This window comes from Coturnix japonica, chromosome 4 (assembly GCF_001577835.2).
Source record: "Coturnix japonica isolate 7356 chromosome 4, Coturnix japonica 2.1, whole genome shotgun sequence".
NCBI classification, from domain to species: Eukaryota; Metazoa; Chordata; class Aves; order Galliformes; family Phasianidae; genus Coturnix; species Coturnix japonica.
In genome coordinates, this window is record NC_029519.1 from 66496811 (window position 1) to 66620546 (window position 123736).

General features: G+C 41.0%; 5 protein-coding genes across 9 annotated transcripts; 2 read left to right on the plus strand and 3 right to left on the minus strand.

Annotated features, from left to right (window-relative positions):
• Positions 1–17986: 17986 nt before the first annotated feature.
• Positions 17987–32994, minus strand: ANAPC4 (anaphase promoting complex subunit 4). Its single transcript, XM_015862654.1, has 28 exons — positions 32788–32994; positions 32105–32210; positions 31371–31503; positions 31205–31279; positions 31034–31060; positions 30645–30689; positions 29612–29696; positions 29115–29225; positions 28484–28567; positions 28144–28230; positions 27396–27460; positions 27258–27300; positions 27071–27147; positions 26551–26651; positions 26420–26471; positions 26081–26136; positions 25724–25770; positions 24746–24802; positions 24517–24573; positions 23811–23904; positions 23446–23543; positions 22891–22952; positions 22769–22807; positions 22573–22674; positions 21379–21456; positions 20592–20762; positions 20227–20350; positions 17987–19820 (listed from the first exon to the last, which is right to left on the minus strand). The coding sequence occupies exons 1-28, from the start codon at positions 32893–32895 to the stop codon at positions 19611–19613; spliced, it is 2394 nt and encodes a 797-aa protein (XP_015718140.1). The 5' UTR covers positions 32896–32994; the 3' UTR covers positions 17987–19610.
• An 89-nt stretch (positions 32995–33083) lies between these two features.
• Positions 33084–41271, minus strand: ZCCHC4 (zinc finger CCHC-type containing 4). Of its 3 annotated transcripts, XM_015862659.2 has the most exons (13): positions 41137–41271; positions 40889–41007; positions 39886–39968; positions 38968–39243; positions 38488–38568; positions 38127–38199; positions 37350–37500; positions 36870–36970; positions 36093–36214; positions 35389–35464; positions 34812–34863; positions 33776–33920; positions 33084–33327 (listed from the first exon to the last, which is right to left on the minus strand). In XM_015862659.2, the coding sequence occupies exons 1-13, from the start codon at positions 41225–41227 to the stop codon at positions 33189–33191; spliced, it is 1509 nt and encodes a 502-aa protein (XP_015718145.1). In that variant the 5' UTR covers positions 41228–41271; the 3' UTR covers positions 33084–33188. The 3 variants fall into 3 exon arrangements, 2 of the variants coding, with proteins under 2 accessions (XP_015718145.1, XP_015718146.1); XM_015862660.2 differs by lacking the exons at positions 40889–41007; positions 41137–41271 and adding an exon at positions 40439–40853 and having other exon boundaries at positions 33091–33327; XR_001555255.2 differs by lacking the exon at positions 34812–34863 and having other exon boundaries at positions 33217–33327.
• Positions 41272–41499: 228 nt separating this feature from the next.
• PI4K2B (phosphatidylinositol 4-kinase type 2 beta) lies at positions 41500–55774 on the minus strand. Of its 2 annotated transcripts, none has more exons than XM_032444067.1 (10): positions 55516–55774; positions 51504–51661; positions 48088–48288; positions 47372–47503; positions 46403–46556; positions 45420–45487; positions 45069–45168; positions 44426–44559; positions 43632–43691; positions 41500–43225 (listed from the first exon to the last, which is right to left on the minus strand). In XM_032444067.1, the coding sequence occupies exons 2-10, from the start codon at positions 51636–51638 to the stop codon at positions 43052–43054; spliced, it is 1158 nt and encodes a 385-aa protein (XP_032299958.1). In that variant the 5' UTR covers positions 51639–51661; positions 55516–55774; the 3' UTR covers positions 41500–43051. The 2 variants fall into 2 exon arrangements, with proteins under 2 accessions (XP_032299958.1, XP_015718141.2); XM_015862655.2 differs by lacking the exon at positions 55516–55774 and adding an exon at positions 53729–54105.
• A 655-nt stretch (positions 55775–56429) lies between these two features.
• On the plus strand, positions 56430–78910 carry SEPSECS (Sep (O-phosphoserine) tRNA:Sec (selenocysteine) tRNA synthase). Its single transcript, XM_015862674.2, has 11 exons — positions 56430–56656; positions 57331–57485; positions 58738–58856; positions 58941–59099; positions 60186–60339; positions 63934–64036; positions 66124–66253; positions 66411–66502; positions 73124–73217; positions 73897–73987; positions 76080–78910. The coding sequence occupies exons 1-11, from the start codon at positions 56543–56545 to the stop codon at positions 76336–76338; spliced, it is 1470 nt and encodes a 489-aa protein (XP_015718160.1). The 5' UTR covers positions 56430–56542; the 3' UTR covers positions 76339–78910.
• A 2874-nt stretch (positions 78911–81784) lies between these two features.
• On the plus strand, positions 81785–108978 carry LGI2 (leucine rich repeat LGI family member 2). 2 transcript variants are annotated; one of them, XM_015862673.2, is made up of 9 exons: positions 81785–81927; positions 90113–90330; positions 91783–91854; positions 94967–95038; positions 98356–98427; positions 98962–99033; positions 100094–100263; positions 103818–103982; positions 106580–108978. In XM_015862673.2, exons 3-9 carry the CDS (start codon positions 91823–91825, stop codon positions 107395–107397), a joined length of 1401 nt encoding a protein of 466 aa, XP_015718159.1. In that variant the 5' UTR covers positions 81785–81927; positions 90113–90330; positions 91783–91822; the 3' UTR covers positions 107398–108978. The 2 variants fall into 2 exon arrangements, with proteins under 2 accessions (XP_015718159.1, XP_015718158.1); XM_015862672.1 differs by lacking the exons at positions 81785–81927; positions 90113–90330 and adding an exon at positions 91489–91670.
• The last annotated feature ends 14758 nt before the right edge of the window (positions 108979–123736 follow it).

A 123736-nucleotide genomic window follows, 5' to 3' on the forward strand; every position in this document is an offset into this window, starting at 1 on the left:
AATAATACCCTCTGCGAAGCCTGCAAGCTGGAAGTACTGTGCTTTGACCAGACATGTGCAGGCACAAGCTGGATACGATAGGACCCAGCTATCTTTATTTCTGGGCCAGTGATCAAAAGGTGTTTCTCAATATGCAGGGCAGGCTCTTACCACCCACTGACTTCTCAGGGAAGAGCTGAACCTTCCGCATTTGCAACCAGCAAGAAAACAATATCCAGAGAAGTGGCTCTGCATAAAACTACCTTGAAGAGACTTCTTATGGAACGCTAGCAAAGGTAAAGTTTTAAATCTACATGATACTCAGGTATCCACAATGCTGGCCAATTTACCAGTATAGGCTCAGAAACAGCAAAGAAGGCCTCAATTTTGGAGATACTACCTCTGAAATCTGAGTGAACACCAACCGATCGGCAGTGGTTTGTATAACACACCTTGCAGGTAAGAGGCTGGGCTTTCTTGTCCTCACTCACCTCAAGGTAGCATCTTTCTCAGTCTTGTTTCAATCTACAGAAAACCTTTCTCAGTGTACATACCAGGTTCTAATCAACATATTTTCCATTCAAAAAGACCAAAGGAAAGATTCTCCTAATGACTCACGTGAAGAACAAGCAAAACATTTGTAGGTGATTTGGTCAAAGAAATATACACATATATTTTGTATACACAGCAGGGAGGTTTATAATTTATTATCTCCCCTGATTTATGTATTTGAACAAGTAGCTTTACATCAAACCCACAATTTCATCATGCTAAAGCACTGACCTTTCAGAAAATACCTAGTCTTGGTTTAAAGGGACCAGATGGTGGGAAAGTCAACACAACCCAACTGTTTCCAGTGTAAATGATCCTCACAGTTAGAAAATGTGGACTGTGTTCCAAGTCTGACTCTGTCTATCCTTGAATATCTTTAATATTTTTCTAAAGTAATGATAATAAACACCTGGTACTATTCAAGTACTAGCTTGAGCAGACTGCCAATATGGCAAACTGAATCAATGCCACAGAATGTATTTTTCTAAAGGGGATTCTAAGGACAGAATAAGTACTTTTTCCAAGCAACTTTGCTCAACTCATTTTCTGGATTCATCTCAAAATATTTATAATTTAAAGATAAAATTAGATGGATTTAAAATGGTAAACAGACATTCACAGGTAAGAGATATAAATTAGGCCATAATATGGAAGAAAAACTACTGCAAAAATAGTAATAATAATAATAATTCTATGTCTCTTTGGTTTTTGTATATTCTCTGCCAGAATTTTTCCATATCAAGCAAAATTCTATTTTATACTGGTCATGTATTTAAAGACTATGACAGCAATGGCTGAAGGTCTGTATGTGTACCAACATGCTTCTGTAGCTAGAAGAGCAAGCAGCCAAATCACACAAACCTTATCCACCTTCAGTTCTATCTACTGTCCCCCAATTACAATGTCACCAAGAAAGTATAGAATGGCTGCATTATTCCTTTCCCACAAAAGCAGTTTCTTCCAGAGTCAGCAAATCAACACTGTGGCCAAGGAGTAAGATTTCTATAAAACCATAGATGACAATCAGCATCTTTTTTCATTACTATATCATTTTTTTTCCTACCTTCGTTTTCCTTTATATATAGTACTCATGAGAATAAAAGCAAAGATTTAGCAGAAATGAGCTTCAGGTTATGCTCAGATGTTCCAAGAGAGCCAAAGGGTACAAGATCCCACTTTTCTTGCCCTTGGGCAAGAGGGTGGTGTGCCTGGAGATCCACAGAAGCCTACAGCCTGGCATGCAACCAGGCTGCCCTGCAAAGCATCTGTCCACACATCTTTAAGTGTTGCTGTGGGAGAGAACAAAAGACCACTGCATACAGTGGAGTGGCCACTGAAGATCCCTGGGTCAGGTGAGCAGGCAAAGAGGGTCCCACCAAACTGGCTTCTTGAAAGGCTACTGCTCTAGAAGCTGGATTTCTCAAACTTGTTGCTATTACATATTCACTTACTAAACAGTGACTAAGTGACATTCAGACATAACCCAATCTTTAACTTCAAGAAACCTGCCTTGCCAAAGTTTACAATGACCTCAGCCTGGGTGCTGCATCCACACCTTCCTATTTTTCGTACAGGTAACCTGAACTCCTCTGCTTCCTTCACTGATATCCTGCTTTTCCTTTTTAATTCTTCCACTGCTTTAAAAGAGGTGTTAGCCCTTCCAAGTCCTCTTCCAATCTCCTCCACTTTCCATTAGTGGAATGAATGTCCTTAAAATTCTTTTAAAACACAATAAAAACAAAAAAAGATTGTTTTCAAAAATTCCTCCTGGAATCTCCAGTGGGATACATAACATAAGGCCACTGCTTCCATGGTACTCAAGTGTTAAGGGGAGAAAAGTTAGACTCACTAGCAAGATGAAAATAACATACTGTGTTAGAGAGCTTCCCAAATGCTGTGATGGGGTGACTGGTTTTGTATACAACATCCCTATAGACTTTATATAAAAAGGGAAAAAAGAAAGAAACAAACAAAAAAGCCAGAACTACCACAGAGCAGAATGTATTCACTTTCAGCCTTATAAGATGAGCTTCAATTTGGGGCAAAACTTGCCCAGACAGAATACTATTTGAGGGGTATGTTTTATAGCAAAGACTAATCTAGTAAACAAGAAGCAAGTTCTGTAGGCAAAGAACTTATATGGCTGTATTTGGATTTCCGAGTGCTTAGCTATGGCTTTTTTGTGTTTCCAGTTCATTCCTGAAGAAACCCATACACAGGTAACCTACAGAGACAACTACAAACATGGAAATAAAAAGCAAAGACCATCATGAGACAAGTCTTTGCCATTCTGAAGCAGGTATCAAAACCTCTACTGACAACACCAGCTCGCCGCTCATCTTTATGTTTAAAAGCAGCATAGTCTGTTTTTTAAGATAAAAAGGAAGCCTGACAGAGTACGCACAGTCTGCAAAGCACATGCTAACCCAAAGCAGCAAGGTGAGCCTGCACAGGGCCAGGGAGGCTGCTGGGCTTTGGTGACACTGCTCACTGCCACAGCAGGGAGAGGCATTTAACCTGAATAAAGGCATGTAGAAACAACAGGCTGGAAAAGGAAACAGATTAGGGAAGCGACAAGAAGTGATTATCTAATAGTAAGGGGATATAGTCACCAGGGTTGGCTAGATAGTGAGATTAGGTCCAGCAACTAATGAATGGTTTAGGATGAGTAAGAAGGGAGACAGATCTGCGGAGGAGTTACCAGTGACTCCAGCAGAGAACATGAGACAGAGCCAGGGACTACCAAAGCTCTGATGGTGACAGTTCATCAATTGAACTTGGTGATCTTAGAGGTCTTTTCCAACCTTAATGAAAAATTAGGAAAAGGGCAGTTAGGTGTGAAAGGAACCATCTAAGCAAGCAGAATGGGGAAAAGCTATTGAGGCACCAATGGGGTCAGGGCAAGCGCAGCCTAGAAATGAGCATGGTGTCTGGGGAGGGAGAGAAGTTTGCAGGTCAGAGGCTCCAGGAGCTGGGGTACTGCTTTACATGGTGAGTGCAGAGGAACGTGGTGGGGCTGGCTGGAGGAGGCTGGTACAGGATACTGAAATGAGCAGAGGAGATGGCAAAGCTGTCAGGGTGCACAGAGATAGGGCTGGCTTGGATTAGAGAGAAGCAGTCAGCTTGGAGGGAGGGAGGAGGTGAAGGAGAAGGGTCTGTGCCACCAGGAACTTGCTTCTCTTCAGCCTCTCCCTCTGTGTGAACTACAATGCCACTTTCTATTTTAAGCAGCAATGGGAGTGCCTGCAGGAATTAGGAGTTCAGGTCACGTTATTAACCACCACCTCGCCCAGAAACAGATACAGATCTTCTGTAAGAATCTTGGGGTTATTTGTGTATCACTTTCTGATCTTTGAGCTTGAATGGTGGTTTTTAACCCAGCTATAAAGCTGTTTATTATGTTAATGTTTATTATAGCAAAGAAAATTAAAAAAAAAAAAAAAGAAAAGAAAAAAAGGGGGAGTAATAAATCTACTGATTAATCTAACCTGGTTAAGGAAGCTGCATAACTCGTTAACTACATTTTGAGAGTTGCTTTGTTATGAGATAATGAGGAAAATCTGTTCCTCGCAGAAGTCTGCCATCTGGCATTATTTTAATCTTAGAAAACTGATGGAATTATACAAGAAGGGTAATTAACCAAACTCATTTGTTTAGTCTAGTACAGTAGTGAATTGTATATAGTCATCAGATTGGGAAAACACATTCTGAACCACTGCTTATCAAGAAAGATGAAGTCAGGCTCAGAAGAGACCAACTGGAATCAGACAATTGGATATTAAGTTCAATGCATTTGTTGTTTTTCTGATCTGGCCAACAGCAGCTGACAGCTGAACAGCAAGAACAGAGAGCTGGCGCAGAAGGGTGACTGGGCTATTGCTGACAACCAGTTCTTGAATCAGATCACACCAGTAGAGAATACTGATGCCTTCAACAGGCCACTGACCAGCATTCCAGTAACTCTTATTTGCTTATTTGCCATTTCACTTGCAAAAGTAACCATTACACTTGCATGTAGGAAAAAAAAATAGGCTTTTTTTAAGACCACAAAATGATCACCTGAGAACCCAGACTAGCTGCTATTCTTGTTACTCCATATATCTGGCAAGCACCCAGAATCCCTTTTCTTAGATATGAATTGCATTCCTTTTTGCTATGAACATGCTTACGTTTGTGTGTGCAAGTTCTTTGCAAAAGGCAGCATGATAGCTGCACTATCAGGTTGCTATCTTTCAGGAAAGACAGAAATAAACTGAACCGAGCAGTCATTAAATAATATCTACTCACTAACCTGCACTGATGTGCTTGAGCCAAAACGAGATGTAGGTCATGCATTCTTTATTTCAGGATGTTCTGTAAAACTGAAAGTCCTATTTCCTTTTCCATCTTCATGCACTTTCCTGCCTCCTTCCCTACTCAGCATTTGGAATGCCATTCCTTGTGCAAAGAGCCTCAAACAGTGGTTTAACATTTTCCCAAAGTAATGGAAAAGGACTTCCCAGTCTGTCCTTTGCAGACACGCAGGAGCCTTTGTTTACCTTAGTGTTATTAAAAAACACCTTAAATTTTGTGTCCCCCGTGCTCACCTGGCCATTGACTTCTCATGGATATGCCTGAATATCTCCATTTTTCACATCAGTAAACTCCCAAGTGTGCAGATATCACCCTGAGAGTCCTTGTCCCCTCTGATGCCAAATGGTCTTAATGACAAAACAAACAAAAGCTTCTTTGGGAAGATTTCAGGTCATGGAAGACTGAAAACCAAAGTATCACCGATACAGAATACAACCCACCTGATATTTAGCTGAATAATGTCCAGATGCTTTTGCATCCCTTGACTCAGTTCCCCAGCAATATCCCAAGAGCTGGAGCTGGGAACACAGGTTCCACAGCACCAACATGTTCATGCCTTCCAGGTATGCGTCACCTTCTGAAATCTTTTAATGCAATTTGGAGGACGGAAGGTCCATCTTCCTCCTCCATCACTTTTAAAATTAGCATTACAATTATAATTTTCATTTTCCTCTCAGCACAAATGGCCTTAACACTTTAAAAGCTTCTTTATTAACTTTTCGTAACAGAACAGCTTTCACTGTTCCCCTACTGTGTTTAGAATTAACATCTCAGAAGGTAAATAAGATGCTCATTTTCCTTGTGAGAAGAAACTCACCATAGGACAACCTGTTTCTACTTTGTGACTGTTAACTAATGCCTATGCTTTATCATCACAATGCATTATCTGAAGATTGACCCCGACCTCACCTAGAAGATGTTAATTGGATTTCACTTTTGTTCTAAGGGTCTGATCTTCTCATTTAATGTCAGAAATCCCCAAATCCTACATACACGACTTTATCCTACCTGCTCCAGCTGTGACACCAGAGCCTGGTGTTTAGATGGAACCTCTTCTATGTCAAGCAGTACTTACTGGTTGTTGAAAACCACTATGAAAACAAAAGATTCATAAAGGCTGTGGTGTTTGGAACTTTGTCTTCAAAATGATACTCATCACTTTCACAAGTTACAGAAAAGGACTAATTGCACACACTTGCTGAAACATGCACATTAGACTGTATATAACAGGCAGAAGGTACACCACGTACTGTGCTGGCTGGCATTCTGAAGATTTTAGTTTACATCTATAAAGTGAGTTATATTGGTTTCCTTATCCAACACAACTACATTACTTTTATACACATGCTATGTTTTATGCTCACACTTCCTTTATTTTAGCAACATTTGCTTCTTCCACCTCTGCAATTCAGGGATGTTTTAGAGTTCTCGAAGTTAAATATTAGCAGTTATATTCTTAAGGAAGTAGCAGGAGATAAGGACACCAATCACTTAAGAAACACTACGCATACCGCTCTCTGCAGCCTCCTCTGGAGAACAGTCATCCTTCACCTCTTCCTCTGGTACCACATAAAGACAATGAATCAACCTATAACTTGTTTGACGTGCCTAATTATGACAGTGTTATCATTCAAGGATGCTCTCAGATAAAGAAGTGGGTGTAGCCTCTGCGCAAACACGTTTCCCTGCTCTCAAATCAAAGGCCTTCCTTTAATAAGAGTGATTTAATTAATCCAGGTCCAAAGGAAGCTTCACTGGCAAGGGCAGATCCAGATGAGGCATCACAAATAAGCAATACAAATCACTCATTCATTCTATAATTATTAGATTTTTTCAAAACAAGCCTTGCAAGGAGGCTCGGGTTCCCTATTACTTCTGTCAGGAAAGAATGAAAAGCTTCTTTAATCGACCTGTTTAAAAATATATTTACATAGAAGCTGATCAAATGTATAAGTGCAGTAATCTAAAATGCTTACAATATAATTAAGACAGATTTAAGTTGTTTGCAACAGCTAAAGCTAGTCATTAATCGTGGCAGGAATGGAGGGCAGACTGAGTTCACTACTTTCCAGTCTTTCCTTTTGAGGCAGGAAGCAAGTGCTCTGTGAGAAAGCAGTAAAGGTTATGTGGATGAAGGGTGTTTGGATGAAGGGTGAATCAGATGAAGAGACAAGAGCTGCAATTTGGTGGGATTTCTGCAGTAGAAAGGCTGTCTTGTCTCTACTTGTTTGCACCTGAGTAGTACTCATCTCCAGGACAGCTCTGCTCACACAGGCACTGGAGACACTGCGGTTATTCGGGTTGAAAAGAGCAGACTTCACAGTATGCTTTAGAAGACAAAGACTTGTGCAAGTAAAAGAAAAGAAGGGAGAAGTCAGATCTCTGCTCCCACCTGGGAGCTCACACAGCCCTCTGGCTGAAGCTTTATCTGTACCAACACACAATACGCTACTTTTCAAGTATGTTCGAGCACACTCTGGCAAAATTTCTTGAGACAACCCAACAACTAGATCAGACATATATTTAAGGAATCTGATGCTAATGAGGCATTTGCAGCAGCTCTGTCGTTTCATTTGAATCCATAGAGGTAATATTCTCCCTTCTTGATCTTGTGAGCTTAAACCCCATCTCCAGTTGCAGTGGCTATTCAAGTGAAAGGGCACAGGTAAGATGCTTGGAGGATGATCGTTAAGTCTTTTTCAGAATTTATATAAGTTTTTAGGGAGAAGTAATATTTGGTTTTGTTTTGTCCAACCAATCAGTGCAGCGACAAGCATTTCCCCAGAGCACAGAGGATGAGTTTCTAATGGTCAGCTCATGGGACAAGATTACTGACACCGGCTCACCTGCACATCCTCATGTTAAAAGGCTCCCAGACATAACCATTAGGTCAACAGAGAAACTGCAACAAATGCCTTGTGGGCTACCCAGCAGAGGACGCTGGCATTTGAAGTGTGCATGTGATATAACAAAAACATTACTGGATAGTGATACAGATTGGTTTCTAACACCACAATGGAGTTAGTTTTCTTCCCAGATTTCAGATGACAATGGCTCCCAGAAATAAGTGTTTACTAAGATGAAAACAAACAAAAATTCAATAGTAGCTTTTGCAGCTACAGAACAATGAAACCAGCAAATATTTTCCACTCATTTAATTTAGATTAGGTGGATTTGTTTTGTTTATGTTCTCATTTTCTGCTTTCAGTTTTTATTATCACAAACAATTTAACTAAGTGGAATAGTCTTACAAACTGACTTAAGCAGTTACTACAATGAGATCTCCTCAAACTCACAGCGCTAAAAATATATATTGAAGGCAGACTGGGTGAGGGGTAACATAGGGAAAAAAGAAAAGCCAATCTGGACAGTCAGAATACGTAATGAAAGTAATTGGACAGAGTTTATTCATTCCAGCCATATTCCCAGCTCCCAGTTAACCCAAGGGAGGTTTCTGACTCAAACTCTGTAACATAATTCCCTTTTTTTCAAGCCATTACGAGTCAATAAGGACCAGTAAAGGGGGCATAATTATATTTGTTCAGCAGCACAACATGAAAAGAAATGGAAAAGCACAGGTTCAAATGGAAATCCTGACTCATGAATATGGACTTCCACAGTAGCAGAAATGACATAAAGAGGAAAGGACAACATCAAAAGTCTTCTAAGGTTTCTTCCAAGGTACCAAGTTAAAGCCTGACCTTGAATATCTTCAGGCACAGAGCACCCACCACCTCCCTGGGCAACCTGATCAAGTGCTATATTACCCTCATCATAAAAAACCACACATTTTCCTTATATCCAATATAAATCTCCCCTTTCTTAGTTTGAAACCACTGCAGTCTGTCCTGTTAAAGAAATGTGCAATTCTGTCTTGTAGATCCCCTTTTTCTTCCCACATTGATCCTCTTCTTTACAGTAACAAATTCATATGGCTATTTCTCAGGTTATTTTGGATGTGTGGTAACCGCTGCTCCAACTGTGCTATCAAGAACCTAAAAATGCTTGATAAATGACCACTTGGCACACACAGACCAGCCCCACAGTGTGTGTGCACCAACCACAGACGGAATGACTCAGACCTCCCAGGCACACAGTGCACGACCTGCACAGTTGCAGTATGTCCATCACATGCAGGACACAAAAAGAAATGAATCACAGAATGGCTTAGATTGGAAGGGACCACAAAGATCATCTAGTTCCAAACCTCCTGCCATGGACAGGGTTGCACCCACCAGATTAGGCTGCTGAGGATGCATCCAGTCTGGCTTTGAGCACCTCCAGTGTTGGGGCACCCCTGGCTTCTCTGGGCAGCCTGTGCCAGTGCCTCATCACCCTCTGATTTAAATATTCCAGCCTAACACCTAACCCAAATCTCCCCCATTTTAGTTTGAAACCATCTCCTCTTGTCCCATCAGTATCAGATAATGTAAAAAGTTGTGCTCTCTCCTAACTCTCCTAGCTCTCTTCAACTACGGGAACACATACACTGTCCAGTTAGTACTGGTGAGCCCTGGAATAACCAGAACCAGCATAGATTTACTTCATCCAACAAGCCCTGGAGATTACTTCTGTCCATATTCTCCTCACACTCATTACAATGGTACTAAAACTCTTCCAAGTTGTTATTTTACCAATTCCACTTCGTATAGAGATATGAGGACATGTATCTAAAAGAGCTGCTGTAAACTGAGGTAGGGCGTGGATTTATGGCACACTCAGCACTCCAGAAAAACTGCTCTTGAGCATGCCTTTACTGTGACTCCACTCTCACTTCAGGGCAGCTACCTTGCTTGCACTACCAAATGGGAGCATATTCTTAGGCAGCCACTGGCCAGCAGTTTGTCTGTACAAATCCTTTGCATAAATACTTCGGTTACTATCCACTATCTTGTTTGAGGATCCGTACACACACAGAATCATACAGACTTGTGTGGGTTTGAAAGGACAAGGTCCGGATCTGATCTGCAGTCAATTTCTTTCAAATTAAAACATATGACGCAGATTTCCATTTGCTTTCTGCCAGAATCTTTTATTTTTAGATGTAGGGCAACTTTATACTCCTTTAATACACCTACCACTCCTACACAGCAAATGGTACACCTTAGCAAGCACTGGCTGACACATTCCATTAGATAAAAGGCAAAATTGCTGACAAAATTCAAGCTTGATAAGAACGGAGATGTTTTGGACCTCCTACTTGATGGAAACATGTTAAAGAAAATAGCTTTGTATTTGTGGTCATTTTCATATGTTAGAATAAACTAGGAAATAACAATAAAAAAGTGACTCTCCACACTCCATCCTTGAACCAAAATGCTCTGAGGCAGAACATCCTTTGATATCAGTCAAGCTGGAGTCACTCTAGAACACTTTCTTGGCTCCCATTTTCAAGACGCAAGGTCTCATGTCATCACGTCTCCACCTGTGTCTCTCCCATTTCCTCCCACACTCGCCTCCCACACTCCATGCTCTGCCCAGATGACTGTCCTGTTTGGAGTTTTTGTCCACTCCCAACCCTGGAACTTCTGACATCCCACCCATGGTAGTAGCCGCAACCTCTCAGCCAGTATCTATGAAACTCTGGCCCTTCATCAAGAACTGCCAGAAAACTGCTGAAAAACGCTCGACTGCTAAAGATTACAAGAATACGTAGAAAAGAGGAACAGGAACCACTCTGCTTGAAACTAAACACTTCGTTATCCATAATGTGGAAATACAAACAAAAAGTACTTAATTTATTAATTTCATTTTCCAGAAGGTCTCTGTAAAACAGCGTCACAGCAAAGACCGTGCAAGTCAGAAATGCCATCTCAGGGATCTGTAACACCATTTGTCCTGAGCTTCTGGGAAGGAATTAAGCAGGAAAAATAATTTATTTCATCAGCGAAATGATTTTGAGTTATTTGAAACTATGAGCGTTCGCCCAAATGTTTACATTACTGAGCAAATGTTGGGCAGACTCCATCCAAACAGTGAAGCAACTTCAAGTAGTGAGTTACAGAAACTCTTCCTCCTCCCTCACACATTTACTTCAGTAAATGTCTAAAAGCAACTCCATACTCACTTACTGGAACGAGAAATGAAACAAACAAAAGTGCAACATTTGGATCAGAAACTCTTTCAACATAACATAGATAATGCCCACACATAAGAAGACTTTGCTCTCGCTTGCATGTCTTACGGGTGTTATCACTTATCTATTCTTCTGAATGTTTCCACATTTAATCTCTGCTCTGATAAAACTATTTTTAGAAAAATTTATCAAGTCTGCAGGAAAAAAAAAGAAAAGGATTTAAAATAACACCTGGAAAACCTACCAAAATTAAATAAAAAAATCAAATAAAAACCACCCTTGCTGTTCCTCCTCCTCAGTCCAACTGGCACTGCTCCCACTTTGATTTAAAACACTGCCGTAAACTGAAAAAGAAGATACTGGATATAATTATAATCAGGCTCTTCCAACAGGCCCAGACCCTCAGCACCAACAGTGAGGAGCTACAAACCCCATCTGGGCTGAACCAGGGCACAAGGAGGGTGCAGAGCAGAGCTAACTCAAGTGGGGTTAATGATGCCATGCCTTTGGGTACATTGGCTAAACACAGCCCTGAGTTCTCCCTCGAGAACTCACTAAGAACTGCATCCAACCAGCCCGATGTGTTGGTTACACACAAAAAAAGGATCACATATTCCTCTAGTTTTATATTTTTGTTGCCCTTATTAAAATGTGTTACAAAATTAAAAAACACTAAAAACTAAAAGAGGCTGTGTTACCTATACACGTTAGTATATATCTTGCAATGTCTGATTCAGAAGTAATGCCTATTTTATGCTATCAGTCCACAGTATCAGAGTGCTGGTGTGGCAGCAGGGATCGAACCTTCCCAACAATATCTCCTTATGTTTTGTTGCCGTGTGACGGACGGCAGCAGAGGGGCAAGTCTGACCAAATGGCATCTGATACGGAGGAGCAGATGTCACAGATGACATAACTAAGGTGTGTCACTGCATTCCTCCACACAGAAAAACTGGCATCCACCAACATTCACTGATGCTTGTTGAACATTTACAGACACCAAACAGTGGATGTGGGCACAACGAGGCGGTGCTGGTACATTTCAGCAGTAGTAACAGTGGGTCACTTCTGCTGGTGCAGACTGCTATGAGTGCAGCATGCAGGCTCCTGTTAATCACAGGTGAAAATGCGTTGCTAATGGTGGCAACTCTGTTGAAAAACACCGTTTTGTAGCTGAGAATTCACTATCAAAAGGTGTTACTTTTCTCCTTGTATTGTAATGCAAAATGTGTTCAGCAAGGACACAAAGACAAATCCCTGTCCCGAGAGGAAGAGCTTTAGGAAACTATCTCAATTGGCATTGCTTCCAAATGCTGACACTGTATTGACACAGTATTTTACTGCCAAATCTGGCTTCTTGCGAATCTAAATGGGGAAAAGACATCGTCGTCCCTTCCTTTTTACTACCACAGTTCAAGCACAGCCAGAAGCAGCAAAGCTCTTGGGGGCTAAGTCATCTGGATCAGCTTATACTGCACAGAAAGTGTTATAAGCAGCACTGACTTCACATGTGATCAAATAATCAAACCTGATCAGACACAAAATCCACTGTAGAAATGATGGTAACCAACAAGAGAACAATAATGAAGAGTTTGGAGAGGTAATATAGTTTACAAAGCAATCCTATGTCCAACCTTCATTGAGAGATCAAGATAAACTGCTAACCCCTTAAAACACCAGTGATATTCAATGTAGCACCTAAAGTCTCTGCTGGACTCCTGCCTCCACCCACTCATACTTCATTCATATGAATTATCATCCATATCATTCATAGTTTGCTATAAATTAGCAAAATTATACATTAGATTTGAAAACAAAGTCAGGAAACATCCTGATAAAACACACATGCTGTATTCTTAGAACTTGATCAAACATGGCTAAAATGACTTTGAAAGTGATTTGAGGGAAACAGAACAGCAAAAGAACAATATAAATATATATAAAAAAACAATGTATATGTATATATAAACAATATATATGTAAAAAGGACTCTCTATATATAAAACTCACACACATATATATGTATATATATGTATATGTATATATGTATATATATGTGTGTGTGTGTGAGTTTGCTATCATTTTGTACTTTAAGTATCCTAAGAAGTTCAGAATCAGATTTTATCTTGCCTGTGGATGTCATGTCATCACATCTGGAAGCACTCCACTGAGGGTGTGAGTTTGAGCCTTGCAGAACACCCAGCGCTGGTTTTGCAGAGGTCATGCTGATTCAGTCTGAATGGCACCATCTCCTTGAAGCCCTGTGAAAGAGACAAACATAATTGCCAGATTTAAGCTTCTCTCTGTTCCCATCTCGGTGCCTTGCTTTAAAATATCATCACTTGAATACCAACCAGCTCTATCCCCAAGGCACAAAGGGTGAATAGAAAGAAGTCTGTGTTGTGGAAGGAGACTTGCTCTGGACTTCTCCAGTGATGTTCAGGTTCCCAGTCTGAGAATTAGGAATAGTGAAGACAGGCTTCCATTAAAAGCACTTACAGGAGTGTGCAGCAGAGTGGTTAATTCACTAACAGTAATGCCTAGGATCAGTACTGCAGCAGACCTATTGCTGTTTTAAACAAACACTGTTAAAATACACACGTACAGCAACTCTTGGCCTTGGTCTGGCTGTCGGGTTTGCAGAGGGACACAGACCTTCCCCTGCTCTTCCTTTTTAGAGCCACCAACTGTAAAAAGGCAGAAGGCTGTTCCTTCAAGTGCAGGGCTGGGCCTCTGAAGTCGTTTGTAGCCAATTCATACCGACTTCAGACTAATAGAGATTCCCCCTAAGGCTTGTTGGTAATTAGGCACTGAAGAAGCAGTATACAAAAGGAATGCAGTTAGAAGGTAAACAGTAAATGCAGACCATACGCATTGGGTGGGTAAAGATGTGCTAAGAACTCGAGGGACAGGCCTCTGCAACCAGATAAGGGTAAGTCTTGGATATTTTTAAGATCAGATAGGGGATCAAAGGCAAAGCAAAGGAGAAAAGATAATCAAAAAGGAAAAGGCAGAAAAACGAAGCATTATTCTCTCGACTTCTCATTGAAATATGTCAGTAGCACATTCCAATTAGCTCTCTCGCTCTGGTTTCACTTTTGATATACTATCACCCCGAAAATGGTTTCCTCTGATTTGTCAGTATAAGGGCGTATGTTGTGAACTAATGTGGCTGAACCAGAGTAAGAAAACCGCCTAGAAACGTTATAATGTACGCTGATCACCCGCAATTACTGCCAGCATGCAAGCATACACACAACACAGCAATCTCACAAACAGCATCCGCATCCATTGACAAAAACACCATCAGTTCCTGCAGGGAATTCACCTACTCAAGTGAGAACACGATGGGAGCCTCCTTTATACCCTTACTGAAGTGTTGGTCTCCCAGGTGCAAAGTGCTTCTCGTTCGGGAGCACAGCGCTCCTAGTGCGCTGTAGATGGATTATTTAATCATCAGTTTTCCGAAGGTAGAAAATCATCTGAATGCAAATTGACTGACAAGTGAGAATTCAGAGATACAGTCACTTCTGATTTCAGATTAGTGGCTGTTACTGTTAGAAAGCAGAGAGCAGCCCTGAGACTTACCCGGTGAGCAGGGAGCTGCAGCTAAGGACATGGGAGGGAGTGAAAGCAGCAGGTGAGAAAGCAGAAACCTCCATCACTCGTTACTTGAAGGCCTTGCCTTAGGAACATCGGTATCTGCTCAGTTTCAAGCGGAGCACATTAGATCTGTTGTTCTGGTTTGGGGTTTTGCCTGTTTTCTTCCTGTTGCCTGGCTGTTAAGCCATGCTATCACTAACTCCGCATGACCACAACGCCTGCAATCTCTGCTTTAACTCCGGTGGGACACCAGGCCAACAAGTAGGCCAAACCCAGGATAACTTAAGTCGTTCGCTGTCACCCTACAGATATTAAGGACAAAGTTTGCTTTCATTTGTGACCAGGAACCTGCAGTGACCTTCTACACGGAGAAAGGAAAGGTGGCACTTGGCGCAGAGAAATATGCTTTTAAGCTGCATTAAAACATCAAGATAATGAAAGGAGATCACCGAAAAATCTCAGTATTCCCGAGCTCTGGACTGGTACACGCCGATTGAGTCTTCCAGAACGATCTCAAAAGATACACTGCTAAGAAAGCCTTGCACCCAGCTCTTGCTCTCCTCAGACTGGGTCCATCCTGAGATCACCCCGGATACAAGCAGCCTCCCTGCCGGTACTTCGCAAACAATCGACCCTATAGCAGCAACACCATGCAGTACCCAAAGGGAAGCGGAGTTAACTTTAAAGCCAAACTGATTCCATCCATCTGCACTCATGCTCTCAAACTCACAAGTACCTGGACTCATGTGTTCGAGAAGCAGCATCCAAGCGCCAGGATTAGAGAGCCCAGGTCGGTCCAGGACCGCTTGTGACAAGGCACGGGACGAGGAGCAGCAGCTCCTGACTCGTTCTGACTTCGGACTCTCCTTAGATCGCCGATCGTGCGCTGAGTGCGGACAGACTCTTTGTATCCTTCAGGTGCTCTCCCTAATCACCGTCCCGCCCTGCCGCTCAGAGCCATCCGCTCCCCGCTCAGCTCCTTTGTTTGCTGACGACCCGCACGGCCATGCACTGCAGGGCTTTGAAGACCCGCTAATCTGGGTGCCTTCAGCACATACCATTCCCGCAGCCCGTCTGTTGCTGTTTGTCCCCCCACACCCAGACGTTCCCATTCACACCTGTCCGAACTACTACGATTCTGCAACAGTTCGGTGACTACCAAGAGAACTAGAGAAATGATAACCCCCTGTGCAACGAAGCAGAACTGCGCCGTATTGTAAGGCAAGAGCCGGACTGACTGCGGCCGCAGCTTATGAACTGATGGGCTTTGACACTGGTTTCGTTATTGGCCTTTAAATAAGACCAATAACGTTAATTCAACGATTGAAAAGGTAAAACTTCTTTTCTCCAGCTGACTGCAGCATTTAAAGCCTTTTGCTATCCTCAGGAAGCCGTAGGTTACTTCAACAGGCTAAAACAAATATGTGACCAGATGAACAAATTCCTTACCTTTGCCCCTCCGATTCTTATCAGTAGCGGTTGTTTAAGAGAATGATTTTCATTGCACCTCAGGGCAAAGCGTTCATCTTCATTACAGAATTCATACATGAATTCTCATGGCACGAAAAGAACAAAATCAGCCTCTGAAGAGACTGTTGTAGTGACTTGTTAAAGACAGACACAGGGCAAAACAGATGCGGCTCTAAATCTGTACAAGGATTACTAAAGTGAGAAAGGTAGTAAATTGGCTTGTTCAAGGCAGGAGGGGCTGTGATGTACTAAGAGAACCCCAACACCCGGCCCAACACATGAGCACAGCTTGGACAAGACTGAATTTCTTGCATAGGGTGATGATACAGACTTAAAAACGGGGTCTTCTACTTCCTACAGTAGGTCCCAAGTAGTTTTCTTTTTCTTTTTCGAGGACAGACTCACCCTAGGAGGGAGGTGGGGTACTTAGTGAGATACATAAGGAAAACTGATAGGATTCTTTATCTACTAAATTACTTGTGGGAACTGCAAAAAAAGAACCAAAACCAAAGCCCACCCAACGACTTCTGATTCGCAGCAGTGGGTGTGATTACATCATTTGCACAGAGCTGTAAGGCAGCCAGGTAGGAGCAGCAGCTGTATAATACCCCCTGGGGGAGGAATGCCAGAACACCCACATATTTATATCCCATTGTAACTTCGACCCTGGGCTTTGCTGGCACCAATCGTTTACTGATTTGCTAGCAGCTCTATTGTTCAACCTGGAGGTACCGCCCAATGCATTTTATTCACCCACAAGTGGCATTTCATTTCTTTTTCTTCCTAAGTTTTATAGCAGGTTTTTTGTTGGTTTTTGGGGGGACTTGTTGTTGGGTTTTTGTTGTTCTTTTTTCCCCCTTCTTCCATTGCTGGATCTTCCTTCCCCTCCCCAAAACGTCACTTTTAGACTGTTTAGACCTTGTGCCATTGGTTCATGATACAACTTAAGCTGGCTCTTCACCTAAAGCAAAATATGAGAGTCATCTGCAAAAGCAACTGCTCATTTAAAGTGGCAAGAGAATCCTTACCAGTTACTGCAGAATGGAACAACACGAGTCAACTCTGACTACAGAAACTTACTGTAGAACTTAAGTGCTTTCCTACATGGCTTTCCCAGTTGGTTCACAGAATCACAGAATTATTAAGGTTGGAAAAGACCTAGAAGATCATCTAGACCAACCATGGTTGAAGCTTACATACTGTCTTAGACAAGAAAAACCCTTTTGCTTGTTCAAAGTAAGAAACATTAGGAACAAGTGCAGATAATGCTACAGAAATACACATCTCTTTCCTGTTCTGCATAGAAGAACTAGTTAACTAAATCAAGTCCATGTAAGTATTTCTCTATGTACTTCCTCTCTGTGTGCACAGCTCAAGTAGTCACTGTATGAAGCCAGATGTGACGGGGCAATCAAACCCAAGGAAGCGGGAGGCAACAGTGCCACAAACAGATCATGGCATGCCCGGATAGTGAAGCAAAGCAGCACTAAATGCTGAGCGCACAGCAGAAACTTGGCAATGCAGAAAGCTGCATGTCAGGAAGGTCAGGCAGAAAAGGAACAGCCCAAAGGCCCAGAAAGGGGACTACATAAGCCAAATGGCATAAAAATAGAAGGAAAACTGCAATAAATCTTCAAAAGAGTTAGAAATACCACACTTGCAAAAGAAGCAGAAATAAGAAAAGCAGCAGCAGTAGCTGAATCTTAATGGATCTAAAGATTAGTATTACAAAGAGCAGACTATGGGCCCGTTGCTGAGAATATGTATTTACTACAATACTATCAAGAAAGAATGAGAACTCATTTGCAGCAGAAAAGGGCTGAAAGAACATTCAGTTAGCATTAAAAAAAAGAATGAAGAAGAGTGACAAGTGAGTCCCACCAGGTCAAGACACCACCAGTATCCTCAAAAACTGAATCAAACGTTTCCCCTTTGAAAAGAAAGATGCGTAGGCACATTACTGATGCATTTACTATGACAGAAATAAGATAGCAAAATTATGACAAAGTTTGACAGAAGGAAAGGGCAAGACATTCAGAAGTACCCTCTTAAACTGGCACATTTGTATCACATTACTGGGAAAAGCAGAAATTATGAATGTACTTTTTCAAACCAGAAACAAAGTTATCATTCACTCAAGTATATCCAAGACTGGACTAGGACGGCCCACATAATAAACCCAGGGAGATTTCTAAAGAGCAGGTCCCTGTGAAATAGGATACAGCTATTATTAACACAAATTTAGAAACAACCATGGGCAGGGCAGATCACATTTTCATGTGCTGGTAGACCAAGGCAACTTAGCAGAAAACACAGCAAAATAATTGTTTGCAAGCACTCCAGCGTGACAATTCCTAAAGCAAATTCAAAGGCAAAAGTTTCCAGGAGAACCTTAAGGCCAAGCTCGACTTGAATTGGTCCAGTAGTTGCAGCAATTTCACATCACGAACAACTGATCTACATGGAAAATGCACAGCACACCTGAATAGGTGTTCCTGCCACTCCTGTCCCACACCTTCCTCGTGCCTTCAACCATTTGTTAGATGAGAGCACAGAACAGCCAGCGGCTTTCTAGGACAGTTACAAACAACAAATCTCTCTCAAACAACCTAAAAATCTCAAAATGTACACTCAAAAAAAAAAAAAAAAAAGTAACTTAAAAATGGCATATTTCAAAACAAGAGGATGAATTCATTAAAAGAGATGGTACAGTTAAGGCTCAAGCCAACTACTAGGCAACAATAAAAGATGTTAGATTTCTACACTCAGTCTCCAGCTCTTAGTGCTAGCATCGCACCACTCCTACATCAATATAGAAATCAGCAAGGAACATAATCCTGCTGAAGCCTGAACAGGACACAGAATGCCACATCAAGTTAAAAGATATATTATCTTTTAGCTATTCATTACAAAAAACAAAAACAAAAACAGCAGGAGGAAAAATACAGGAGCAATTTTACACAACCTGGGCAGGCTGAGGTATCTGACAAAACACACACGTTGTGCTCTGAACCAAAGAACTGCACAAATGGAACAAATACTGTGTTACCGAGGACACAGATTTTTATCAGAATAGCTTTTTAAAAGTATTTAAATAACAGTTGCTAACTTTTGGTGTCCAGCTGGTTTTATGCTGATCTGCAAGCCTGTTGTTCTCCAGATGCACATTTAAAGTGTAACTATACAAGAAGTTTCTGTACCCCTCAGTAGAACACAAAGTCTAAAAAGGTAAGATTTTGGTCTGCAAAAATTAGGGTTTTGTTGCTTTCACAGACGCGCTCATTTTACCTTCAGAACAGTATTCAGGACTGATGAGGTTAACCATTAAAACTTCAGTTAATATTTTTTCTCCTCCACCTATAAAAAACTGCAAATAGAAACAGTTCCTACCAAATCACTGGGCCAAAAAAAATAATAATAAAAGACAAGCCTGTGTATTCTAGAACATAGCTGGTCTTTGTTAGGAGGTAATACAGAACACACAACACGTTAACACTGCAGAGCAGGTACGGGAAACATCATCTCAGAAACCAGAAGTTAGATTTCAGTCTTTTCCCTTTACCAGGGAAAATCTGTGTCAAAGATTTGATTCATTTTCTTCAGCTTCATCAGGTAGTTCTTCAGCTGATGCACCACACACATTTTCTTGGTTATCCACAGAGCGATTCGGCTCTTCAGGTTCCCCAGCTGCAATCTGAGTTGTTTCTTCTTCCTCCTCTTCTTCAACTTCTCCGTCATCCTCTACATCCATCTCAAACACTCTCACATGACGGAGATTTGAACTTAGCTATGGAAACATTAAGAAGTCTTGATTAATAAGTAATTAAAAAAGAACACAGATACCAATTTATGTATTGCCCAATAGCTCTGAAAATAGCCTTTATCTTCAAAATGAAGGTACCAAGGAAATTAGCAACTGCTTTATTGCTCTGCAGACTGTAAAGTAAAGCAAGTATATCTATTAATTGCTATTTAAATTTTTCCAGGTTATGTAATGAGACAGGTATGACTGTATTCTGACAAACTGATAATAGATTCTGAGAGAATAATTAATTTCTAAGAAGTGATAATCAAGAATTTTGTTTCTGTTAACTTTATGAGGTTTACAAACTACCATCCTCTCTAGCTATAGAACATTTCCTTCCCCCCACCCCCCCCCAAGGCTTCTTCACAGATATGTGAACAGTACTTACCACACAGGAAACTTTTCTAATACCATTTACAGCAACATACTGAGCTTTCATATTCTCCAGCACTCTCCACTGACTGTCCAAGAAGACAGTACGTGTTGCTATCTCATCACTTTGCTCATCCAACCTGCAAGAAGAGATGCACAAAATGTAAGAAAATGGCAGTACTAAAAGAAAAACATAAATCCCAGTCAGTCCCAGACGTTTTGTTTTGTTTTGTTTTTTTATTCTGAAGATAATGTCTATACTTAGACAGAAGCTTGGCATCTGTGACCTTTGATCAACGTATCTCTTCACTACCACTTACAAGAGCCCTATTACAGTGGCCAAGACTGGTTTGAACTTGTTTTTAATATTGCCTGTTCCACCTTTTAGTAGAGTCCCAGATGAATTCCACTTCTTGATCCTCATCTGTGTATACTGAAGATAAAGGCAGCTGGGCCAAGATTCTCTCCTTCCCCTCCTGTTCCACACTCTCCTTCAGAACTACAGTTACAGTTTCATCGTCATAAAAATGTGCATCTAAACAACTGTAGCACCTGTAGGAAATAAAACAGTGCCTATATCTTAGGAAGCAACAAGGAATAAAAGTCATCACAGAACAAAAATATTTCCACGCTGCACAGCATTCAAGTTCAGAAGTATTCATTAGTTAGCAGTGAGCTTTACTGTAAGCAATGAAAAGGTCAGTTGTGCAACTAAGACACTGAATGCTAAAAGCTGTAACATAAAGGACACTGAAGGACAAAACTTAATAGAAATCTTTTTTCTTCCCATTTCAGTTGAAACATATAGAACAGTTAACACAAATACCAAGGAAAATTCAGGAACATAGTTGGTGATGGTGAGGGCCATCAGTACCACATCAGGTCTTTCTATATCAGAAGCATGAACTTATTTTGTCATGACTTCTGAGATGCCTTCGTTCAGGAATATAAAATATCATTCTATCTTATTTCAAGATTACAGATATAAGAAAAAGTTGTTTCTAACCAACTCTGTTTCCAGCACATGTACCAATGTTCAGCTTTTTGACTAGAAAACAAAGTTTAATTGACCTTAAGTGCAAAATAACTCAATAGTCTCAACCTGCACCAGGGAGATTAAACTGGACATTGGGAAGAATTTCTTCATGGATCAGTTCAACATACTGACCTGGAGTCTGAGCTCTCATTTATACTGTTGTTCAAGAAGTTTCCAAACTCTACTGCAACAATTCCATTACCGACAGACCTAACGGACAGAGATCATTATCTTGGTGACATTTCTTTCCATCTAGAATCTCAAAGAGCAACTGCAGTATAAAATGCTGTAAGCCCATCTGCCTTATGCAGTACATGACTACATCCCCAGATGATACAACAAGTGGATAGAAAGCTTGTGATTTCTCTTGCCTCTCAAGCAAAATGTGACTAAAGGAGCCAAATGGGAAAGTCCTTCTGAGTTGTGGGATATGGTTATTTGTTGAACTCTCAGCCCATTTGCCCAGTTTCAAGTCCATTAAGTTGCTTGTTATTCGCATCTGCAGAAAATGAGTTAATACTGCCTAAGATATGAGGAAAAAAATACAATGCAAACCACACCATAAGGCTATAATGTTGCCATCATAAGTTCTCAGCTGGAAACACAGATATATTTCCACCGTGTGCTCCCTTCAGCAGTAAAACTGTTCTAAAAATTCTCATCCTGTCATAGCTCATCATCTCCTTAAATTAAATAACATACATTATAAAAATCACTATTTTATGGAGAAGAATTTTTGTTGTTTTCCATATGCAGGTCATGTCAGCGATACGACTGACAGAACGCACCATAAAATACTGTATCAGCACCACCGGACTGTAACAAAATGCAGCTTGAGTACAGAAACTCCAGAAGATGTAAAAATGATGTCCCAAAGAGATGTATTTGTTGAACCTAGCTGTCCACTCACCCCATTTTACCCCAGTGAAAAAATAACGGGCTATAAGGAGATTATTAAAGAATACTTCTACAGTACTTTCAGCAAGACAAATCAACACAGTAAGCCTGATTCTCTCCAAGTTTTCTTAGTTCACAAAGAGTAATACAGTGAGAAGCACAACTAAGGGAATCTGTTTTTTTTTCTCCTGAGCCTACAAACATCCTGGATATTTCAATCAGATTTTCGGAGTTCAATATGAATTCCAACAGTAGTTTCCCATTGCACCTCCCAGTGCCTTCCACTCTGGTGAGCTCTCTAGTACCCTGGAAGGACTGTGCTCATACTGCTCAATCTCTTGTTTTGCAGAAAAAGTTCAAGTTGCAACTGTCTCTATACATATGATACATCTCACAAACCATCCTCCTTCCCTCCCCTCTTTTTCATACCTGGAAGTATCTGTGTGTCTCCTCAAAATATGTATTTTAGAAATAGAACCTTCTAATATGGTAAAGAGAACATAATGTAGGTTGGATGTTTTGTCGTTCCACCTGTGATATCAGGTGAGGAAACAGGACATGAAAAGTTAGAACATATTTTAAGAACAGGTAAATGACACACAACAAGAAATAACAGCATACTTACAGAAACGGTAGTTTAAATAATTGAGGTGAGGAATCTTCACTGAAAAGGAAAAACAAAACGAGAGTACAGAATACTATTATAAATTCGTGCAACTGAGCTTCAGAAATAATGTTAAAATATACCTTCGAGAAGTTTTGTAGAGAGACGCACAGAAAGCTTGACGCACTGACTTTCCAATCACATCCTAACAAATATAATGAAAAGAGCAGAGAAAAAGCAGGTTATTCATGATATATCCCTTCTTAAGAATACTAAATAAATACATAAAATGAATAAAATCCAAGTGTATTTGAAAGAAAAGTTCACAAATATTTATACTGAAATAACCATCCCTAATACAAACACTGTCACTTAATGCACCTATTTCTTCAGAAGATTTAGACTAACGTATTATCAACTCATCAGCTATCTAACCTGTAATTTGTATTTCAAGTTATTTAATGTTAAAAAATAGTTCTCATCAACGCACAAGTTAACCAGAATGCATAGAAAACACAAAACAAAAACCACTCCATTGAGTTTAAAACACTCAGTCATGGTTAAGCTGGAATGCATGTTACTACCTACAGCATAGGCACTCAAAGGTAAAAATTAAAACTTCATGCTAAACATGACTACTATCTTCAGTTGACTGCTACCCCTAAAAGAAAGTTATAATTTACACAAATTGAACTTACAGCTGGCTTTTGTAAACACTGGTCAATGACTTCTTCCATTTGCCTTTTGACAAAATGCAGTGATTTCTCAGGATAGTAGGGAAACAAAAGTGGACTTTCTGCAAACAGATAAAGCTCATTATAAAAATTATAGGTCTATAAAAATATACTACACAGCTACTAAAGTAACAGACTGGAGTAGGTCCAGGAGGGCCAGTAAGATGTTCACAGGACTAGAGCACATGGTTCAGAGGAGAAGTTAAGGGCCATTTATTTTATTCCACCCAGATGAGCATCATGAAACTAACTCCTAAGCATGAAAAAAAAGAATACTCATAAGTTCTCCATATACCTTTGATTCACTGTTTTACTTGAGCACACATTACCTTTAAGATGAGTACTATTTTTAAGAAAGTGAAACCACTGGTTTCCTTCTGTATTTGGTGGTGATACAAGGTCTTCATCTTCATCTTTCAAGTACTAGAAAAGAAACAGGCATTCATAAGTCTGCAAATTTAGAACAAGCAATATTAGAGCTCATTTCCAACAGCTTTATCACAGCATTATCACAGAATTGTAAGGATTGAAATGGATTTTGGGAGAGGTCCAAGCCCCACATTGTCTCTCACAAATTTAACACTCCTTCTAAATATAACATATCTACACTTAAAATACAATATTCCACTCCTTCTAGGAATACATAAGAAATCAAGTATTGTTTAATATCATATAGCACCACTTCCATATGGAACTAATTTTCAAACAATCCTTGAACACAAACACTTAGAAGTCCAGTGACTAACAACATAAAGACAGTGAGCAGATTCTAATTTTGCACTACTAATGCTGGCTGCAAAGAGATTTCACCCTTCTTCTAAAATACTGCACATGTAAAGAAAAACTATAAAGTGTTTTAATTTTTTTCTTCTTCTAACAACAAAGAAGATGACAATAAACTCCTTTTACTGTCAATGGAATGCACAACACACAGCAGAAGGGACAGAGAAGAAAAGTGAGCACAACTTTAAAAGCTTTTCCATCTAATGATTTTCTCTGTTATTCCCTCCTTCAATGTATTCTCTAGTTCCTTACCTGACCAACCCTCTCCACATTGAAGTATTTTCCTTTGCGATTGTAAAGTTCTGGTGCCTGTAAAAAAGTAATGCAAACAAAACCAAAATTTAAACCCAAAGTGACTAAGAAGTAAGGTACAAAAAGGTGATGGAATTATTTTACTTAAAATTGTTCCTATTCAATTACTAGCAGCCAATATAAAGTAATGAAGTACCACTGCTGTACTCAGTAAACCAGAATGACATACCTCATTGAAGTGTTCAGTAAGAAAATCCGCAACAAACGTGATATCTTTTTGAGTCATCTAAAACAAAACAAGAAAAAAAGAAAAAAAAATGGAGCAAGGGGAAACAAAGTCTGAGAATTACACTAAGTGAGCACAGAATGCACGTTCTGTAGGCTGAACAAGGCCAGTGCATTGCTGCTCACAGGGCAAGTACTGAAGCCCCTTCCCAGTTGTAGACCCTCTGTTGACATCTGTCCAGTTTATTCATATTTGTATTGTACAGAGGGGCCTCAGACTGGAGAAAGTATTCTAAATATGATCTGACAAGTCCTAAATAAGGAAAGTTATCATCTCTCTTGGCCATTATACTGTCAGAACAACCCTGGTTACTCTAAGCTGCCCTTTGTTGCCTGAGTCCACTGCTGGTTCATGCTCAGCTTGCCTCCACCAACATCCACAGACTGACCTCCTCCCAGCTAACTAGGGCTGTGCTGCTGCTGCAGATTCTTCCCTGGGAGTAAGTTTGTATTTTTTCTAGTTGAAACTCAGGTGTTCCCTATCGGTTCATTCCTGCAGCCTGTTTCCCTTTTGACATCTCCATCTGCCCTAAAGCACATCAGCTGATACACCCATTGTGGTGGTGACTGCAGATCTGATGCAGGTGTCATCTATTTCTTCTTTTGGGTAAAGATAATAAAATCTGATTCCTGTTAACTTCATCATTTAGGGCATATGAAAAGTCACTATACACATATTTCATACATGACTTCAGTCATATATGCTGCACTAAAAAGAGTACTATTAAAAGAGAACAGGAACAGTTGTATATGTGAGACAGTACGTTAATGTGTTAGTGTGAATGTGCAGCCATCAGCCTTCTCAAAGAAATGGCACAGGCACATCCTTTAAGTTCTGGAACAAAATATACATTTTTAATCTTGCCCTTTAAGTCAAGCAGAATACAAAATATACCACCACTAATGGAAAAAATGTTAATACCTTGTTCAGCTCTGGAAGTACATGATCTTCTGACATCCTCAACATGGCTGAGGAGGAAAAAAAGATATTCTTAATGCACTGATGTTTATTTTTTTCTTAATGTTCTTAGTTTTCCATTGCTATATAATACGATGCTGCTGATAATATAGGAAGGATTCATTTGTCAAAAGCTAAAGAGTCTGGAAAGAACAGTTACAAACTGTGACTGAAATTAAACTTTACTTGCCCTATTAAATTGCAAAAGATACCTAAGATAGTAATAAGCAGATGGATATAGCTAAGATTGGCTTAGTTAATTGTTGGCATTATGGCATTTACAAAACAGATACCAAATACTGACTACATTATCAAACTTACCAACATACAGCCAACGAAAAAATGCTTTGAAGTTTTTCATACTACTGTCAATAACTCTGCAGAAGAAGCAAACAACAACAAATTACCAAACCTAAACGTCACAAGCAGTTGCAGGTTTAAATTCTGTATTTGTTATACAGATATGTAAGTATAATCGACCTCTTAGAAATGCCAAATGCATTCATCCCATATAAGACTCATGTTGGCATGCAAGTCTATGAGATGCAGCAAGACAAGAGCTCACCACCAACAGAGGAGCCATACCCAGCCATCCTTCTCGGCCCCAAGCCACATGCTTTCTCAATAGCCACCTTAAAATTCTTCAGACTTTATACTTACTGAAGCAGCTCATTTGCTTTCAGGATGAAAGAACCGACAGCAGTAGTAGCCTCTGTGAAGAGAGCAAGTCATTGCTAATATGCTTACAGAAGTGAAATGAGTGTGGTTAAGTAGGGCACACACTACTGTACCTTCAATTCCAGATGCATCTAATCCCAGAGACTCATATTTTTGTTTCCATAAAGCCATTCCTTTCAACTCACTCAAGTAGTATAACAGTGCTTCTGAGCCACTAGGAAAGTAAAGCAAAGAAACAATCTTGTGGTCACAGTTCGATAACTCTACTTCACTGTGCACCACGTTTTTATCTTTTAATGGGCAAAGTGGAGATCTTTATAAAATCACCTGGAATATAAGAGTTAAGAATGCATTATGACTTTGCAGAAAAGCAAACATTGTCTTTGTAATTTTAACCACCACACAACATTGGGGAAAATTTCCTATAAAAATACCAGGCAGAGATATATAGCTTATTCACCATGGAAATTGCTCAAAATACAGCTCCCATGAGTAAATTAGTACATTGTGTATTGCCACGGTACCATACAAAAAAATCCATATATATAGAACCACTGACACTATGCCCAGTTTTTTAGCAAAGTACATAATATGCCACTTAATCTAAAATTTATTGGACATTTTGTGACTCACCTCTGCAAATGACTTATAACCAATTTTTGTATACTGGAATAGGAGGACTCTATGGACTGACCAAGCTTTTTTAAACCCTGTTAAAAAAGAAGTATAAGCATATAATAATGTTTTCTTAATGTAAATGAGCAGTGATTAAAAGATACTGAAATGCATAGTTCTAAGATGTTAAATAATATTAACATACCTTTACTGTCAGTTGGTTCATTAATAATGCCTGCAGTTCCAGGCTGAAAAGGGACAGGAAGAGAAAACCAAATATGCTTTCATTTTGTATTTTAGCATCAAATGCAAATGCATACTCAGATAAAACAACAGTAACTACCTTGCTTTGCCCCATAACAACAGCTGCATAAACTCATCCTGAACAGAAGTGGTTGTATTCTTTTCCTGTCAGCCAAAATGATTGAAATAGATTGGTAAAGAGATTACATTCAACCTACTAAATAGCATCACAGATACCTCAAACCAAGTACATTATAAAACCCACCCTTACTGAATGCTGAAATGAGACTACTTTGGAAATTTCCTACTTTCATCTTTGGAAATTCAATTCAATTAAATGATTCAAGTTCAATATTTTCAATTATTTTCAGTTGTAATACTCAGGAAAAATTCTAAGCAGTTTCCATCATCAAGAATCTATGTTAAAAATAAATACATTAATTACTTGATTCAATTAACAGCCAGCCATGCACACAAAATAGATGCAAATATATGATCTGATATATATGCTCCATTGAGTCAGTGATGGGCTGCTGCTCAACATTTACAGTAGTCAGTTTATCAGTGACTGAAGTACAAAGAACACAACCTTAAACAGCAACTGTTCAATAGCTGTGCAAGCTGAAAAATATCATTTTTAAATAACTTAGAATAAACAAAATGAAGGAGTATCACAATGCAATCACACTTGACTGTACTCAGATATCTGCACCATCACCTCTGAACTTAGAGACTGCTATCTGGAGGCCTTAAATAAACAGCATTAAGATAATACACTGTGTAGTTAACACGAACAGCAGACCTACTACAGAAACAGTTTTCCAAGAGAGCAGTTAATACTGTAATACCTGCACAAATTTTGTTAGCCGTGAGTCCATCTGCATCAGTATTTCTTCCCATGCTTCACACATGCACGTCAATGACAACTTTATATACTGCAACACAGACACTAAAATTAGCCTCACTCCCTTTTTTCCCTTTCAGTATATATTAAGTAGCTGAATGTTATTACACAAAGGGAAGATATATGCTACAGATATTGTATGAAATGTATTATCAACTTCTCAAACTAGAGCTCCACATTTACTTAAAACCAACAGAAGTTCCCTACTAGAAAAATTTTACTTCCTGTAAGAATATTGAAGCCTCTAAAACTTGAGATATAAAGATGTTATGACAAAACTGTACCTGTAACAGAGTTGAAATGTGAGTAAACTTCCGGGCCATTCGAGTTACCTCAGGTAAATAATTTGATAACAGACTGGTGTCCAGCTATAACAAACAGAACAGTTAACAGATCATTTGTTTTTTAAAGAGTTTCAGGTTACAGAAATAAAAGCCCAGATGAAGAGGACCCACAGAGAAACTCAGTATTTCTCGTTTTCATTAAGTTGATTTTTCATTAAGGAAGAAAACAGGGCAATTAGTATTTTAATCTACCTAGAAAAGCTCTCAAGAATGGTTCTAATTTTGGGGTTCTAACAGCAAGAGTTTGAAGGATGACTGTTCTGGATAGAATGGACGATGAACAGAACGGCTGTTACACCTCTGTGTGAATAATGAAGAAATACAGAGCAACTGTAACTGAATAAATGAATGTTATATTTAAAGAAGTATTTTATCACAAGGCCTCAGAGCGTTACAGCCAGTCTCATCTGTGAGACTGCAAGCCAATGCAATAAATCTAAAAACTAAGTCAGGGTGTATTTCAGGAAGGCTGAAAACGATAATTGTAGGATTTTCCTGCAAATAATGGAAAAGCGATAAAGCTTGGTGAAAGAAAGTAAAAGAAAGAACATTTTAAAATTACTTTACTTGCCTGAAAATAAGTTATCTCTGCTTCACTGTCAGGAGAGTCTTGTATTTCTGCAATAACCGATAGTGATTTCAGATCACTAGATAAACAGAGTCCACGACAAGAACCTGCCACCTGAAGGATTCCAGTTTAAATGTTAATGAAATGCTGGATTTTTCCCATATATATTTACTGCTGTAACACACTCACATACAAAGCAGGCTGTGTTCAATGATGTTTAAAAACCAAGTGGAATTTTGTTCAAGAATGAATTTACCCCTTTTAACATGGATTAGCATTGAGCTTAGTTACTTCTCAAACAAGATGTTAAAATCACCACTTAGAGTTGGAATGTCTTTCCAGCAATAACCACACAACCTTATCCAAGGAAGTAATTATTCCTTCCTGTAAAATTTCAACTATCCAGTTTCAGTTACAAGTAAACCTAGAGATGCATTATTTCATTCAATTCAGCTGCAGTTTGGTATATACTGAAGAAAAAAATACAGAAGCAAACATACCTCAGTTACTGTAGCAATCTTGAACATTCCATATGCATAAATTTCAATAAACCCAGAGCTGCCACCAAGGACAAGAGCATTAAGCCTACAAAAACAGAACATGTGCTGATGAGTATATGAAAATAAATAGACAACTTTTTTTCCTAAGCTCTCAGAAGTCAGTTTTTATTGCATACAGATGTCATTCTTAATATTTAATATCCGTTCCTTTTACTAAAGCAAATACTGTGCTGTTGTCTACAACCCAAGGAATTTTAAAACCAAATGAAAAAATATTACTAGCTTGGATTTGGTTGATGAGAACTGCATCTAGCACTTACAGGGGTGTCACAGTCACTCAGTGGGCCTCCTCAGTAAAACCTCAGCAGAAATAAAATGATAAAACAGATACAGCAGAAAAAAAAACAGCCACAAACAACGGGAAAAGAAACAGAGACCCAGTTCAAAAAATAGGATCACGAACAAACAGAAGTGTGTCTTCTGATCACTTACTAAAATCAATTTGCTACACAACGACTCAGAAAAATGCTTTCCTATGACCTCTTGCTTTTTGTCTGCGTTTGAAACATCACACTTTGCACAGGGAGACTGCCTGCCACATCACAAGCACTCTACAAAGCCAGTCTCAGTATACTAAACTATGTATCCTCCAGGTGTTCCTCACATTTCCTAATATGAGATGTTTATTTTAAAGCACTCATGGTGTCTCCAAGACCAGCTTAAGTAATCCATACAAGATAGCCTTTAAGTGTGCCTCAAGAAATCTTCCAAGGAAGAAGATATAGCACTGACAGCAGCTGATTATAAGGTAGCCTGACAATCCCTTTAAACCAAGGAGAAAAGATGTAAATTGATGGAGACTTCAGTTTTTTTTTTAGCTTATTCCTTGAACTTCATATATGAAAAAAAGAAACATTCCACACTCCCTCCAGAACCCTTAAAAACTGACTATGAATAACTTAAATTCAAGCCTCTTTGTTATTTTAAAGCTAAAAATAAAGAAACAAAAGAACAACGTGCAAACGGAATTTACCTTACATCACCCAGAAGCTTCATAATCTCATCTGACTTTTCTTCACTGAAAATATGAAACATATGGATGCTTTTTAGCTACTTTGTCTCAATTACAGAAAGCAAACAAAGAAACTCAGAGGGTGGTGGCACACTGGAACAAGTTGCCCAACCCAAGAAGGTTGTGGATGCCCCATCCCCGGAGGCATTCAAGGTCAGGCTGGATGTGGCTCCGGGCAGCCTGGTCTAGTGGTTGGTGACCCTGCATATAGCAGTGGGGTTGAAACTAGATGAGCATTGTGGTCCTTTTCTACCCAGGACATTCTATCATTAAATGAAACCCCTCCAAGAAGCCAAAACACCCAAACCCCTAAAAGAAAAAACAAACGAAAAAAGATGCCAGTTTCTTACCTGAAAATTTTTGCAGTGGTACTATAACTGAAAAAGAAAACAACAACAACCAAGTTGAATTACAACAAGCAGATGTCTAATTCAAAGCACCAGTAGAGTAGTGAAGACCAATAACCAGAACAACAGCAAGCACAACTTACATCTTCCCAGGCTTGCTAGTTTAATGCTTACTTTTTTGGTAGTGCTGGTAATTTGGGCAAAACGAGATTTGCTTCATCCTCAGCATTGTAAAAAGAAGTGAGAATGCTGAAAAAGAAATGACATCGCCTTAGCTACTCAAACGGTAAAAAGTTAGTGCTACATGGCCCATAATTTACTTGCTGTTTTTCAGACCCACCTGCTCTCTGCGGTTACTTCCATCCAGTGCATGTAAGTAACGGACAAGTTCACTGAGAAGGAGTGCAAGCTTTCAGGCTTTTCTACATCACACAGAATAATCCGCTTGGTATCAGCAAGGCCAAAAGCCAAAACTAGAAAAAGATGAGTAAAATGTATAAATAACCAACATGCAAAATGTTGTGCTTTATACTGAACTAGAAAACAACACACATTCATAGTCAATCACTGCACTGTATTTGCCCTTTGCCTGTTTACACTACTTCCAAATGCTCATTTAAAACATGCATATTAGAATGAGGGCTGGTGATCCCACCATATTTTTAAGTGGAATATTTAAGTCAAAAGCCCAATCCCACAATTGTTTACTTACATGCTGCATCAAACACAATTCTAACACAGTCCTGTTCAGAAAACTTCTCTCTATTCTTCAAGTAAATTCTCTATTTCATATGAAACTATTCTGCTTAGTTTGGAACTGGAATCATTGCTACACCTTGAGAAGCAGTATTTAGGATGTAAGTTCACCTTGCAATTACTTCTTGCAATTGCTTTCAACAGTGCAACCTTCCCAATTATTTTTAATAAACATATATATATAATTAACCCATCCTCTTCTTCAAATACAGTCTACTTAAAGTTTCCTTCTCAGACAGAAGGTATCATCACCACAACCTTCACTGACTTCCAATGGGATTTTTATTGCCGCACGTCATAGCATATACTTGACATTACTTTTGCCATCTGGCCTCCAAGCAAGAGCAGTCACTTCTTTTCCTGTGTTTTCATTTGGAGGCAAACTCCAAACTCGTTGAAAGTTTGCAAGCCGATGAAGTAAAACCTACAAAGCACATTTAAGACAAAAAAATAAGAACTGTTTTAAATAATACCATTAAAATCACTGTAAAACAATTCAAGTTGCTATTTCTTACCATTCTTTACTAACTACTATTATTTAATAAGTCCTTCTAGAAGACGTTCCACTCCTACATGGTTTAAGAGATCACCACATTGTTTACTGTAGAGCGATACAGAATAAACTGTGCCCTGTGTAAACCTAGAAGCCTGTAACCAACAAGGGGTTACCCACACTTCTGCAGCAAAGACAGTCTGAAAGCATATGATCTTTCAGCATGCATGATCACACACAGCAGTTCTGAGAAGGATAAAATATATACAATTTTAGAATGCCACTGATATAGGCAATGAGAGCATCATTAGTGAACTCAACAAGGCTGGAGCATCTCGTCAACTGTGAAGAAAGGCTTGAAGGAACTCTGCACGTTCAGCCTGGAGAAGGCACTGGGGAAACTCACTGCAGCCGCCCAGTACTGGCCAACAAGATGGGGAGGGACTCAAAGAGCGACTCGAACAGCACAACGCCGCAGCTCTCCGTGCCAGCCCCGCGCCGCGCTCACCTCTCCCGCCCTGTTGGCCAGAGCGATGAGGTCCCTCTTGGGGGACCACGCCATGACGACCACCTCCTGCGGCAGCTGCTTCTCCCCGACCTGCCGGAAGGCGGGCATGGCTGCAGCCTCCGCTCACCGGGTACGGCTGCCTCCCGCCCTCCGCTGCCGGCTTCCGGAGGTGCCGCTTCCTGCTCCGGGGCGGAGCGGAACAAGGCGCGTTAGACTAAATCGTCCTGCTTTGCGAATGGATGGGAAGGAGTTTGCAGGTTGGTTCCGGTAACGATGCCTAACGTAAAGGACCATCATTTCAGTTTGGATCAGGTTTTATTTTGAACGTTGGTATTAACATTGTAGAAAGTCTGGCCATAATATATATATATATATATATATACATCTTTAACAATGTTGTATCAATTAGTCCCATCTTTTTTCTTCTTTATCCTCCTGGAGAACACGGCGTGCTTCATGGCCCATCTTCTACAGACACCCAGCTTTGCCTTCTTTAGATTTCTTACAGTTTTCTGTCTTTGCTTTCTGCCTTTTCCAGCTCTGTGAAGAAAGAAAAGAACATAAGGATTACAATTAAATGGTGACTGGACTTCTACGTTTGCAGGTATTTCATACGAGTTGTGCATTTACCTTACAAGTACTGTCCCAAGGCCTGCCAGCTTAGGATATAATGCCATCGGCTGTTCCTAAAATCACCCATTTCACTGCCATTTTTTGTTTTTCAGTTATTACTTACACAGCATTCACCTTTACATGGATATAAGAAACTTCAAAAATGCCCCTAAGTGCAAAACAGCACACGTGGACTGTTGTGCCGAGTATGTATCCTCCTTTCTGTATGCACACTCCAGTAACACAGCAAGTGGACAACAGTTTAAGCTGACAGCACACAAAGCCCCATATTATCCCTTCCTAAAGCATTTCCACGAGCTAAGATCACTTCTCATCTGAAACCTCTTCCATTACAGCAGCACAGTATTGCACTTACTGGTGAGTTGTTCCGGTGTGGGAGAGGCTGGGACAGGAGCTGCGTTTGTGACCTGCCTTGCCACAAACAAAGCAGCCTACATCAGTCTGCTCACAGCTGTGGTTTTCCAGAGCACAGCAGTTGCATTTGGTACAGTGAAACCAAGCTGCAAAATAAGCGACATGGTTTTATGATCTTTATAAGGTTCAGAATGATCTTCCTGAAGTGGAAGTCTAAATACAGGCTGGTTTACCAGTTATTTTATTGTCTTCTACGTTTTCAGAGATGTGCGTAAGCAGTTTCTAATCCTTTATTTTATCTGATAAATATTCATTACAGATACTGTGTAAGTATTTGGATATAATGGAAATACTTTACCATTAGAACTATTATCCTGTATGGGATCTTAACACGAAGAACAACCCATACGTTAAAATGGATTTACAAAGATGCAATTTCTATATTGACAACAAAATTGACTGCTCCAGCTATTTAAACACAGCTATCAATACAACTGCATTTGTGTATGAAACATAACTTAATAATGCTCTCAGAAACATTTCCACAATTCCATGCGTTTATAGTTCTTACAAAAAACTTTACCAAATTAGGAAACGCTTATATGACAAATCCAGATATTACACTTTTCCCTTTAGAAATATAGGTAAGATTTAGTATGCCTTGACAAGGGATATTTCCACTGTGTGCAAATGGGATAACTGAGTTCCTTACAGCAACTTGCGTGACACTGACATTTTTCCTTTACTCCACATCTTCTGCATGATCCCATTTGCTCCGTCCTTGGAGGTGGTGTTCAAGGCCAGGTTGGATGGGGCCCTGGGCAACCTGATCTAGTAACTGTGGAAGTTTGGTGGCCCTGCCAGGCAGGGGGGTTGGAACTTCATGATCCTTGAGGTCCCTTCCAACCCAGGTCATTCTATGATTCTATGATTTTATTTATTTTCCAGTATATTTACTTCTCTGGTCTGTCAGCTCAGTTTCTTCAGACTACCGTTTAAGTGTACTTTTATTTAGGTAAGTATTTTTCTGTACTTACAGGGTTTCACGCATTTCTTGCAAAGAACACAGTGTTTCCAGCGCCTGCCATCCTACAATTAAAGGGTGAAAAAATGCACTGTTTGTTTTTAAGAGACACTGCGTAGCTCCTAAAACCGATCTACTGATGCAGGATACCCACTGCTTACAGAACACTGCTACAGGGTCTCGCGGGGAAATGACCACAGCTTAAAGACTGTAGTGCTGAGAATCTGCATCTATCACAGTAAAATGGCTACATTTGGAAGTCAGCGTGTTCTACAACTTCCAGCACATAAGGAGAAACAAACCTGTTAACAGACCACTGATGCATAAAGGATGGCAAAAAGTGGCAAGTAGGTAACTCTTCCAGTCCTCTCTCCAACACAAAAGAATCAGGAAATAGAAATTAATTTCCATTAAGTTATATGTCCAGTGAAGACAACCAAATTAAATTGTCTGGGGTTTCCCAAAGAAATCAGTATCATAATATTTTTTGGTTTTTTTTTAATCAGAGCAAATATAATAGAATCTATTAAAACTACTGTCACCCAAAAGAAGATTGCTGCTAATATCCATCAAGGAGGCAAAATACTTACTTTTGATGTACATGAATTGCATATTTCACAGTGGTGGTTGCCAGAACTAACATATCGCTGACAGATAGCACAAAACCTGGAAGAAATGGAATCCTGAGTGCTTTGCTCCAGAAGCAAAATGAATGAAATTATACATGTCCAACAATAAATACAGGGATTGAAAAATCACTTGGGTAAATTAAATATGGTTTTGATTCATAAGCCTCCACTTTGGCCCACAGCTTCATAATCATTTAGACACGATACACAAATAGTAAAAATCCAGGTGCATGAATTCAAAAGGGCAATATCAAAAATGAAACACCAAACCAAACTCTGCAAAATGAGTTTAATCAGTAAAATGCATTTGTCCCTGATACTTCTTAGTGCTCACATTATTAACTAGTGTCTCAACCAAGCTGATTGTTTGGGATTGCTGTAGATCTCTATCTCCCATGAGCATACACAGTTCCTATAGCTTAGCTGAGGAACCCCTTCATTCCTCAACAGAAATGTAAACTCCTTATAAACGCCCAACTGCCCTTCACACTGCTTATGGCACATGTGACCTTAGACTACAACAGTGAAATGTGCTTGTGAACCTGGTATCCAAAAGTCAGGCACAACACTACTAAGCAGGACATCCCAAAGTCCTTTAAAGCCTTCATGCCCTAAGAACAAGGGCACTCTTTCCAGTCACTCCCTTGACTTCGAACTCAACTTACCTGTACCCCTCTTCTGCAGGAAGTACAATCACCTTCGGGGACAGATTTGTGAAGATACGGACAGGGGACTGTCTGCGACCTGTTTTACCATGTTTATACAGTGCATGATTATCATAATCTACCTAGAGAAAAAAAAACAAAACAGTTTTTATAAAGAAGCATTAAGCTTCTATTTGCATGTTTGTTCTTTTTATATGTGTCTTATGAAACTGTCATTTAAATCTAGAAGACACTAACCTCAAATCAGATTACGAGTTCTACACCAAGTATTCTGTTTCAATTCCTTTTAGATTTTTGAAACCATAATACACTTCAACCATCCTGTTCTACTTCTTCCTTTTAACTCTTTTGCATGGGCTATCTGGGATAATATTTCAGTTGTTTAACACTAAAATGCAACCCATTATTAACAAAACAAAACTGTACCGCTTGTCTTGTCTGACAGAACAAGAGCTGATGTGCATCTTCAGCTATGCACATATTTAATTTAATTAGTGCAAAATCTATCACCCTGAAAACATTTCAAAAGAAAAGAGATAATGGACTGGTGATAGAAGATGTAAAGGGATGTAATGAAGTACAGGAGTGTGTGATAATGTTATCAAAGGTATAACTTCACCAAATGAGCATCACAGAGTTTGCAGTACCTCCAAGACAGTGAGAAGTCCAAGAAGGCCCAGCCACAGATAAGTGCTGCCATTATATCCACTTTCATTTATATTCCTGCTCACACTGCACACAGCCAAAATTCAGCAAAATCACTGCGCTTGGTCATACCTGATAATCCATCATACTGAAGCTTGGGAAAAGTTCAAGAATACGGGACTCAAAGAAGTATGGAAATATCCAGAACATGGGCATCTCTTGGTCCTTATTACCTAGTGATAAAAAGGTTTGGATGTACATTAAAGAAAAACAATGTATGTGAAGCATGAAAAAGTTACACTAAGTGTTCTGAATCCATAAGCATGCATATGTACACTACACTAACCATAATAACTAGTTCCTTTGGGGGACAGGAAGCTTTTGGCATATTTACATTCACAGGGCTGTAAGTTCCACTTACCCCAGACAAGTCTTGTCACATGCCTGGGTTGCTAAGAAGTGGTACTGTGCTTTGACCAGTTATTCTTCTCTACCCTCAAAGTCCACTTTAATTGTGAAGTGGTTTTGTAAAAATAAGCATTTAAGAGAGACTTAAATATAGCGTACTTCTTAATTAGAAGCTTAATTCACCTATTTATTTGTAATACATGCCTCCTTTTTCTGTATCCTTCCACATCGCCATCAGTTTTTTAAAACTAGAAGCCAGTGCTTCCACTAAACCTCCAAATGGGGGATCAGTCACCATAATTACTCTTTCATCTTTCTCTTCATGTAAGAATTTCCTACAGGTTTCATGTGCAGCCTGTAAGAAATAGGGAGGAATACAGATTTAAGAAGTGTAACATAAAGTCTTAAGATCTGCAAAACTTTATTTAGCAATATAAAATAAATATAAGTGAGTGAGGATACTGGGATAAGTGCTTTGAGAAGAGTGCTTAGATTTAGATTAAACTATGATCCTCTATTAAAAAAAAAAATGTTTTAGGCCTTTTGACCTTACTTGGCTGGAATAAACCACGAAAACCTTCCCTCTCAAGTACCGGTGAAGAAATACTGTGGCATCACATTGGTGTGGTTTATGAAGGCTGGGAATAAAACAATTCTGTGGTAGCAACACAGGGCTGGCCTATACTCACATAAGGCAACAACTCACACCAAACTGCCATTTTAATAAAAGAAACATTAAGCTGCCTAAGTAACATTGGATATCATGTTCCTAACAAGACACTTTGTCTTTGAATCAAGTGGGAAAGAACTACTGAAGATGCACTGGTGTTGTTTTTTTTAATTTCCAGTACTGCTGACCATTTTTATCTCATGACAGTTGACTTCTAATTACTCATCTAGACTAGCCAGTACTTTCTTACCAAGTTGTGCATCAACAACATGTATTGCTTCCCAAAGCATTCAAGAAATACTTGTCCTTACCTCTCCACCAAAAAAATAATGATTAAACATGTTGTAGTGGCAGAATTCATCCTCTGTGTAAAACTGTGAATACCTGTAAAATAAGTTTTAACAATAATAGAAAAATATGAGTATCTTCTTGCTTGCTCTAAAGGGCATTAACATTGAAAACAAGGCCTTTACAAAGATAACATTTTTGAGTTCCAATTACTGAAAACATAATAATGGAAACTATTAAGTACAACTATTTTTCCTCATAACCCAGCTGTCACTACCATTAGGGTGCAGAAGGAGTGACAAGAAATGGAGGATAACCACCAATTCATCTTTTAAAGTAATAAAAAACCGAATCTTTAGACACACAACATTTATCAGAACCTACCTGAAGTCAATGTCTAGCAGAAGGCTTCTAACCCTGAAGTTGTCTTCTTGTGATGCTTTTGATTGGATCATTTCATGAAGCCTGAAGCATAATCAGAACGAAGAAAGGTAAGATATAACCACCATCTCCAGAAAATACCTTGCAATACAAGAATGTCTGGTACTTTACTAAACCTAAAACTAAACAGATAAAGAAAATGGAGCAATTTGGCCAATATTTCAAGTCAGAAAGATATGATGGCTTTAAAAGATGGTAAGTAAGCAGAGATTAAAGGATCAGCACAAAAAACCCCAAAACATAATCTAAGTAACTCAATGTCACTTTGTTAAGAAGCATTAGTATGACATTTAAAAAACAGGTAGGTGGGTGAGAGGGAATTTAACTGATGTGCAGCTACAGTCTTCTTGTGTGTCTTGTTCCCATTAGGTGCCTGGATACCGCCAACCAATTAAAGCATAGTGAACCTCTTATTATACATACCTAGGTGTTCCAACAGATAGCACTCGTCTGAATCCTAGTGAAATAATAAGGTCCAGTAGAAACTGGCAACTTCTGTCTGCAAATAAATACTGTGCATTTGTTTTTTTATTTTCTAGTGGATACAGAAGTTGACTGGGACTTCTTAACTGGGCAGCGGAGATGTCATACAGGAACTGATGACTTGAGTGCTTTTCCCATTCATCTGGCAATAGCAATTGCTGGCATTCCTGACAAAACCTCCTCTTCAATAAAGGCAAGAGAACAAAATTCTTGTATCTATAAGCATAAAAGACAATTTTGAAAAAGTTTCTATAAAAGAAACAAAAGGAGATACAAAATGGGTTTCATGTTTTCAAGACATTTACAGAGACAAGTAGTTTAAGCTGCTTTTGCAAAACTCCAGTAACTACGTGGCAACAAAGTAATATTTATGAAAAAAAATATTCATAGGACTTTTTAAAATCTCCCCTAAAAGCAAGTAAGTAATGCACTGGTCAAAGACATTGAGAGTCCTTGTAAAATAACTAGATTACAGAGTGAAGAACACATCAGCTATAAACATACAGGACTACTTGCTTGTACATAGCTCACAAATTATTGTTCCTATACCATCTTTGCAAGTCAGGAGTAACTTTTTGAACTTGCACTGCCACAGACCTGCTGTTAACACATTAAGAGAGCTAACATAAGGAAAACTGTAGTTATGAAAATAAAAAGGCGCAGTCCCTGAGTTGAAAGCATCACATTCTACTCAGACGTTTAATGCTATTTACACTTTACAATCTTTTCTTATTTTTCCATATACCTCTGGCATGTTTTCATTTTCCAAAGAATCCTTTAACACTGTGCCTTTATACAGAGCCTCTCAACTTCCATAAGACTGACTTTTAACAAAGAAAATGCACTTAGCAACAATACCTTTCCACATTCTGTCTGTGAGTACAAGGTGGCTGATGACTTCTATTATATTCTTCGCGTGCTGCAAGCCTAGTCTGTGATACCTGTAAAATTTATGCACGTAAGAAGTTAAAAAGCAGGAATCACTGTGCTGTAAATCAAATGTCAGGATTAAACAGAATGAGTGCATCAAAGGTCTCGTGCTTCAGCTCCTCTGCTCAGGAAAACTGCTCCATTTGTGGGGTTCCTGGCTGAGAGTAACAAACATGACTACAGCTTAGTGGCATCTGCACAGTATTCTCTATCTGAATTCAAACCACACAGCAACAAATAAATTCAAGAATAAAGTTTCTTGACCACATGTAACATAGAGGGAAGAGTCTCAAAATGTGCTTATGATGAACAAAGAAATGGATGTATTGTCTGTTAACATGTTCCTACAGTTGATAGAATTCCCTCTGAAAAAACTATCCCACACGACTGACAGAAACATTGCTGAAGACTTTTGTGCACCATTATTTAAACACACACCAGCCCTTTGCTGAGGCTGTGCCTTCACTCCCACAAAACACACTTGTATCATAGCTGACAGTATTGGCACAAAACTGATGGATCCAACCCTCACTGCCCTGTCTGGGCACTGCACAATGTCTGCTACATCCACCCAGTTTTCTCTGCCTGTACTGCAGAAGATGAGGACCTCCCAGGGTCAGAACTATCCATTGCTCAGCATTGCACCATGCCTGCAGAAGTCACAATCCCAGCTCAGTGGTGTCTTGGTAACACACTGACAAATGTCACTTCAGCTCAACATGTGGGCAGCTCTCTTTGAAAGGAAACACCTTATAACCTGAAATACCTTCTCCTCACAGAAAGCACTCCACTACCTGAGCACTGTTAGAAAGCACTTACAGAACAGTTACCACAGATTTCCAGAACATTTATATTTTCTCAGTTTTCTGTTAAAGAGTTAAACAAACCAAACCCTAACGCACACCTCATCACGGCAGCAGCCCTCGCTTACCTTCTCATCCGCCCACTGGAAGAATTTACAATCCTTTCTGTCCCTACAAGCCGAACAAGCATAGAATCTTCTCCCCTCTTCTTTTCCTTGGCTTGTCTTCACGAACAGGAGAGCAGGACCTAACGACAGGATGCCCACAGACCTGCTTTATGCCTCCCTGGCTCCCCCAGGAGCTGCGGCCACCCACCTCTCGGCTGTGAGAGCCCCCGGCCGGCCCCGCTCCTCCATCCCTCCCGAGTGCTGCTCACCGTGCGGACAACACGGAGCGCCGGGCACAACGCCGAGCACAACCAGCCCGCCCGACCCCGCGCCCGCCGCCCCCTCAGCGCCGGCCGCCATGTTGATACCGCCTTCCCAGCAGCCCTCGCCAGGCAGCGCCAGCAGAGGGAAGCGGGAGTGGAGCAAGCGCTGTGGAGACAACCGGCACCACGTTATTATTATTATTAAACTTATTACAGTGCCATTCCAGTCACATCTTCTCAGTACTAACAGTTACAAGAAAATTATACCATGTAACAGGTACAGAGAGTATACTTACTACCAGAGTTACACAGATGAAACAAGACAATAAGGATTCTCTTTGCAGGACAAACACAATCCTGGAGCCAAAATCCTGTGCATTTTAGACTTTAACATTTATTTTTCTTCAGTAGGAGGTCTGGTACATAAATACCTTCTTTAAATTTTAATAAACTGCTCGGATAAAAAGAAATAATGGAAAATTTATAAAGGTGGTTATTTCAGTCTTATTTTGAACTCTATCCCACTGGATTTCTTTTAATGTTCAACATTTAAGGCTTAAACACTTCAGTTAATCATGTGAATTGCTGACATGCTACAATAATATTTACATCCAAAATTATACAAAATACAAGCATTTGAGTTCAACAATATTGCTTAGAATTACAAAATACAGCAATATCTGAAATACTGAAAGTTTCTTTCATAAAAGCAGCAGTTTCTCTCCCACTCCCAGTTTTCACTGTCCTTAAAGTTATGAAAATAAACATTTATCATATAACATAAGCTACAAATCTAGAAGCATGACTATCAAGTCTTAAGTCATATAACTTAAACATAAATGAAGATTGGCAAATGAGCATGACATCGTTAAAGGGTCCAATTACAAATCTCTGTGCCCTATATATTACAGTAAGTTCTTTTCTTCCAGTCAAAAAATAACAGTGTGTTTGGATAGAAATCCAGGAGGCAGACTAGCTTTGTGATTAATAGTGCTTCTGTCATTAATAGTGAAGAACCACTTTGGTGACTACAAATTAACACAGTTATAAGGAAAAAACCCAACCTGTACCATTGTGCAATTCTTTTGCTGTAATCTACCTACAAAGAAATATCACATTTATGTCCTTCAGTACAACGTGTACTTCAGTAAAACAGTTCTAAAAGCTAAAGGTAAAGTTTCACCCTCCGGAATGTACACTCAGTTCATTTTGTCACAGTAGAAACCATGTGTACTTACTGGGGATGAATTTTGATGTAATTCAACTAAAAGCTATTTAACTAGTTTTGGTCCCAATGTGCAACAACAACAACAAAAAAATCCACTTGGAACTTATCCTTCCTTCCCCCCCTTCCATGTGTGTCAAGGAGCTTTTAATTATTATTATATTTTATTTCCTTAAGTGCACAACTTTTTTTTTTTCAAGTACATAGCCTATCAAAATCTACTAACAGCTCAAAATATGAGGCAGAAATTCCAAGGAAAAGCATTTTCACAATCAAATAAAACATTCCACTTTTTTTTTTTCTTTAAGAACATATAAAAAGAAATTGATAGATTATAGCTTCTCACATTTATATTAAACAAAAAGAATTTCTGTTGTATTCAAAAGTAGTTTCTCGGCATACGCAAACTGTGCATTTTCCCTTTAGTTTTATTCAGAATACATTAATTTAGCCTATAAAAATACAGTATGGACAAGTTCTTCTCATTCCCTGACATATGAATTCACGATTTTGACACAAAAATTGTAAACTCTTATTACATTCAAAATACATTTCTTAAGTCTTTAGAATTTAAGTTCTGAGGTGACGGCAGTTGGAGCTCTTGGTATACAGCAGAAGTACATTATTGCAGAGCCTTTACACAGACGTAGCTTACAGAAGTTAGAGAAGCTTACTCTTCCCCACATGTTTTTGTTGCTACCAGGAGGAAAAGAAAGGCTTCCTGCTATGAAAGGTCTGTGTAAATGCATTACTCAGATGAACAATTCGGCCCTGACTTCCAGTGCTACTTCGCTCCACAATCACACGTGGCATCTGAACAAGCTGAATAGGGCTTTTTCCATCCTTTAATGCCTGAGTAAGGTTCAGTATCTAAAAGAGAAGAAAGCAGGTAAGGTGCATGTATACAAGTTAAATTGTGGTTAACAGGATTGTAAATATAGCTATCACTCCATTTATTTGATAATGCAGCTTTCCACAAAATTCAGTTAAAGAATCTACTGCAAGTACGTGATAACATTATGAGATCCTAAATATTTTCAGTTCCTCAGATTTAAAGCCTCAGAAATACCCTCACATGCAAGATATACTGTTCTTGATGGTTTTCATCTTTATCAACTACATTCTCCATGTTTAACAATATACCTACAGAGTGGTGGGTTTTTCTGCTACCCTGCAAACCAATCTGAATCTGAATAGGAGCTTTGTTTTTTCCAGATATAAAAAGAAACTCCTGAGAAGTTGTGACAAGTTAAATAATATTAAAATGCAGTCTTACCTGCCCCCTCATGACAGACATTTGGTTTTCAAAAGTAGCCTTGTCAAATCCTTTATCGGTCTTTATTAAAAAAAACCATAAAAGAGTGAAGTTATTATAAGCAATGATCCCTTTGTTATCAACTGTGTATTTGGTATGCACATTAATCAAGTTCACAATATGCATGGTCACATCTATCAACATTGTAATAAATTTAGGAAGCTTCAAGTAGTCACAGAATGACTCAAGGAAGTCTACTTAACACAAACAATTTAGATATGTCAAAATAAATGATTCATCACATGGTAAAAGCAGAACACACCAATAAGTAACACTTCAACCCATTGGTAGGCAGCCTTAACACCATCACAACGTTATACCACTGGACCCTCATTTTTTCTCTGCCAAAGAAATTCCTCCTCCAGATTTATTAAATTTGGAATTTGAAAACCCAGAGTTGCTTCAAACATAACTGAGTCAAAGATGCAATTATTAGTGCCAGACTCATTGGGCTACTTCAGTAAAGTGTACATACCACAGAGCTATGTTCAATGGAGCATTTACAGAGAATTGTTTTATAAAAATTAACTGGACTTAACCAAGTACGTGAAGCTTCACTATATATAAAGGTAATTAGGTTGTCAGAAGAGCTGATTACTCTTAGTCACAACAGTGACAAAGCTTCCTGTAATTATGTATATATGATGATTTGGAAGAAAAAGGGTATTAAAATCAGAAACAAATACTAGCTTGTGCTTGTAATGGAACAGTTAGATATAACAGTAATGCCATATTCAAAGAAGCATCCCTCTCACCTTAAATAGTTCATGAAGATCTTCACAAAGATCCTGTACAAAGTTCATATCAGAGATGCGTGGAAGAACCAAGTCTCTAGTCTCCTGAGAGAAAGGAACTTGTGCTTGAGAAAGCCAAGCCCAGTGAAAGGGATCTAACATAGGAAAAAAAACTTATAAGTACTCTGAGAAGATATTCCTGACTTGTCACATAGCTACTAAACAAAGACTAACACTGCCATGTCTCCTCCTACCTCAACAGGAGGATTCATTGCCACATCCCCAGTACAGCTGCACAACTGCCTGCAGCTGGGATACCTGGGACAGTAGCTATCAAGCATCAAGATGTTTGGGAGTACACAGAACTATAAGCAGGTAATTAAATAGCCTTTTATTAACTAGCCCACACTTAACTGAAACGATTACCCAATTGAACAGTTCACAGACATGATTAAGCCCTTCCAGGCAGTTCCCTCTAAAACTGTAAGTAGTCAGAGAGATTTTCAGAAGCAATTCAGATTTATCAGGAATGTGATTTTTGCTACTGCAAAAAAAGAATTTGCTGCTAGCTTGATGGTTTTTACTTTATTATCACCCTAACTGCAAATACTTATTTAGAAATCACATGTCCATTAGTTAGAAAATTGAATAAGACAATACATACACGCTCTCCACTCATCAGGATGCTTAAAGGGAAACGCTAAACCATTGTCAATTGCAGCAATTTTAATAGTAGATTCTTCAGCTACAGTCCACTGGATATCCTATGGAAGGAATATTTCAAAGTTTAGCAACACCCATCTGCTTACAAAAATATAACATACATGAAATTACTAAATATGGGTTTTAGCTTCACTGATTAAACTTAAATTTCATGAAGGACTATCAAAGAAACTGCAGCTCATACAATTCTTAGAGCTACCACCATTTCAAAGGCGTTCTTCCTACAAGCACAAATTAAGCAGAGCATAGAAATGGCTGCAAGAATCAGAACATCTGCAGAACATTTTCTTACCTTATCCGACAGATTAGGTCCATCATCTTGCTTTTCATACCTGACTAACCAGTTATCATTACCTCTGTCTTTAAACAAAGAAAAAAAACTGCATGTCACAAGACGTCGTAGAAAGAATCACCCAAAATTATACAGAAAGTAATACTGGAAGTGGAGAATTTACCAAAGATGCCACGCAAAACCATTCAGTTCTTTTCCCCAATCAAAATATCTTTTGTGAAACCTTTAAGATAACTGGTTTATTAGGAAGACCAAATATTTACCAAACATATTCAAGTACTACTGCTTTACTGACTGAATATACAAGAAAACATCAAGAAAAAAGTATCTTCAGGCACTGGCATTCCTATAGAATGTAGTAAAGATGCCCACTTGAGGTGAAGCAGCAAAGGAAGCATTTAGATAAAGCTGCCTTTGTGTTCTACAGAACTAAATCACTTACAAAAAGTCAAAACAAAAATCTTTCACTCGGAGGTTGAGACAGAGGAACACAGGAGAACAACCATTTCAGTTTACTGTTCAGTGCCTGGTAACCAGCAATACCAAGTATTGTGCACCAATGTGAAACTGTGCTGTTACCAGTCCCCAGCTCAGCATAAAAGGAATGGTAGCTGTAGCTGCTTTTATGCTTCCTGTAACCACACCATTCTTTCTTCTAATTTTGCATTACAGAACATTAGTCGCCTATCAACTCAGCTAAGATACAAGTCTTTTATTTCAAATTCTCAAATCACTTAAAAATATCAACTAACTGCCAATAAAAATTGGTCAGATTCTGTACTTTTCTAATATTTGATGTATATCTCTAGATTCAAACATTTTTAAAAACCTTTAGAATGAAACATTCTGGCCTTTATTAGTGAGTAAAACACTTGGAATGCATTAAAGCTTTCACTAACAACTTTCAGTCAGTTATTTACAAATTTCCTCTCAGGTTAATTGATTGATCAAATTAATTGATATTTGAGAACACTGCGAGATACCTGTATTTCTGATGACATAATCTAAGATAACCAATCTTTCAAACTGTGACTGAAATTCTTTCCTTGTGTTCTCAGGTAAAGGATCAGTTTCAAACTTCCTGAGCCAGTAGTCAGCTTCCTTATATCCTTCGACAAATAGCTGGAAGGAGCCAACCTGAAACATTAAGAAACCATATGACAAATCCAGCCATCCTTTCAAAGTTCTGAAAAGCAATACAGTGAACCACCCAGCAAAAGACAGAAAATATAAAAACAAGACTAAGTAGCTCCTCTTAATCCTACAGAAATTCTAGAAAGCCTCACATCATTCAGATTTCTGGTTTTGGTTTGATTTCTGAGTGTTGAAGCTCTCACTGAATTTACCAGGAACTAAAGGTAGGCAGACAGACACAAACAAACCTTTTGCTATGAGCAATATCTGATATGAAGAAATAACATCTATTTCCATTCGAAATACTTGGTTCATCAGTTCACATAAAAACTCACCAAAAATTACAGCAGAAAAAAAAAGTCTACCTGTCTGAAAAGCTTTTTTGTTTCACCAGTGAGACCAGCAGCTCTGGTCATTTTTTCAAGACACTTTTTGCATGAAAATGACTAAAAGACTCCAAGGTAGCAAAGCACAGACAAAATAGGCTCCGTATGTGTGGACAACAGAAAAGTTATTCAAGATTAGAATTCAAAAGAGGGATTATACTTGAGAATTAAAATGAATACAGATGCACATGGTGAGATACAGATGAACTTTAAGTGTGCAAAATAACCGTGTAATACGTGATACAAGCTTTCATAACATATGTTGTATCAAACTAAATTACAGGAACTGAGAAGCAGATTACTAAAGTTGTGTTTTAAAAACGTAAGACTAAAATACTGTGGTATTCTTCTGCTAAAGTTATCTGTAACATTTTATTATTAAAGTTCTTGTGCCAGAGTAAGGAAATGCACTGATCTTCTCTTCAATCTTACCTTAGGAGGTAGTCCAATTCGATTAAATTTTTTAGCAACTTTTGGCACTTTCTCTAAAGCGTATTTTTTTCCTCTTGACTTTGCACGATCTATTGCACTGTAATTAAAGGTCTCACTGACAAGCCAGACAACCTTCAAGCAAGAAAACATAGTCATTAAAAATGTTCAAAGCATAGCTCCATTCTGCATCATTTTATTTATTGATTTACAGCAAGTTTTATGCTCTGTTGCCAAGAAAGAAAAAATGAAGCATCAGGCAACTCCAGTAGAAAACAAATAAGTAAGTACATAAAATAAGGAAAGCATGAATATTTGCCATCTTACATATCTCAAAGAGAGATTTGATGAAATACCTGCAAACTGGAATATTTATATGCTGCTATATAGAACATATCAGGATTTGCAATTCTTATGATCCTGCTAAAGTAGAATGCAGAAAAACAGCAGAAAATACTAAACACTGAAGTGGTTAAATATTTTTATTATTATTATTTTTTAAATGGAGAACATACCAAAGATTGAATTCAGCTCTCAAACTCATCCTTTAAAACAAAGAGCCAGAGAGTCACTGCTTCTATACTACACCACTGGACACTAAGACTTGATATAGTTTACAAATGATTTAGAGCTAAAGCGGGCACAACTACAGCCCAGATCCTGACATATCAGTAACTCTGTACTTCTCGCATTTGATAACTCACATATTTCTAACCTACCTTAGTTTTGGGTACAACTCCTAGCCCCAGCTTGTCATCTACAAGATAGGCACCAGCTTCAGAGAGATAACCCTGATTTGGAACAAGGCAGCCTCTGCCAAAGCAGCAAGGACAACATATCTTGTGGAAATATTTGGTCCATTTGGGATTCAGATGTCCATAAGGCTCTTCAGATTTTGGCTTGAACACTCCAATAGTTTTCTAGAATAAAGAACATACAATTAAAACATGGATACTTTGAGTTGCAAAAGATTAAGCAATACTTGGCCTAATGCTTTATACAATTTCCCTTTTTACAAAATATAATAAATCCAGATATAACAAAATGCATTTGAAACAAACGCACTATCAAATGCTTTTCTAGAAGTAGCACAAATTCAAAATAACCTCTCTTTGTAACAGCAAATCAAAACCAGCCAACAACACTTCTCTACTTCTACAAAACGAAAGAAGAATATTTTAGATACAAGTAGTTTTAAAAGTAACTTTAATTAGTACTTTCCTACCAGTTAATGTAATGATTAGACATCTCAGACAGAGACACAATGGTTCCCAGAAAGGAAAAAATATACAGAATGCTGATAATCTAGTATTACATTTTATCATTTGTATCTATTTTATTACTTACAATTAGAACGCATGGAAACTTACACTTGGCAGTTCCAATGAACGGCACCACTACCACTGTAGATTCTTTGACACAAAGCTGAGGCAGTTTATACTGACACAAATAATAGTACCAAAGCTTAAAACTACTGAAAGTACTATTCTATTTTTTGACATTGTGCTTCCAGAAATCCATGCAGGAACTAGAGAAATTTGGAAAAAAAAAGAGATTATGCAAAAAAGTAACTAGTCCTCCATCATTCACAGATCCCGGATGGTATGACCATGGATTGTTTAGCCTAAAAAAGGAAAAAATGGGGCACAAAATCAACTAAATACGTTGCTATAAAGAAACAAGGAATGACAGATTTAGTGTTAACCAACCAAGAAATGACAGGCTTAAATCCCAGCAGGTAAGAAGTAAGAAGAAAAACTCTTAAGCCTTAAGAGTAGGCTTAAGACCAGAACAAATTTCTGGGCCGCGTAGTTTCCAAAACAGGATGTTGCTAAGAACGGGTTAGTCACAGGAGCGTGACAAATCCTTTAAGACAATCCTGCTCTACAACATCGGCATTAAAGAGATAATTTCTTAAGGTGCCTCCTACAACAGGATTCTGTATTTGTTAGCCTCAAACTGCAAGATTTTTGTTACACTAAATTATATACCCGTCTCATTTCTGTGATAAAATTCAACCTAACATACAAGGTCCAGGTAACGACTCTTGTATAGCTCAAGTAAAATACTGCAGTAATGCAGTATTTTTATTTCTTCTCTCGTGACCTATAGAATTTTCAGCTGCTTTCAGTCTTGTTTTGGATAAGACTAACTACTGTGAACTGACTCAGTTAAATCTGGAAATACAATACACAACACACTAGATTTTAGTAGCAACACCTGTCTTATCTCACCTGTCCACTTTGATTCACTCCCATCAACTACCAGAAGAAATAAGTTAAACCATCACTATCTGCATTCATTCTACAAGTTTATTATCAACAGGAATAGGATGCAAAGTGGCAAAAACTCTCTTCTGTCTTCAGCACGCTATTATCTCCAATTCCAATGGTAAACTCAAATCATGAGCAAGTTCTGTGCAACTGCACATTGCATTTACGATTCTATTTAGACTTACACAAAAGGTCTTTATGGTTACAACAAACATTCTCTGTAACATGAAAGTCTGGGATGCAAAACTATGTTCTCCGCACAGAACACATTAGGAATTGGCCTTCTAAAGCAACAACAGATAAAAGAAGCCCTTTGGAAACTGAATTTACTTGGTATGCTATTCAGTCAATATCACAATGCTAGAACTCTTAAAACGTTACTGTTACTCCTGTTGAATCACATGCATCTACCTCCTCAAAGCAGAATTACAAGCTTTTCATTTCCCAGAACTGTAATGGTGTACTACATTTATATGCCAAGCCATTAATTACCCCTTCTGAGTCACATTTTAGGCAGTACTTTCCACAAACTGAACATCTTTAAAAGGAGCTCAGCTCATTCCATTACTTGCCTGAACCTTTCTGTGCTACAATATCGAGTCAAGATCCAATTTTCAAGTTCTCCCTAAAGTTCAAACCTTGATAGAGTTTGCAGAGGCACCCATGTTGAGTAGAACCAGAAGGTTCAATATGCAGACAGCCTGGAAGGCCAGGCAAAATTAATTCCTAGACCGGCTGCAATGTCATGACCATTAGCCAGTAGCAAAAACACCTTGCAGAGGAGTCTGTGCTTGAAGCAAATAGACTCATTTTCTTCCTTGGTTACACAATATGTAGGTAAACAAAGAAATATTCATCACTTCATCAAGAACGCTGAAGTACTGAAGTGCTTTGTAAACAACTACACCAATAAAACACACAAAGGTGATATGTTTGTATTTCTGGGAGAATCGAATCAATGATTAAAACAACCCAATGGTAACAAGTTATTTTAGCTATAAGTCGATATTAGCATGAGGAAATAATCCAGAAGCCAACCAGTTAGAATGCTAAGGATGTCATTTAGTAAAGGCTTTCCCAACAAAGGGAGGAGAAAGCAAGTCACAAAGCTGCTCTGCAGCAGGATGATGCAATACTCTGTCAAATAAAATGTGAAATCCATTCAACAAATGGGAGTAGCCCTATGGGCAAAATAAAGTTCTTTAATAAGATCACAAACTTAGGTAAGCTCTAACCTTGTAAGAATAAGACACTTTGCACAGCACTAGGAAAAGAACTCTAAACACTTAAACATTTTAAAGCATATTTAGCACAACACTTTGTTCATGATTTTTGTTTGTTTGTTTGTAATAGGTACTGAGTTAAACCAGCATTTGGTTACTCAGATTTGTTTCCTACTTCATATAGTAGGAAACTTACTTCTTTCCTCCTGTCCATAGGAGCACATAGACCAAACCATTGTAGATAAAACACAGTAAACAAAGGGAAGAAAAGAAATAATAAAACAGCTTGCTAAAGAACACTGAACAGAACTAAAGCAGAAGCTGAGTTCTCTTAGGGAGATCAGTTGAAACATACAAAGAACAAAATGGTAGATTCTGCACAAAAGACTCCCTGAGCTGTTCTCAAAGAGATCCCTTTATTTCCTCCATATTTAATTGGTGCAGAATATTCAAAACATGCTACAATTGCAAAAAAGAAACAAGTTAGTGGGACTTCACTTATGCTGCGAGACATTAGATATCTAAATACTTACTTGCGCCGCTTAGATTTTTGCATACTTAAAGGGTTTTAAACAGAATTAGAAATTCTCATTTTAAACCAGCTATTGTTAGAGTCTGCATTTGAAACACTGTGCTCACCCCCTTGCAGTCCTTCACAAAGTAACTCCCACTGGATCCTTGAGAGATTCTTTCCGGCAGAACTCCACACTCTATGGCTTGTTCTGCTCTCCCAATAATTTCTGCGAACTCTGGATCATCTGCAAATGAATTCATATCAATAGAGTGTCCTGTATGTCCTGAAAAATAAGAAGATAAGCAAACAAGCACCATTTGTACTAAGAACGAATAAAAGCATAAGTAAATACATAGAAAAGTGAGTAATTCTCTGACAACGCCTGCTTACCAGCAAGCAGGAGAATCTGCTCTGTCAAATCAGTGCAACTTTGCACACTGATATACTCACACCTAACAAAATGTATTTGAAGTACAACATCGAAACCTACAACTACTCTGGGACACACATACCTTGAAGACTCACACATCCCCTTAGTACACATCCCCATAGCAGAGAAAGCTAACTGAAAGCAAACTGCCCATCACCCACTGGGTATTAGAATGGTACCACATTATTCTCCTAACAGCTTGGCCAGCACATTCATTACCTGTTCCTATGATACAATCATGTTGTTCACAACTCAGTCTTACACCCTGATGCTACTTCTCAGCTCTACACCTCAACCAAGCATGGCATGCCATCAGCATTCAACACTAAAGCACTATAAACCTCTTCTAGAAACTCTTCACACCTTGACCGAGAGATCAGTTCTATAAACAACAGTAAAAAAGCAGCTAAACAGTTGTTCACTCCAGAGCCTAAACCCTTAAAATCCTTACTGCCTTTAGGGATATATTCATTGATTACATCTCCCTAACATGAATGTAATTGAATACATCTGACCTGCAGTTTTATTTAAGAGATACACGATGCTGTATACTCAAGAGATTTATTTTCTTTTAAACACACAGGGTTTATTCATGGTTGCTACTAGAAAACCTTCTGTTACTGCAGCGATGTGGGTGTACAAGAACACACAGGATGCAAACGCGGACAGAAGCAGTTGTAGGAAGTCTCCTTTCAGTTTCTCAACAGCTTCTACATGAGAAACAACAACTTGTAACTAGCATCTGTTGAACACTGCTGGGCTTTGCAAGTCAGTTTCTTCTGTGAAAACACAACACACGTGGCTTATTTTCAGTACAGTCTCTGAATGTAGAGTTAGAGCTGCTCGAGGTTTTTCTTGCAGCTGCCCTAAGAACTATTCTTCTGAGAAGTTCCCATTCAGAAGATCAGGGTTCAGCCACACAGTGAACATTTTCCAAATGAATTTGCACAAGGTCCAAGTACAGCAGCTTCACAGCCTTAAACTATGAGACCAGCCCACAGAGGACAGGAGCGCTGTCATCTCTGCACACGCCTCTACTTGTTCTTCCATCAAGTTAACACCATAAAATTTTGTGTGTAAGTGCAGCACTCTGACTCCTTTAACCTAAGCCTTCTCCAGTTTTAATGCTAACATTAATAGCGGTGGCCTTGAGAAGTCCTTATGTTTTCTTATATAATCTAGGGGAGATATCAAAGAGATCTCTGCATTCACCTCTCCTACTGGCCAGCAGGACAAGACCCAGCACTCCAGTCTCCTATCAGAAACATTAAGGATGATGCTTTGCTATCAATCTCTATGGCAATAAGGCAGAAGAACCCTCCCATCACACATCTGGTCTGTTCTGAGGGCTATTGGTTAAAAAACAAGACTACATTTTTTTCTTATGGTCAAGCACAGTATGCTAACAACAGCTCCCTATGGCCGCTTCAGAAGAGTCACCCACAGCCTGTTTGGATCAAATTGGTGGGTTTGTTGTTTGTCTGTAAAAGCAACTATTCCTGCAAAAGGAACTTCTTTTAAGCCTAAAGAAAGAAAAGAAGCCTTTTTCAAAGGCTGTTTCAAAGCCATCTGAGGCAGTAAGTATAATTACAACAGCACGCACTGACTGGTGACACAAATCCGGGTATTTCCATCGGCAAACCCCACTCAGAAAAGCAAATCCCTTAACGTACATCTGCTCTCAAACTCGTACGAAAGAAAGCCCGAAAGCCCGAAGAAGCAGCGGCAGCCCCAGCACAGGGCAGCGAGCAGCCGGGCAGTCACAACTTGTACGGCGAAAAGCGCCGAACCCAACGAAAGGCTCAGCAGAACCTCGGCCCCTAAGGTCCGGCCCCACACCCACCACCCACGGCACACGGCCGGTTCGGGTCCATCCCTCCGGGTATGCCCCTCGCGCCAGCCCATCGGCCGCGGCCGTACCTGCGCCGACGCGGGGCTCCTTATCCCGGGCGGCTCCCGCTCGGCGGCCGCGGCCCGACGCCCGCAGGAGAGGCTCCTCCTCTCCATCCCCCTCGGGTCCCGAGTCCTCCTCACCCTCCTCTTCCTCCTCCAGCCCCGGCTCCCCGCACAGCCTCACGGCCCCGCCGGGGGCGGCCCTCCCCGCGGCCGGCCCCGCCTGAAGCGCCGGCTCCGACAGGAGCAGCAGCTGCTCGTCGGGCTCCTCAGAACCCGACTCCATAAGCGGCCGCGGCCGGGAGCCCAGCGCGGGGCGAGGAGGCGCCGCCGGGACGAGGCGGATCAGTCGCCCCCAGCGCAGCCCATGGCGCTCCCGGGGCCAGCGATACGGCGGCGGGCCCGTGGCGGCTCTGCGCATGCGCCGTGTGCCGGCGGCCCGCCCTGCGCTACCTGCCTTAAAGGAGCTGCGCTCCCGGCGCCAAGAATCAAGAATGAGCCGGGTTGGAAGGGACCTCAAAGGATCATGTAGTTCAAACCCCCTGGCACTGGCAGGGCCACCAAAATACACTTTACTAGATCAGGTTGCCCAGGGCCCCGTCCACCTGGCTTGAACACCATCAAGGACGGGGCATCCACACACCTCCCTGGGCAGCCTGCTGTCCCAGGCCTTACCACTCTCCTAGTGAAGGAACTTCCCCTATACATCAACCTAAATCTTCCCTCTTTTCAACTTTAAAACCATTTTCCCGTGTTTTCCTGCTATCTATCACGCCTCTTTACAAAGTTGCTTTACTCCCCCTCTGGGTAGTAGTTCCCCTTCAGGTATTGAAAAGGCTTGCAATGAGTGTCACCCAGCCCAACCTTCTCTTCTCCAGGACTGAAGCCAAACCCAAGCTCCCTCCAGCCTGGTCCTCATAGGGGAGGTGCTCCCAGCCGCCCCTGCACTCACTCGTATTCGCTGCCCTGCTCTCTTGGACCCTGTTTCCAAAATCTCCATGTCAAGAAACATCAGTACAAATCTATTCCACTGCCGTGGTCACACAGAAATAAGGAAACACAACCAAAGCACAACGCAGCATCACACCGTGACTAGGATGCATCCTCACACGTCTCCATCTGGAGACAGGTTTTGTTGGCACAGAGATGGTGAAATACAGGAGAAACGACACACATGGAGCACCTGTACTGAACTGAGGCTCTGGATTGTGCTGGGAGAGGGTCAGTGCTCAGCTCACACACTAACAGCACGTCTTTATTATTCATTATTCTCGTATTCCCACCACAATGACTCATTATATACACCGCCTGCATCATGGAAACTAAATGACTTGGCTTGGTTTCTAACAAAATAAAACAACAGTATGTTTGCTTTGTCTCAGATTACCTCTCCGCGCTGGACTTTGGAACCCAATGCCATTCGTTTATGTAACTACTGATATCTGCCACATCTGATCAAATCCACTCAGTGCATTTCTGATTCCATTTCTGCTAATAAACACTGAACAAACAATTGTGACTCCCAATGAATAGGCTTCTATGCCAACAGGTATAGGAAGGCTATAGCAGAGGATGTCATTTTCAGTACAATGACACCAGTGTGCTGCTATGTGAAGCAAGAACACAGGGCAGAAATCAAGGGGAGAAGGCTCACATTGTGCCCAGCTGATCACTGGGTGCCTTTCCCTTTAGCTGCACTAGTTGGGAGCGAGCTGAAAACATTGCTAAGCAGTTCATCCCTGGGCTTCTAAAGGATCTGAACACTCATTCTTCTGGAAAAGTCAAACAAGACACATACAAGCTGTTTGTTCTACCTCAGGGAGCCATTCACATGAGCTGTGTTGTGTGTGATCGCCATCAGCTCTTTCTTTTGATGTTCTGCTGTAAGAACTGTAGTCTGCTCTTGGTTTGATCCCGGAAGCCTTCACATTGCCTCAGTCTATAAGTGGTTCAGCCTGTCATTAAACAAAACACACATCACAGAACAGTTACTAGCAAATGATTAATTTTAATTCCAAGTAGCTAATGTTCTCCATTAGCTACATGGTCTGAAGCTACAAAAGTACACAAATAAGTCTGACTGCAGGATCACAGAATGGCCTGGGTAGAAAAGGACCACAGCGCTCATCTAGTTTCACCCCCCTGCTATGTGCAGGGTCACCAACCAGCAGCCCAGGCTGCTCAGAGCCACATCCTGGCCTTGAATGCCTGCAGGGATGGGGGGCATCCACAGCCTCCTTGGGCAACCTGTTCCAGTGCGTCACCACCCTCTGTGTGAAAACCTTCCTAATCTCTAACCTAAACCTCTCCCATCTCAGTTTAAAACCATTCCCCTTTGTCCTATCACTACCCACCCCTCTAAACAACAGTTCACCCCCGTTTATGTGTTCTTTTCAAGTACTGGAAGGCCACAACGAGGTTTCCCCAGAGCCTTCTCCAATCTAAACAAGCCCATTCCCCTCAGCCTTACAACCTTGTGATGCATTTCACCCTTTAGTCCCATTTTCCCCCACACTCTGCCCCCAAACACGGCACAGAGCAGCGATCTGCCACATCAGGCCGCGCTTCCAGCTCTCCCTGAGCGCCCTCTGGTGATGCTCCGAAGGAAGGAGCGGAGCGGCTCCGCGTTCCCGAGCTTCAGCATTAGGCTCTGTACTACCGTCCCCCTCCCAGCAGCGGGCAGAGCCCGCGCAGTCTCCGTGCTGTCGGGCAGGCGGGACAGCGGGCGGCGCAAGCGCAGCCCCGAGCGCTCACGGCCGCGGCGGGAAGCGGACGGCGGTACCGCCCGCACGGCCCCGAGCTGCACGGAGCGGCCCGGAGCGTGTTCAGAGCCCGTCCGCCATGAACGAGGAGAACTTCGGGTCCAGCGAGCGGCTGGTGACCGCCGCCTACGTGCGGCAGGGGGCGCAGGGCCGCCGCGGGCACGAGCTGCTCGTGCGGGCGCTGCTGGAGCAGGTAACGGAGCCCCCCGCACCTCAGTCCCCGCGGCCCAAAGCGCGCTGGATGCTGCCCCGCTCGGTGCGGACACAGCGGCCCTTCCGTACCACGCTGCCATCGGGTTCCTTTTGTTGTCACCTGTTAAGCGACCTCTGACCAACTGAGTTGCGACAGCGGTGCCGTGTGGGCTTTGGGCAGCTGACATTGGGGATCTGCTTTGCAATAGGCGGCGGTGAGCGCAGCTCTTAGCACACGGAGCGCATCTGTTGCAGCTGCTAACAAATCTGCATGCAGCTCCCTGGCATATAACTGCATTGGATGTATGGCAAAATCATTATTCAGCTTCTTTTGCAGTGCAAGTCTATAACATAACTGTTAATGTATAGACTACCTTGAGTCTATAACATAACTTAATATATAGACTACCTTGAGTCTATAACATAACTGTTAATATATAGACTACCTTGAGTCTGTAACATAACTGTTAATATATAGACTACCTTGAGTCTATAACATAAGTGTTATGCAGTGACAGTAATCACTGCAATCCAAATAGAAACTGCTGTTCAGCGTCTGAGAATGACACCATTAAAACAAGTTATGTGTTTGTTCTTAATTTCCATGGTTGTTCTTAATTTCCAAGGTTGTTCTTGATTTCCAAGGTTATAAATTGTGTTTCTATTATTATTAAGGGAAAATGCCCTGAAGATGGATGGGACGAAAGCACCATTGAACTCTTCCTTCATGAACTTGCCATAATGGACAGCAATAACTTTCTGGGCAACTGCGGTGTGGGAGAGAGGGAAGGCAGAGTGGCATCAGGACTTGTTGCCCGAAGGCACTATAGGTACAAGTTCTATTGGCTATTTGAATTAGTCTTTTTTATTGTTGCTTTTTTGATGCTGTACAGCTTCTTATCAGCGTATTAGTTAAAACTATCAAGTACTGTAGTTGTAAAGTACTGAGCATCCCCAGTGAACAGCCATTTGTATTTCTTATATTCATTACTATGTTTATACCATGAAAAGTTGATATGCACGTAAAAACCCAGTCTATATAAAATCTATTTTATAAGTGAGCTGAATTATGAAGACAGAAGGAGCTGTTGATAGCTCACAGCCCTTATGCTTGGCAGGTACTTTGGAAGCTGTGACTGGAGACTCGGCATTAATGTCAGTATGAAGATAAACTTTTTGCACAGTGTTCTGTGCTGAGTAGCTTTGCTGTTTAATCCGAGGTGAATGAAACTGAGTGAAAGTTCTTGGGATGTTTCTCCTTGAAACAGTAGCACAAAAGCATATTGGAGACAAAAGTTTTAGTGAGCTTTACCATATGGAAAGTGAATTACTTAGGCTTAATGGCTTTCAGGAGCCCTAAGTACAATGAAAAATTAATGAAGAAAACCACTAGCACGTCAGTGTGGGCTTTCTGGTTCCTGTTCTGCTGTCTGGTCTCAGCCAGAGAGTTGCACTGGGTAGAGTGCACAAGGAATTGCTGGTGTTGCTGGAGAGGGCATGCCCAGCTTCTGGCCAGGGTGAGCCTGGGCTGTCATTTATTGGTCTCAGGTATCTCTGTCACCTGGCATCTCACCTTTACCTGCGAGTCAGCAAGAAAGAGGAAAAGTTTAGAGAATTTCCTCCATGCATTGATTGCTGAAATGTTTCATCAAGTAGCTTTGGGAGTGGGAGAGGGAGCAGGAGGTGGTTCTGGAGCAGTATTTTATACTATGCTCTGCTGTAGGCAACTGGCTTTTGTTTTCTTTGGATTTACATGTCTGGACATACCTGCATTTATAATACTAGTTCAACAGGCATCAAGGCGTTGCTGGGGTGCACTTAAAAGTAAGTCTGCCAGGTGCTCAAGCTGTTTCTGTATTGAGTGTTCTTTATTTGCTTTATGGAATGTTGTTAGTCTAGTGTTCAAAACAAAAATAAAATACAATTTCATCCTAATATACGTAGTTGGTTGCAATGGAGCTCACGAGAGAGAGTGCATTGGGTACAATTTTTTCCACAATTGTTTACCAAATTCTTTCCAGTAGCAAGAATTGCTTTGGGACGTGGCAAATCTTGATGTGTGTTTTCAACCTTTTTGTTCAGGTTGATCCACGGAATTGGAAGATCAGGAGATATTTCTGCAGTCCAGCCTAAAGCTGCAGGGTCGAGCCTTTTGAACAAGCTCACTAATTCAGTCGTTCTGGATATTATAAAGCAGGCTGGTAGGTGTGCAGCTGAAAGTCTGTCTCTCTTATGGCAAAATGTCGTGTGTTCTTTGTGTTAATTTCTGACTTTTTCACGTGCAGGTGTCCGGACAGTGACCAATTGCTTTGTGGTTCCTATGGCAACTGGCATGAGTCTAACTCTATGTTTTTTAACATTGCGGCACAAGAGACCAAAGGCAAAATACATTATTTGGCCACGGATAGACCAGAAATCATGCTTTAAATCGATGATAACTGCAGGTAATAGGGGGATGGCTGGTTACAGGCTGTGCTTTTCTAACATATACAAAACTCTATATTTCAGAGTGATGCTGAATTCATATACTTGGAATCATATCCAGAAAAGATTTAATGTGTAGTTGTAAGTGCTTTATTTCTACACACCTGATTTCTAACACAAAATCAGACGTGTTTTCCTGTTGCCTAATAGAATGTGGGACTATGCTGAAGTAGGGAGATGTATATAGTATTGTGTTTTCTTACTAAAGAGCACAAGACTAAGTAAATTAGCATTCATTTTCAGTTGGATGCCTAATTTGCTTTCCTGAGAATGATGTCATGGGTTCATGGTTCAAATCCCTCTCTAAAATATATTCAAAAAAAATGAAAAGTGTCTTTGAAATTGGGATCAAAAGGCGACAATCTGTCTGACTACCATGGTATTTTATTTTGGAACGTGGCAAGTGTTAGCTGCCCCGTTTGTTTTTAATCTTGGTATGTCAGTGCTCAGTCAGGAAATAAGTTTGGTGCCTTTCTTAGTTCAAACCTTATTTCCTTCTCAAATGAAATTCCTTGTCTACCAGACTGTAAGTAAACTAAGGGTAGAAGTCCAGTCCTGCTCCAAAGCTGTCCCCTCCTGCAGACAGGCTCACGGGATCAACAAAATGGCAAGTAAGGGGTATGTGCATGAGCTGGAAAATGACTGTATCTGGGCAAGTGGTGGCACAGGTTCTTGTCCTGGTTCCTAGGAAACATTTCATTTCAAGGCCAGGCTAAATGGGGCCTTGGGCAACTTGACCTTGTGCCCTTTGATTTATTGGTTGGCAACCCTGCCTGCAGTAGGAGTGTTGGAACTAGGTGATCTTTGAGTTCCCTTCCAAACCAAGCCATACTATGATTCTGTTTTTTGGCATAAAATGTTGATTGGATAAAACATCTAAAGCAAAGGGGATTCTGTGCTAATGTGTTTATATTATTAATCTGAGTCTGAAATAATCTGTTGAAAGACAAAATGTATATTTTGGGGGTTTGTGGTAGAAATGAAAAAAGCCCACAATGAGTTGGAGATTTGTTGATGTACCTTTGGATCTTGGTTTTGTTGGTTAGGTTTTGAGCCTGTGGTGATAGAGAATGTATTAGAAGGTGATGAGCTACGGACGGATATTGAAGCAGTGGAGGCTAAAGTCAGGACTCTCGGTGCTGAAAATATTCTTTGTGTGCATTCTACAACATCTTGCTTTGCTCCAAGGGTACCTGATAGGTAAGTAGTCTTTATAACAAGTACATTATTGGTTGTCAGTGAAAAAAACCTACGTGTTTTGAATGGTCAGTTACTGCCAATAAGCAAAGTGCATCCAGTAAAGATGCTTCAGTCCCTGTGTTTAAGGGTAATGACAGGTTGTGAAATAATGCTTCGGTTTCAAAAAAATGCATTAGGAAAATGAGAATAATAGAGAAGGTTTTCTTTCTCTCTTATGAATGTGGTTAATAATGGTCACTTTGGGTGAAATTAATGCCACTTTGACAGAGGTTTCTCATGGGATTTCATGGAAGTGGTGGAAGAATAATTTCATAGAAAACAAAGTCCAGAACGTATAGTTCCACAGCTAGTGCCACACTTTAATATTCATCTTACCTTTTCTACTCTTGTCTCTACCCAATGAGGAATTTTCCTAGGCTAATATCACTGCTTTAAAAAAACACAAACTATTGCCATCATTTAAAATCATTGCTTGAGTTGCTCTTTCCTGTGTTATGCTGATGTCCTTAGTGTTAATAAAGATATACTGATAGAGGTAAACCCCTGAAAGCATGTGGGGCAGTGCTTTGTGAGCATAACGTGAGATTTGCTCTACCCTCATGTGTCTGGGTTTGAACAATTATAGCCTGATTGCTTGATGCTACAACTTACAGTTTCCAGCTGTAAAATCACCATTAAAAGAAACTTAAACTCTCTTGCTTCTAACTAACTAACTTCTGTAGCCGCTACAAATGCGTCAGTTCAAGCACTTGCTGAAGCAGAGATGAACACTGCAATTAGGAGAAGAGAAACAGAATGTTCCAGACGTTATTTCTACACATAAATTACTTCTAAAATATTTGAAAAACAGTATTTATCGTGGGTTTAGCTCAGTTGCTAGAGGGAAGTTAAAAGCAAATAATTCTGTCAGAATACTATGAATGCTGAGTTGCAAATTTATTGGCCAACTTAAATCAAAGCTATCAAAATTGAATGGTCTATTTTATAGCTTTGGTAAATGAATCTTTTCCTTATCTGCCTTCTCTTTTTGACATGCAATTGTTTTGTCCTCTGCAACTAAGAGATGAAATATTAGGTAGTGGCACTGTGTTGTGATATACCACAGATAGAAGAGAATTTGAACGTGTTTTCTATTTAAAGGATACTGTCAACTACTGAAGGCCATAACATCCATCTTCCTACAGGAGGGAGAATAAAGCATTTCTGGAGGATACCATTTTTATACGTCTGCTTTTAAATAATTTACATTGTTAAGGCTTTATTTAGTTGTGATGGTGATGTTTTAAGATTTTAGGTGGGTTAGGATTGTTGAATGATTAGGATAAGAAGTTTATGTCTGTGTACCTGTAGTTCCTTTGAAGTGTTATGAGACTTTATTGATATAATGTACTACTATATAAATCCCCTTTATTAGAGAGACGTAAGTTCTCTTACTTCTACCTGTTGCTGCAAGAAGCACTGTATTGAAAGGAGAACTGAAGGCAAAATGTGACTTTTTGGTTAATTAATGAACTTCATAGAATTCTCTACTTTGTCACTTCATTAGTATTAGGAGAAAGGCCAAAGTTGTTGTTTTTATGAACTTTTACAGGCAGGAGAGAAAGAAAGGACATAGAGATATATTTTGCCACTCACGCTACTTGTGACTTCTGGGAACTTGAGTAGTAACCAAACTTACATTAATGCTTTATTTTTCTGACATCACTAGCTGCTCTTAATGGTTTAACTTAAGCTTTAGAGGCATACAAGTGGTGAGCCTTATTGTTTGCTTCCCATGCAGAGTCACATATCCTTTTCAAACTGTAGAACTCTCATCCTGTATTGTAGCGTGGATCTAATTATTCACAGAATCACAGAATTGTAGGGGTTGGAAGGGACCTCTAGAGATCATTGAGTCCAACCCCCCTGCCAAAGCAGGCTCCCTATACCACGTCACACAGGAAGGCGTCCAGGCGGGTCTTAAATATCTCCAGAGAAGGAGACTCCACCACCTCCCTGGGCAGCCTGTTCCAGTGCTCTGTCACCCTCACTGTAAAGAAGTTCTTCCGCACATTCACGCAGAACTTCCTATGCTGTACTTTCATCCCATTACCCCTAATCCTGTCCCCACGCACTACTGAAAAGAGACCAGACTCACCACTATGGCTCCCACACCTCAGGTATTTATAAACCTGGATCAAGTCCCCTCTCAGCCTTCTTTTCATGACATATTTGTAGGAAAAGAGCCTTTTCTGTTTTCAGGACAGCTGGCGTGTTGCTTTACTGGGACTCAGTGGGTGAGAAAGATGATGGATCACACAGAGCAGTGAACCCTCTGTTTCTAGATTGGCAAATTTCTCTACCTGCACTTGGATAAAAAACAACCTGTAAGAGTGGAAATTATTTTGAGTCTTGTTTGAAAGGTGAGGGATGACTCTCAGTGAGCAACACCAGCAAATCAGAAGGCAAAAACTTTGCCTGGTGTAATGTTTCTTGTTAACTCAGGATTCAGAATGTTGGTAAATGGGAAAAAATTACTGGACACGCAGTTCCTGCTGAATATCTTGACTGTCAAAGATGAATGCATACATTATACTGTGAGTGTTACCTAGCCAAACTGGTGCTTTACATACTTGTAATTTCTCTAGGAATAGCGCTGTGATGTTGTTGTTTTCCTAGGGACTGAGGTTCAGAAAATTCAATCTGAGGTTTGTAGCTGAGTTTTGCATTACAAAAGAGCACAAGGCAATATAATAGAAATAGAATACAAAAGAATGTCACCTCCCGGGAAATGTTTTCCTACTCTTGTCACATTTTATATGGATGTCGGTAAATTACAGTGAGAGGCTGCACAAAAATAGACAGGGGGAAAATGCATTGAAGGCTTGGATTTTTCTGATGCTTGTTTTAAAAATAATCTTTATAATCACTTCAAATTATTAAGTATTACATTATTTTTGAAATAGATTTTCTTTATAAAAGATTCTTAAAAGGTTCTAAAAGCTTGTTAGAAATCAAGGTATTGAAAAAATAAGGGTGTGATGGGAGTGCTTTGAAAAGGTTACTAACTAGATGTGTGCTTAAAAAGCTTTAGTCCCTGAATGGAAATGACCTTTGCATTCAGTTAAATCCTGGTTTCACTGAGAAATGATCCAAGCTGGCCTCACTGTAATTCCAGGAATTTAAAGGCTTCCTCTGTTATACAGCTCCCAGTTCCTCAAACACACCTTGAAACTTCGATTGAGCTGCTTTCAGGTTGAATGTTAAATAAAAGGAAAATGCATAAATAGCTGCAATTCTGTTAATTATCACTAAAGTAACAAAATATCAGAGCTGATGATTTGAGATCTGGGTTCTGGGTTCCAGACAAAACTTCCAGTGAAGCATGAAAAATCTCAGCCTAGTTCAACCATTTGTAATACTTATAAAAGTTAATAGGATTTTCTTCTTAACCTTTGATGCTGAAGGTGGTTATTGCTGCCACGAGGCAGTAAACAAGAACATTTATTTTCTCTTTCTGACCTTCCTGTAGACCTTTCAGTCTTTTAATGGTCTGATTGATAACATGGATTACAGTGATTAGTATTTCTCTAAATTACAATTTTATGCTCGTAGGCTGGAGGAATTGGCTATAATTTGTGCTAATTATGACATTCCCCATATTGTCAACAATGCATATGGAGTTCAATCTTCAAAATGTATGCATCTTATCCAGCAGGTAGGAACTGTGCATTTCAAATCTATCTATCTATATATTCTTAACAAGCATGAGAAGACCTCTAATCATAGACAATGCTAGCAAGTTTTATCATGTGTCGCAGCTTGGAGATAAATCCCACACATATCCTATAGCTGGACTATTTGCTGAGAGTACGGAGTAGAAGGAAATAATACTTAAAATGTTTGTTGTTTCTGTTATTGGCTTTTTGTGTAACCAGATTTGTTGAGGCTTCATTTATGTTCAGGTGTCTGTTACAATGGAAAGATATCCCTACTAATCTTTCTTAAAATACTTCATAAAATCATTAACCTACAGTTGTTAAATCATTGGTTGTACTTGAATAGGGATTAAAGCTTCAGCAGAACGAGTTACTGTTGTTCAAATTTCTTTCAGTTTTTAAATTCTCAAAACCAAATGTTTGACTGGCGCAGTCCTGAAGGCACGACGTGGTTCAGCAGCACTTTGTTGTCACTTGTCCATATTGTTGGCACAGAGAACACCTGGGAAAACTGTTGAATTCAATGTGGTCTTCAAAACAAGTTCAATTTCTTATTGCCTTTTCTGCAAAGCAAATTGTTTAGTACCTAAGATCAACCACAAAGCATACGCCTGCATTTTTGCTCATTGCAAATGAATGCAATGTTTCTTTGATATTCCTCTGTTCTCCCTGTTGCCCATGTATTTTAACAGGATCCAGGGAATCCTGAACTATTATACATGTGTCGATAATTTTTTTTCTGGTTAAGAAGACATTGTTATTATGTGAGCAAAGACCAGCTGGATCTTGTTAGCATTTCTAAATTTATCTTGAGAGACTGAAGGGATGTGACAGATGTTGAAATGGTGCGTGAAATAGAACACTGTATGTGTTTGATTTGTGATGGTACATGTTTACTGCATTGAACCTGCTTAATTGTAGTGAAATTCTAACATAAAGGAGACTGTGGGATTGCTGAGTTTTGCTGCATATGGTGTCATATCTAATGATGATTTTCTCAGACTGCAAAGCCACACATAGAACTGTTTGTGGTTTTGTTTCTGTGTTTTTTCCCTGGCTTCTTGGTGTGTGGTTTGGGTTTTCCTTTCTCTTTTTCAGTTATGGGAATGTATACATTTGAGCTGCTGTTTATTTACAAGGATTTATTTCCTCTGACAGAAAATGTACTGTCCTTGTGGAAGCAGTCACTAATGAAATCAAATGTATACCTGTCCCCATGCACTCATGTATTAAAACACAGAAATAACAACTGTCTTAGTTTCATCTGCCCTTTTCACTCTTTTTATCCCATGTTAGCTATGCTTGTTTCTTGGTTTTAATACAAAGTACTTACGTATGTATAATGTGTAAGTACTTGGAAATTCTTTAATATGTTTGATCATTAATATACTTCCAGCTTCTGTTATGATGCATGCTTCTTAATTGCACAGTTCATTGATGCTGTATTACTAAAGCTGAAGTTGCACAGCAGACTCTACTGTTTTTGTTCTTTTTTTTTCCTTTAAGAAGATCTCACTGGCCAAACGTTGGGGGCATTTTGTTCTCCAGGAGGAGGGAAAGTCTTTGAGGAAGTTGTCTGGATCTTAATTTTGCAGGCAGCATTATGTGAGGGAGCGCTGTCACGGTCCATTTGTTTTGATGCAGATTACATGTACATGTCAAAAAAGATATTTTTGTTTTCTGATGAGGTGTTAAGCTGTAGCCTTTCACTGCCAGAACCTGTGGCACGTTTTGAATTGTGCAGTGTTAAATGTTGTTAACTGTACAATTCCCATTAAATTCCAGAGGACTTTATTTGATAGTTGCTGCAAATGAGCTACTCTTTTTGGAGATGTGCAGGAACTAAAGACAGCATTTTAAATCATAGCAAATTAAGATAGCTTAAGGTAGCGTATTAGCAGGCAGCAAAAAGTGGTAAGCAATGCAAAACAGAGGCAGTGTTGTGCTTTAAAATTCTTCATCACAAATAAAATATCTGAGAGAGTTTTAGGAATTACATTTGTTTTATTGCTGGGTTGTTATTACGATGCTATCCCATGTTTTTCATTAATACGTGCTATGGATTCTTTTATTCCTTTTGATAAAGGGTTCTCGAGTGGGCAGAATAGATGCTTTTGTTCAGAGCTTGGACAAAAATTTTATGGTTCCAGTAGGTGGTGCTATCATTGCTGGCTTCAATGAGTCCTTTATTCAGGAGATCAGCAAAATGTATCCAGGTAAGTAGTTCATGGATTGATTTCCTCCATACAAAATAACTGTAGAAAACTCAATTATCAATTTCCTTTCACATAAGTTTTTTTGTTTTTGTCATTCTTGTTTTTTAAACTTAACCCGTACGTTTTTATTTTGTTTAGTTTTGCTTTGCTTTTTCAGGAAGAGCTTCTGCATCTCCTTCTTTAGATGTCCTCATTACGCTTCTGTCTCTAGGTGCCAGCGGCTACAAACAGTTACTGAAAGAGAGAAAGGTAAGCTGTTTGGGAAGCAGCATTTTCTTGGATTCAGCTTTTAAAGCCTTGTTGCAAAACTGCTTCGTGCAGTAAATCCTATTTTTGTCTTGAAAGCCGTTACATTTCTTTGGAGTTTACAGCTCTTAATCTGGAAAGGCAATATGATAAAATTACTGCTTGACCAAATGATGTTCATGTGTAAGTTTGACTTCCTTGATGCATTTTTTTACGTCAGTCTTAACTACCTCATACAGTATTTGTATTTATTGTTCAAGGATATGACTAATGCAGTAGAATTTTGTCCAATACAATCTGAGAAGTGCTCTGCCATGTAGTGATGATCACAATGCTCATCCCAGGGGTCTTTGCTCATCTTCATTTGGCCATATTATGCTTTTGTACCATGATAGTGTTAAATGCTGTGTACCATATTCTCAAGAAAATCACAACTCTGATAATAGAAGTACTCAGCCACAAAAACATTAAAAGATTGTCATTTAAGCAACCATCTAGTACAGAGCTAGGTTTCTTCTCTGCCTCCGCCATGTATATTTTGTGTTGGATATTATTGAGTTTTCAAAATATTCAAGTGTTCTAAAATTGGAACCTCTACATCTTGAGTCATCTTCAGTTCTGGACATACTAAAGGGCTTGCTTTTGCTATCTGTAAGCATTAACAGTGAGAGTCCTTTTTGTAGAATGTCTTAGGTAAGGAAATGTTGTGGATTAAGTACTGTAAGTTAATAGTTTTAAATCATGCGTGATTTGCTACATGCATTATTTTATTTAGAAAATATGTTTCAGTTGTCTCCTGCTGGTGGCTTGCTGCTGTTTCTGATATCTGAGCAGGATAGTAGTGCTGTATGCCATGGCTTGTTTCCAGTTCCTTGTATTGACATACAGAGATTCTGTACTGGAATTGAGATCCCATAGGAGTGGCTAGAATATGAGAAGAACAGCAGGGTTGACTTTCAAAGGCTATGGTGTGGTCTGTGCAAGCTATGTGAAATCAGGGCTTGTGAAACGCCGAAAGCAGTCACACTGTTACCAATAGTGGAATGTAGTTTCTAATGTTTCGTTCTGACCCATTTTGCTATCACTAAATGTGGGTTTGTGTCTTCATTTAAAGCAAATGTATGTATTTTTCCCCTCTTCCTCTCATCTCCAGAAGAACTTTAAGTGAATTTATCACGTTTTCTACAAAACTGATTTTGCAGATATGTAACAAGCAGTGTAAATATTGCCACATTATGATTAATAAGTTATTTGTAAGTAAATTGTCTTGATGAATAGCTGTATAATACTTTAAATCGTATCATTTTCTTGGTAGTAGAATTCTACAGTGAATAAAGCATTACATTTTTACAATTTGAGGTCTGTTTTATTTTTAAGTGCGAGTATACTCTATAAACATAGCCTTATATATGGCATAAATATGTTTCTTTTATTGGATTTGCTGTAGAAATAGAAACTTTTTTTTTGCTTAAATGTGTTTGTTCCTGAATTGTGAATATGTAATTATGATAGTTTATTGCCTGTGCTCTGTGAAGGCAGAGGCAGAGCTATTAGGCTCTCAGCAGGAGCTATTTATAGGTTGACACAGAATACTCCTTTCTATATCGGTTCAGTTACACCTACTCACACAAAGTCAGCTATAAAAAACTTCCAGTATTTCTTTCTCTTTTTATACTTACTCACTAATGTTATTTCAGGTTACTTGAGCTCAGGCCAGAAAGTCTAGAATATTACTGAGAAGAGATTAATCTCACGCAACCAAGGGCAAGAACTAGTCATAAAATGACTAAAATGAGTTAGAAGAGACCCACAAGGATTATCAGGTCCAGCTCCAGGCTCTGCACAGGACTGCCTCAGATTCAAGCCCTGTGTTTGAGTGTGTTTTCCAAACGTTCCTTGAATTCTAGTAGCTGTCACCATTGCCATGAAGAGCCTGTTGGGTGCCTACCACCCTCTGATAAGTAGCCTGTTCCTAACATCCAACTTGGCCCTCCCCTGACCCAGCTGTATGCTGTTCTCTTAGAGCCTCAGAGTCACTGGCACCACAGAGAAGAGATGAGCACCTGCCCATCCATTCCCATCATGAGGAAGCTGTAGGATGCCATGAGACCTCCTGTCAGTCTCCTTTAGGCTGATCAAACTGCATTATCTCAGCTGCTCTTCATACATCTTGCCCTTTGGACCCTTCACCATCTTTGTTTCCCTCCTTTGGACCTTCTTTAATAGTTTTACATCTTTGTTATGTTATGGAGTGCAAACCTGCACTTGGTGCTTGAAGTGAGGCTGCACCAGCACAGAGCAGAGTGGGACAATCCCTTCCCTTGCCCAGCTGTCAGTGCTGGGACTGATGTACTCCATGACAGTTGACTCATATTCAGTTTGCAGTCAACCAGAACTTCCAGACCTTCCTCTTGTTTCCCTGACAGTACATATATCCAGAATTACCCCATCCCAGCTGCAGATTTGAGCACTTGTTGTTGATAAATTTAGTATGGTTGGTGATTGCCCAGCCCTCTAGTCAGTCAAGATCTCTCAGAAGCCCTTTCTGCCCTTGGGGACATTACCATCTCCACCTAATTTAGTATTGTCTGTGAACTGAAGTGTGCATTAGAGTCTTGCACCCAGGTCATTTATAAAAAAAGCACTGAACTGGCCCCTAGATAAAGCTCTGAGGTACCCCACTAGTAATTGGCCTCCAGCCTTTGATAACCCCGTCTACTATAAACCTTTGAGTTCAACCCATTAGTCTGTTGTTCACTCATCATACCGTGTACTTGTCTAGCTGCATGCTGTACATTTGTCCAGAAGAATGCTATGAAAGATAGTATAGAAATTTCTGCTGAAATCCTCAAGGATTACATCAACTGGCTTCCCTTGGTCAACTAAACGGATAACTGTGTCACAAATGAGCTTAAATTAAACAGGACCTTCGCCTCACAAACTTGTGTTGGCTGCAACCAATGACAGAATTGTCCTTCAGCTGTTTTTCCATAACTCCCACCATCATTTTCTCCATAATTTTACCAGGCACTGGAGTGAGACTGACAGGTCCATAATTACCAGGGTCGTCTTTCTTGCCCTTCTTGAAAATTGGAACAATATTTGTCAGTGTCCAGTTTCTCCAAATTCTCAAAACCGTTGAAAAATAATTGAGAGGTCTCGGGATAATATCTGCAAGTTCTTTCAATACCCTGGGATGGATCCTGCTGGGCCCCATAGTCTTTTGTGCACTTGACTGGAGCAGAAAATCCTGAATGAGTTCAGAGTCAGCCAGGATGGTGTTCCTGTCTATGGCAGAGGGTTGGACTGGATGATCTCTAAGGCCCTTTCCAACCTATTTCATCATTCTATGATTCTATGACACAGTCCCTCAACTCAGGGTGGGAGGAATCTCCTCAGCCTGCCCACCTCCCTCAGAGCTCTGTCCCAATGCTGAGCAGTTCTCTCTGGGCACCCCCCACAGCTGTCCCAGACCCTGACAGAAATCATGGGCAAGCCCTGCTGCCTCAGGCCTGGGTGGCTGTGTGATGTTTGGGCAGCTCTGTCAGGGAAGCTGAGTGAGTTCCAGTGGGTGCAGAGGCTGTAGGGGATGCAGAGGACACAGCTTTCTGCTGGGTGAATGCCAATGCTGATTCAGCTCCTTGTGAGCAGATTATAACCTTCTTCTGAGTTGACTATTTGAACTGGCACAGTGACAGTTTCTCTTCTGTGTCCCCTGCTGCATCTGTCCCATTTTACTGCTGCACGGGGGTACTTTTTAATATAGGAAAGAGATTATATGAGAGAGAGGAATGCATATGTGGAATTATGTTTTCTGACGGGATGGCATTCATGGAGTATGAGGTTGCATGCTCTGATATGAGAGGGTAAAAAGGGTGCAGTGAGACAAAATTCTTAGTGTTGCAGTGCAAGAGAATCTGGATGTGAGTCTATGTGGTCTATGTAAGCATTCCAGACGTACACCTGCAGTTTCTCTGATGCTGTTTGTCTGCATTTCAGGAAGTAAACCTTCTGATAATGGGGTTCCGTACTCAGCAGTGCAGCCTTTTTTTGTGTGCATGGTACAGTGTGCCCAGTGTCTGATCAGGTTACACATCAGATGCAGCAGCTCTGTGTTCTACATAAAGCAGAAGAGAAGCTGTGACAGCTCCATCATGAACAACTACTGCAGCAGCAGCAAAGTATCTTAATCAGACTCAGGTACAGCATATAAGAGTTGTCAGTGTGTGTGGAGCACAAAGCGGCTGTGAAGTTTTGTTGTTCGGTAGGTTTTTAAGGGGAGAGGGAGAATTAAATAATGAAACATAATTGACATGTAGTGCTCGGGTTGTTCAATGCAACTTCAGCATAATAGTTAGCTCCAAACGAGAAAGCTTCGTGGGCTGTCACAGAAATTCAATTCTCTAAGATCTTATTTGTATATAATTGCTTAGGGTGCTTATAAATTGTCCACATAACAGAAATGTTTTGTAACAGGGGTTGGTTATAGATTTGACCTCACAACAATATTTCATATTCCTTTTTTTTTTTTTCTTTTGAAAGACCATTAATCTATTTTATAACAATCTATCAAATAACACCAGGGCTTCCAGTGGAAAGATGCAAAATGCAGAAGCTCATAAAAACAAGTTTTTGAATTTGTTTGCAAACACATAAAAATGTACATTTGGATTCTTTTTTTCCCCATCTTTCTGTTCTTTCCTGTTCTGCCAAATTGCTGTGTTTGTGAAGGCTGATCTAGTAACCCAGGCATTAATTTTATCTCATATTTTTGTGCAGTGGGTAACTGGTTGTAACAACTTGGAGTCCTTAGGTAATAAATACATAATATAAAGTTCCTTAGATATAATGTACAGAAATGAATTACTTGGGGATTTCTTCCTGTTCCAAGATAAGTTTTTCTCAGAACTGGTTTCATGGATAACACCTCCACAGCAGGCAGAGTTAGTGTATAGTTCTGTAATACTTTGCTTCAGCTGTAAAAGTAAATAGCCAGCAGAGGGAGCACAGATTAATTTATGAATTGGATTACAAAAAGTACCGGTCTAATGGCTAAACATACTAATGATGCTCATTGTTGAAAGCAAATAACACATGAGTAATGTGTTTGTACTCAGTGATGGACTAGGAGGAAGAGACATGTGTTTGAATATTCGAGTAAATGTTTTTCAGCTTCTACAAGTGAACTGTAAATAAACTGATGGATTGAAACCACTAAATCATTTCATTTCAGAACGCCTCTGCAAAATACAAATGATTCTCCACACATTTTGAGTTCTGATAAAGAACCATAGATGCCTCCTGTATTTTTATTGTTGTTCTAAGTGTTACAGCAGCTGAATGCTCTTGTTGATAAGGAATCTACAGCCTAATTTGTTTGTACAGCAGCATCCTACTTTTTCTTTCCGGCAGAATTCATCCCATGATATTAGGAAGCACGGGTCAGGAGCGGTGGTCATTTGTTTGCTCATAAAATGAGGCTGGGCTCACTGCAGTGCCTTTAAAAAGCTGTAACATTCTTCTAACTTAGCTGCTACAAAACTCATTTGGTTTCATAAGACCTGTGGGAGGCTCTGTTTAAGAGCATAATTCTGATCACAAGCTATAATTTGTACCTGTCAGAGTGTGCGGGTCAGAACAGGATACTGGTCTGCAAACAGGAGAGACGACTCTATTTAAGGAATGAAAAATCACTTGTCAGGTCCAGAAATTGATGAGGATGCTGAACAGGCAGTCACATTGAAGTAGATGAGCAGCACAATCTTTTTGACCAGAAAAAGGAAAAAGCTGCTGTTTAGTATTCTTTAAAAAAAGAATTCCCAGTGCCTGCATCTTTTTGCTAGTATTTATGAGAAACTAAGCATTAAAAAGGACAGAAAAGCATCCGGGGAATCCAATAGGGAGAGTGGTGCTAAGTGGTATCAGAATTCAGATACCTCCATTTCTTTAGGAGGCTTGCACAGGAGAGGTGGGTGATAGGAAGAGGACTGGCAGGAGAATATATGTTGTATGAAACAAAATACAGTCACGTGTACTCATAGCCTTCTCCTTAAAAAAAACATTGCCTCTCTTGTACAGAAAGAGAGGTCTATGAACCACTGGTAGCTGCGATTGTATAATAAGTGGTAACAAAAAGTGATTGTTTTAGTCTGAAGCTTATTAATAGAAAATGATACAGGAAGCAATTTGCCATATCGTGGCCATCTGTGTTGGTTCATTCTCTGGTTCGTGGGACTGGAGTGAGGGGAAGCTCTTGCAGGAGTGGGGAAAGGTCAAATCCTTCAACAGGATACAAACATGGGGAAGGACCTGCTGCAGAGCAGTAATCTCTTCAAGATTTTACTCATCTAGGTTTCAGTTCCACAGAGAGAATGGCTGACCTACCAAAGCACGTATATTAGATCAGATAGAGAGCTCTTCACTGTCCTGACGGGAAGAACAAGGTGAAGGAAATGGAGCTGTTCCTTTATAGATGGATTTCAGAGAAGTATCAGTCCAACTTATTTGATGCACTTATAAAGGATGTAATAGAGACTTAAAAGTTTTGTGAAGTAGATGGTATTTTCTCTGTTTGATAGCCAAAAACAAAAATATTGTGTCCTTTCTTTTTTTTTTTTTTCCCAGGAAATGTTTTCGTACCTTTCAAGTGAGTTGAAGAAACTGGCAGATATCCACAATGAGAGACTGTTGGATACACCACATAATCCCATATCCTTAGGTAATGGTGGGGTTTTAAATCTTTAAAAAGAAATTCTAACAAGCTATGCATTCATAATGCACTTAAATATACATTTGCTATACATTAGGCATTGCACACTGCACTCCATTATATTATTATAAAGCCAAGATGAAACCATTGAACCCAGTAAGATAACCTGCTATAAAGGCAGAGTAGTAGGGTTGTGACTCAGGCCCTTCTGACAAAATTGCTCCTGTACAACATAATCAATTATTGTAGCCAAGGCAGGCAGAAGATGTTAGCAGGTTACCTTATAAATAAATAGGTTTTAAAATAAATTAGTGTATAATTACTTTACGCATCGTCTTATATTGCTGTAAAAGAGATTATGGAATTCCTACTCAGGATATTTGTCCTGACCAAAAATTCTGCTGAACACTAAAGTAATGTTACGCCCTTGTGCAGGATCTGTGCCTTTCCTGCAGCCCAACCAAAGAAGTAAAGCACCCCAGCTTATGGAAAGCTAGAAATGATGAAATGTAGCATTTATGTCTGTTTTTCTTTTGTATCTGAGCACAAATCCTTGGACAGATTTTTATTGTTGGAAGACACCTTATGTCCCCCGTGATTTATTTTTTTTCCCTCTTTTTTTTTGGAAGGGGGAGGGGAGGAGGAAGAAGCTTCACAGTAGTTTTAATCTGACCTTTTGTTACTTCAGCCATGTCACTGAAGAATCTGGATGAAAATAATGATGCTGCTGTTACCCAGCTTGGATCTATGCTTTTTACAAGACAAGTTTCAGGAGCAAGGTGAGGATGCTATGAAATTGAAAATTCTGGGGAGTTTTATTAGGATTTCATAAAATACATAATGCACTATTTACTTTATAGCAATTGTCTCATGATTGCAGACTTTAGTCTGGCAATTACAAGTCCAAAATTATTATACCTTTCTTCCTCAATATTGTCTACCAATAATGTGCCTACCTGCCTGAGTTATCAATGAGGCCTTCTCTTTTAGCTTTGCTATACTAAATAGATAATCTATCCCCATTTAACTTAGTGTCATTATTTTCTAGAACCCCTTGGTTTCATTTAGTTTCCAGCTGTTGTCTGATCTTACAGTTATGTTGTAAGCTGCTTAGGGAAGATCTTTCTTTTGTTTATTGCAGCACAAATATGGTTGTGCTGGGTGTCAGGGGAATAAGCTTTTAATACTCTGCTTAGCTTTCTGTCATATGGAAGAAAATCCCACTTTCTGGAACTAGAAAAATTCTACAACTTGAATTCTACAATTCTACACCTTGAGCCAGTCTGAGCTGAATTTATTCTTAGTGATACTGGTACGTGGAAACATAAACCAAATCGTTTTTAATGATTTTGGCTCAAACCTTTTAGAAGAAGAGAATGATTTAAAATTTGTTTTGGCAGAATTCCTTAATATGAATATTACTGCTTCCGTGCTGGCTTGTGCCATAGACTTAATGTGATTTTCTGTATCAGTGCTGATTGTTTCCACATCAGAAGATATGCTTCATTAGCTTGGATTATTCCACTTCCTGCACAGAGAAATGGCAGTAAATCTGTATGTTCTGTAGTTAAATGGTCTTTTTAATTCACCTTTCCCAACCTTGGCATGTCCTGCAGTTTCAGTCATCATTGCCTGAGATTCCATAATTGAGAAGTTAAGGCTCTCCAGCTTTTTGTCTGATTCAGAGGTTTCAGATTTTTCCTTCTTTATGCAAGCAATTCTTTTTGCAGTACATATACAGTTTGACGTGGCATCTCAACAGATTTTAAGCATTAGCCTTGAGTTGCACAGCAGTGGTAGCAGTAGCAGCTCCTTGCATTGCTCACACACAGGCTTTGCCATAACCTGAGGTTTGAGCACTTGGGTACAGAAGGGATATGACAGCTATAGTGGTATTTGTCTGAATGCAGTTTCTCATATGAACTGCAGGCGTTGTCTCTGCAGGAATAACAAATTCTTATCAGTTGATTGGTGTTAATTGCTTGTGTAAGCTCTAAGTGTAGCCATAAGGTGAGTTGTTCCTTTACTGAGGAAAGAGATGGATTAAGGTTGTGGTTTATCAAGGAATGAATGTGCACCAAAAGTGCTGAGAAATAGGGTTTTGTGGGTAGTGGTTCTTAGTATGAGGAAGAGGTAAAAGCAGTGCTGAAAGTATCCATTTGAGAAGGGAATAAATATAAGGTTGTCATCACAGGATAAGGGAAGGGGGAGCTGTAGTACCAAGGTATGCATGTGAGGAAACTGGGATCCTGATTTGAGGAAGTAGACTGAAAGAGGAGAGCAGAAAGTGGTAAAGATTAGGGACCTGGTTTGGGAAATTATGTGATGTCATTAAAGGATGATACACAGTGGTGCAGCTGTAGTTCCAGCTACTTGGATGGCTGAGCCCTGTGAAGCACTTGAACCCAGAAGCTTTGGGCTGCAGAACATGATGCCAAGCAGATGTCTGCCCTAAGCCCGCTCCCAGCATGGTGACTGCAGAGAGCTTGGGGTCACGAGGCTGTCTGAGGAGAGACAGCGGGTCTGATAGTTAGGTCTTGTTATGGAATAGAAAAGTTGGCTGCAGATGTCTTTCATCTCATGCTGAGGAGCTCATAAATGCCAGCAATGAAGATGAAAACTTAACTGAAGAGAGGAATGAATATTCACCTGTGCCCAAAGACTTTACTTAACCGAGGATCTGCTAACTACTGTCAGTCATTGCAGTGTTTAAGCACTAACTTGGAGAATACCCATTCCAAGCCCACCTACAGGAATTTGTGTAGCAGACATTACACTGCGTAGGAATTTGTGTAAATATACTAATTGTAGCATAGCACATAAACATATTTAAGGCATTTCATAATTGAAACACAATTCTGTTTATTTCAGGGTTGTTCCCCGTGGGTCTGTGCAAACAGTGAATAACTACACTTTTAAAGGCTTTATGTCACATACAAATGACTACCCCTGTGCTTACCTCAATGCTGCATCAGCTATTGGAATTAAAAAGCAAGACGTAGACATCTTCCTAAAAAGACTGGACAAGTGTTTGAAGGCTTCCAGAAAAGGGAAAGAAAAAAGTGGGAATGAAATATGTACTTCTAACAGAGGCGCAGAACAACTTGAAGACCAGAAGATACAGACCTAGTAACACAGGAAGATGCACTTTTGTTTGAAGTATGTCAGGTTTGTATTGGGCTACACTGTGAATCTGAAGGGCAGAAAATTTGATCCTGAGCTGAAAAAAAAAACCACCACCAAAAAATTTTGGGCTGAAATTTAGGTTTGAAGGAAATAGGTGATTTTTCTCCTATTCTCTGAAAGTCAGACAAGAATTTTGCACCACGTAAACTTACTTAACATGCCAAAGTAAAGCTCTACATTCATAGAATGACCTGTCAGTCTGTGGGTGACTGCTGGGGCTGGTGTTCTTCAAGTCACAGGATATTTAAGCACATGTTGATTAACAAGGTCTTCTGTAGCAATGTTTGAATTTCTTTTTAGGTCTCGGTGTGTGACCAACAAGAACTGTTGTACTGCTCTCTAAATGTCTTGCTTTTACTCAGCTTACTTTCCATTTTTCTTTTATTTCCAAAGATTTATATAGAAAGGTTGGGGATAACCCCTAATAAATACAGTGTTGAAACTGGATGAAGAAATCATGGAGTTGGAATAGTGGTCTTTTTAGGTGCTCTTACCTCTCATGAGCTGCCTAGAACAAAGCAGCCCTCAGTGGCAAAGAACTTAGAATACCTCATATCATGTCAGTACTCAGCTCTTGGAAACATTTACACAGTTCAGCAACCCAAAGGAATTTTGAGGGAGTACAGTGATGGAAATGGGAGGCTGTGGAGTGGAGTGGAGTTGTCCTCTTTATACATTTCATCTCTTCTTTAGTAGTTGCTCATGAATTGAGCAGTCCGGTCAGAGATCCACTCAAAAGGTGGATCAAAAGGTGGAATGCTTTGTGGGATGACTGCAACAGATTCAAGATCCAGTGAGACCAGAGGGTGTTTTGGCATTTTTAATCCATTATGGTTTTAAACTTCTGAACAGTCTCCTGCCGTTGGCACTATTGTCTGTGTCTGTGTGCAGTTACTGACTTGAATTCATCATTGAAACAATAGATTCAGTCTGTTCCTGAAACAGAGGTTCCATATCACTGGAATGACAGGCCCTGTAGGTTACAAAAAAATTTTGTTAATTATTCTTAAATGCAATTAACACACTGTATGTACATTTTAATGTCATTTACTGTTCAAAGTGAGCTTAGCATTCAAAGGCATTTTGCGTTGTTCGTAATGTGGTAATCCTTGGGACACCTCAGGTAATGAATTCAAAATATCAGGAAATGTTGTAGTTACTTTGGTTCGTGGGATCTGAGACTTGAATCCTCAGAGCCCTCTGGAAATTCCTCCTCAGTAAAGATGAACTGATACAAGAGGTGATGTTAGTATGTGGAAATTAATGGTATGCTGATCGCCATCGAGGTGGTCTCACTTATTGAAGTTCATTGTATCTTTAGCCTAAATTGAACTGCTGCTCCTGATTGCTGTAGCTGCAGTTAAACTTCAGATCCATTAAAGCTTGTGGAAGGGAGGGCTCTCAGGAGTCACGGTTGTTACTTGCTGTATTAAGATGTCTTAAGAGAAAGGTAATGCAACTTGACCACTGAGTCCTTGTGGCCACAACTAGATGTAAATTTTGCTTTCTTTTGTTCCGAGATAATGCTATACCACAGTTTTTCCAGTCACTGAAGCTCTCATTCAGCCTTAGGAGACAGAGCCGTGCAGCTCACCCTGCCCTCTGCATATTGGAGCAGCCAGTGGAAACCACAGGGCCTTAGCGATACCTTTTTTTCTGTTTTGGGATATTGTTGCCTTGTGCTTGAATGAGCATAAGTTAGTGATTTAATTGATTAGTTACAGACTACAAATATGAGAGCTATTGTTATGTGAGGTTAGGGAGGTGCGTGGTAGTAGCTGCAATAAGGATTTGATAAGCAGTATCCTCAGATGGAAAACAAGAAAGCAGCAATTGCCTTTTCAGAGAGGAAAAGACCTCTGCCTTTTATGTTCTTGTAATAAATTGTCTGCTGCAAATAATTCACTCTCTTCTACTCTAGATTGAACTGCTTTCTCAGATAGTGTTTCTCCTGTCTTCAAAATGTTTTCCATTTGAAATCAAACATAAAATTTCAACATGTCTCTCTGAGCAAGTATCCAGGGAAGGAATTAAAGCGTTTCATTTTGATGTTGTGCTTTTAAACCTCGTGTTTTCTAAGTGGAAAACATTTTAAGATGAGACTTTGGGTTACAGTTTTTGTTTAGATTTGTGTCACTAAGGCTCTAATTGATGCCATCTGAAACCACACAGTTTAAAGTACTTTGAGAATTGTGCCCATTGTGAGGTATGATCTCGAGCTGAATATTAGTGTTATGTTACTTTGGTATGTTATTGTGCCAGTTCACAGTTTTATTTCCTTGCTTTGTTCTTTTAAGCTTGTTAAGTTGCAATGCATACTGAGTTTTTAGAGACAGAAGCATAATATAATGTCATTACAGTTTAAATAAATGGAGAAGAAGTGGTTATTTATGGCATACTTGAAACAGGAGATTCAGTAGATAAACTCAGTATTTTTTCAAGGAAGAATACAAGCCACTTATTCTCTATTCACCAATGTCTGTAATAAGGTAATAAAATAATATTGGAACGCACAATTATTGAGTCTTCATTTTCTTTATATAATAGATACAGGAAGATTTTGTGTCTGTGGCAGATCTCGGGCACAAACAGTAGCACTGCTGAAAGATGGCAATAGCTTGAGCATAGCTTTGTCAAAATATGGAGAATAAAACAAATGTATTAGAGACATTTGCTTTCTGTGAAGGTCTTTCTGAGGTTGCACAATGAAGTAAGAAGTTATTGGCTCAAAAAATTCATTGTGCATCCTTTTCCCTGGCCTCTGTATGTGCATGTGACACTGAAGGCTTCTATGTACCTCAGAGACCTGCCAGAGCAATGTAATCTCCAGCATCCACAGTACTGTTGAGGCATTTAGGAAATCAGCATGGGCTTTAGACAACACTTGGAGTTACATAGCAGGGATCTTTAGTAAAACATCATGAACAGATGCCCAGTTACTGAGGCTGCATCTCAGCTGCTATTTGTGAAGTTACCTGTCTCTCGCATTGTAGGTCACAGCGTGTCGCTATCAGCGGTGAAACAAGAAGCAAGTGCATGAGATTTTCCAGGAGAGTTTAAGGTCCAGAGATGTAGGAGGTTCCTATCCTTGCTACTGGTTTGTTGCTCTGCCAGATGTTACTGCCCTGTAGCAGGGGCAGCAAAGCCATTCATCTGCTTGGCAACTGCCACAGTGTTGGAACAGCTGCTGAAACTGAGGTGTGTTAAAGTGAGCACTGAGGGTATGAAAAACTGCTTGTGAAGCAAGCATGTTTCCTGCTGTGCTTCTGCAGAAAACACAGATGCAGATACCTGCTCCTGAAGATCATAACCTTTGGTAGCAGGGCAAGGTGTGTGCGCAGGCATGAACCCCTCACACTGCTGCAGTTTGAGTCACTGAGGTGACTTGTGCCCCCTGAGGTGCCTGTAATTGTTCTGTGTGATGCTTTTCTTTCTCTCTGATGTTACATCTTTTGTTGTCTGGATCTACATAGGTGAAATAAATGAAGGAGCAGATGGACTTGCCTTATAAAAATAGCACTGGGATAATGTAGTGCAAGCAAACTGACACCGAATGACCCTTCTCACAGACCCGCTCTTAGTTTACTTTTGTAGTATGTGAGATAACGAACAAAACTAAGGACTATTTGAGCAATAATGTTGTCTATTCACGCTTCATTTGTAACGATTGCCTCAGATACGAAGCAAATAAAAGCTACCAGATGCAGCAAGTTCTCTTGAGCCTAAGAAAGCAAAGCGATAATGTTGCAAATGTAAATGCTGGCATTGCAGCTTAATACACATATAAACCCAGCGATCTATATTGTGCGATCATCATTTTTTAAGAAGGGCTGGAGCCCAGAGACTACCAAATGTTCTCATCTGCAGTGTATCAGCAGTTCTCAGTCTTCAGCTGCTGTATAGATAATAATACTAATTGAAGAATCATTACACGAATCCGTATGTGAGTGAGAGATGGGCCGCAGCCTTTTGTTCACGATGCTTTAGAAATCGAGTTGCTGTTTTCACTTTTTATACAGGGTAATTAGATTGCCTCATTTTTTAAAATGCAGCGTTTTAACCCACCTGCCTTGGCAGGGTTTGGAATCCGAAGGAAAAATAATCGATGTAACTGACAATTTCTTTAAACAATGGCTATTTGAAGGCTTGAATTGGTTACAAAGTGACTTTCCTTAGAGAGAACCTTTGTTCAAACGGCTTTAATTTTGAAACCAGCGCTTGAAAAATGGTGCTGTGTATGCTCTGCAATTAGAGTTTTTCATGTATTACGTTTTTTACCCCTCAAACATAATGACATTTTAGTGGTTTAATAATGTTATTTGAAAATTCTAGTCAAAAAGGCATTTGCTCTGTCAGAGTTACTCATCAAGCATCTGTCATATCAAATCACCAGTAATAGATTTATCTTGATGGACCAGCTCCAGCGTTTTGGACCAGTTTTACTATAAATGGACCAAGTTTATATTACTCTTTTTGGGGTCCTGAAGTCAAGTTCACAAACAAATAAAAAGAGGTTTGATAATTCTGTCTGCTGCTGAACAGGAGACTCAAAGCTGATCCAGTTCAGGAGCTGAATTGCTTTCTTAATGTGGACGGTGAAACTTAATTTGCCTTTTGATCCAGCCTGAGTGTGCTATAGCAGAATTATAACTGCTTTTATTTCTTTAACCTAACATGAATAAATAGAGGGAATAGAGTGGTTTCACCTGGGTGCTGCCTCTCCTACTAATCTGTCTTAAAGAGCTTCAAAAATTGGGCTGCCGTCTTATACATTATTACTGTTGGTATTTTGGTTTTTGGAGTCTTAGGAACTATGAGTGGAAAGTACACGTAGTTTGGTTTTGTAATCTGTTAAACAAGGGATGCAGCTGATGAGGAAAGAAGAAATCTGTCCAATAGAACTGGAGAGAAGCATCAACACGCAGTTCTCATTATACAACCTCCTTCTTATAGCCTATTAGTTGTGCATCTTCCTTTGAAAGCTCCTTCTCCCCTCTCCTGTGAGGCTCTTCTAGCAGACATTTCTGTACTAATGCATAAGAACAATGTACTGCTGAGCAGTGCATGGCCATCCCTATTGATGCAGACCTTCACAGGCGTGAGAGGGCAGCAGGTGTGAGCGTACAAACTGCTGGCTTCTTTCCGTTTGAGGGATTTTAAGCAGAAAACAGATTTGAATACAAAAGCGTTTGTTAAAAATGATATAGCTGGTGCTATTAAAACTCGAGCTCGTGTTCCAGGCAGATGGCACAAGCTGTCACGCTCTGCCTTTTTGTTTGTTGTTTTTTTAATGATCAGCCCAATGTTAACTGTGTGTTCTGTAGCAGGGCAGCACCTCTGGCTGCAGGAAGAGGCCCTCTATGAGTCTGTCTGCACTTCAGCCTCCTTTGCTCTGAGGCCTCCTGAAGTGACGCTTTTCTTGGTGACGAGGAGGCAGTGGTGGCTGCTGGTGGTCTTTATATCTACACGCACCTTTTGCAGTGCCCTGTCGTGCCCTCCTGCAGTGATCTTTGGACCAGTGCCTGCCGAGCAGGTGAGGAGGTTTTGTTTTCACCCTGAGGTTGGCAGGACAGTGCTACCTCAGTGAAGGCATGGCAGCATCCAAAGGTGGGGCTCAGGCAGAGGGGAGCCGTGGTGCCAGCCTGAAGCTGCCAGGTCTGCTGATCCCAGAGAGATCTGGGATCTCTTTCATAGGTGCAGCAGCTCTGCAGCGCTCAGAGGAAGGAGATGGTATAAATGTGCTTTTGTCGTGGAAGCAAGTTGCTGTGACTCAGTGCTCCCGGGGCACTGCTGAGCTCAGCTAAAAAAAGCTGTGTGCATTTAGTCCCTAAAACTGCACTTCTGAGGCTCCTTTCACATCCTTCTCACATGAGCATTTACGGGCCTTGTTTTCTCCTACCTTGCACTTTCTGCAGATCTTTACATCTGTGCAAATGGTGCTAGCGCTCAGCCTTTTTGACGTGATAGCATTTAGCATATATGCTGCATTTCCTTGGCACAAGCGTTGGAGGCCGTGGCAGGGGTGAGGCAGCGGGGAATCAGCCAGTTGTTTGCAGCCTCCCCTGCAGGCCGCAGGTCAGAGCTCCTCTCCTTGCCCCCAGCACTGTGCCATCAGCAGCTGTGAGCTGCGTTAACACATCAGGCTTTTTCCCCTGGAGGCTGAGCACATTATCTCTGCAACACTGCAGCACCTTGCTGGGAACATGCCATCGTTCTGCTGTCGGAGTGTTTTGTTAATGCCAGTGACCTTGACGGTGTGACCGCAACACCTGCTTCACCTGATAAGATCATTAATTTTTCTCTGCAGCCTTTGTGTTGAGCGTAAGCAAATCTTCATTTGTACCTGGAAAACGGTGCCCAAACACCAGCTTCCCGAGCACTGACCTGCATCTCCCTGTGTTTTTTAAGGCATGCAGTAGGTAATTGGAAGAAATCCCTTCAATGGAAGTGGGGTGAAGGCGAGCCCCCAGCAAGCTGCGGTGGAGCAGGATGCCATCCCTGTACTCCCATCACACTGGGGCTGAGGCTGCTGCTGTTCTTCCCTACTCTGCAGCAGCAAATGCTGTAGTTAGGTGTCTCATTGCCTCAATAAAAGCACGGTGGTGTAAGCACTGTGTCCTGGAAATGCAGGGGATGACGGTGTGTGAGAAGATGGATCATGTCACTGCTGCAGGCCAAGAGCACGTGCACCAAACAGGAAGATCACAGCCTGCAGGACTGGGCATGGGACAGGCAGCTGCAGCCTGTGCTGTGTGATGGTGGGTGCAAGGTGCAGATGGCTCCAACTCTTCCTTTTTGAGCTTCTTGAGCAGTTTGCTTATTTAGACAAGGATAAATACTTTTCTTGCCTGGATAAGGTTTGCCATAGGATTCACAAGACCAAATGCCACGTTATGTATAGATACAGGGACAAAATCAACAGCTCCCACTTTCTAGGCTGGTGTTTTTGACCAGCTGGACTCTTTGATAATTTCAAAGGGCTTTGGATAAAAGGAGCTTAGAAAATATGAAGGCCTCTGATTTCCTTCCAGAGACACTGCGCGGGAGCAGTGAGGAAACACTTAACTATCAGCATTTCTGTCGTTCTCAGGTTACGGCCATAAAATTGCAGTTTTCAGGCCTGTCAGCAGATATTTTTCTTAAGTATTTGAAGTACTTGAGCAGCGTTATTTACATTGCCTCTTGTGCACTGGCAATCCTGCCTTTGATGTCCACAGTTTTAGGGAAGTTGCTTACAAACAACTTATCCACGTGCACTGGAACACGTCTGTTCGTATTATAAAACACATTTCAAGCTGTTCCTTGTACCTTTCCAGCAATCCATCTGAAATAAGATTTTAACAGTGAGTATCTCAGCCCTGTCAGTTAATCAGAGACTGTTCTTCCTGGTTCTAACTCAGAGCCGATATTTCCCTTCAAAGTATAGCAGAGGGAGTGCAGAGCAGCAACATGTCCAGCACATCTCAACATTAAGATTGATAACATGCAAAAATACCCCCCCAAAAAAGGCAAAAAATAACAAGGAGAGTAACCTTAGAGTTATGTTTCTGAAAGAAAATAGATCCTAACTATTTGTTTGACTGGAACTGTTGTCTTCATCAAATGAAGTGCCGTAAATCCTGATCCACACCTGGCACACTCAGTCCAAACCTACACAACATTTTCCATATGATTTTCTATTTTCCTGGTGTATGTTCAGTACACAAATACCTCTGTAAGATTCTTGCAAACCCCTTCTGTTGTTAGTTGCTAATAGAAATAGTAACTACATTTAGAAACGCCAAACATTTAGAAACAAACTCGCTCTTTCTTTTAAGTAATAAACACATACTGCAGGGAGAGCCATAAATGATGCGCTCTGTGTTTCGGACAAAGCAGTGCTTGTAAATGGGCTGGAACGCAGCAGGATATTGATCGCTGCCTCTTGGGCTCTCCAAGCACAACCATCTCCCAGCAGAATTGTTCCCTCTTGCTGCTGCCCTTTATTTAACCGCTTGTTAAATGGAAGAAAGATAACAAAGGCATGAGATAAAACAATGCTGTTTGGGAATGCCTTTCAACAAATCCAATTATATGTTAAGGGAGCTGCAGGAGCGGGGTCTGATCCTGCAAATTAACTGCGGGGAAAGCTGAGGCTCTCACGGGTGCTTGGCACCATCCTGGGCAAAGATCTCAGTTCCTCATAGGTCTCCATCAATTCTCCCCACACCAAATGTTCCCAATAATATTTAACTCCCCTAAGGTGATTCCTGATTCCTCTGAGCAAAGTTTTCTAGCTAACAGGCTAGCGACAGAAGTGGTAATAATAATAAAAAGAAAAGGCAAATATGGGCAGAAGGAGCAGTCAAATTATTGCACACAGCCTGTAGATTTACTATGACAGCAATTGTATTGCTCCAAGTCAGATGTACCATTGTAGTAACCCATTTATAGCTGGTCAGTCAACAACTGGTGGCACAAAGCCCCCAGAATGCTCAACAAGTCCTACCTTATTTCTACACAGCTCTTAAGACGGCTGAAGCTATGATGGATGGCACCTCGCTTGAAATCTCCCTTCCCGAAAAGCACCAGACTGCCAATATTTGTACGCTCTACTTACGCAGGTCAGCAAATACAACAGGCAAATACGCAGGGCAAAATGCATTTTGATTGATTAGATCAGCTTTAGAGAGAAGGTACACGTTCTTTATTAGGGATATTTGTCTTTTCATCTTTTCTGCTGCACAGCTTCTTAGAGCCGATGGAGCTTTTTGCATGTGTTTTTAAATGCTGGTAAGTGCGAAAGACATAGGAAAGGCTTTTTGGTGAATTTTCTCTTACTTTACTGAAAGGAGGTCAAATCTAATGCTGACCTAATCATATCTTGTTAAGCTCCAATGGAACTTATTTCCCAAATACTCACTGCATCATTGAGAATCAACCTAAAGTACAGCACAAGAAGGGCAACTAAGAATCCTGTTTTTATTCAAGTGTTGGTTATTAAAACAAACATCCCATTAGCAATATATATTTTTTACTGTTCATCCTGCACAAACATCCTCAGGAATCCTCCAGCTTCTTCCATCTAACACTGTCACCAATAGGTGGTGCTCACAATATCCAAATTCAGTACGAGTTGGTCCCCTTAGTTCCACAAGCAAACCCTCCTGCCCGCCTCATCTTCTTGGCAGGTCTTCCTCTAAGCCTGTTCTTGATGATATGCGATCCCCAGCAGATTAATCTGATTTGTCATACCCCTCCTTTGCTGCTCTGACCTTTAGTCACTCTCGCATGCTGGTCCCTGGGTTTTCCCTGCGCTCCATTTGGTCACAGCCAACTGTCGACCAGAAATTCCTGGGAATGCAGTTCCACGCCCGGAGCTTTGGCTGCACTCCCAAAGAACTTACCTTTCTCTTTGTATTCTTCCACTCTTTCTCAGAGTGGGTCTCAAAACTGCTCCAAAAGAGCAATACCCTGTTACTCCAGCCAGCAGGTACTGCAAAGCTAATTTTCCTGGTGCAAGCCATGATATCAGACTTGCATGGGTGGGAGAAAAAGGCAGTCCCTTTTCTATGGTAGGGTAGTCCCTGCCCTACCATCAGCACAGCGAATGGCACTGCCCAGGGCCTTGTGCTGGTGGCTGTGAGACCAGGGCAGGAATACAGGAGCCACACTGGACATCGATGCACCCAGCTTCACAGCCGTGATACTCAGGGGATGTACTGCATATGTATGTTAAGAAAACACAGTGGAACAAATCCTCATAGGGACCAAAGCAAAGAAATGTGCAGTTTCTGAATCTCCCCTGCATTTCGGTATGTTTGGTCCAGAGCCTTGGGGCAGTTTTGGGCATGGGTACCTTTTCAACTCAGGACATACCAGAATGAGACAACAACCAAGCAGTCTGAGAGGTGGCCACTTTGCTACTAGACCAGTTCTGTAAATGATGCATCAGTTTTTATTTCCCCCCAGCCTACCTGCACTGGCTGTTACTGATTCTCCCTCCTGCTGGTGAGAAGGAAGCATCTTGTGCCCTCTCAGGTGTCCATCAAGGCAATCTGATATTTTGCTGAAGTTCCAGTGTCCTGCACCTAGACCCTGTATAGGAGCTATCAGCTTTCCAAGCCTGCCTTGCTTTTTTTATTTGGACTGAATGGAACAAGCAGTGCCTGAGCTGCAGCTTCTAACATTCGCATTGCTCCAGATAACATCTTGCTGACCCTGTAGGAGATTTCACAACAAAACAAATTATTTTCTTGCATCCACATGATTTATGAGTATTGAAATGCAGACAAGGGAAATAAATATCTAATATGAGGAAAAAATATCTGCTTATGTACACAAATTGGAAACACTGTCTTTCTTGTTATGGCTCTGAAGAAACCGGATCAGATGAACCATATGACCCCGAATATAACAGAGTGTTTGCATTAATTTTATAGACCTCAGAAAATCGGGAAATTGGTGTCAGGAAGGGTGAAACAGACGACCCGAGTTTAGGTTTTCATCTTTAGTCTCTAGCATGTTTTATCTGCGCTAACCTGTGTTAGCGAGGCTGGTGAAGCCACCATCTTTCTCTTAACACTGCAAGTCACAGTGTAAGATGTGTGAATTCTCTGGCAAAGCCCAATCATCTGGGAAGAGGAACTTTCATGATGCTTGACTAAAGACACAAGGGAAGAGAAAAGCACAGCAAGTCAGCCCTAAATGAGCGTTACCCTGAGAAACAGCCTGCAGAGGCAGTTTGCAAATTATGCTGTCTGGAAGGGACTTGGAAGAAGCAAAGAAATTGCCTTTGTTTACTTAATCCCTCCAATGCCCAAAGGAACAGGGCTCAGAAACGCTGTAACAGCACCACATCAGTTTCTCCTGAGCAGAGTAACTTGTAATGCCTCCACATTTTTGGCCAGAAAAAGTCTTGGACTGACTGGTTTGCAGCTGCTTTAGGATCAAGTTTTTATAGGTTTTCTAACCTTGTCCTTTTTTCCTTGGTTTGCTCCGTTTTATCAGCCTTGTTTTGGGTTGGTACATGTTGTCACTCCTCTGCCAGGGAGGAAGAGATTAGAGGCTTTGCAGGTTGCTTTCTTGTTGATCAAGAAACCTGTGCTGTAGGAATTCATCTCTGAAATGTGTTTCATTTACCCGCACACTCAGTGTGTGTAGACACAGACAGAAAACAGATCTGAGAAAATCCCATGTCAAACCTAACAGCTCCACACGGACCTGCCACAGCTGCCAGTGCTGTCTGAGCCTTCTTTTTGCTGCTGGTAAATGTAGTGACCGCCGCACATTTATTTGCTTATTTAACCTTGATAAAGATCAAAACTATTTAAGCTTGAAATAGAGATATGAAAAAGATTACCTTGTAGCCATGGAAGTTAGATCATTTCTACTACTGCTTCAGACAGTTTTTGTCTAAAGGATTCCTGACTCGGTTGTAGAATGTCAGCAAAAAAACAAAGAAGACATTTTTATGTCTTTCAGCTGTTTCCAAAATTAGATGCTTTTTTTGTTTTATTTCTTTGCTCTAAATTAGAAGGTTCCAACTTATTCTTCCTGTTTCCCAGCCTTTCTAATGAAAACTTCAGCAATAAAAGAGCAGTAAAAGATAAATTCCCAATGCAGCAGAGATTTGGTCATTCACTTCTCATGTTTTCCTTAATCTAACCCTGTCTCAAAAACAACAAATAGCAAACTGTGATTTCAGTCAAGGGATCACAGTAGAAAGCACAGACTATGGGATCCCCCAACCTCCTCTCACATCATTAACCAAGTGAGAGTAATACTTGGAATTGGATGAATGGGTATTACCTGACTGTAACTGAATACTGAATGTTGTATTACTTTACCACGGAATAGCTAAAAATTTCACAAATACTTTTCCTCTGTGTTATTGCATAGACTTAATTCTACCCATAGGATGTCTGCATGAGCCACACACAAAAGGAGGATCAAGCACATGTAACAAAATAAGTTTTCAAATGTCACTCTTAGACTTAAGAATCAATCACCCACGCTGTGGAAATCGTTCCGCATTGCTGCCTGTCATGTAAAGAAGTAGGGCAGGCTGCTCTGTCAGTGACAGGAACAGCAACGTGTGCTGCCCTCAGTGACCCTACAGAACCAGCACTGGTGGGGCCTGAGGCCCACATCTCCATCTGCTGATAGTGGGACTTGAGTGAGATGGAAAGATGACGTCCTTTAAAGGGCTGCCATGGCCATTTCCTTGCTTCCCTTCAGCAAGGTGGAAGCTTTTGGCCAAGCTGAGCACCATTTACTGGAGCAGGTGTGTAGGACTGTTCTTGAGGTGCAGGAGGACGTTGTACAAAAGCAAGGCAATGCTTTGCCATCCTGAACAGGGCATGGGGTGGTTATGCACACATGAAGGAAGCAGGAAGGTGGGCTGGTTTTCTGACCACCAGGCCTCAACATTGCACTGACATGCACTAATGAGGCCAGAGGTTCCAAGGAGTTAAATGCAGCAGGTCCCTTTTTTACCTCTGATAGCAAGCTGGGGGTCTGTGGGCAGAGTTCATCCACGATGCTAAAATCCCATTCAAGCAGAAATGTCACGTTATTTACTTACTAAAACAATGCTCATTACAAAGACATGTCAGGAGTGAAACTATGACAGCATCTATTTTGGGTTGTCATTGATCTTTAATTTGCTGTGACCTGAAGGTTTTCTATGTAGTCAGTGCTTTTTGGCCAAAAAATATGACTGCAGGGAAATGAATAAATGAGTGCCAGAGATGTTCTTTTTTTTTTTTTTCCTATGAAAAGACTGAAATTGCTTTGTGTAAATGTGTGGAAAATGCTGATATTTTGTTTCTATAAATACTTTGCCTCCTGCGTGCTGTATTTCATTTGTGCTGTTTCCTAGGAGTATTTGGCTTCTTATCACTTTTACGCAGGGTGCTGAATACAAATGAGCCACAGTTTACCCAGCAACCAATCTGTGCAGCATTTGTGACTGTTGTGCATTTCCTGAGCAAGAGTAACTACTGAATGCAGCAGATTACCCTGTAGCCTTGCGAAGCACCAAGGATTATAAAACACACATTTAGTGGATAAAAACACAGAGGAAAATGCTCAGACGCTCCCTGTTTCTATATATACGGATGTGCATGTGTATGAATATATCTGAGTGATGTGGGAAAAGAAAGCTGAAATGATCCATCATTTTTAATGAGAGTTTAAACATAGGGCAGGAAAAAAGTTCACAGCTGCATTTCTTATTCTCAGCGATACCACCTACAGCCGGTCTCCTTGTTCACAGTGCCTATAAACAGGGCTCCACTGCATGGATTCAAATGGTCACAGAACAATCCAGGTTGGAAGAAACCTCAGGAGGTTCCCAGTGCAACCTCTGCTCGGAGCAGCACCAGCTCTGAGCTCAGACCAGTTCTGATCAACCATCAGGCCTGATGTTCTCTAGGTGGAGAGGCAAGCAGGGGGCCAGTCAGCCACGAGCAACCCATCTGCAGGTCCACCTACAAGTGCTTCACTTTTTCTATAGCAAGTGCAATGTTCTGGGTATTCTGTCCTTGAGAATAAAAAGGATGAATTTGGCTTTCATTTACAAGTCTAATTTAGCATTTTTGTTACTGAGTTCAAGGTGGATTGAGAAAAAGGCAAGTTCCTAGTTCATTTTTTGGGGGTAGTGGTCAAACAGCAACTGAAATCTGGTCATCATGTAAAGGTACTAATCTCTACCATCCTATTCTTCTTTTGTCCAGCACCATTAATAAATGACACTTCTGTTACTTCATTGTCTGCTCACATCTGAGTCTGTCTGCCAGAACCTCTGGGAAACTGCTGGTAACTTTTGAATGTTCTTCAACAAGGACAGAGGACACGGAGCTCCTGAGCTCCCACCAACAGCTGTGGGAAGAAGAGATGCCATCAGTCCCAGCTGAGGGACAGGCAATGAGCAAGAACCCTGCTGCCCACCCAGGTATGAAGGCAGGATGTGGCGAGCTACAGTTCTTTTTGCTACCTGGGACACTTTTAAAACAGTTTATGAAAGCATACTTTGTAGTGCTGCATTTCAGCAAAGAAAAATGCTTTTGTGCTTCTTTAAAAGCCAACTGCAGGAGCGTACCAGGTGCGTGATCTGGAACAGAAACCTGCAGAAGGCAAAAGCAAAGGACATTTAATCCTGACCAAGCAGAGCAAGCATTTGGTATGAAAGCTGGAGAATATTCAAGAGAATAATAATGTGCTCCGCATGTTGCTGTGCATCTCCTCTAGCAGTTGGACTCCAAAAAGGTCACATCAGCCACGAGTGAAGAACGAAAGGAAAACACTCAGCAAGATGAATATTGCTCAGAGCATTAATTTTCCCATACTTCCTCCACAGCAGGGTCGTAAGCAATTAAGAGTCCTCATAGCAGGAGCACTTTTCCTGACATACTTTGCTCTTAGTCGAAGTTTTTTCAGATCTCTTACTTTGGCCAGGTGGTCAATGTGTGATCCAACAAAACTCACTGCCCTTTGCCAGTTAACCTAGAAATTCTATCTTCTCTGACAGAGGGTTGGAATCTTTCTATCCTTTTATACTTCTTGCTTTGTACGAGGTGAGCCTCACTGGGGGTCAGTCCCAGGTAATTAGTGATAGGAGACCTCGCTGGGGGTCAGTCTCTTTTCCCAGGTAATTAGTGATAGGAGATGTAATAGCTCTAAGCTGCGCCAGGGGTGGTTCACGTTGGGTATTAGGAAAGATTTCTTCTTAGAAGGAGTAGGTGGGCACTGGAGCCGCTGCCCAGGGAGGTGGTGGAGTCACCATCAAGAACCTTGGAGCTGTGGCACTGAGGGATGAGATTTAGGATGTGGTGATGATGGGCTGACAGCTGGACTAGATGATTCTGGACTGAATGATTCTGTGATTCTTCTATGACTGTATGAGCAGCTTCCTGCCCCCTGCCCAGCACCAGCAAAAGGATTCACATTGGTGTTACACTCGATAAAGGGACTGAGAAGCAGGAACGACGGACTCGTTGTTTTCCACCCCACACACGCTGGGGAGGCGGGCCCGCATCGCGGGGCGGCGCCGCGCTGATGTCAGGTGTCGGGAGGCGGCGGCGGGCGGCCGGCGGGCAACGGCGGGGCGGGCATGGCGGGCCCGCTGCGGCTCCTGGCGCTCTGGGCCGCCGCGATGCTGTTGCCGCCGCCGCCCGCCGCCCCGCGGAGGCCGCCGCCGCGCTGTGCGCCGCCCTGCAGCTGCTGGAGGGAGTCGGCGCTGTGCGTGGGGGCGGCCGGGGCGCCGCGCAGCCTGCCCGCAGGGCTCGGATCGCTGTGAGTCTGGGTCTGAGGGGAGGGGGGGGGGACGCGGAGCCGGCGCTGCCGCTCGCCGTGACGCCGGGCTGGGGCTGCTCGATCAGCCGCGCTTCTTCTTTCCCTCCGGCAGGAGCCTCGTGAACGGGACCTTCTCCGAAGTCAAGGACAGGATGTTCTCCCACTTGCCCTCCCTGCAGCTGCTGTAAGTATCGCGCCGAAGCATCTCGTTAGCTCTGCTCGCCGCTCCCCCGTGTACTTAAGGGTGCACCTTTAGGAGGAGCAGCAGTGGGTAAAGGTACCATGTACCTCGATGGTGCAGCCGCTGCTTGGTGACCCAGAGGTGAATCTTCTTTATTGCCACAGCATCGAACCAGCTCATAAAACGTGTCATTATGTGCAAGAGGAGAAGAACTGTTGTCTGATGTCCTAAATTCCACTTGGAGGTTCAGCTTTAAGGGAAAAAATTTCATTTCCCCCAGGAGCCCCATGAGCGCCGTCCCTTAGCTCGGGTTGTGCCGGTGAGCCCAGTTTGGTGCCGGTGGCTCTGGGTCTCTTCGGGTGCAGCCCCAGTTATGGCTGTCAGGTCAGGTTGGCACCTGGCCCCTCCAGTGCCTCCCAGCGCCCCATGGTGACCATGGGTCAGCCCCTTGGTTGTGCCCACACTGCGCCTGCAGCTCAAGCAGTGTGTCTGATGGGCCTTAATTCAGCCATCCTGGAGGTAGGAGCAGGGCAGCACAGAGATATGGGTTTGTACAAGCTGCACCTGTCTTGGTACACGTCACCCTGAAGGGACTGGGTTACTCTGAGGAAGAGTACGGCAAGATGATGCATGGCCTGCTGGAAATGGAGGCTGAGTGCTTGCCACAGAGAAATCAGTTAAAACTGGTCGTGGCAAGAGGCAATCCCAAAGGGCATCTGGTAGTGGGGTGCCCTGCTGCTCCTGCACCCCCTCACCTCATCCCACAGAGTCTGGCTCACCATCCAGGGAGGGGGACATCACCTTGCTGAAGACAGTGGGGAGAGGTGGGTGAGGTGAGGGATGGAGGCCTGCAGGGCTGGGATTACTTCCTTGTGTGCGGCATTGGTGAGGCCACAACTCAAGTGCTGTGGTCAGTTTTGGACCACTCGCTACAAAGAGGATGTTTGGTTGCTCAGATGTGGGATGTGGGTTAACGATGGAACTCCGTAGGCTGGGTTAATGGTTGGACTTGGTGATCTTGAGCGTCTTTTCCAACCTAGATGACTGTATGATTGTAAGGCCTGAGGATCTGAGTCTTCACAGGTTCTGGCTCAGCTTTGGCCGGGTACCTTGAAGATATTTACTTCCATTAGCACCAGGCAGTGGAGATGAGATGGTTGGTCAGCTTTGGGTGAGAGGATACAGTAGGCAAGAGCAAGTAGAGCAATTAACCACCTCCTTTCTAAACAGAGTTATTCCAGTGTATGCTAATAGGAAAATGGCTATTACTGTTGTGCTAAGTACATGGAGCATCCTGTAACCTTTCTCACATGGAGAACTTACCTGGGAAAGGAAAGGCTGGTGACTCCCAGCCCCCTTTTGGTTGAAAGCAAGGATTAGAACTAAAAGCATAGCATTCCTACTGTGCCTTCTCTGATCTCCTCAGAGCGATAGGGTATTTCAGCATGACCAAAGTCCCAAACCAAAGCTTTAGGGGAGATCAGGACCAGCACAGAGGACAGGAAGACTTTGCTGGAAACAGCAGGACCTGTGCTGTGTGGGATGGAAAGAGATGAACCTGACAGTGATTTGGGAAAAATGGTGGGTACGAAATGGGAGATGGGGAATCTGTTTTGGTTTGGTAGCAGAGGGGGGGAAGAAGAGCAGACGAAGGTTACTCCTTCTCATTAGGTGTGGTGGATTTCCAGCACTGGGCTAACAGGGGGAGGGGCAGCTGGAGAAAGGCAGAAGTTGCCCTTTTCATTTCTGTTGCAGTGCAGCGGGTTTGTAACCACTTCTGTCATCATCCCATCCCCTGACAAATTGTGTTGGTCAGTGTAATTCGGGAGTTTGTCCTTCAAACAGGAGAAAAGGAACGATTAAATGATGAAAGATTAAACACTGCGTGGAGCACTGTTGTATGTCAGGATCGCATCTTCAGTCACAGCAGCCGTGATGAAGCAGTAATGCAATGATTTCCTTTGGATTGCAGCCTGAATCTTGCTTAGATTTGTACAGAATAATTTGAGGAGCATTTGTCTGGTATTAACATAACAGCCCGGGATCACAGGGAAAGTTTGCATTCTGTGTTCATTAGTCTTAGAAATTAATTACAGTAAAATGCCTCAAACCATACAGAGGGAGGATGAATAAGTTACTATAGTAAAGCAATTAGTGCAGACATGTTCACTCATAGCTGAAAACTCAGAAGTTTTACTAAAAATGATTTATTGTGAGTAACATTTGGCTTTTAGACTGGGAGAAAAGTTTTGCTGTTTCTTCAAATGAGATCTCTGTCTGTGCCTGGACTATAGACGTTGGAGGTGGCCTTCCTCCGTGCTCTCATACAGCAGAGGAGGAGCTTTGCTGGCTAAGCTTTTTTGTAGCTTCCTTCTCCATAACCTCTCTGTCCTGGCTCAGGTGACAACTGCTCAATGTAGCTTTACCACATTTTGACCCTGAAGTTAAGGAGGCAATGCAGCACCAGGAGCCCTTCTTGGTGCATGCAGACACAGAGTTATGCTTTTCAGAGACAGCAGGGCTTTCTATGTCTGGCCATTCAGGCACGTCTGTGTTTGCAGCTGACAGTGGGGTGGTGCATAATGGGTGCTTTCCTCCCACACTGCAGGTCAGGCTTGGGGCAAGTGCCCTTTTAAGCCCAAAACAGGTGAGCCCCAACCCACCAGGTCTGCATGAATGAAAGCTGATGCTTGTACAAAAGGACTCACCACTTCTCAACGCTTGGGAGTAACGCTGAGATGGTCTCTGGAAAATATTTTCACCATGGCTTGAGAGTTGTGGGCACCTGGGATCCACACACAGCAGACTTACCCTGAAGGGACAGCTTGTCCTACTTAGGGGACAAAGCAATCTAGGGCTAGGCTGTATTTAGCCAAGGTGAATGGTACAGCGAACATATTTCCTGGGGAGTGGTGGACTTTAACTAGCACCGCATTACGCCTTTGATTTTTGCTTTTTATAGACCATTCCACAATATTTTATGTGTGCTGCATTGGTGGGGCAATATGGGCTTGAGTCAGTAAGATGGGTTTGGTCACGGTCAATAAACACAACTGGCATAATCCAGTGTGTCAACTTTTAATGTGCTTTCCCATTGCCTGTTCTCTGTTTTCAGCTTGCTGAACTCGAACTCCTTTACTGTTATACGAGATGATGCCTTCGCTGGTCTCTTCCATCTAGAATACCTGTAAGTTTGGTATTGTTTGTATTCCCCTGACTGTTATAAATCAAGGTGTTTTGATAAGTCACCAAGGCTCCTGCTGTGGAGCCTTAGTCCTAACTGCGATTACCAGAAGCCGGGGAGATGAAGGATTGATGTTCCATTTCTGTGCAAATGTCCTTTATGGTTGCTCACCGTTTTTCAGAGGTTGCAGTGGATTTTTAGTATATGCTGTGAGTGCAAGATGGCTCTGTGTAATTACAGTACAGTGAAAAAGCGTTGCTGAGCGAGAGCTTGTCCCGGCTTCACAAAACAGTGCCATCACTTTCAAGGAGTTTGGATCTGAGAAGAGGCAGTGAAGCCTCCCATGGCCTGCTGACAGCCTGAGGAGGAGCTGCAGGCTGTCGGTGTACTGCCCGGAACAGCCCTCATTACCGTACTGGTCCTCTTTCCCCAACTTTCCTCTTCAACTTTGTCTTTGTTCTGACATTCCATTTAATGCCCGTGGCATTCATTTTTTTTTTTTTTAATATTATAAATAATTACGAATATATGAATATATAAATATATATTTCATATAATATAAATTATTGTAATTATTTACATTATTATTTACATTTATTTAACTTTCCTTTTCTGAACTTAGTTCACTTCTCCGTTGATTTTTGCGTTATCTTCATTTCCCGATCTTTTTTTTTTGTTTTCTTTTTTTAGGTCACCCTTTTTTCTTTTAAAAATGTAATAGCCCCGGTACCAGGTTGTTCATACTCCAAAGGACTGCCATTTCTCTGTGTTACCGGACATGAGCTGGTATGTTCTAAACTCTCAATATGATCTGAAAGAAAGTTTGTCTTTCCACCCACCTTTCTGTGCTGAAAGGTCGCTGTGGAAAACATTTGCCTTTGTCTAAAGGAAGACCAATGCTCATAAAACTGACTCTTGCTAAAGTCCTTCAGGTAAGTAGGATGAAGTCGGGGTGCATTGAGGACTGATGGTCTGATACAGGAGAAGCAGCCAACAGTAGAATTAGAAGACCAAGAAATAGAGGTTAATTGTATGTGGCACATGTTGGAACCCACGATTCAGCTACGTGTAGATTTTTGAGTGATCTAATCGTTCTCTTTTCCATGTGTCTACAGGAAAAAAAGTAATTTGCAGAATGCTGGTAAAAAGGAGAAAAAAAAAGCCATACAAATATTTTTATGTTGTTTCAGTGATGACTTGCTTAGGCTTTGAAGTGCTGATGAGTCTGAAATGGAGCCTTGCCACAACAACATGCACTACAATAGCTGTGGCACTGGTATTTGTGGCCAGACCTCTGTTTGAAAGAAGAGATCTCTGTTCCTCCTCATCTCATTTAAGGGGCAATTTCCATCCCTGGCTGCTAATTGCAAACCAGGGAACAGAATTAAGACTGGTAAAGCCTTGGAGATTCTGTTTCTTTTAGTAACAGTCGACTAACTGGTCTCAGTTAGTGCTTGTGGTCATCCTCCCTGCTGAGACCCCAGGGCACTCCCAGCAAATCTCACCTCTGCCTTTTGGGAACTGAACATGAGTGAGTGGCCTTTCCTTTCCCTTTCCTTTCTTTTTTGTTCTCCTTTCTTTTTTTATTTTTCCCAGCTGTGCAGATGGTAACACCATTACAATTGTACTAACTCATGTCTCTCAGTTACCAATGATCAGACCTTACAGACAAGAAGACACTGCTGATGAACATGATCAAGGTTCTTTGTGTACCGAGCAGTTTCCAAAGGAAGAGCAGCAGGGAAGCACCCGCAGCAGATACCTGTGTATCCCTTAGCAGGAGCGGCTCTTGTGCTGTGTCACACTGTACTCACAAAACTGATGATGGTATTTCATGCGCCTTTAAATCTACCCGGCTACGTTTGCGGAGTCTGGATTAAAAAAAAGTCTGATAACTATGGGAGCTTTGCTGGCATTCCCAGGGTAGCAGCCCTTTGAGACTGGGTTTGGTCACAAAGGAATCCAGCAAATCTACTGAGTCCCTGCCCAAATTTCCACCAACTTGTCGCACTGTGTTCAGAGCTTATTTGCACTGTCTGGCAAGCTGGTGGTGTACTGGGTGCTGTGTCAGGGAGCCCTTCGGCTTTGTGCTCTGGAGTGAATTCATGTCTCCAGGCTGCCTTGTAACTCAGTATGGTTGACCCATAACTGACACCCTACATTCATATGCAGTACTTCATCGTCTGCATCCTTTGCATGCAGTGAGAATACTGGTCAACTCATAAAGGATTTTGGCTCTGTCTAAACAGAGCTTTTGTCATCTGCATTCCACTGGGGGCTGCAGCCCCTTCTTGACTCTCTCAAGAAATGACCTTGGCTCATAGCGTTTTTCCCCTGTCTTCCTGGATAGCAAACAAGGACCTGTAAAGAGAAGGAGATACTCTTGTCTCATAAACTGTTTCTGAAGTCAGTACGCAGCTTTCTTTGTCCAGATACAGCTGTACCATGCAATATCTTGATGGCCACCTGGCTACAGCCGCTTTGCAGAACTGATGGTGTATTTATGGATGTGTCCCCAAGAGCTCTAGGTGCAGGATGCTCAAATGTCAGCTCTTTCTCTAAATGCTGACATGCAGTCAGGATGAGCAGCATGCTCCTGCAACTGATACGTGGCTATCAGTTCCCCCAGCACACGGAGCCATGACTTGTGTGCGTTAAGGAGCCCTGCAGAGGTGATGCCCTGGCTGGAGGGCATTAGAACGTGGCAGCAAGAAGACACAAGACTTTCAGCAGCGGTCTTCCACATTGGCAGAATTTGGGCTTGGGATGCCAGTATATTGCTGTGGTTCACGTGACAGCAGTGACTGCAGCAGAGAGCCTTCTGGTTCTGTGGGCGTGGAGGTGGCACTGCAAATGCAGCCCTCTGGATGTGGGCACCATTCCTTCAGGCACAAGCTCCCAAGCAGTGCCCATCTGCAGCCTGCAGAACCCTGGCACCTCCATGCTGCCCTGTTATTTTAGAGTTTAGGTTGTTGTTGAGGAAGGCAGGACTTGAGCTTTTACGTCCGTCTCAGAAGTCTCTCTACCCAAGTCTCTTTCCTCATACAACACATTCCATGAGAATTAAACAACAAATGAATAATGTTTCTTTTGCTTGCTCGCTTTGTTTCTCTGCTGCTGTGTATTTGTGTCACTTGCTCTCCCTTTTGTGCTACCCACTTCACTTCTTGCAGTACTCCAGAGGACAGGTGACAAGGCAGTGTGACCAACTCCACTGCAACTTCCCCCTGTCTATGTCTGAAGGGGCTACACAGGAGCCTGCAGAGTTTGGCGGACATAGGCTTAAAGCACTGAAGTACTTTTTTTTTTCCCCCGCTCAGATTCATTGAAGGAAACAAAATAGAAACCATATCGAGAAATGCATTTCGTGGCCTTCGAGACCTGACCCACCTGTAAGTTATTTAACACTTAATAATTTGTACTGGAGCACAACTCTTGCAGATAGATGGTTTTCAAGCCAACACCTCTGACTGTTGGTAATGTGCCTTCCATGAATTAAACAGTGGCCTTTAAAAAATGCCTGCTCAGGCAGCAATCGGCACATCCAGCTGCCTGTGCATGCTCACAGGTGGCGTTGGGGTGCAGCCCTTGCCTGTGGGTGCTGCCAGTGGTGCCGCTGCGGTATTATGTACTTGTAGTTAACATTCCTCTTTCTCTCCAGCATGTTCAGTCATTGCTCTCTGTTAGATTTCACCCAATAAAACAGCATTGTATGTTTTACTTTTGCGTCAGCTTCATTTTCTTCGAGGAATCACCATTCTTAAATAGGTATAATGAATGCGTGCATGTTCCTGGTAGTTATTAGCAATGCTGGTGACTGGACAGTATCCCATAATTAACATTTTGTAGGTGAGTTGAGACTTAGCAGGAGCCAACAAGGTGATATAACAGATGATGTAACAATGATATTAAACTTTCTTTTCTAGTTCTTTGGCCAATAACCATCTGAAAACTCTGCCAAGGGATGTCTTCAGTGATTTAGATTCTCTAATTGAACTGTAAGTAATGAAAATATTTCTGTTGACCTCCTGCTACTGTCACTCTGTTGCTCTGTGGTTTAAGTTCTGCATTTGCGTGGTGCTGTGTGTGATATCTGCACATAAAATAAATGTGCACTTTGTTGTTCTATGTTTCTCATTTTAAAATTATTTACTTGATGGACTTCACCAAAATGACTGCTGTTCTCAAGTCACTGTTGCTTCTCATGATGCTGTATACAGCTTGCATTGCTGTACTTCTTTCTGATGTTCTGCATATTCTTTTGGCCAAGCAGACAATTAATTTTACAACAGCAGTTTCTCTGAATAGTTTTTCCTGTTGCTGTTGCAAGTATTCCGTGAGATTATTTTAGTCAGAGGCATTAATTTACAAATGTACTTCTCCTGTTTTGTGCAGTTGTAGCATCTTGCTGTCTTATTGCCAGTGTTTTCACATACAGCTGAGCTCCTAGTCCGCTTCCCTTGTTTTTTGCCTGGCTCTCTTAACTAAAGATTGTGAGCCACAAGAATTGCCATAGGATCGAAGACCAGGCATGTTAGAAGGGGAGAGGTTAAGCTGACTAGACTCCACATTAGGAATGACTCTAAAAATACCAGCCTTACATCTGTGTTTCAGTATAACACAGAAATTTTACCAGCACGACCACCCTGCTCACCAAGGGTGCCTGGGTAGTTGAGTGAAGGAATGGGATTTGTCTGTGTCAGCAGTAGATGATGGGATGCAGACTTGTAGCAGACAAGCACTCTATGAAGATTTATTATGCTATAGTCCTAATCCGATGAAAACTTACAAACAGGAGTGACTTTACATGAATCACGGTGCTTCTGTTACTAGCCTTATGCCTGGCCTTATTTCCTAGGCTGAAACTGTTTTCCCAGGGTGAACACTTCAGTGAAGGAGCGTAGATATTAAGAACGCAATAAGAAGTCTTTTCTCATTTCAAAACCAGATCAAAATTACTCACACGTTTGAAGTTCGTTATGTCAAAGTGCTAACAGTTCTGTACATTCATATTGCTATCAACCTTTTCAAATATGTTTATTTCTGTGTGTTTTTTAGAGATTTAAGGGGAAATAAATTTGAGTGTGACTGCAAAGCCAAGTGGTTGTTTTTGTGGTTAAAGATGACAAATTCCACTGTTTCTGATGTCCTGTGTATTGGTCCAGCAGAATATCAGGATAAGAAGTTAAATGATGTGACAAGTTTTGATTATGAATGCACCACTACAGGTATTCAGAATATATATTTCTAAGCACACTATAAATGGTTAAATATCAGAGGTGTAGACTATGTTGTTTCACCTCCCTGAGCATGATATGGTGGGAGGAAGGGAGAAAAGGGTAACATACAAGGCACTGTGGAATACTAGAACTAGCATATAATTACTTTTTGAAGCCAAAGTACAGTTTTTACTTAGATTAAGTGATAATGGATGAAGAGTTGGGAATAACCATTTTCTTAAAGGCTTGATTACGACTTGCTCATGACCTAATTTTCATCACAGTGCATTCTGTTGTCTGGAATAAGGCCATATAGTTATGTCAGATGAACTTCCTAAAATCTTTTTGCTGTTCAGAAAGCAATGAAGAGAAGTTCAAATGATTTGGCTACATCTGCTATCTTTATTCAGTAGACCACAATTTATTATCACCAAATATCACTGCCAGCTCTTCTTTATGGATCTGCATTAAATTGGAGATAAGTGTCCAATAATATTCCAAGTACTGTCTTGTTTAGGATCTTGATTTTTATTTTAGGTAATGTAAAGCAAGCAGACTGAAGTGAAGAGACACTTGCATGTGGGTATGCTTATATTTCATGACCAAATAGCAGCAGTTGCCTGTATTTAAATGTAGTCACATCATACAACTGAGAATACCAGGTATTGTTCTCATGTTTCATGTATATGATGTCAGCACTTTGCCTTTTCTTTTTCTATACAGTAATATCAGAGATTCTCAAGTTCTTTCCTCTGTCATCAAATCAGTCTTCAGCATTAAGAGACAGTAGTTTGTTACTGGTAATATAAAATGAAGTTTCAGGGTATGATCTGAAATCTAATTCAAGGGCAATATTTAAAGGGAAAGAGAATGGATTAAAAATTCAAAAATATGCCAGAAAATCAGCAGGGATAAAGCGTGATAATGTGCCATATAACAGTATGTCAAATGCAAGTGATCAGTGTAGCTTAGAACTGTGCCCAGGTTACTGTGTCTGTAAATCCACGGAGATACAGAAATAAGGTGTGAAAGTAAGCTGTGTTTCATTTCAGTCTAGTTTAAGAAATTGCACAACAATGACAGCATGGGAAAACAAGCCCTACCTTCCTGGTCTTCAGACCTAAATTTACCTCCCTATACTCTATCATTTTTTTGGTGTCTAGATAACTGACATCCAGATATGAACTGAAATGGCTACAGGCTAAATTCATCCATAAAGTTAGTCCCCTTGTCTGCTATAAATGAAATTTTACTGAGCATAAATGTAGCATTATGTGCTGTGGATTTTGCTGGGAAGCCAAGGTATTATGTGGTGCATAGATTGTACAGCTAATGTTTTTATTCAAAGGCCACCTGTGCTCTAGCTGCAAGCATATGGATATAGCATACTCTTTACACAGTAAAGGATGTTTTCCAACCAGATGAGGACACTATGCCTAACCTGCTCGGCCTGGAAGTAGCCAGAAAGCTGGAGCTCAGATCTGTAGGGAAGGTGTGGAAGAAGTGGGGCTCAAGCATCCTTACAGAGCATTTGAGAGGGGATAGAATGGATACAGAAACGACCTGTAAGAGACTATCATATAGAGTATAAATGTAAGTCTTTGGGACTGTGTCATCTCAGACATCATCATTAAGAAAATCCAGAGGACAAAACTCTTGGTCGCTTACTGTGAAACCAATTGGCAATGTCAGTGACCTGCACTTCTTACTCTTTCAGTGTCTTTGCTGTTTCTCACAGCTTGTATCTTGAAACAGGTTAATCCATTTCACTTTGTTGTTGTTTGTTTGTTTGTTTTTATTTCTCCCACAATGCAGAGGCACTGTGGTTTGGTTACAGGACCTTTGAGGGAATGGGTACTTGCTTTCAGGAGTCTTGAACACAGGCTTACCACTTCTGTTGCCTTTAAGGCCTAAATTTTTGGCAAACCTGATGTGTCAGCATCTTTTAATGTGCAACTCTGTTCCACGTTAGTCTGGTATTTACAGCTCGGTTTACTGTTCTTTATTGATTATGTCTGATTTAGTTACCCATTTTTAGTCATCCTCTGACATTAAGAGCCCAGTGACAGGTACAAGTAAAAATAGCAGTGTTAACACTGAATCATTTCTGAACGAGCAATGGATTTTAACTCACAGACTGGTCTGTTTTAATTTGCAGATCTCCCCAAAGTGCTTCAAATCTGTTGGGACGTATTTTTCAGTGTTAGAGCTATGCTTTTATCCCCATGAGATTTTAGAAATAGTTCAGCTTTCTGTGAGTTCATCTGCTCCTGTCTCATCCTTAATTACCTCTCACCATTTGTCACCTAATTCTACTTTCTGCAAAATTTGTTGTTGGTTTTTCCCAATCTTTTTGCTTTTCCAGTGGGAATGAAGGTAACTTTCTTGTTTTCCTACATGCACTGCTGGATCAATCCCATGCTCTGTCTGTAGCAGTCCCATAAAGAGTGGTGACTGTTGTTTCTGTTGCTCCTGTGGAATCTGTTCTGTTTGTGTGATGGTTGTCATCTGTCTTTGTTCCCCAGAAGTGTAACTCCTCAAGAGCAAAAGCTTTCTTGCGTGCAGAGACAAAGAGTTCTTCACAGAAAAATGAGTATTTCTTAACACGGCAGAATGAGGGACCAGAGTGAGGACTTGATTAACATTTCACCAAAATTTGGCTTTTCAGTGTAAACTATGCTATATTTATTTCTTCTTCTGATAATGATGACTTTGCCCAGCTATCAGGCCAAATATCAAATTTAGGGTTTTCTTGTTTTGCCCCAGGCTGGCTCTGTGTTAACACTGACATTAACATTAACATTGACTTAGCTCAATGTGAATTTCAGGACTAGATCTACAGGCACTTGGCTTTTGAGCAAAAATCTTGAACTTTGGGCTGGTCTTTACAGGTCGCTTCAACTCCTCAGTCTTAGTATTTAGATTAAGTTTTCCACTGGATAGTAATTTGAAGGTTGGTTGTATTTTATGCTTAAACTACTTTACAGTGCCCCATAAAACGCTACGTTAACTGAGATTTTGATTACACCATTTTATCTATGCTCTAGCCAAAATGGGGTTATCCCCAGGCAAACTTCAGATATTATTTCACTTTCTGCCTGGTTTAGCGTAACACAAATTGCTAGTGATTAAATTTGCATGTCTTAAGAAGTTATTGGACTTCAGCTGGAAGTTGCTGGCTCTCAGCTTGAAAGTGATTCTACCAAGGCCATTTGGCTTGATGGGAAAGCAACTTCCAGCTGTGGGGAAAGAGTCTTCTCTTTGACAGCATGTGACTGTTTGAACGTATCCTGATTTCAAGGATACCAGCCAGCCTAGCTGGAAAATCCAAATTCTGACATTATTTCCCTGTTTGATCTCCTTTACCGCTCTCTTTCCAGAGGACAGATTAAGGATGCTTAAAGCAAGAAGATGCTTTCCCCTGGTGCTGCATGCCTAACTGAGCACTGACACTTTCAGTTTAGGCTTATATAGAATTTGCTGTTTGCTGTCTGTAATCAGCAACTACTTATTTTGTATTTTCAGCAGGAATGTATCCTAACTGTTGTAATGTATTTTTTTAGATTTCGTTGTTCACCAGATTTTGCCCTACCAGTCAGTGTCAGTGGATACATTCAACTCTAAAAACGATGTGTTCGTAGCCATTGCACAGCCCAGCATGGAGAACTGCATGGTGCTTGAGTGGGACCATATTGAAATGAATTTCAGGAGTTATGACAACATCACAGGTAATTAACGCTGGGATTCTAAATGTTGATGAACTGTTGGCAGTTCACAAAGAGGGTGAGATTCATAGATGGAACCAGTTGGTTTTCATCCTACATCAGTGTTGAAATTAGCCAATAAAAGTGTGCAATATGTGGACATGAATGAGCAGAGCACCTTGTTCTTACATGCATGCTTAACCTTGCTGTAGCACACACAGTAGGCTTTTTTGGTCTGAACTTGTGAACTGTTCTGACGGCACAAATACTTCCTGTGAATGTAACGTGGTGGCCCAGCTCAGACACTTGCTGCCTGAATCACACTGTAGCTTAAAGGATAAGTTAAGGGGGCCCTTGCTGTTACCAAAGTGCATGCAAAACAAAACAAAAAAGATAAAAATATTCTACTGCACTTTGAAAGGAATAGGTCTGAAAGGTGGATCTAGACAGGCCGGGTTTATTTCACAGCTGAAGAGAACATAGGTGTATCAAAACCATGGCTGTTAATTTAACAACCGTACTGTAAAGCTTCTGTGTCTACTTTCTATTTACTAAAATGCTGAATTTGCATGAATTTGGCCAGATTACTTACCAAATAAAAAGCCCATGTTGATGCTTTGTTACTTTCTAATGCTAACAACCATTGTGTTTTTAATGACGCCGGCAGTACTGTACTGAGCTCAGTCACAGAACTGCAGAATGGCTGATACAGGAAGGGACACCTGTTTTGTCTGGTGCAGCTCCTTGCTCAAGTAGGGCTGCCTCAAGCATGCTGCCCAGGAGGACCTGTCTGCAGCAGGAACAGTCTTTAGAGCTTGGTTCTACACCATCCTCTTTCCCACCTATTTCAGCCTGTTGGTTCTGAAAACTTGAGGGCTAAATTTATCCATGGAGCATCCTTCCTTCTTTCCATTCCTTCCTTCCTTCCTGTTCTTTGCTTGGTATAACAGATTATTTTTTTCACTTTCAAGTTTTGGAAGCAGAGTATACTGTATTCTCATCTGGTGTTCTGAGGTGTTTGCAAAGGAAGCAAGCACCAGCTTGTTCAGTTCAGCTGTGTGTGGCGCTTAGGAAACTTAACAACATTGTACTTCTGTGTTAGGAAGTTTTGGAAGTGAAAAAAATTGCATCTTTAGGTTTTCATTGTGTTTTTGTAGATGAGGGGAAAATAAGTAGCAGTGAATTTAATTAAGAAGTAGATGGGCTGAAGGTAGCTAGCAGAGCTCCAGAAGAGCTCTGAAAATGAAGTCATTTCCAAGGTTCATCTTGCTGTGAATGACATAGTTAGGAGACACGTCTCCTCAGGACCTTTTCCCTACCTGCCATACCCAGAACTTGTGTCAAGACTCATTTCTCACATGACTGTCCTGTATTCTTGGGAGGCCCCAGATAAAGCTCTGGACTCTGAAGTGAAAGTGAGCTGGAAAGCTCAGGCGTTCAAAGAGCCTTTTGTGGAGCCTAAAGAGCATTTGCAGGGCTCAGGAACAAGCTATCCACTCTGTGGGCAGTTTTGCTACTAGCTGAACGCTAGTCTGAATTTAGCCCTTTACAGTGTGGGCTCATGGGCCTAAACCAGTTGTTGAGATTGCATTTATACTCAACACGTAGAGAAATAGATGTTGCTATCCTCTCCTAAAGGAGATATCTACAGGCTAGGTAAAATCCTTTGCTAGAGTGTTCTTTGGCTAAATTAGACCAGAGAGAGCCTGGATGATCAGCTCAAGTGTTCCTCTCTACACTGCAGATATCTTACGGTATTCAAGATGAATCCTACCCCTCCAGCATTATTGGCTCTGGAAGGATGATAATTCATCACAGACCAGCTGTGGAGCAGCAATGGGTAGGGGTCAGCTACTGTGTCAACATGAGTCTGTTAGAATGACTGCAGCAGACCGAGTACAGAGGAGTCTGTGTAGAAGTGGTTCTACTTAAACTGTGTTTCAGGGAAGACTTCTTTAGATGCAACAGATCCTTTCATACAGAGTTTGGTGTAGATTTTGTCTAGTGACTCGAGATTATAATACTGTTCATAACCACAGTAGTCCTAAATATTCTGAGTTTAACATAATCTAAAATTTCAGGAATACTTAAATACTTAACGAACTACAAGGTTAGATTTATCTTGTTTTATCTTCTTTATCTTGCTGTCGGGCTATATCCACAGTGTTTCTGCTTACAGAGCAAAAAGTCGGCTGTGACTCTTCAACCAGGAAAAAGAGAGTGTATTTCATTTCTCTAGTTAAACTGGAAATACAGATATACTGTGAATAAAAGAGTTTCAGGTTCTTGCTTTATCAAGGGACAACTCATGTTCTTTTGAGTGATGAAAACTGGATCAAATAATTGTTTTGGATAATGTGGTAATAATTGTTTTGGACAGAGAAAGAAAGAGTATTTTGGATAAAGAGAAACTTGCACACCTTGAGGGGTGTGATTTGAAGTCATCTGTCCAGTGATTGGAGAGGAGGAAGCAAGAAAAGAAGCTCTGATCGAGCATATCAAAAGGTGGATTATGAGATGAAGATTTAGAAGGGTGGAGGGTGATAGAGTGATGTCTCTGTGGTTTAAAGGGTGCTTTGTACTGTGCTAACATATGTGCTTTTCTTTTCTTTGGTTGTTAGGTCAGTCCATAGTGGGATGCAAAGCCATTCTTGTTGGTGACCAAGTCTTTGTGGTGGTGGCACAGCTCTTTGGTGGCTCACACATTTACAAGTATGATGAGAGCTGGACAAAGTTTGTCAAATTCCAGGATATTGAAGTATCTCGCATTTCCAAGCCAAATGATATAGAGCTTTTTGAGATAGACAGTGAAATGTTCTTTGTCATAGCAGATAGCTCCAAAGCGGGTTTGTCAACAGTGTACAAGTGGAATAACAAAGGATTTTACTCATATCAGTCCCTTCACGAGTGGTTCAGGGACACCGATGCTGAGTTTCTTGATATAGATGGGAAATCACATTTGATCCTCTCTAGCCGCTCACAGGTTCCCATTATACTCCAGTGGAACAAAGCTTCAAAGAAGTTTGTCCCGCATGGTGAAATCCCCAACATGGAAGATGTTCTGGCTGTGAAGAGTTTCAGGATGCAAAACAACCTGTACATAACGCTCACAAGATTCATTGGGGACTCCAGAGTTATGAAATGGAATAGCAAACAGTTTGTGGAGATCCAGGCTCTTCCATCCCGAGGAGCCATGACACTGCAGCCCTTCTCCTTTAAGAATAATTACTACCTAGCCCTGGGAAGTGACTATACCTTCTCCCAGATATACCAATGGGATGATGAAAAAAAGCTCTTTAGGCTGTTTAAAGAAATCTACGTGCAAGCACCACGTTCTTTCACAGCTGTGTCAACGGATCGAAGAGATTTTTTCTTTGCCTCTAGTTTTAAAGGAAACACACAAATATTTGAACATATCATCATTGACTTGAGTTTATGAAGAGCTGCTGGAATGAAATTCCTGTAGAGTGACATTTATATACGAGCAAAACAGGGACCTTTCCAAGAACAGGGTGCACCTATGGATTATGTTGACATTTTCTGAACTTTTAAAACTTGCATATTAATCAGGGAGTGCGTTTGCTTGATTACTGCATGACACGTCTGTTTTATCTCTTTCAAAGACACTTTGCAACCTGCAGCCATTCAGAGGAGAGTGCAGTGTGTTAGGATCCATTCTGATATCTCAGAGAATGGTCTGAATTCTACCCAGGAAGATTGAGCATTGCTTGGAGAAAGGGACAAGGAAGCCGTAGCATTCCTGTGCCAAAGCGCAAGAAATGCTTTTGAGTCTTCAACTAACATCTCAGTAAAGGTTTCAAGATTAGAGGCAGTTCTTTATGGTTGCTGATGAATTGTAAAAGCTTGAGCTCTGTTCTCAAAGTCTGTGTCTATTTGTGTTTCTAGCAAGACCAGGAGGTTTTAACTCACTGCAGATTAAACGGAAAGTCAAAATCTGTTACTATCTTTCTTTGTTTAATCACTGATTCAGCAACAAATTGTGCGTAGCAAATAGCTCAGCCCAGAGTACGTGGGTGGCCAGGAAATAAAGGTATGTCGCTTCCAGACTGTGTGATCTTAACAAGTTAATATGGACAGAAAGTAACAGAGGTCTGGTTGGTGTCATGAATGAAAAGACTGCAGATTGAGTCCACTTTGTGTCCTAATAGGCATTCCAGAATGACTTAATTCACTCTCTTCTTGATGGTCCCAGTAGATTCTGGGGTGCATTAGCAAGAAAATTAGTTGACTTATTCTTCCATGAGGCACAGCTTAAACTGAGTCTGTAACATACGTTCACATTCGCCGTGCTGCAGCTCATCTCTACACAGTGAGATGATTTATTCTCCAGAGCTCTTCCTCCAGCACAGCTCACAAGCAATAAGTTCAAGTTTCATTCATCACAAGCTGTATCTGGGGAGTCCTCCTGGCTGAGCACCAGGTATGACTTCAATATCACCAAATCTTTTGAAACCAAATTAGCCAGAGCTGTTCCAAGCTAGAGTGTTTTCTGCCTCCAAGATGAAGAGTTTCCTCTTGGTGACTCCAGGCTTTTGCCGGGTTGCCACGCTGCTGAAGGTCTTGCAGGTTAAACAGTTGGATATGAACAGACCTTTTCTTTTTTCCATGTGTAGATGATGCTTCTTTATGTTCTCATGTCGTGTAGCTTACCAAGTTATTTTCTCATGAATTTTGCTGCTGCATTTCTGCCTTGGAGACTTGGTGCAAAGGAAGCAGAGCAAACAAAGCTGTTGTTTGTTCTTCCATCTTTGGGAGCATCTCACCATCTCTGCTGTGTGAGTTTGACGTTTTTGCCTTGGACATGAAACGTGGCTTATTACCAAAAACAGAGATGTTCTCACAGGTTTTCCCACATCCATGTTGAACAGTGCTGCGGATGAGGATTGTGCCGAAGGGCTCCCACGAGAAGTCACAACCCAGCAGTGACCTGGGATATCACAGCCTTCTCCAAGTTTTGCCTTGCTGCTGTGAAATAAAGTGTTATTACTGGCCTGTCAGAGATAGAATTCCTGTTGTTCTGTTTTTAAGTTATATGTTAATTTCTTCCTGTACGGTTCCTCGTTCTGGTTATATTTTTAATTCCATGGGCAGCTTTGCCCATACAGCCTCCAAAGCACTGATGGGTGCTCTGCACTCCGAGTTGTATCAGTACCTAGCAACAAGATGGTTCACATGTACAAAACTTCTTACCATATCCCTCATTAGCTTTTAAAAGCCTCTCTTCATGCAGCCAGTACGGCTGACAAGACCTTTAAGTTGTGTTGTAGGAAGGCGTTTTTTATCCCTTTCCTGCCTAACGTGTTTAAATACAGTCACGTATTCTGCCGAGGAGGGGCACTTCTCAGCACTTTCTTTGAGGGCTCAGTGCTATGCGCTCACTGATGGCGCACATCCAAGAGCTAAAAGCTGGCTTAGAGAAATTGGATCTTGATACTTTCGATTTGAAGGGGAAGCATGAGAACGGTGAGAAAGTGCTTTTGTATCCAATACCAGGAGATTGTGCTGTTGTGAGGGAGTCCAGGGGATTTGAGACTCGGCTATCAAGTTGAATTAAATTAAAATGGTCTCCACAGAGACAGGCTTAATAAAGAGGATGAAGTGATCAGCGGGAGCCTGGCTCGTTCACACGGGACCAGGATAGGGAAGTGGGGGAAATGAATGCTGTGGGCAGGCTGCCATGGGTGTGAGGGGCTGCGCTGGGGATTGGGGAGCTGGGCTCAGCATCGAGCTTCAGGGCAGAGCAGGAGCTGTGCTGCCTGTGCTGCTGGGTTAGTGCGCAGTGAGAAGATCCAGAGGGAGGATGGAACGGAACCGGTTGGTGGGGAAAAAGGGGTCAGGGTACAATTCCTCAGGGCTTAAACGGCATCTCACAGCCTCGCTCTGCCCTTCCTGCTCCCGGGGTGAAGCAACCACACACCTCCATTCTGCCTTTCCAAATGCGACACCGGTTCTGTCTCCTGTATTCTGTACTAGCAGTTGTTGCAGGCAGTGAATAATCTGCATATCCAGAATGTGCTGCAGCTGTGAGAAAGTCTCACGTGAGACGGGATGGCAGAACATCCCACCGGTAACTTCTGACGTGCGAGTTATCCCGGCCCTTGGTTTCCCCGCTCGCTCTTTCCTTACACCCCCTCTAGTGTTGCCGGCCGTGCACTGCAGCTGCTGCAGCGTTCCGCTGTTCTCTATAGAGGCTTTTTCCCTCTCCTTTCCTCCTCACCGCAGACCCAAGAGATCCCCGTGTTCGTAACGTAAGATCCCTACGCAGGTTTCTTAAATGCAGAGTGTATGGGGACCAAACCCTAAAGCTGACCCTTCCACATCTTTACTGTGGGGTCTCTTAAGATTAAATTTGACGTCATCAGCATTTACTTTGACACTGAAAAAAATGAATACAGATGTACCAACAGTGAATGCACGTTATTTCAAGCAGCCCTAGAGCACGACCCACTGACCGAGTCCCTAATGCAAGGCATTGCTCTTTTCCTGTCCCCTTCCTCCTCCGGCAGCGGCATCGTCCTGTCGCTAATTCCAGCCCGCACAGCCGCAGCGGGGCTGGAGCACCGTGATGGGACGCAATTGCTCCGGGGTCAGTGCTTTCCTTCGGGTATTGCATCTCTTTGTGAGTCAGCGGTCCTTGTGCGTCACTGACACCCCACCACGGGCTGAGCATCAGCTGCAGGTCGGCTCCTGTTCACCCGTACCACCTTCCCCTTTATGCAGTTGCCACTGAAGCTTCAGGAGCTGCTCGGACTCGCATTGCAAACATTCACCGAGGGCTGTGATGCAGTGTGACAGGACAAGGAGGGGGCTTAGATTCTGTAGGATGTGTTGAGGCAGAAGGGCCGGGTCTTTAGGAAATATTACTTCTCGGAAAGGGTAGTCAGGCACTGGAATGCACTGCCCAGGGAGGTGGTGGAGTCACTGACCATGGGAGTGTTCAAGAAACGTTTGGATGTTGTGTTGAGGAATATGATTTAGCTGGGAAGTATTGGTAAGGGTTGCATTAGATGATCTTCTAGGTCTTTTCCAACCTTGATAATTCTGTGATTGTGTCTTGGAATGAGAGATTTCTGTGGCCATCGCCTTATTCCAGTTTTGCTGCTCCAGTGAAATGTGCTGGTTGCCGTTTGGTGCAAAGCAAGGAAAGCAGGTAGCAGGAATTTAATGTAAGTAAGCACTGGAAGTACATCTTCTAAGCGCTGGGATATATCAATGTGAGATCAGGGAGAATAAAAAGAACATGCGCTTCTAAATAAAGGAAGGGAATAGTAATGACAGAACTTGGAGTGTGTGTTTAATTGCTCTATAGACAAAGTATCTAAAAGCATTTCCAAGGTCACTCAGAGAATGCAATCCACATCATTTTCCCTTTCCGAGTCACCCTAGTTTATGCTTAATTAAACTATGCAAGCTCTGCACACTCTAGAAAATGCCCTTTTTATTACATTGTAGGCAATTTGCATTTCTGAAGGGCATTTGGGAACCGTGACATCATTGGGATGAAGGGCTTCTGGTAGCGTTGCTCCCATCTTTATCCACTTACAATTGTTGACTTTTATTCTGAAGTCCGTTTCTATTTCCTGCCTGGACATCAGCTCTAGATTGTACACGAACTCTCATTTTCTGACTTTAGTGGCTGTTTCAGTTCTTCTGACTCAGCAGATCCAGGGCAATGACTGATCCCCAGCTGCAGGTGTGCCCTGCCAATTACTGCTCCATTTTCTTCTGGTGAATGAGAGGGTGGTGGGTCATGAAATACTCATCACCCACGGCTGTTGGGGTCAGTGTGGGGCTGGCAGGTGGAAGGAAGCAGCAGTTTTGCTCACTGTGTGCTGATTACTCTCTTCCATTTCTTTCTCTTCTGGTTTTGCCAGCGTGCCACGTGGTTTTGCCAGAGTTTAATAGAAAGCAAAGTGCCAACGAGGACAGGATGGTGGAGATTTACTTGGGATGCTTCTCAGAGCAAGCTAAAATTAGAAAGGGAAAATAGAAGTTAAACCATCAAATCTGCTTAATGGTATCTGTCTACTTTTTGTTTCCAAACAGACCTGGGGGTCTTCTTGGATCCCAGCTCCTGCTGACAGCATTTTCTGACTCTGTTTTCTACCATTAGTGTCTGGGGAGATGATAGGACTTTAATTTTGGAAGAAGGCTCTTTGCAATTATCTGCACCTCTGTCACCTGGGGATCTGATTATGTTGCTGGGGTTGCACCTTGAAATCATTGCAATTAAGACTTAATGAAGTGAGTAACTACTGAGTCCTGCAGTTACTCCCCATCAACATACTGCATGTGTCTCCATCACATGAAGAGCTGCCACCTGGTTTTTATGATGTTTAAGAAATGAGCCTCTTGCTTGAAGTTTGTTCTGCAGAAACCTGAAGTGTTGGGTTTCTATGAGCTGCTTTTCTTCCCCATCTCTGTGCAGACCTGGTGAGCTTAGAGCAAGCTGCTGCCTGGAATGGGTGTGGGTTGGAGGGAGTGGGGGAGAATAAAAGGGTAGAAAAACCTTTACTGTTTTAATCTGGAAAGCATTCTTGAATAAACAAGGAAATGCTGTGTGACAGCACTGTGGAGAGGGCTCTGCTTATGTTTAAGCTGAATTCCAACACATAGGTGTCTAATGCAGCTGAGCAAGTCTGTTCTATGGCCCCGGGAGCCCATGGGAAGCATGGGGCAGGAGCCTGTTCTCTCTTGGGGTTGTTCTCATACATTCAGGAATGCTGCTGGACTCAATACTCCAGATGTTTTTCTAACAAAGATGTTCAAAGAGACACAATGACATGGAAAAGCCTCAGGTTTATGGGGACAGTGGGACAGGCAAGGTTTGATGGGGCTGCCCTCTGGTAGGACAGCACTCAGTGGGCAGAAGACCAGGGCTCCTGCTGCCAGTGTCTGCTTGGTTTATCCTGGTGTGCATTAAGGATGTACCTGACCAGCGTCAAGAGAACAGAGTTAATTGGCACTTGAATGCCTTTTAGTCACTGCTGGCTTAAAATTGAGTACACTTAGTTGCAAATACAATTCCTGATCTCGTGCTGCCTTGCTACTAACAAACAGTGATTTGTTCCTTTTCTCAGATATGAATCAGATTTTGGGGTAGAATGAGTGGTAACAGAGAATTTACATCCACTCAGTTTCCTTTGTTTCTTCTTTGCCCCCAGTTTATTTGCCTGCCTTTCTAATTTGTTGAAGGTTACATCTGAATCATTAGGCTTTAAGAACCATGTGCCATTTTAGCTGAGAGCACCTGGTGTTTTTTCATATGTTCAAGTCCTTCCTGTGGAAGGTGAGCAAGAAAGAAATATACTGCTTAAAGCAACTTGCATTGGAAATCCAGCCATTCTAAGACTATTTAGCTCCCTGTTCCTCTTATTCTCCTCAAGACACATACAGATGAAATCAATTCCTTGTCATTTGCGGTGACAAACTGTTCCTAAGTATAGACTTAGCTTGGTGACCTTGTGGTGAATGTCAACAGTCAGTTAAGTCACTGCTTAGCACTGACACTGGAGCTATTTAGGAAGTAATGAGTTGGCACAGCATACTAACTTCTGGAATAACTGGGAGCTAATGTCTGCTGCCTGACCCACGCACTTGTATAATTTAGGGAAGAGAGTGACTCACTCCTACTGCTTCCAACTGCACCCAAGGCATTAAGTTTGTCTTCACTGAAAACAACTCGGGTTGATCCATGCATTTTTTCACCTTCAATTGTCTGTGCTAATAACTAGTTCAGGATCTTCTCTTTCAACCCAAGACCAGCTCTCTGTAGGTATCTGCTTGCACTGTGGTGCTAAGGTAAATTCTGTGCAATTATCTAGTTAGGACAATGTTGGCTGAATGGGTTTTTGCAACACTTTGATATGAAGTAGGCCATGAACTCCTGCCGGGGTATCTCCAGTGGATGGGTGAAAGAGAATATTTACTGGGTCCCCTTATTTGTAAGAGCCTGGGTAGTAGGAAAACCCAAATCTCTCTGTGCCAAGGGGAGTCCTGAGGCTTCCTATGGCCTACTCTTTTGCAGTGTAACCTTGAGCAGTGCTTGGGTATATCAACTGTGTATGCATTCTGGTGGCCATCCAATTACAGGTGCTTCCTCCAGTAAGCATCACACCTGCAAAACTCAGCTTTATTTAAATTATTATTTATTTCCTGTTTTGTATTCTCAAATCAATACCAGTCCTCCAACTGGTTCCCCTCTAAACCCAAAAGTATTCTCACAAGTATACAGCTATGGTGTGAGGCAACTTCTAAGCAAGAAAGACAAGACTGCCTCTTTCACTGAGACTGTTTTTCAGTGTCATTGAATTTGAATTCTCTCAGGTTAAAAATATTTCCTGAAGAATCTGTTATTGGATACATCAGATTGCACAAGTGTGTGAAAACCAAAAGCAAAATGATTATGAAAGGGTCCTGTTTTTTGGTGTTTTTTTTTTTTTGTTGGTTGGTTGTTGTTAGTTTCTTCTCTCTCTGAAGCCTTTTGTGCTGATACTGATGGTATGTCAAGCACAAAAGAAACATCTCAGTCTCAGAAGTTGCAAGAGAACAGAATATCTAAAGAAATGGCAAAAAATAGGAGTAAATGAAAGATCTTTTCAATAATGTGCAAGGTTACAGAAAACAGGGATGTGTGTGAACCTTCCAGAGCTGAACACAAAGCAATGAGATCTTATTTACTTTAACAGAGGAGCTTTCTTTTGTCTTTTTTGTATTTAACTCCATATTATTTGCATTGTCTCCCATGGCAACAAATTCAATCCTTTGAAAATATATTTGTCTTTTGCTAGTAATATCTATTACAATAAAACAAAAATTCATTGTCAGGAGCTGTGCAGGAGGCAAGTATGGAAATTCAAGACAGGTAAGAAGAGTCTTATACCATGTGTTCAGCATAATGAACTACATAACTTCTTGCCTTTGGTCTTTCAATCCTCAGGTCAGAATGCTCTTGAAGTATTGCCAAGATAACATACTCCTTTTGCACGGACCAGAGATTGCTTAGTAGTGACCTCTCTGCCCATCGAAAGGCTGAACTGAAAAAAGACCGTGCACCTCTAGGGAGTTCTGCCTTGTCCTGCCTGGCTGCCTACTGAGAAAGACCATGCAGGTAGCAGTTGCCAGCAGGTCCTTCGATGCCTTTCAATAAATAGTAAGACAGAACAACTTCAGTTGCTGCAACTTTGGTTTGGGCTATGTTTTGCAGATGGATAAGTGAAATGCCAGGAGTACCATGTTCATTTGGTGTAATTGCAGCGCTGCTAGGTAATATGAGGAAGAGGAGAGCAGGGAGGTTTGCCCTTTGCACAGCAGTAGGTGGTAGTAGCAAGTGCTTCACAGTACGCCTGGACTGGTGGATCTTCCACTTTGTTGGGCTGGGCATCACTGCACCTCTCCTTGTTGAGGTGGGCTATCAGGCTTCAGTGGTTATGGTTTTGGTGTCTTTGCCAGAAGCTTTCGCAATGAAGTTCTCCCTTTTCTTCTGACTCACTCTGGGATGAAAAGGCTACTTCAAAGATAGCAGTCCACCTGCCCTTAGTTACTCCACTGACACCTGAAGTTTGTGGTAAATGATGTGGGGCTGTGAGTAGCTCTGGAATGGGAAAAGGGAAACCAAGTTGGGCAGAGTGAGCTTCAGTGCGTGCTCTTCTGTTTAAATTCTTGACAAAGAGCATCACTGAAGTATAGGCTGAGAGTGACTTGTCTCCCTTGAGTACATTCAGTTTTCTGTGGGCTCAGGATGCAGACTGAAACTATTCTTATTACTCATTAGTTAGCATAAAGTGCTCAAAGCTTTAACCATCCGATAGCAAGGTGGTGTATTTAAATATTTTCTATATTTAATTAAATATTTAGTAGAAATGAGTAAAAATGAGAGAAATCCACCTATAATTTATATTGGATGGAAATCTGAGGTATTCCTATGGTAAGAGTTAAGAAGATATTTTCAGAAGTCTTTATGTCTTTGTCATAGGGATTACTTCCAGGTTGGTGAAGCAGAACAAAACTGCTGGTCTGGAATCATCCCTGGGGCTGAAGCCCTCCAACCACCATGAAGTGGTCACATTCAGACGGGGCCAGTCCCAGGTCTGTTCCCATTCCCAACCTCACTCTGAGCTGCCCCAGCATTTTTCAGCAGCAAGTCCCATAGGCTCCTTCTGGTAAATGTGATTAATAGGTGGGATTGTGTAGCATCCTCCTCACAGCAGCCTTGTGTCACCAGGATGGTCTGATGGCTCCTTTCCAAACCACGCAGTGTGGAGCACGAGGGCTCAGGAAGCAGCTCACAGAATTCTCCTGATAAGCAGTGACGAAGGAAGCAGGGACATTAGTCACAAGGAGACCGGAGCTGTGACAGTGACAGCTGATGATGTACAGCAGCTGCATTTGGTCTGCAATCGGTTCAAGCTACATTTCAGATATTAAGTTGTCTTTGTGGGGTTTTAGTTTGTTTCAGCATAGCCAAATAAATGAAGTATTTTGCTCCTAGTTGTTGTGTGCCAGACTGAGAAAGTGTTCTCTTTCAAATCCCCAGTGTCCTGCTAAAGCCCCAGAACAAGCAGCAAGGATTAATTCCTCCCCAGATAAGATTCTTCTAAATCCTAACAGATAATTTGTTTGAAGTTTAATTTCAGTCTATTATTACACACATGGGCCTTATCTTCATTCAGAGTTGTTAGCAAAATTAAACAAGCCTCCTCAAACAGGAAAGGGAAGCACTGCAAGAGCCAAGGCAGCTGAGTGAAATGCAGTGCTAGTGGCACTATGGTTGGCATAGTGCTGACAAGCCAGGCCCTCAAGGAAGACCCATTTTGTTTTATTCTCCCATGTGACAGGAGTAGTCCTGTGATGCTTCAGCTACCTCTGCTGTGATCCGTGGTAGACTATGTATATCCTCTGGTTGCATTTCATCATGCATCAGAGGAAGATTTAGCAGCAGTGCACAGCTGGATGAAGAAAATAAGAGTAAGGCAATGTAGCTTCTCTTGTACAAGCATATAATGTACTCTGTACCAGTGGTCAGGCAAGGCTGAAGTCTGTCCCAGCTGCTTGCATGGTGAGTCCATTTCTCCTGCAGTGGGCTGGACTCTTCCTTTCAAGGCAGTGCAGTGTAGGAGCCTGGGGAGGTCATCTCCTCAATGCACCCTTCCATACAAAGGACTTGGGCCTAGTCTCAAGTTGTAGAAGAGTGTCTGGGTATATTAATGTTGTCCTGCAGACTGGGGGATGTTTAAGTGAGCACCTGGGCAGTGCTTATGCTATTTGACCTCATTAAATACTGTTCAGACCGGAACATTACTGGCCATGTTAGTGTTTGAAGCACAAATATTCTTCTCTTTGTAAAATGCCAGATTCTCAAAAGATAGTAACTCCAAAAGTCTCCCTTTCTCATTGCAGTCTGTATAAAAACTCCATAGAAGAAGGGGGACTGAGATCATTTCCAACCAGGCTGGGAAAAGCTCAGCGTTGCTGCTGTCTGCCTTTAAACCACTTCATTTCTTTCTGTCAAACCCGGCGCTTCTTCAGCATGGCTGGGATCACACGGGCTCCCCCTAGTGAGTACAGGACAAATTCCTCTGCATTAAAGCTGTGAAAGCTGCCTGAAGCTGGTCAACTTCAGCACAGAGAACTGAGGGTGTACTCATATTCTAAAGACAAGGAGCAATTAGAGTCCCTTTGCTTTTGCTGAATCCGACTGTTTTTCCCTATCTGCATTTTTCTAGTCATTTATTCATGATCTCTAACATCCAGCCATGGACATTTTGGCCTGTGCTAAGCCACCTACCTGCACAATGCGTAAGTAATGTTAAGACACAGTTATTTCTTAGGGTTGCTTTTCAATAATTTAATTTCTGAGTAGAATAATAAATGAAATCACTAATGTCTCATATTTCTCATAAATATGAAACATCCAGAGTACTTATACCACTGAAATGAAGACTAGTTAATCCTCATAAAGGCAGCCTTGAGGCACAGGAAACCCTGTATCTGAACACCAGCGTGATGCATCAATAGAAAACATTTAATTCAGCCATTACCTTCTGATAATGGAGAATTGACTGTATAATTTAATTTAGGGCAGCCTGCAAAAAAAAGTCGCAGAAAATATCTTCATTCTCCTTGCCTTGTAATGTGGGTATGTGTATTATTAGGTGGAACACAGAACAAGTTTTCTTCTGTGTTCAAGCATCATGTAGCTGAAGGGCAAGAGACAGAAGCTGATATAATGGACATTCAGGTTAGATATTAGAAAGGAAATTCTTCTTAAAGACTGTAGTCAAATACCATGTTGCTCAGGGAGGTTGTGGGACCTCCACCCTTGGAGATAATCAGAACATAACTACACCGCACCTCAGTAATCTGATCTGTCTTCAATGTTTCCCTGCTGTGAGCAATGTGTTGGGCCAAATGGCCTCCAAAGATCTCACTAGAGTCAATTACTATTTTATAATTCATATCAAAGTCCTTTTGACATTAACTGACAAGTTTTTCATATTTTAAAGAGAGAGCAATGTGTATTAATTAATGCATGTATATATACACACATGGCAGATTTGGGCAGAGTCTTGCAGAAAGTCGAGATGTAGTCATTACATCTTTACAAGTGATTTTGTTGCTTCCAAGAGCAGCTCCTGCTCTGAGTCTCAGTGTTGAATTGCAAGTCTGGTTGTTGCCTAGGGTTGGACCACTTCTTTGTCAGCTGCTGACAGGCTGAGTTACAGCAGTATAAGTGAAGTTGAAGATATATTCCCCAGAATGCAGTTTTCAATCTTTCTACTCGCAATAACTTGTAGCTTGGTATGTATGTATTGATTTGTTTTCTGGAACCAATATATTACCCCTAAGAAAACTAAATGGAGTTACGCTCCTCTAAGAGGTCTCTAAAATTAGGCCAATTCTTAGCAACTTATTAATGGCAGACTCTACTTTCAAGTTATTTCTTTCACAATGTTTTTCACAAATTCATTTTGTGCTTTTTTCTTTTCCTTTACAGAATTATGCATTCTGATAGCAACGCTACTTTTAAGATGCACATATTCAAGTTACTGTGAAAATATCACAGCAGATAAACCAGTGTATGTATTGCTCCTCCTTAGCTTGCATAGTCATGATAGTCTATTTGCTGTAAACAGTAACAGCATGTTGTACTCTCCCACTGGGAAGAGGAAAAAGCATTTTCAACAGCAGCCTGAGAAGGATCGTAAACAACAAAACAATCTGCAGAAAGACTAAAGTGATGCTTTCTTGCTGAACAAAGACTTCTAAAGACAGATAAACAAGGTAAGGTACATGGGTACCAATATGGCTAATATGGATATGGGCTGAATTTGAAATCCTTCCTATGGAAGCGTGCATCCCCTGTGAGATGCAAAGCATGCCTTCTGTAGACTGAAAGCTGTTCTGTTTCAGATTAAAGATCATAATTCACTCGTAATGCAGGTAATTTAGATCTCCAAATCCAAGTTTCAAGTGACCAGGCAAAAATCTCCTTTTCATTTCTCACATTCGTATTGCCTCTAAACAGCCTGAAGATGTGAAACTGTTCAAAAACAAAGAGAGAAAAGCCCAGTGTCATGACTCTGATAAGCAGATTGCAAGGCAGCAGGGATATTCCAGGTATTTGGTTTGCCAATGGTGTTTATATCAAGAGTGATTTTCCTTTATTATGAATACTTTTTCTATCCCTGAAACTGATTTATTTGTATTTTTTTCTTCTGGGGACTTTTGCAGTGTCTGGGTGTTCATACATCTTCAGCAATTCAATGATGGTGAGCAATCTTTTATTATTTAGAGTTAAGAGAAAGAAGAAGGGCTTGTCAGCATATGAGGAGTTACTATTTGAGTCACAGTGAGTGTGTTAGATCTCACCGACATGGTAAAATAGAATTTTCTTCATTACCTGTGGGTAATCTCTGCGGAACTCAATTCTGACGTAACCATGCCTCAGCATGCAAAAACTTTTATAACTCCTATCTCTAAGCCAAGAACTGAAACTGTGGCCTTCCTAATGTCACTGAAAAACATTCAGTTTTAGTTCAGTGTGAATCCAGGATTTCATCTCAGACACGGAGCTTGTTCAGTATAAGAGCTCTGTAGACTTGAGGTGAAGAGTCAAAACCAAATCTTGGGAGCTCAGAAGGTTTCTTCTTCCAAAAACTAATGTAAGTTGTTAGATGTTTCTTTTTCATTCCTTCTTTGTGGAGAAGCTGTCTGGGATTAGTATAAAATAGGATGCAATAACTACTGCTCCCTTTGAAGAACCGCTCCGTGTGGTGCGGCAGGGACAGGTTTCACAAAGTTCATTACAAAACAAACATTTGCACACAGGAATTTCAATTAGAACATTATTTCCTCTAATCCAAGAATTCTCTTTTTTTTTTCCTGGCTTGGAGTGCGCTGTGCTTTACAGGCAAACACAAAGGCAAAACAGCCATGTGCCCTGAATTACTTGCATTCAAACTAGATTGACAATATAATGAGAGACGAATAATGTTATATTTGGAAGTCATTGATAGAAATCATCCCCAGCTCGTATCTTGAGAGGATAGTAGGATGAGTGGTTATCTATGGCTCTGTTGCTCTGCTACTTCTTTCACAGTCATTTTCTTTTCTCATCTTGTCTGGCTCTTTTCAAAAATAGCCTCTTAAGATATGAAATTTATCTTTATTCTTCTAAAAAAAAAATCCTCCTCGCTTTCTGGATGGACCCTTATAATGCTCCAGTTATGTTTTAGAGTTCATGTACTCAAATCCTCACTGATTTCTAGGACAGGTTTTAAATCACACATTACATACCCTTATCCCCCAATATTCTGCTTTGGGTTTACAGTTCCAGTTAAAGTTACATCTGTGAAAGAAGCCGACATGAGCGTGCATCTCGCTGCTCCCTGTCCTTTTAAAATATCAAATCAATTTAAGGGCTTAACTTATAGTTTATACTGAACCTCCTGAATCAGTTCATTGAATTTTAGTTGCAGCTATATAAAGTTCTATACAGAGAAATTATTTGGCCATACTGAGAATGGCTATGCTGTGATCCATCAATGCCACTAACTGCCAGTAATAAAGAAATCTCCCTTTTCTCTCTGTTCATTTCAGTGAATTTCTAAAACCACTGTTGAACACTAGGAGCATATTTAACTACTTTTTGAATTTATTATTTTTTTCTCTCTTCTAAGTATCATAGTGAAGATATTTACCTGAAATGCACTTCATCAATGCTGCCTTCAGTGGCTGTGTAAAAGACACTGGGCAAACCCAAGGAAATAGACTTGTAAGCCTGGCCTTAGAAGCGAGCAAGATAGTGGAAACATCTGTAAGAGAGTAGATTATAATTCAGTTAGGGATGTGATTTAGTGAGGGGAAAGCTGCGTAGTTCTGTTAAAAGAAGATCATGTATGACAAACGTATTGGGGTCATTTCAACGCGCTGCTGAATTGATAAAGATGAAATCGTTGACATAATTCATCCAGATTTCAGGAAAGTATTTGTTACAGACTGTACAGGAGATCGATTTACAAGGTCAGAAAGCAGAGCATGGGGGACAACTCCTGAAATGGAATACAAATTGGTTTAGGAACAAGAAACAGATGGTGTCAGTAAAATGAAACAGTTCAGGGTGCGGTGAGGTACGGATGTGCATGAACGTGAATACTGAATGGCACGTGATGCAGGACCCAAATCATTTGTTGCGCTAGGAATGTGGATGTGGGTCGGTCTTCATGGCTTTGGAGTGAAGAGTCACCAACCTCACTGGGGTGACTGATTTGAAAACAACTTCAGAAATGCAAATCACTGTGGAGAGTTTTGTGCAGTAAATGCTCTTCTAAGGTCCTCTGTGGATAGCAGAAAAATGCCTAAAATTCACAGGTGATTAACCACTTCTACCTGCTTTTTAACACCATCTGTGCACCTTGTTAAATAGCAAATTGAAACAGATATATTTTCCTGGTGTGTCATAATCAGCGCAACCACTGAAGTTGAGAAAAATGACATTGTGCTTTTAGTGAAAGCCAGAAATAGTGAAGACTTTCAGGGTGCTCAGTGCTGGCCATCAGCAAAGTGTCCGAGTGCCTTAACCAAGCTTTGATCTCTTCTTGTGGTGAGGATTTTTTCTCTTACTTTTAGAGAGAGACTAAGAAGAGTATCACTCTGAGATTGACTGTGAGCAAACACTTCAAGCTTGTAGGGGGTTCTTAAAACTGATGATGTTCTACCGAAGTCTCATTCTTCGTATGCGAGCTGCCTGCCATCCCCCTCAAACGCAAAGGCTTGCAAATCTTCAGCTCCCCACCTCTGCATACAGCCAAGCACACCAAACTGCTGATACAGATCTCCATTACTACCCCTTCATTCGTGCTGGCAGGTTTGGAGAATGTCACTTGCAGAAAAAGGCAGATGAATACCAGAGAACTAAAGGTACCACAGACCTGCATGGCATATACAAATTGTTTCAAATCCATTTTCATTTATTGCAATATGATCGGCTTAAAGTTGTGATTCAGAAGCTGTTGTAATTCTCATTTATCCCTCCAAACTGCCTCTGGATCACAAGGTAATGACCAGAGGTAGTACCCACTTCAGGCCATGATCTCTATCTACTGCTGAATGCAAATCAGAGTTCTCAGCCCTTATCTTACCTAGTTTTAAGGGGTTCTACTTGGTTCTGCTTGGTTTGGTGCCTCCACCATTTGTAAAAGTGAGCATATAAACAATACTATCCACTCAGAATAGGAGATTATATTTTCAATTGATTCAGTGACCAAAAAGCATGAAGAAAACAAAACCCTTCTTGATGGAAGAGATCACTTAAAAAAATAAACAGTTAAGAGGCAAGAATAAAAGCAAAAGGTTTGAAATTCAAAGGTAAGACAAGCAGCAATGAATAAATTAAAGACTGGTTTCACTGAACCAATCATTTGTTATCTGAGAATTTAATAGGATCATAAACTCATCAGTAAAATGTAAAAGCCAAGTGAAATTCTGGAATAACTTGACATCTTTTGCATAATACCCATGTGGTGTCCAGAATAGTTAGGAGTGTATGTTTAAAAAAAGCTTGCAAGCACCCTGGCACTACGAGGTGTTGGATCAAGCTTTATAACACAGAGCAATTAGAAAATACAGACAAAATAAAGCAGGTGTCTGTCAGGTGCTTTGGTTCTGCATGACCAGCACAAGAAGGCAGTAGGGGAGAAGACTAGACACAGTCATCTTAGAGCAGCCTTCACTCCCATGAGTCCTGTGATGCAGGAATTATGGTGTTTTGTTTTTTTTTTTTCTTTCTTCTTGATTAAAATCCTGGAACATAAGAACATATTCTTTAATTTCTTTCGTTGAAGCTGCTGCTTTTTTTTTAGTAACTAAATATTTATGTGAACAGAAAGAGGTTATATCCCACCAGTTACGACCTTATCTGAAACATAGGAGTCCAAGGTTCAGCTCATTGCTTCACTTAACACTCAGCTGCATTCACCAGCTGGTAAAGCTTCTAGAGATAAAAGAATGCTCAAGAAACTTCCCCTAGAAGCGACTGAAGTTGAAGCCTCTAAAGGTCTTCAGAATTTGAATACACACAAACTGCAGCTTGGTGGCTCTGTGTGGTATTGTTACCTATTCTAAGGTGTGTGGTCAGTTTTGATGAGGAATTCCCTATGACCCCAGAAAAATTGTGTACTAAAACTGATACACATTATTTTCTTCCAGACAGACATTTTCGAATGGGAAAATGCTCTGATATTCTTAACAAGTTCTGT

Excerpts from the sequence above, each read along its gene's own strand:
- ZCCHC4 (XM_015862659.2), bottom strand. The coding sequence starts at position 41,227 with ATGGCGGCCGGCGCTGAGGGGGCGGCGGGCGCGGGGTCGGGCGGGCTG. Across the intron at positions 37,501-38,126 it reads ATTATTTTTTTGGTGGAGAG|GCTGCACATGAAACCTGTAG; the intron begins GTAAGGACAAGT and ends TATTTCTTACAG. Across the intron at positions 36,215-36,869 it reads TCAGTATGATGGATTATCAG|GTAGATTATGATAATCATGC; the intron begins GTATGACCAAGC and ends TTTTTTCTCTAG.
- ANAPC4 (XM_015862654.1), bottom strand. The coding sequence starts at position 32,895 with ATGCCCGCCTTCCGGCAGGTCGGGGAGAAGCAGCTGCCGCAGGAGGTG. Across the intron at positions 22,953-23,445 it reads AGTGTTTACAAAAGCCAGCT|GATGTGATTGGAAAGTCAGT; the intron begins GTAAGTTCAATT and ends TATATTTGTTAG. Across the intron at positions 21,457-22,572 it reads AGACACACAGATACTTCCAG|GTCTGTCGGTAATGGAATTG; the intron begins GTATGAAAAAGA and ends TCTGTCCGTTAG.
- PI4K2B (XM_015862655.2), bottom strand. The coding sequence starts at position 53,987 with ATGGAGTCGGGTTCTGAGGAGCCCGACGAGCAGCTGCTGCTCCTGTCG. Across the intron at positions 51,662-53,728 it reads GGAGCCCCGCGTCGGCGCAG|GACATACAGGACACTCTATT; the intron begins GTACGGCCGCGG and ends CTTATTTTTCAG. Across the intron at positions 47,504-48,087 it reads GAGTTGTACCCAAAACTAAG|GTTGTCTGGCTTGTCAGTGA; the intron begins GTAGGTTAGAAA and ends TCTTGCTTGAAG.
- LGI2 (XM_015862672.1), top strand. The coding sequence starts at position 91,489 with ATGGCGGGCCCGCTGCGGCTCCTGGCGCTCTGGGCCGCCGCGATGCTG. Across the intron at positions 91,855-94,966 it reads TTGCCCTCCCTGCAGCTGCT|CTTGCTGAACTCGAACTCCT; the intron begins GTAAGTATCGCG and ends CTCTGTTTTCAG. Across the intron at positions 99,034-100,093 it reads TTAGATTCTCTAATTGAACT|AGATTTAAGGGGAAATAAAT; the intron begins GTAAGTAATGAA and ends TGTGTTTTTTAG.
- SEPSECS (XM_015862674.2), top strand. The coding sequence starts at position 56,543 with ATGAACGAGGAGAACTTCGGGTCCAGCGAGCGGCTGGTGACCGCCGCC. Across the intron at positions 59,100-60,185 it reads TAAATCGATGATAACTGCAG|GTTTTGAGCCTGTGGTGATA; the intron begins GTAATAGGGGGA and ends TTTGTTGGTTAG. Across the intron at positions 66,503-73,123 it reads AGTTACTGAAAGAGAGAAAG|GAAATGTTTTCGTACCTTTC; the intron begins GTAAGCTGTTTG and ends TTTTTTTCCCAG.